Source organism: Physella acuta, unplaced genomic scaffold (genome assembly GCF_028476545.2).
Source record: "Physella acuta isolate Inbredline_101_S28 unplaced genomic scaffold, ASM2847654v3 ptg000966l, whole genome shotgun sequence".
NCBI lineage: Eukaryota > Metazoa > Mollusca > Gastropoda > Physidae > Physella > Physella acuta.
The window spans coordinates 33788-177966 of NW_026732483.1; the positions used below are offsets into that span (position 1 = coordinate 33788).

A 144179-nucleotide genomic window follows, 5' to 3' on the forward strand; every position below is an offset into this window, starting at 1 on the left:
TGTGTCTGTCTGTGTAAACACGATAACTTGAGTACCGTTACAGCTAGGTTGATGAAATTTCACATATAAGTATTTTATCAAAATCGTAGATCTTGATCACCTTTTGAGCGATTTCTGATAAACGGAAGTGGTACTTTTTCTACTTTGAATTTTTCAAAAGCCTATAACGTGAGTACTACTTCAGATAGATAAATAAAATTTCACATGTAAGTAAGAGATCTAATTCTCTGCCTTCTATCAAATTTTAAGTAATTTCCGTTGACTGGAAGTACTAATTTACGCTCTTTTCGATTTCTCAAAAACGCATGTAAATTTATAAAGTACTAATAATATTGCGCACTATTATGCACATTTTGTTTTGGCGTTTCTTGGTGCGCAATTCTTTTTTCTATGAGATTCTATTCTATTTTTAAAAGTTTAAGTAATTAAAAATCATGTCTATATTTCAAAGTTATGTAAGAATATTCGAGAAAGTTTGGGGGAGATCACTCCCGGTTTATTTTTAAAAAAAAAGCATCTTGCAATAGAGACAAGGTGGCACAGCATATTCTATGTTTAAACCAAACATTCGGCATTCAGTATCAGAGGTGTAGCGACCCTTCCCGGCGCCCGGGAACATACTTTCAATTCGGCGCCCCTCCCATATATGTTTACTATTTATAATGCAAAGCTGCAGCTAAAATGAGCTTTCGATTTTTTCAACCCATTTTGACGCCCCCTACGGTCGGCGCACGGGGACAAATAAAGACCCCTGCCCCCCCCCCCCCCCGCTACGCCTCTGTTCGGTATCTTGCGATAGTGTATCTCCGCGGGCCGGATGAGAGGACATCGCGGGCCGCATACGGCCCGCGGGCCGTAGTTTGGAGACCCCTGGTGTAACTGGTTGCTTCCGAGAGCCCCCCGATATGAGTTCTCGCTCCCTTTTACAGAGGGTGATTAACTTACACTCAAGGCTCTCAGACAGCATAATCTAGATCGTCTAGTTTGTAATGTTTTAAACCCGCATCACAACAACTATGATCAAATACATATATCGCCTGCTTTGATTAATTCAGTTTTGGAAAACAACTCGATTGGTAACGTATTAATCAAATCCTCTAAAAATATTTCTTCAGCCCTTCTCCTGAAACAGCAGGATCGCGAGGGACGGGTACGTTACTATGTTATAAATAATGGTGTATTTTTAATAAATGTATATTTTTCAGACATTTTAAAAAATTCAAAAGTTTCATTTACTAAGCGTGATGGAACAAACATCGCCTGTATTAATCAGACGCTGGTTAGAGTATTTGACAAAGCCACAGATTTCTTTTGCTCTACAAACTCGCTGATCAAAGAAGTTCTCATAGATTTTAGGACAGACAGACCTGTTTGCTCTGTTTACATAAGCGGAGGTAACATTACGCATTACATTTCATATTATAATTGCTATAATATTAAAACTTATCGATCATGAGACTATCCTACCACATTAGGTCGATGGATTTCTCATCTACCGATGAAACGGCTTTGTAAACACACCTTCGTTGGGAAGTGGTCGCTATTGTAGGACAATATAACTATCGTATTAAGTTAATTACTATATTTAGGGACTGTGTGAATTTTTTTTAAACGAAAGCTGTTATTGTTTTGCAAAGGTGTTCGAAGTGTATATGCAAACTAAGCATTATTATGGCCTCTTTCTTTACATCGAAGAAAGGCATCTGCACTTTTTTCTTCTTCTTCGATCTTATTTCTAGTGTTGTAAGGGACTACCTCCAACACAATTAAGTGTTACGTGTCAACTCATATGCACCACATAGGTCGTTTAATCCAATGTCAGCCTACTTTTTTTTTTGGATTTGCTTGCATTCGACTTTCTCCAATCAAGAACAAACTACAATCCAGCAGGTGTTTGATTTTTGAGTTGTCTATTCTTGATTAATGGCTGCCCCAGGCTTAACCGACCCGAACACTTTACACAGTCAGATTTACACCAGCTAAGAATCATAAGCGTTACGTTTGTGTTGATGATGCTCTAAAAACACTGATTTTACCATACGAATCTGAAGACCCAATCACACTTTTGAAAACTTTTTCACTTGTTTTAAACATTAACGTGGTTAAGGCTTTAGGTTTATGCATGTTCACGTCGTACACGTTTAATATAAGATGCTATTAAAAATATAGATCAAAATGTAGGTATAACTATTTCAATATTCGCTAACCCATTCTTAGAACGAATATCAATTCTTAATATTGTTTTGTGGTAATAATTATATTGATCTGTTTTTCTATTACATCTATTTTTAGTTTTAAGATTATATTCTTTACAAAAGTTCATCAAATTTAACAATTTTCTAGGTCGGAATGTGGCGCTAAAACAACCGACCTGGCAATCAAGCAACTGGACAGAGAAGGGTGTAACATTGTATTCTACTCTAGCTGTGGACGGGAATACAAGTGGGAATTTTTTAACTGATAACACGTGTGCACACACTCTACCACACGTACCTGGTTCTTGGAAGGTCACATTTATACAGCCAGTGTATGTCAACAGATATGTACTCTATAACAGAGGTACACATTATTCTATATAATATATTCGTTTGGTTTAATATATGATAGTATCGTTACTTAATATAACTTCAATTTTATAATGTTATGTAATAAATGTATTTCTTTATTGAAAGATAACGGCAGATAAGAACCGAAGATCGCGTTTCTGTATATAGCCTGTGTAACTTGAAGACATTTTTATCCCCAGATGATTACCGTTATCGGCTCCAAGGATTCACCTTGACAAGCTATAGTTCAACAAACAATACACTCTTTACTTACACTGACACAAATCCTGACAACATCGTCCACGTTTACTACGTGACAACAACCACAACATCAGCACCTGTATCATATGTTATTGTAAATATTAAAGAGATTCTAACGTTGTGTGAGGTGGAGATCTATGGCGGTAAGTGATGTAATATATACATTATTTATGTTTCTAACATAACAAGTTAACATTTTGCTACAAAAAAAAACATTAATAAAGGTAACTGCGTCTTTTCTCCATTTCTTATATTTAAGATTATTTCTGCACACATCAAACATTTGGACTAGAATGTACCAACCCTTGCCATTGTTACGACCCAACTGAGACATGTTTTGTAGCTACAGGTGGATGTCGGTCTGGTTGTGCTGCTGGATATCAAGGGGAGGGGTGCTCTAATTGTAAGTTAAGTATTATAAATGTAACGTTATAAATATCCAATAAGCACTATTGCTAGACTATTGTTTACTTGTGATAACAACTATTTGAAAAAATACATCACTCATAATACATTTGTCAAGCATGACATAAAATGTGATACATAATTAAATTAAAACCATTTAAGTAAATAATCCGTCTTCAATATTACCAAAAGCTAAGAATTAATTAATCAATCTTTAAAAAGTGCTGTATAATTTTGTAATAATTGGATTCCGCTAACCGCCCATTTCGTTTTAACCAAGAGATTTTTTTTTTATAAATTCTACACATTTTAACATTCAAATTGAGTTTAAACCTCGAAGAACATCATTTAGGTAAGTAGTATTTATTATTAAGAAAATAATTAATCATAGTGTAAGCAATATCACTTATATACTATGCATTGTTTTTATCAGTGTGTAAATTGCGATTACTCATTGCACATAAAAATGTATTGTGACTGAACTTCTGTTTAAAACCTAATATACAATATAACACACTGTGTCAAGATTATTCAGAATGAGTGAATTAGTTGTCAATGTTGGATTAATGTTACCCATATTATTATTATTCTAATCTATTTTTTTTTATTTTGATAATATTGTTATGTTAATAATTGTATTTAATCTTGCATTTTATCTTGTTAAATTATCTTACTATTGTTTTTGTAAAAAGAATTCCACACGTGTGTCAATTTTAGACACTATTTCTGAACCATTTAACTGACACGAATAATACTGTTTATAATATTAACACATAATCTACTGCCACGTGAACTATGCAACGGGCAGAATACGTTTTACACAGGTAAAATAATAAACTACGCCACGGGCAAGAAGATACCACAAATACCAGTTTTAGATTGATAATAAAATACAGTAATTAAAGGATCAACACGAGTGACGTGTCTCAGTTGAAACAGAGGTGAGAGAAGTTTAAGAGAGATAAATGCTGTGACACCGGCCTTCTGAGATGGACTCGTCCCATGCGTGTGTCACACTTGGGGATTGGTCACCATCGTAGATCTAACCCGACCGTACAGTCTAACGGTAGGTTCAGAGGTTATTACAGCTAACTCTTGAGTGTAGTTGACCGGAGAGGATGGGGGAGGGGGATAGGTAGTGCATAGAAGGGAGATGTGGTAAGGTTCATCAGAAAATGGCGGTAAAATAGTTTTCTTTAAAATATGTTTAGTTTGATATTTAAAGAAGTTTTACGATATATTATGTTTATACACTGTAACGAGCGTATCATTAAGTATAAATACACACGAAAAATAAGCATCTTTGAATCTAGAGCTTTTATTAAAATCAACTTCAGTAAAAACACACCTAAAGTACTCTCTGTAACATTGAATTATACTAAAATAAAATGGTAAATGGTAATTCTGACTGCGGCTTAAAATGGCCCTAAAAACGAATTATGTCGACATTTCTGTTCTACTTTGTTTTCTTGTTTTCTTTTGATTTGATATAATCATCTATAATGCAAAAATAAACATCCTTAATAAGTGCTAGTAGATTACAGTTAGTAGTACCGTTTATTACTAGTCGTAGCCATTTCCATTTAAATAAGGGATTTAGCTCTGTTAGCTTATTAACAAGCCATTTGGATTTCTGTATTTAACAAGAGGCCGCTCTAAATTATTATGCAATGTGTATATTCAGACTACACAAAGACAACACATTATACCGTTTCTCTAATAACTACAACACTATAGCTACAGTAACAATACTAAACGATTAAACTAGTAAACTAGCACATTAATAGACAGTCATTTTTGCAACAATGTGTATATTTTATTTGAGGTCTCTGTTCTAAAAAGGTCATAGATACCATATTACTTCTTTTGAGCAATCGTAGATTAAGATTATTTTAGTGATCATATGATTTATCCTATTTGCTAAACTAGAAGGGGGTATTACAACTAGACAGAAACATTTCAAACGACATTAGTTCAGTACATTTGACATTCTGGTTCGCAGAAAGGTAATGGAGGCGACCGAGTTGAGAAGAATCCTTCCATCATATTGTTGACATTAATAACGTGCTGTTTTAGATTTTGCAATCAAAGCGACAATAAAAATAAAAAAAAATAAAATACTCACGCCTAAAAATAATTTAAAAATTTAATATCTTTAAAGTCAATTTTATAAAAGTTGCAAATCTTGATAACTTGAAAATAATTATTTGAGTTTAAGGCTACATTTCTATTTATTTTCGTCAAGCCTAAGTTATAAACTGAAGTTTCACTTTCGTAAGACAAACATTGATTGGTTGTATAGAAACTCCTTGATCGATTTCTGTCAGTCCAGTATCATAATTACTTACAAAACCTGTTTTTGAAAACGCTAAATACAATTTCTTAAATACATTCTCAAATGCCAATGTGTTTAGTCAAACATTTTTAAGCCATACCCCTCATCCACTACCTCTAAGCCATCATCATGAATGACTCTAAATTACACGATATATATATATATATATATATATATATATATATATATATATATATATATATATATATATATATATGTAAATTAAAAATATACTTTAATCAATAGATCCGTGAAGTGTAGGATACATGCATTTGTGTGTTAAGTTGTTATCAGACGGACAGACTTCAGGACGTTTCGCAGCACACTCGTTATCTAAAAGTTAAACAACTACACAATCTTCCAGTAAGTAATATTCCATAGACCTCTGGGACACATATCGCGATATTATTTGGCTCTAAACGTTATATCTATATAGTGTTCAAAGTATGGTAGATTAAAACAAAATACTAAAGAAATTTAAATGAATTACTGTCTTTTAAAAAAAAGTGTACGTGTTGTGACGCTCATTTATTAATAGGGTAAGTATCTGGAATTTATGAAAATGTCATGTTAAGTCTATATTATTTTACAAAAAAGATCTAAGTTTTAAAAATATATTCTGTTACTCATTATTATGCTATTGATGGGTAGTGGTCGCTGACAAATATTATTAATGTATAATATATATATATGTATATATATATATATATATATATATATATATATATATATATATATATATATATATATATATATATATATATATATATGTTACGGTCAAAGCCCGAAGTGCGGCCAAACCCCGGATTGGCCGGCCAATGCGCGGATTGGCCGGCTCTCTTGGCCAAAGCTCGAAGAACTTAGAACTAAGATCGTATTTCGTACATTGGCCGGCCAATGCGCGCACTGGCCGGGACGTACTGGCCAAAGTCCGAAGTGCTTAAACTTGACAGCGTATTTTGTACATTGGCCGGCCAATGCGCGCATTGGCCGGGATGTCCTGGCCAATGTTCTATCTAGACTAAGTTGTGATCGCGTTTTCATTATTCTGGGTGCGGTTTCATTGTGAGTAACGTATTGTTTAGCTCTTGTTTGTAAAGCATCCACAAGGATGTAAAAAGAGCTCAAGAGAAAGTACAAAAATATCACCAAAGAAATCATTACTATGTATCTTCGGTTGTGCAAGCCTTGTCAGACAAAATTGTCTAATCCCAAGAAAGGTCTTGTTTTCAAACCTTTAATATTTAAAGAATTTAACTCAAGATACCAAGTAGATATTATTGATATGCAAAGTAACACAGACGGCAAATACAAGTTTATACTCAGTTACCAGGATCATTTAACCAAGTTCATATTGTTGCGAGCTTTGGAAACCAAAAGAGCAGAAGAAGTTGCTTACCAGCTGCTGGATATCTTCACGACTATTGGTGCTCCAAGTGTGCTTCAATCAGATAATGGAAGAGAATTTGTGAATCAAGTTATTTCTGAACTAAAAAACATGTGGCCTAAACTTAAACTAGTTCACGGAAAACCAAGGCATAGCCAAAGCCAAGGTTCAGTCGAACGTGCCAACCAAAATGTTCAAAATATGATGATGACATGGATGCAAACAAATGAATCAGCTCATTGGGCTGAGAGTCTCAAATTCATTCAATTTATGAAAAATCGTTCTTTTCATCAAGGAATCCAACAATCACCATACGAAGCCTTGTTTGGATGCAAAGCAAAAGTGGGACTTCAAATCTAACAAGAGAGGCTCTCAATAAAATAGTTACTGAGGAAGATCTTGAGAACATTGAACAAGAAATGGAGGTTGACATTAATGCAACTACATCCTCAGCTAACACATCTGCTGCCGTTGCGGAACGTCCAGATCAGTTGCGTGACAATAATGTGGCCAACAAAATCTGTATAGTTTGTAAAAAACATTGTAGTGCAGCTCATTCTTGTGGATCCTGTGGCAAAGATGTCCATGCTATTTGTGGAGTACCCAATGAAGCAGACGAAGGTTACGGAGGGAACATTACCTGCAGATTGTGTCACAACAAACAAGACATCATGGAACACAGATCAGCAGCTCATACTGGCTTGCAAAATCAAGGTGCTAAGATGCTTAAAACATCAAATACAAAATTTAAAGATGGTGAAGTGGGTGACAATGTACGCATCCGTGTTCCAGATGTTGACAGAGGTAGCGGTGATCACCGAAGCGTGATTGCAGTTGTCATGAGCGTCGAGGGCGGTTTCTACAAATTAGGAACGGAACATGGTGTTCTAAAACAACTGTATGCTAGAAGTGAGTTTTCAATTCTTCACGAAAAACTGCTCTTATTGTCGTCAGTTGGCACTGAGGAAAAATCACTACGAACCATCGCATCTTCATCGCATCTTCACAATCATTGACTGGGGGCCAAGGCTACACTCGCTGCAATTGCACAACCAAGTGCACAACAAATCGCTGCAAGTGTAAAAATAACAAGCTGCTATGTAATTCTAAATGCCATAAAAGTTCAACTTGTTGTAACAAATGATAATACTGATTGATTGAGACTATAGTACAATAAAAAATATGAATGTTTCTGTCATTTACTTTAATTAATAATCAATAAAGACTTAATTTCATGATAATTACGGCATCAAAAAACCCAAAATCTGCTCATGATTTTCTAATTCAGACTTTGGCCAGGTCGTATTTAGCCAGATGATCTTCTAATTAAGACTTTGGCCGGTCCACCATGGCCAGTCCGAGGAATGGCCGGCCAAAGGCCGAAATCAAGAGCTATTTCAGACTTTGGCCGGTCCACCATGGCCAGTCTGCGGATTGGCCGGCCAAAGGCCGAAATCAAGCAAAGTTTCGGACTTTGACCGACTTATGGGAGGCGGTATTGGCCAATGCGCGGATTGGCCGGCCAATCCGCGCATTGGCCGACTTCGGGCTTTGACCGTAACATATATATATATATATATATATATATATATATATATATATATATATATATATATATGATTATAAGGCAAATGTATGTCTGTCTTTCTGTTTGTCATTTACGCATTACTACACCTTCTACTACAGCTTGGGGAAGTTGTTCAGAATACTGTATCTAAAAGCAAAAGTCAATTGACTTGAAAATTTGGCGAGTTGAATAAACGTTTTTAAAAGTTTTTTGCAAACAAATCTTATTTAAGGATACAAGATACATATGTTTTCGATATAGGTGACTTAGTGCTCATCATTTTATTTTCTTAATTCGGTACTAATACCTTTTAGCTATCTAACACTAACAATTCGGACTTCTACAGTTTACGGTTATCCTTTTATTGCGATAAGAAACATGGTACTCCCCCCCCCCCGGCAAACTATCTTCGAGCGGGTATTACATCTTTTATTGCTCGCGAGGCTCCATAGACCTTACAGCAATCTATCGGCCAAACACTCGTGTACACGCTGGTGTAGTGACCTTTTATTCTGTTCTACAAATAAGTGGGATAAAAGTTTCTACAAAGTAAAATTTGAAGTCTAACTCCATATAAAGCCATTCGCGTAAAAATAAATAATGGGAAGATTCACTGATAGGCTTGACCAATTGTATTATAGTAGAGTAAATCAAAATAATTCACAATAGGTTACAACTAACCACGTGGCCTGGCAACCATCTTTTATATTTGTTGTTTTAAAATGATACAACAACATTTAGGTTAATAAATTAAACTTTGCTAACTTTGTTGACTGTCATTGGAACACTATTAAAGATTGTTTAGTATGTTTTATACTAAGCTGAAACAATGCGTTATGGACATGTCTGTCAGTGTGAAGAATGCACTAAATCCATCCCCTTCACCCCCCTCATCCCCTTCTCGCTATTCAACCAAAGACAAGTTTATAATCTTGTTACATTATTATGTGAAAGGCTTGGACGAGTTCATCAGACTTTACATCGGACTGTAAACTACACATGTGTTAATGTGTATGCCTTTAACTCTGTGTAGTGTTTTCCGCTAACTAATGTAGATACTAGATGGGATAGCTGATAAGCACTCACTTAGGCCCTGTATGGAAACATGGTGCTTAACACTATCTACACGGTGAATAAACATTGGTAATCTATGGCTCATCGGATCTTCACGCACTATCTCGCGGTTAGGGGGAGAGGGGTGAAGGGCGTGTCTACCCTCAAGTGCTGTATCCCAGATTGTGTAGTAAGCTTAGCATTGTATCAACTAAAAACTACGTTTACTATAAGTCTTTAGGAAATATTGAAATTTATGAAGCACCACCCCCAAATTTGGCTCATAAATGTACGTAAAATATGTATTAAAATTGAATACAAACTTTAGCAATGAATAAACTTAGAAATGTATAGTTTGGTTTGAGAAATCTACATCTTTCATCAGCTTTTTAAAAATATCTTTTGGAAATAAAGGTTTAGAGGTTTGAAAAGGTGTTAGTTTTCACACCCTTTCGTAGTTTTCATGGCAACCAGTACTGCTATAGGGGGCTATATATATTATTTTGTCTATAGGTTAACATCTATTAACATATTCATTTATTAATCACCCCGAAACGTGTTACATTTTGTAAAAAAATAATGCGTGGTTTCTAGCCTTAATTTTGCAAGAGCTCTCTCTTTACGGTGTATAAAAATAAAAGTCGGATCTACGCCGTTAATCTGCCATGAAACTTTGGGGAGTTGGTGAGAATACTCCCTAGAAGATTTCTGCGATAAAAAAAATTTCCTATTTTCGGTGCTCAGGAGGGTGCACTTTTTGTCAATATTGAGTTCTAGAGCGGCAGTTTAATCATATCGTATTCGTTAATCGGACGTCCTGCATAGCTGATAAAGGTTACTATTTAATTCAGTGTTAAAACTTCAAGAGGCTATTGTGTGACCAGAAGCAGCTGGGGCTCCCGTATGAGCACCATGGTGCTTAAGTTAGTTTAAAAAAGGCTATACACTAAATACACGATGGGCAACAACGATGGTTACTAAATCGAATCAGGCGCGGTCTCCAGCGCCCTTGTAGTGTGCGATTTGGCAACTGGGCTATCCCTTAAGCAAATTGTCCTCTTCGTTCGTTCTAAATAGTGCGATGAACTATGCATAAGGTGGGGTTTTACAAGCATTCACTAAACAAATCAGGCGTGTTTCCCGGCACACCGGCAGGGTGCGATTTGGCGCCCTACAATATGCTGCGAACACTATGGTGCTTAAATTATAGCTTTAAGAAGAGCCCTACAATATTGACAAGGCAGCACACAACATTCTATGATTAAACCGAGGGCGCGTACACAACGCCCCATAGATAGTGTAATCGGGGGCTCACGAGAGTGCCCCTCTATATGTGGGTCATTTTCATGCGTTAGGAATATACCACAATGACCATATTGTTTTTTGCACAAAAATGCTCAAATCTCTCTTCATTAGTAGACATTTATCCAAGTGCATAGATGCCCATGACATGTTCATATACTGTATTTTTTGGCCCTTTTTGTCGTTAAATATCCCAGCAAGAGGGTTATGTTTTTCTGCGGGTACATTTCAAAACATTTTTGAAGTCTTTTATAGTACTTTGGTTTATCTCTTCTTCCTTGTCAGTTATTGGAGCAGAGGCGTAGCGACCCTTCACGGCGCCCTGGGACAAACTTTCGCTTTGCACCCCCCCCCCCCTCAAACTTTTGCTTTGCAACCCCCCCCCCCCCCCCTCAAACTTTCGATTTGCTCCCCCCCCTCAAACTTTCTATTACTTTTTCCAACCAATTTTGGCGCCCCCTAAGGTTGGCGCCCTCCCCCATAGCTACGCCTCTGTATTGGAGCATAGCACATGACGATGTCCATGTCGATGCCCCTTTTTTCTGTATGTCTGAGTAGCTCTATAAAATTTGCATTGTTTTTATAACGGTCGACTAAAAAGATAAATGTAAAATTCTTAACCGTTACACCCGTTGGTGTGTTTTTATACACTAATATATTCTACTTTATACCTTAAAGGAAAGGATTGCAATATAGTTCTTCTATCAACATTGTTATTATTTACTAATTTAAGGATTACGAGTGGAGGTTTGTGATATTTATGTTTTTATTTAGTAACTTTTATAGATATTTGTGTACAAGTATACACGCCTACACATAAAAATCAGATGTACAGTACTTAAGTTTATTACGATAATGTTGAAGAGTTTTTTTTTTATCTGAACTCACTTGAGAGAATGAACAAAAATAAATAAATAATAAAAACAAGCGTATAAGCAACGAAATAATATATTATAATCTCATATAATTTCCTGTCATTAGCATGTGACACTGGCTGGTTCGGCTCTAGCTGTCAGTACAAATGTCACTGTGCCAACAACCAATGTGATGTTGACGGAAAGTGTACAGGAGGGTCTACATGTGTCAGGGGCTGGTTTGGTCCTCTATGTCAATATCGTGAGTAGTTTGATAATAAGACATATTTATAAAGTTATGTTGAGCAGATACAATCATCCCTTTATGAGGTTGACTTTTTATTATCAAACAGAGGACCTGACAACAGTTCAGCCAGGAACGACAACATCTAACACCATAGTAACAGATGGCGATGACATGACGTGTGCGAGGGTTCAAACATTTACTGTGTCGTGGGATATTGCTTATCAAGTCAAGTGGCTTAGGGTTGTCCTCTATGAAGCGGGTTAGTAAAAGTAAAAAAATAAATTGTTGAGAATGCTAATTTTTTGCATAGACCTCTGATAATGGCTAGGCTGTATTGGAAAACTGTCGTTTCGACACAGAGACCTCGACTAGGGCTAAACAATAACCGCAAGTGAAATTCTTTTTATATGAGTTATATTACGAAAAAACGTTTTGCCGAACGACCACCTTGATATTTTGTGAGGCCGTAGAAGAACGCCTAAGGGTGTCATAAAAACATGCCATATCTGGGAAAATTTCGTAAAGTGGTGAAAACTGACCTGTCTTTTTTCCCTATATAAACTTTGTAATTTATGGGAAAAACAGGGTAATGTCAACAGAGATTTTAGGGTACTTAACCTCTGTACATCTGGCTAATTTTTTACATGCACATCTGTTGATGACTAGGCCGTATGGAAAAACTATTGGTTTAAGCTCTCGATGAAGGTTAAAAAATGACCGCGAGTGAAATTCTCCTTATATGTGCTATATATTAAAAATTGAATTTGCTCAAACCCCCTACGACGCTTCGCATGGTCGTAGACCGACACTGAGGGATAACAAAAAACATTCCGCCCGTCGGAAAAAACCCGGGGGTCGTTAGATTTGTATAGATGCCGTATTTTCTAATATGAGCATAGCATTTGTTTTTTAAGAAAAAGTAAACAAAGACTACGTTATTTGGTCTACGTTCAAGGGAAGTAACTTTTTAAATTAATGTTTTAAAAATTATTTTTATACTTTTTCCGACAAAAACAAAAGTCAGGAAGTATAGCAATCGTTTAAATATATGAAAATTAATTGCGAAAGTAAATTCAATATAATATTTGAGCTGTATTTTTAAGGCAGCCTTTGTAGTTTTAATTACTTTGGGAGAAATTAGTTTGTGAATATTCCATCAACTGTTTGACGTGAAATTACTCAGACTCTTTAAACTTAAAAACTCTACAAAACAGCCACTCAGCAAGTAATTAATCATTCAAATTTCAAATGTTTTTTTGAAAACCTAAGCAAAGCTAGTAAAGTTATAACTATACTGAGACAGTTGATTGACATTAAGATAGTATAGCAATTTCGTAATTAAAGCTTTTACTAAAACAATAGAATTAACAAACTCTTGGTAAACTTGTATGTCATATGTAATAGACTGTTATCAACATGGTGTGTTATTAAAGTAAATGTTCATTTCAGACTCGCTTCAAAATGTCCAAGTGAATTTTAAAAACAACAGTGGAGCAGACATTGCCTGCACTGAACAGACTCTTGTTAGAGTTTACGCTAAAGTCACCGATATCTTCTGTTCTAACAATATTTTGGCACAGCAAGTTGTTGTTGACTTTAAATCATATAAAAATGTTTGCTCTATTTTAATGAGTGGGGGTAAGGAATTACATGCTACATTTATGTTTCAAAATTAGAAAACATTACACTTCATAAATATTCGTAGAAACTATCTTGTCTTCAACAATTCCCCTAAAAGTGCTTATTAAGTCTTATACAAGCTTTTATTACAAGCTTTCATTTATTTTCCTCTGTCATCAGTCTATCTGTCGTCAGTCTGTTGTAATAGATCAAAACTTCAAATTGGCAGATTTGTTCCGAACTTGGTACGTGGGTCAGGCTTGATGACAACAAAATCTGACATCAAATTTGACTTAATTGGATGAGAGATTGATTTATTATGAATACATTATTTTTTCCGCACTATTATACGCGCATTGCCATGTTCGCTTTGTGCGCATATGTTTTTATTCATGCAACTCTATTTTAAAAAAAAAAGTAAATAAAAGACTGAAAACAAAAATTGAATAAAAAACGTTTTAATGGCAAGCTCTTTATATGTCATAATGCACTGGAAAAGAGAATATAAATGATTTTCTTTAAATATATAATAATAAACCAATATATATATATATATATATATATATATATATATATATATATATATATATATATATATGTAAATTATTGCGACCCACGCTTTTCGTTATAGTTATAATATTGTGGTGCATAATTCTGTGTTTAAAAAAAATATATATTTATTTTCTCCGTTTTAGTTTATTATTACATAAAACCTTGTTATTGAACATTTATATGCACTTATTTTATTATACAGCTGTATAACATATTGAATGGAAACTATACCAAACGTTACATAATGGTGAATATAAATATATAATGATCAGATAATAAGTTTATCAAATGTTTTTTCATTTGAAATCAAACATACATGACGTCACGCAATTAGCAAGACCGTTATTCCATTATTTGATGAATCCTACCCAAGTGCATCGATTAAGATCTGGAAGTAGGCTAAGTACGAATGTACTAAATAGTAGTATTCAACATTTTTGACTGATTTAGGTCGCAATCTTGCTCTAAGACAACCGACCTGGCAATCAGGCAATTACTCAGAGGGCGTGCTGATATTTGATTCTACCAGAGCTGTAGACGGGAATCCAAGTAGTGATTTCTTTAATGAAAAATCTTGCACGCACACTAAAACAGAATCACCTGGCTCTTGGAGGGTAACTTTTACACAGCCACTGTTCCTTAACAGATATGTGCTGTATAACAGAGGTAACATAAGTTAAATTTGTATATTTATCAATTAAGCAGAGATGAACCGAAGGCCGCGTTACTTTACAAAGCCTGTGTAACTTGAAGTCATTTGTATCACCAGATAGTAGCCGTCAACGGCTCAAAGGATTCACCTTGACAAGCTACAGTTCTACACATAATAAACTCTTCTATTATCAAGATACACATACTGGAAACAATGTAACTATTTACAACGTGACAACAACTACACCAACAACACCCGTGTCTTATGTTGTTGTAAATGTTTCCGATATTCTAACGTTGTGTGAGGTGGAGGCAAATGGCGGTAAGTGATACACAAAACTAATTATACCATACCAGTGTTTTCCTAAGAAAAAATCAGTTGTGTCGAAATGTTGTGGTAATATACCTTTATAATTACCTAAACATCTTTTACGTTTTGATTTCTGAAAGAGGGGAGAGCCAACATAGTAATAGTTTGAAAATTAAGAAGTCCTAAGTGGTAATGGGAATTCTCTTCTTCCAGTGAAGTAGAGTATTTGCCAGAGATGTTTGCACTTTTTCAGAACCGTTTTTTTAATAAACAAGTATAGCGTGTGAACTTGTCCCACGTTTCTAATTGTTGCAATAAAAGTAAACATCTAAAAACTGATTTTTCTTGTGTACATTATCTCTCTATTCTTTTATCATCCTATAAATATTTATTAATTGCATGTATAAACCATTTATGATAGTGTGACTGTGTTAAAACACGTTTTGTAACATTAAAAAAAACAAAGTATGGCATGAACTAGTCCTGGGTCATCCTACACGTTAAGTTAGTATAAGTTCGATGTAATTGATATACACATATGTATAGTAAGCCAAGTTTTACCTCCTATCCTCATAGACTTTATTTGCACCAGTGGAACATTTGGACTAGAATGTGCCAACACCTGCAACTGTAACGACCCAACTGAGACATGTTTTGTAGCTACAGGTGGATGTCGGTCTGGTTGTGCTGTGGGATATCAAGGGGAGGGGTGTGTAGAAGGTATGGAATAGTATGTTTTGTAACGTTATATATTATATTATATACATGGGACGGCGCCGCCTAACGGTAGAGAGTTGGATACCCGAAATTCTAGAGTTCGATTCCGGGTTCCAGTCAGAAGACCGTTCCTGAGTCCACTCAGTTCTGGCTGGGATAGTGCTGACCACACTATTCCTTTATAAGTCGAGGTCTCTACTTCATCAGCCCCATGCGTGTTGGGCACGAAATATCAGGTGGGGGGTTGGGTGTCGTTCGGCTAAAGTTGTTTTCGATATATAGCTCATATAAGTTGATTGTCAGTCGAGGTCAGTTTTGACCCTATCATCGTGTAATTTGCAGCCGACCGGCACCGGTACCCTTGTTCCGTCGGCCCGACTCAGGAGCCAGTCAAATTTGAAACGCCTATGCGGCATCCGACTACTTTCCTTTATATATTTAGATAAACTACTAAGAAAAGAAAGCGGGAGTGACCAACCCTAAACTTTCTCGAATATACTTAAGTTATATAAAACTACAGGGGATGGCAACTCAGGATATAGTCATGATTTTTAATCAATTTTTAATTAAAATTAAAAAAAATAGAATAGAATATTATAGAACACATAATTGCGCATCAAGTAAACAACAAAGAACGTGTGTATAATAGTGCGGAATATAACTACGTTAAAAATTAATGTGTTTTTTGAGAAATCGGAAATAGCGAAAACTACTACTACCGTTAAACTGTAATTACTCAAAGTTTGAGAGAAGTCAGAAAAGATTTTTTACTTATTTGTGAAATTTCGTTTATCCATCTGTAAATATACTAAAGTTACAACCTTAAGAAAAATTAAAAGTAGAATAAGACCAACTTCCAGTTAACGGGAATCGCTGAAAAATTAATACATAGCTACAAATTTGATATCATACTTATATATTATGAAATTTCATCAACCTAGTTGTAACGATACTCACGTCAAAAATGAGTAGATAACTCGGAATGTGAACCTCATCGTATGCACTAGCACTGTGAGCGGGGAGGTTTACTTTCTCAGTGTGTTATGTAGTTTAGTACAAATAAACTACTAATCTAACATTGTGTTATGAAATATGGAAGTGAAACTGCAAACAAAAATGTAAAAATTTATTTATAATTATCAGTGTAAATTATGAAACTAAAGCATGCGTTGGTTTTTGTACAAAGAGTGTGCTATACACCATTACGGTGAGAACTGCCTGTACAACTGTTCACCAAATTGTATTGACTCAGTCTGTGACAGCATCACTGGGGAATGTTCCAGCTGTGTTCGAGGTTTTCAAGGACCCCACTGTGAAAAACGTTAGTGGTTCTATTTATAAAATAGTATAAAATTGAGAAAATGTTTTAAAAGTTGTTTTTTTAAATAACACGAGTCTTTATCAATGTACGATAGTTTATTTATGAACTATGTAATAAGTGAGAGTACATTTAATATAATGGCTTGGTTTAATTGCAAGGTTTATGCTGCACGTTTCTTCACATAAATAATGTTTCATTAAAAATAAGTAAACGTTGTTATTTTAACCTAAGTTAAATATTTGCTCTGAAGTATAAACATGAAATACTTATAAGTAATAACTCCTCAGCATGCAATGCTACATATCAAGGTGAGAGTTGCAAGCAAGTATGTAGCATGGATGGTTTAGACCAGCTTTGTAACAACATCAATGGTTCGTGTTACAGCTGTAATACTGGGAGACATGGGGAACTTTGTGATGAAGGTACCTTATAACTAAAATTATGTTGTGTAACATGTAATTATTCCCTTAAATGTTTTAGTCAACATCGTATTTAAATTATTGAATGTCAACATCAATAGCTTGTAAAAATATATTTTAACATCTTGGTTGAAATATTGGAACCTTTGAATGTCGAAGCAATTAATATTATTGCAATTATTCGTATATAATCTACACCAGAGATTACACCTAAAACAGATTGTGTTAACTCGTATTACGTAAGTATCTTTTGAGAAACATGTTTTTATTTAAGTTTCAGACACAAAAAAAAGATTATTCAAAGGGAATGAAAGATGGCATCGGCATTGGAATAGGTATAGGAACCATGTGTGGTGTCTTCATCATCAGCATTGCTGTTATATGTCTAGTATGGAGGCTAAAGAGGACAACGCATTCTAACGGCAATGCAAAAAATAACTATTCTAATCAAGTCTTAGAATTAGGAGACGGATTAACATCACCTGAATTTAACAGTAAAAATGGTTTGTACACTATTATTCGATTACTCCTTATATATTACAAAAATTCTTAATGGGAAGAAAAATGTATAAGAAAAAAATATCCCGAGAAAATGAAAATATATTTCTATGTATCAGAAAAATAAAATGAAATATGTACTACGGTTTTAAAACTGAACCATATATCTGTTTTGAAAACAGTATTTTTTAAAATCCACAACCAAAAACGTAATATAATACAACAAAGCGTCATGTAACCGATTAAAATACAATTCAAAAACTAAATCTAAAAAAAACGAAGTGTACCAAAGAAAACACAACCCGATAAAATTAGAAAATAACAAACAAACACAATAAGAATATCAACAGTTTACGAAGAATAACTGTAATTAAAAAAAAAATTAAAACATGTACTACGGTTATAAAACAGTATTTATAATAATCAGTATTTTTAAAAAAAAATCCACAACCAAACACGTAATCCGACTTAAACACAATATAAAAGTAAACTTACAACATGAAGGATACTTAAGAAATCACAGCCTAATAATAACATTTCAAAACAATAAAAACAAAAGGTCAACAGCATACGAATTAAAAAAAAACAAACTATAATATTTGTAACAGTAACACAACACAGATAAAGGAAAAAATAGGAAAATAAAACAACGCACGAAAAATAAATTACAACAATTATTTCAAAATAAATACGAAATAAATGCACGAAGAAAATAATGAAAACATGAATTAATTATGACAGCGTAAAAAACAAAGCACAAACACTTACACTATAATCATTTACAAGGGATCACAGTCTAATGCTTTCCTCGTGATGTTCTCCTCTCCCCTTCTCATGGTAGCCTACCCACTATTTATAAAATTATATCATCTAAACTAAGAAACATCGACAAAACACTCGCTTACCCCCTTCTACCAAAAAATCCCTTTTTCACAAATTAAATATATTAAATCTATACGCAACAATCTCTTGCATTGCATTCAACATGCATTGATAAAATCCGAAAGAATCTGATTTATTGATGTTTATTAATTTTTTGCGACCAGCCAATATTAAATATATTATTCAAAAAGCGGTAACAAACGCCTTTTAAAAACCTCTATTTCATATAACACATTTTTAAGACTTTTGATTTAGAACGTAAAGGAAAGGAAACTTACCTTCGATAAAAAAAAATAATGTTACACTAATATTTACACAGTCTATTACGGCGTTTAGAAGTCAACGCTAGTAACGTGTATTGTTATATCACCTTCGCAAGTTATATTTTCTATAAACAAGTTTTGTTTTACTTTTACCAAATATAAAAAATACTTGCACATTTCAGAGAACACTAAAGTGTATGACTATATTAATGAATCACCGGAAATTACATTGCAAGAAGCAACGAATGAAGCAAGCATAACATCTACCACCTACAACTCATTAAAAAATGAATACAATGATGACTCTAATTATATGTCAGTAGTACCAAGTAAACAAAAACACATTAAGCCACGTAATTAAGGTAAGTCGAGACGCTGCAATGATCAGTTTAAATAGATTTTCTTTATTGAGTTTGTATAATCCTAAACCTGAACATTTACTGTGTGAACAAAACTGTTCTTCAAAAATGTATGAGTTTTGTTTAATAAGAAAACAATAATATTGATATGTATGAACAGTTTGTAGAGCAAACAAAATACAGTCAAACTAAATGTAAATATATGTTTAATACTAAAGATGATTACAAAAACTAACAATTTTTCCATACTCAGAGCATGACAAATAAGGGCGGCTACTTTTACAGTTGCCAACCAATACTTAGCGGAAACATTTTCAACTGGACCAGTGCTGATTAGGCGATGACCAACTCGGCGAAAATCGGACTGTGCAAAAAATGTTTTTGTAAAAAAAATCCTGGCGATTGTTTTTTGTTTTTTTTTTGTACTTCCTAAAGTATTTTTTTTCACATTTAAAAAAATAATTACAAATACAATATAAAGCATGCAATAATAAACTGAATATAGTTTTTACACCTGATTTGTATTGCATTTGTATTGCTACTGCGATTGGATTACATTACGCATTCCTAAAACTCTCCTACATGAGCACTTTTGCGCCTACAGTCGTATGAAGAGCGACCTACACTACGGAATCGGTGAGCTACAGAAATGCATATGACACTAGTAGCTCTCAGTTTAGGTAAACTCTGGCACACAAGAGTGTCCAAGACACCCCCAAACAAGTAGGCTAGTTGTTTACCGAGGCGTGTTCCAACATATCTTATTGCTGTGGTTGATCAATGTACTCCAAACCCACCCTTAAACTAATATATGAAATATAAGGTCGTGACTGATTACCTTTATATCTTAGGCTCTAAACAATTTGATTGTATATCATCTTTATCTGGTAATAGTAGAAATTTTAACGGCACTTCACTCAGAAATTAGATTAACGCTATCATAATTTCGGCATGATGAAAGAAGGAAGAACATTTCAACACAAATGTAACTTGCAATATCTAAAAATTTTGTAAGATCTACATTGAAGAACGATACACAATATATTTTGGTTATCAAAACATACATAGGCCTACATATTTTGAAGGTAATACAATGTATACATTTAGTTCATGCCTTTTAAAATACTACTATAAGATTGCTCATAATTTTTGTTCGATGACTTTAATTGTTTATTCCATATAATTTATGTCATGTATTTACTTTTACAGTGTGTCTCTCATTACTGAATACAATCTATTAGTATAATAAAACATTATCTAAAGCAGAATTTCTTTGATCTATTATGTTTCTATCAAATAAAACATATTAACAAACGCACTATGCATACATTGTTTGAACTTTCACACTAATAAATATGAGTCAAAGACCGTGTTTTAAAGTATTAAGCGTGCTAACAATGACAAGCAGTAATACGTAGTAATAGTAACAGTACATAATAATAGCTTTAAATATAGCGTTTACAGAATTTATGTTTATCATAAAATGTTGTATGACAACTTGCCAATGCAATACACGCAGTTTACAGTTTAAATGTATAATCACCAGGCACAATAACTAATTAACTGTGCGCGGATTTGAAGGACTTAAATTAAAATTCTTTCGAATCAGAAGATAGTAAATCGCAAAGTACAAGTACATTTAAAGTATTTAAGGAATCAAGATAAAATATATTGTGACATTTTATGAGTTTCAAAATAATATAGTAACTTTCAATGATACACAAACCGTTGCGTGTAAACAGGGACAAGTTGGACTAAAGTTCACGCAATGTGTCAGCCCTCAAGGGAAATAAACATGGTAAGAGATAAGGGAGAGTGTTTCGTGTGTTCTCATGCTTCTTTATACTGGTAACACATTACACAGAGCCAGCCCGTCGACATCAAATAAATTATGGGACGTGTACTCAATGGCTAAAAGATAGCGTGTTGCAAAACCCTTTTCATTCCTTAGCTTTTTAATCATTACTATTTTATTGACGATCACGTTGAGTACTTTACTCAAATCACAGCTTCAAACCTTTTAACTTTTCTTGCAAATATACTTTAATTACATTAGTCCAATAGAATAAAACGTTTCTAAGAAGTTTATTAAGTTAATTCTAATATAGGCCTGTGTAATTAATTCTAATATAGGCCTGTGTAATTTGCATTCCTGTTATAGTGTCTTTGATAGCCGATTCTAGTTTAGTTTAGTTTAGTTTAGTTTAGTTTAGTTTAGTTTAGTTTAGTTTAGTTTAGTTTAGTTTAGTTTAGTTTAGTTTAGTTTAGTTTAGTTTAGTTTAGTTTAGTTTAGTTTAGTTTAGTTTAGTTTAGTTTAGTTTAGTTTAGTTTAGTTTAGTTTAGTTTAGTTTAGTTTAGTTTAGTTTAGTTTAGTTTAGTTTAGTTTAGTTTAGTTTAGTTTAGTTTAGTTTAGTTTAGTTTAGTTTAGTTTAGTTTAGTTTAGTTTAGTTTAGTTTAGTTTAGTTTAGTTTAGTTTAGTTTAGTTTAGTTTAGTTTAGTTTAGTTTAGTTTAGTTTAGTTTAGTTTGGTTTGGTTTGGTTTGGTTTGGTTGGTTTGGTTTGGTTTGGTTGAGCTGTGCTGTGCTGTGCTGTGCTGTGCTAGGCTAGGCTAGGCTAGGCTAGGCTAAGCTGGGTTAATTAGGCTAAGCTAGGCTAGGCTAGGCTAGGCTAGGCTAGGCTAGGCTATTCTAGGCTAGGCTAGGTTAGGCTAGGCTAGGTTAGGTTAGGCTAGGCTAGGCTAGGCTAGGCTAGGCTAGGCTAGGCTAGGCTAGGCTAGGTTAGGCTAGGTTAGGTTAGGTTAGGTTAGGTTAGGTTAGGTTAGGTTAGGTTAGGTTAGGTTAGGTTAGGTTAGGTTAGGTTAGGTTAGGTTAGGTTAGGTTAGGTTAGGTTAGGTTAGGTTAGGTTAGGTTAGGTTAGGTTAGGTTAGGTTAGGTTAGGTTAAGTTAGATTAGGTTAGGTTAGGTTAGGTTAGGTTAGGTTAGGTTAGGTTAGGTTAGGTTAGGTCAGGTCAGGTCAGGTCATGCCTGGACAGGTCAGGTCAGGTCACGTCAGGTCAGGTCAGTTAGTTTAGGTTAGGTTTTAAAATAAATTCATCCTCGCTTAGTATAATTTCGTTTTGTTTTTTACATTTCAAAAGGCTGAAATGCGGAAGTAAATTGCTATTAATAAAACTCTGACATCTCGTATAAAAATCAACCATGCGAAACCATAAACATTCTTTGGCTTTCCCAACGCAACTTTTTTTCCTCACGAGTTGTGCCTTTTATTTTAGTAGTACAATTTTTCGTGTTGTTAAGAGGAAATCTCCATAACACTTTAAATTCATGTAACTGTATTGGTTAAAGCACATATATAATGTCACATGAAAACTAAAAACACGTATTTGCTGCTTCTATCTAAATTTACAGCAATGTTGAATGTGCGGCTTAACATTTTACTGCTATGAGTTTTGTACACAGCTCGGTGGTTGAATTATGTGTGTTCACATAACAACCTTCTCTACACAGTAGAAACCGCAGCAGCTGTATAAAAATTACATAAAAGGTGCTTGCCTTTCACATGACCTGGAAAGTGTTATTTGGTACCCAGCCTTGAAGGCGCGTTATTGTATACATGTCGAATGAAATAGCCTACCTTTTGTCTAATCTGTGTATGGTGTGTTGTGAAACGCTGTCGCTTCAACTCTATTTAAGCGTTACGTTTCGAAATACATTACTGGACTTAAGAATTCAATTTCTTAGATCGTGGAGGAAAAACCACCCACTGTTAAACAGTTTACACGTATATTTATTTATTTTTTTAAGCCGAGTTATTAATATGATTTAAATCGTTTGTCTTGTAAATATGCACACATTTTCATTAAAATAAGTAAAAAGCAAATTGACTATTTCATATTTGTGCCATTAATTAAAGATCCATAAAAAGCTTTTTAAATGTATTTTACCATCATAACTCAAAATACAACAATAATTCATTTTCTAATACTACATTGTACACCTCAATAATTTACGGACAGGTAAACTTAATAATACGTTTTATAAATACCCTAACCAATATATATATATATATATATATATATATATATATATATATATATATATATATATATACATATATATATATATATATATATAACTATAGCTCTAAACTTTGTGTATAGAGATGTTATCGGTTTACAATAAAAGCACGCCACATTTGGGCCGAGATAATGTATAGACTGTTCGCCGCACGCAACACTGAATCTAGTGGTAAAAAATGCGCAATCTACCAGGAAGTAATATTCAATTGAACTTTGGGACTCATATGTCGACATTTCTGGATTTCGACAACACGGTTTTACACGGTTTTCAAACGAATAGTAAGCTATTGTAGCTTACTGTGTTAAATATATTTTGTTTTAAAAATAATTGGCATAATAATATATTGATAGGGTAAGTATATGTGTGGTGATGTAATGTGTATGAAAGGTGAATACGTGGAACGGATCACTGCGTGTGTGCATGTATCATGTAGTGAGACGCGAGGCCGGGTGTATTGACGTGTATGTTGTTGTACGGAGTGAAAGAGGGTACAAGGGAAGCGACTGGTCGGGTGACAGTGGCTGTGTTGTGAGCGGGAGAAAGGTGGTGTGTAGGGATGAATGCGGAGGACAGTTGAAAGTTGGAGTGAAAGCAGACAGGTTGATGTGGGACTAGGTGGCTCGTTTGAAGAGAAATAAATGTTACTGTGATAACTAGCCTCAATCGTGTTGGTTGTGCATTTTTTGAGATTATGACACCCAATATGTAAATATAAAGTGATATTTAGTTATGAATATCTACATAGGATCTAATTTTTTTTAAAAAAAGGTGTTCTGCTCTTCAGGTTAATAAAAATGGTGGGTTAAAGTCTTATTACATGTTTATTAATGTATAAATATAAATTAATATTATATAATATAATATTAATATAATGTGTATATTTACTCTTTTCCACCTTCTTCACATTTATTACCACTGTATTCATCCCTCCCCCCGGTCAGTTGGCTTTTGTGCATTAGCCTCGCCAAATGATAGGAATATGGAAATGCATAATTGTTTAGGATTCGGTTACACATGGGGAGTGGGATAAGATAGTAATTAAAATGAATATGTGTATTGTAAAGGAATGGACCATTTTTCCGGCAGGTTAAGGCCAAGAGAGTGAATTGCCATGTCATTCACACAGAAAATAAAGGACAGGGCGTGTGACGGCATGGTTACTACGGATGGGGGCGGGGCGGGGCTGGGTGTAATATCCTCCACACGTTTTAATGTCTATAAAGTTAAGTATGTGCGGACATTTTGGACACCTAGCATGTTGCTCTTTTGTGTGTAACACTTTATAATGTGCACTGCTTGGGTAACAACACTTTGATAACAAACAAATTCTTAACTATTAGACCCGTTAATATGTTTTCATATACTATTATTTCCTACTTTTACGTTAAAGGAATGGATTGCACGATATTTCTCTCAGCATTATTATTACTCAATACAGTAAATATTTCGAATGGAGGTATGTGATTTTTATTTTCACTTTCATATATATATATATATATATATATATATATATATATATATATATATATATATATATATATATAGTATATATATATATATATATATATATATATTGACCTATCTCACTTGTTAAAATTGAAAAATAGACCAGGACCTATATGCAACGAAATAGATTAAAAACAAATATGATAATTCCTCGACATATGCTAGTACCCAAAGAAAACGAATACATCGACAAATGATGAAGCAACCCAGACTCATACTCTACCGGACTGCAATGTTGCCCTCTTAGTGTGACGTTATTGTTGGTTCAGGTGCTGATAAATCAAATAGTTCTGTTTAGCAAGGCTATACCATAATCACATTATTTATTACTTACAAGTCGAGTTAGAGAGAACGAATCTCTTTCTTGCCAGCATTTATAATATGTTCCAAGTTACTAGTTATAATAACTAGAACATAAGAAAGTGAACTAACACATTTACTGACCTTACATGCATCTCTTCGGGGGAGCGCCCCCCCCCCTCCCCGAAAAATGAAATGGAATTTACATAGAATCCTCCCCCCAGCCAAAATGACAAATGCCCCCCCCCCCCCCACCCCGGAGAAAATTGAAATAAACACTGCCAGACACTGGTCAGCATACATACTACCATTTTAATATCAAGCAGTCTCTTTGAAGTGGTCGTCCACTGTTTGACCCCAGCGACATATCCCATAATTATCCTTAGTTAATAATTACAGATTTCCTTTAATTTCTGTTCACAATTAGCTAATGTATTATGGTGATTGTACCAAATAATTTTGTTGAGTTTGAAATTCAAATGTTAAATTGTATGATTACACTAATAGAATCCGTGCATCTATTTGCCCTAGACAAAATATACATATCAAATATGTTATACCTAATTCTTTTACAAAAGTCATAACGAAAGAACATTACAAGAAAACAAGTTAATTAAAAAGTCTAGTGACATTTAAGCGCAATTTCCTTATGTTATCTAAAAATAGCTCTGTCGTAGCGTAAATCAAGAGCAGGGTTAGTAAAACCATTGGTTAGTTATTAAAACGTTTTTTTATTTAAAAATGTTTCAGTATTTTACATGTTTTATTTACAATAGAGTTACATGACTAAAAACATTGCGCGCCTACTGAACGTGATGACGCAGCTATTGAACGTGATGACGCGTGTGGTGTGGTTGGATAAATATGCCTACTAATTCGGTCCAAATTTTAATTAATTCAAAAAAATGTTTGTGACCAAACGAAAGGATATTTTTGAAAACTTTCTTCGGCAATATTGTTCTAAATTATGGCAGGAATCGATTGGTGCATGTTTCAAGTCGCTAAGTGGTCTGGTTGCCGAGATATGGGCCAAAAACTGCTTTTTTTGAGCTTTTTTGGCTTTTCCGGGAAATCCATGAAAGAAACCCGGAATTTTTATGGCCTATGTTCATTCTCGTAACTTGCTTAACATAATTGCTTTTGGAACTAGTCATCGATATTGCTTCGTTGAGGAGGAGATACGACTTAAAGCTGCGGACACACATCCATCCATCCATCCATCCATTCATTCATACATCCAGAAATGACGGGTTAATAAACGTAATTCTCCAGAATGGAAATTGCGCTAAAAAAACGCTAACTAAAGAAAACGGATGGGTTATGTGTTTCTTTTACTAATAATAACGAGCTGACCCGCACCGTAAGCATACGCAGCTATTTAGTTGTTTTATTTGCTACTTTTAGTAATTTATAATTTGTGAATTCGACATTACCCTCTCTTCCCTCTTCTCCTCCACCCCACTCCCCTTCCGTGAAAACGACCGTCTGACGCGACAGTTTGCAGACGACAATGAAATAAACAAGGAGAACTTGGTTTAAAAATATTTAAAACGTAAATTATTTGCCCCTAATAGCCGTCACATTGTAAACATTCAGGGTGAACCACAGCTCACCAGACTGGAGGGGTGGGGGTGGTAGCGATATGCCTAGAGAGCGGGTAGGAACGGCGAAGCCCTTTCGTTGTGGCGTCTCGTATATTCCCCATGTAGAGAATTATATATATATATATATATATATATATATATATATATATATATATATATATATATATATATATATATATATATATATATATATATATAAGATAGATATTGTATCTATACATGTGTTCATAAAAAAATTATGAGAAAGAAATATAATTCAAACTTCACGGAAGCTAAATTGTTCTTCTTCTTCTTTGTTCTTAATTTTAGTGTTGGAAAAGATCCCCTCCAGCACAATTAAGTATACGTGTCAACTGGTTATGCGTCATTGAGGCAATTGATTCAGATTTCTGCCTGCTTTTCTTTTTGAATTTGCCATTTAAGAACAAACTAACTAACCTCATCTGCCCGAGGGCTCGGACTCGAGACTTTTCGGTTAAGCAGCCATGAGCTTTACCGACTCGACCACGCCGACCACTAATGTTTAGCAATTAAAAAGATAATAAAACATAAAACATGCATTGTCTTCAAAATAGATGCATTTTTTACTTTCTCGTATATACGACGTATAGAGAAAGTATTGTAATCGTGCACAAAAATAACATGAAATTTCGACAGTTTTCACCGGTTTACTCCTCAGTCCTTCATCATATCCGGAGTATACAGGAATTATTTTAATCAGGCAAAAATTATAAATACAAATGTATAAACGTTTTGGCTTTTTATGCGTTATCGAGTCGTAAAAACTGGACTTTGCAATTATGTCCGTATGTGTGTGTGTCTGTGTGTCTGTACACGATAACTTGAGTACCGTTACAGCAAGGTTGATGATATTTCATATATAAGTATTTTATCAAAATCGTAGATCCGTATCAACTTTTGAGCGATTTCCGATAACCGATAGTGGTACTTTTTCTACTTTGAATTTTTCAAAAGCCTATAAGTTGCGTACTGTTTTAGATAGATGCATGAAATTTCACACGTAAGTAAAAGATCTAATTCTCTACCTTCTCTCAAAGTTTGAGTAATTTCCGTTGACCGGAAGTACTAATTTACGCTATTTCCGATTTCTCAAAAAACGCATGTAAATTTATAAAGTACTAATAATATCCAGCACTCTTATACACATTTTATAAGGCGTTCACTAGGTGTGGGACGGAGTGGTCTAGAGGTAGAGAGCTGGACTGCTAACCCGTTAGTCTCGAGTTCGAATCCGAGTTCAAGTCAGCAGACCGTCCCTGAGTCCACCCAACTCTGATGCGTACCTTACTCCTGTTAGGGAAAGTAAAGGCGGCTGGGCATAGTGCTGATCACACTATCTCTTCATATGCCGAGGTCACAGAAACAAGTGAACTCTACTTCAACTGCCCCATAGACCGTTAGGTTTGAAAGGGAAACTTTTCACTTGGTCTATAACTATTATAATAGTAGGCACACAGGTCTTTTTTCATATTGGCTTATTATAAGAATATTAGCCATCGGTACCCGTTTCACGTGAATTATAGGCCTATATTATTTTAAAATGGTGAACTTGTTTAAGAAAAATAATTTATAATATAGTTATTGGTCAAAACGCAATGTGCATTACTACACGCTGAACGATATTACTGACAAAGCAAAGAAATAACTAATTAGCTAAAAATCCGACACATTTAACATAACATGGGCACACACTTATTTAGTGACTTTAAATGATTCCGTTAACAACTCCGCGATTCCTCGGTATTCTTCTTGTTTTTTTACAAGCTTTTATTTAACTCACTTCCTCTGTCGTCAGTCGACAGTCTTTCTGTCTAGATAGAAACGCAGGAGTGAAAATTCGGAAACTTCTACTTGACCGACACGATTCACAGTTGGCACGTGGGTCAAGACATGAAGACAATGCAATCTGAAACTAAATTTGACTTAATTGGATGCCTAATTAATTTTTTATAAATTAATTAAAATTTGGACCGAATTAGTAGGCATGTCTAGCCAACCACACCACACGCGTCATCACCTTCAATAGCTGCGCCATCACGTAATGGCTGCGTTCAAAAACCATTGCGCGCCTACTGAACGTGATGTTCAGTAGGCGCGCAATGGTTTTTAGTCATGTAACTCTATTGTAAATAAAACATGTAAAGTACTGAAAACAAAATTCATAAAAAACGTTTTAATAACAAGCTTTTATGTAACAATGCACTAAAAAGTAGAAAATAAATTATAGACTACTATTTAAATAACTATAAAGAAAAGCGTGGGTGTCTTCCTTAACATTAGTAAAGGTATCCAATAGATACTAAAGTGACCCACGCTTTTCTTTATAGTTATTTAAATAGTAGTCTATAATTTATTTTCTACTTTTTAGTGCATTGTTACATAAAAGCTTGTTATTAAAACGTTTTTTATTAATTTTTTTTAAAGTGATTTATTTTTATTAGGTTTTTATTAATAGATCTATAGATTTAAATGAAATAGTTCTTTTCTTCATCGGTAACCATACCATATTAAGTGCACTCGCTGATTAAGAGACTTAAAATTAAGAGACTTAAAAGATTTCTTTAAAAACCCGGCTGTTCAATGGTAGTTATGTTGTTTTTAGTATATAGTCTAAATCCAGATCTTAGCGTCTACGTCTAGTTTTTCCGTAGATCTAGTCTAGATCTAGAATCGAGATCTAGATCTATATCTAGAATCCGAATAGATAAAGTAAAACCTTATAAAAATTTAGGCCGAGAAAATCGTATTCTATACCTTTCATAGCGTACGTAGAATGTAGCTCTAAATCACATTTGAATGAAATAGTTCATTTCTTTATTTTATTCTAAACTCGGAAGATGACGTCATCAGTTTCGTGCTCTTTTTTAGTGTAAACAATAAGCGACGTCATTGTTAAATGCATTCTTGTCCGAAGTATAAACACGTTTCCGGGTGCATAATTAAAAGTGTTTTTCTGAATTCGAATACGCCTTTATTTTTGTTTTATTTTTCTTCTTTAAAGAAAATTGTGGTTATACATTTAAAACATCTAATATATTATTTTCAACAAAAGTCCGTATAAAGTTCTTCATATATCGCTGCAGATTCTGAACTGTGATGTCCGGCAAAAATATTTTTCGGGCAGACAGAGAGGGAGAGAAGTGCGCACATGGTCTTTTATATATTAGGATTTGTTTACAATATTTTACTTAAATAGTATTTAGGTAAAATTAAAATGGTTTTGATAAACACAGCAGAAAATATAATGTAAGTAGGTAATAAAATGTGATACGTCTCGACAAAACTCTTCCGAATGTTAAGAATATATAGAGAGAAGGGAAACGAAAACAGAACGAAGCTCGTTGTGAAAAAGACAAAAAATACAACTATTTCGGACATGAATTACAACAGAAACAGCCAGGAATTTTTAAAACTCATATGATTTGATGTTTTTAGTGTGTAGCAATGGCTGGTTCGGCTCCAGCTGTCAGTACAAATGTCACTGTGTCAACAACCAATGTGATGTTGACGGAAAGTGTACAGGAGGGTCTACATGTGATAGGGGCTGGTTTGGTCCTCTATGTCAATATCGTGAGTAGTAAAGTAATCTAAAAAATAATGTTTAAATGAGATGAAAATCCAAAAATGCAGCTATATTTTTATCATCAAACAGAGGATCTGACAACAGTTCAGCTAAGTATCACAACATCAAACAACAAGGTAACAGATGGCGACGACTTGACGTGTGACAATGTTCAAACTGTTACTGTGTCGTGGGATGTGGCTTATCAAGTGATGTGGCTTAGAGTTGTCATGTCTGAACCAGGTTTGTAAAATGTTTAAAAAAATGTTACAGTTAACAAGTCTCAAAATACTAAACGATTTTGGCGGTAAGCTTTCTCCTGTGTGTCTGTCAAAATAATCCAAATCTACATACTTGACCGTAATATTATCTAAAAACAAATTAGTTGACTATTTTTTTAAATTATTAAACAAAGTGTCCAACGATCAGTGTTTCTTCCAGACTTTTCTTCTGCGAGGGGGGGGGGGGGGGCACTTGATATTTTTTGGGGGTTGAGGGGTGGGACAAGAGGCGTAGCGAGGGGGGGTACATATGTCCTCGGGCGCCGATTCTAGGGGGCGCAAAAATAGGTTTGAAAAAAATATTAAAAGCTCAGTTTTGCAATTATAAATGTATATAAACCGGGAGTGATCTCCCCTAAACTTTCTCGAATATTTATATATAAAATAACAGGGGATGGGAACTCGGGCTTTAGACATGAGTTTTAATCCATTTTAAATACTTAAAGTTTTAAAAATAGAATAAAATCTCGTAGACAAATTAATTGCACACCAAGTGAACGCCAAATAAAAAAGTGCATAATAGTGCGCAATATTATTAGTACTTTTAAAATTTACAATAGTTTTTTGAGAAATCGGAAGTAGCGTAAATTACTACTTCCGGTCAACGGAAATTACTCACAATTTAACAGAAGGTAGAGAAATAGATCTTTTACTTACATGTGAAATTTCATTTATCTATCTGAAATAGTACTCAAGTTATAGGGTTTTGAAAAATTCAAAGTAGGAAAAGTACCACTTCCGGTTATCGGAAATCGCTCAAAAGTTGATACGGATCTACGATTTTGATAAAATACTTATATATGAAATTTCATCAACCTAGCTGTAACGGTACTCAAGTAATCGTGTTTACACACGGACACACAGACAGACAGACAGACAGACACACAGACATACGGACAAGATTGCAAAATTATGTTTTTCCGTATCAGTGAGGTGTAAAACGTCGAGATTTGTAAAAATCTCGATTTTTTTTTTTGCACGATTACAAGACTTTCTCTATACTTCGTATATGCGAGAAAGTAAAAAAAATATATGGGGGGGGGGGGAGGGGGCGCCAAATTGAAAGTTTGTCCCTGGCTCCTCTGGAGTATAATTAAGCAGTTGATTGGCATAACAGTGGTATCCCATTGTCATAATTAAAGCATTCAGTTCTAGAAGTAGCCATGTCATAGATTTTTTTTATCAATGTGTTGTGTTATTAAATTAAATGTTCAATTTCAGATTCGCTTCAAAATGTCCAAGTGCTTTTTAAAAACAATAGCGGAACAAATATTGCCTGCACTGATCAGACGCTGGTTAGAGTGTATACTAAAGTTACAGATATTTTCTGTTCTAACAATATTTTGGCCCAGCAAGTTTTTGTTGACTTTAAATCCAATAAAATTGTTTGCTCTGTTTACATAAGTGGGGGTAAGGATTCTCATGCTAAATTTATGTTCACAATCTAACTATCATCACATTTCATACACATTTACATTTCTATAAATCTGTCTTTGAATGATAATTAAATTACTGTCATATATCCAGAATTTTACTCAAGGTGTACATGGATTGTTAGTATATATTCATATATTAATGTTCCCTTTTTACAAGCTTTTATTTAACTCACTTCCTCTGTCTGTCTGTCTGTCTAGACGGAAACGCAGGAGTGAAAATTCGGACAGTTCTACTTGATCGATACGATTCACAGTTGGCACGTGGGTCAAGACATGAAGACAATGCAATCTGAAACTAAATTTGACTTAATTGGATGCCTAATTAATTTTTTATGATTTAATTAAAATTTGGACCGAATTAGTAGGCATGCCTAGCCAACCACACCACACGCGTCATCAATAGCTGCGCCATCACGACCACGTAATGGCTGCGTTCAAAAACCATTGCGCGCCTACTGAACGTGATATTCAGTAGGCGCTCAATGGTTTATAGTCATGTAACTCTATTGTAGATAAAACATGTAAAGTACTGAAAAAAAATTCATAAAAAACGTTTTAATAACAAGCTTTTATGTAATGATGCACTAAAAAGTAGAAAATAAATTATAGACTACTATTTAAATAACTATAAAGAAAAGCGTGGGTGTCTTCCTTAACATTAGTAAAGGTATCCAATAGATACTAAAGTGACCCACGCTTTTCTTTATAGTTATTTAAATAGTAGTCTATAATTTATTTTCTACTTTTTAGTGCATCATTACATAAAAGCTTGTTATTAAAACGTTTTTTATGAATTTTTTAAAATTCTAATTTGTTTAATTAAAAGAAGAGGATATAAAGAATTGCATATATATGTTTTTGATAGTGACCTTTAACGCTATTATATTTATTCTTAATTTGAACAGTTTTCCTAAAAGAGCGCATTAAGTCTGATATTTTTATGGTGTTTTTATTTATCGAAATTCGAATCGACATTATAGTATGCGTAACTTAATGATGAATAGAAACTAATAATAATAAGCTATTTAGTGTTCTACCTGTCGTTTTTTCTTTTTTCACATCTTTTTGAAATTCTAATTAAATGACGTCTTGCACAAGCGGGTAAGCGATTCGGCAGTTCTAGATTGAATGATTGCTACCATGTACACTGTTTATAGACTATCCAGTATTAGATAAGTTACCAATGTTCTAAGCAGTCATATTCAATGTTTGACTGATTTAGGTCGCAATCTTGCTCTAAGACAACCGACCTGGCAATCAAGCAACTACACAGAGAACGGGGTAACGTTTGACTCCACTAGAGCTGTGGACGGGAATCCAAGTAGTAACTACTTGATTGACAAATCTTGTACACACACTAACTCAGGTTCATCTGGTTCTTGGATGGTCAATTTTACACAGGCAGTGTACATCGACAGATATGTGCTTTATAACAGAGGTAACATAAGCTTATTTTGCATATTTATCAATTAATTAGAGATACATTGATGGTGGCGTTACTTTACAGAGCCAGCGTAACTTAAAGACATTTTTATTCCTAGATAATAACCGTGATCGACTCAAAGGATTCACCTTAACAAGCTACAGTTCTACAAATAAGAAACTCTTCACTTACAAAGATACAAAAACTGACGGCAACGTGCCAGTTTACAACGTGACAACTGCTACAGGATCAGAACCCGTTTCTTATGTTGTTGTAAATGTTACAGGCATTCTAACGTTGTGTGAGGTGGAGACTTATGGCGGTATGTAAAGCAAAGAACAAATAATAGTGTGTCAAAATCAGTTTTGTTGAAATGTTATTGTGATGAACATGTATAGTTTCCCAATAACGTTTTACGTTTTTATTATTCGAAAAGGAGCGAGATTAAGACCACTTAAAAGCTGAGTAATTCCTAAGTTGTAAAAGGGCACTCTCTTCTCCGAGTGAAGAAGAGTATTTGCTAGAGTTTAATGCACTTTTTCAAATTAATTTTTTTATGAATAGCTTTTGCGTGTGATATTGACACACTTTTCTAATTTCTGTGACAAAAGTAAACATCTAAAAACTGATTTTCGTTTTGTATATTATCTTTGTATTCTTTTACCATCATATAAATATGTATTAATTGCAAGTATAAACTGTAAAAAATAGTGTGTCAGTCTTAAAACACGTTTTATAACATTTAAAAAAAAGTATGGCACGGAATAGTCCCACAGGTTAAGTTAGTATTAGTTCAATGAAATTACAATACACCTATGTATAGTAAGATAAGTTTAACTTCCTAACTTCATAGACTATATTTGCACAAGTCGAAAATATGGACTAGAATGTGCCAAGACCTGCAACTGTAACGACCCAACTGAGACATGTTTTGTAGCTACAGGTGGATGTCGGTCTGGTTGTGCTGCTGGATATCAAGGGGAAGGGTGTTTAGAAGGTATGGACTAGTATCTAATTTAATGGTAGACATTATATATAAATGGGAAGGCGCAGCATAAAGTAAAAGAGGTAGAAGCCCAACAGTCTAGAGTTCAAATCCGGGTTCAAGTAAGTAGAACGTTAATGAGTCCACCCAGTTCTGTTGAGTACCTAAGCAAAGTCGGCTGGGTATGGTGCTGATTACACGATCCCGAGGTCTCTACTTCACCAGCCCCAGGCGTGTTGGGCACAAACGGAAACAAAATATATATTATAGAATATATATATATATATATATATATATATATATATATATATATATATATATATATATATATATATATACATATTACTTTCCTTTATAAAACATTGCATTAGTGGAAAATAATTTACGTTTTATTACTTTGTTTTGGTGTTGGGAAAAAAATAATTACATAATTAGCGGGGATTGATCAAGTGCAAATGTAGGTATTGTACGAATAAGCTTGGAATATTATAATTGTTCGTTTGGTTTGGCACCTACGTTCGTTTAAGTTAGTGCAAAAGACTATGAATAAGTTGGGGTACTATAGTCGATTATTAAGCTGAAACAGGCGATTCTGCCCCGGGCTAGACTGTGAGCACTTTGCGTTTATATTCGCGTTAGTGGTTGCGTTTTGATTTGGTTCGTTTTTGTTCTTTCTTTTTTCGTTTTCGTTTGTGTTTTTTTCTTTGGGTTTGTGTTTGTATTTGTGTTTGTGGTTGGTTTTGCGTTTGGATTTGGTTTGTTTTTGTTTGCTTTTTCGTTTGTTTTTTTTCTTTGGGTTTGTGTTTGTGGTTGGTTTTGCGTTTGGATTTGGTTTGTTTTCGTTTGCTTTTTCGTTTTTTTTTCTTTGTTTTTTCTTTGTGTTTGTATTGGTGTTTGTGATTGTGGTTGGGTTTGCTGTTAGGTTTTTGTTTTCATTTGTATTTGTAATTGTGTTAGCGTTATCTTTGCGTTTTGTTGTTTTGGTTGGTTGTGGTTTGGGTGGGCAATGCCGGGTTTAAGATGATTACTAAACACACAGGTAATGGTCTTTAACAGAAAGGTTTTTCACAGAAGCCAGAGCAGGGCCTGGCCGAGACGGCTAGTATATATATATATATATATATATATATATATATATATATATATATATATATATATATATATATATATATATATATAATATAATATAAGCGGGCTGGTAGTGTTTCTGGGCGGACGTTCGTGAGAGCATTGGCTCTCAATTTTTTTTACCAAAGCTTCATTTTCGTGAATAGCCTTCTTCACACCAAAGTGCTACCGACTCTCGCGCGATGAGGGATTATCCTCCCCAATGTTGTGACCGCGTGGTAAAATCGGAGGTAATATCCATATCCCCACCGTAGCGAAGCAAGCGCAGCGCAGTCAACTCTGAGGATACCGACACCCGCGCGTAATGGACCAATGTGCCGAAACGAACTTAAATCGCATATATTTGTCTTACTATTTGTATTCTCATTTTACTATACATATTTTAAACCCTTTTTTTCTATTAACTCTCTTACACTGTGTTACCCATCTCTCTCTCTCTCTCTTTTCTACAAATATTTCCTAGTTTCTTTTCTCTGCTGTTGGGTGTCTGAATATAAGAGTGCACATTGGATTCATCTTAATGAATTTGTCTTGAGCTTAATGTTCACTGTTTTCTTTCTAGGTCTCCGAAGTAACAAATTAAGCAAACATAGTTTCTGTGTCAAACTTGCAGCTTTTCTGCTTTGACAATTTTAGCCTATAAATTTTAGCTAATACCAACATTTATCTGTGCGTTTTATTCTAATCCTTGTTTACATATGCGTATTTATTTTATATGTTGTTTAAAGCAATACATGATTGTAACAACAGTGATATCCCTTGTTGTTGTGGGTTCGTTTTGATACAAGAACACGAGCAATAGTAGTAACTCAAACTATAAACTTTATTTACACTTTACACAGTGAAATGATAAATCCATAGTAAATCCATAATAGAAGATAAACAACTGGTGCAAGTACAACCACGAATCAAAGTGACGTGGTGACATCCTACTTCATATTCACAGCCACAGTCCAAGCCCCCTTTCGTTCACCTTGCGCCCCCTTTTATACGGTCCATTCTCCATTCCATGAACGATCTCACCCAAAAGCATGGAAAAATACATGACGAGTCGCTCAGACAGTCCTTTCGCTAGCCAGGTACTCTACATTCATGCAACTTCATGTAAAACACAATATGATAAACATCTATACATATAATTCTCTTCTGGGAGACGCTAGAAAACAAGCTGTAAAAGCGCTCCCTACCATCCCCACCCCTACATGGTTTTAGTGAGCTGTGGTTCACGCTAAATTTACCTTCGTGGAGTCGGGTTTAGTGACGGCTATTAGGGGCAGATAATTTAGTTTGAAACGATTTTAAACGATGGGGGGGGGGGGGGGGGAGGGGGGAGGAAGGGGGTAGTGCTATGGTCCTTAACGAGCTACTTATAGTGTTTTAAAGAAATATTTTCAGTGTCAGCATTGGTACTGTCGAATTCACACATTATGAATGACTGAAAAGTAGAAAAAACAACAACTAAATAGCGGCGTATGTTATGCCGCGGGCCGGCTCGTACCTAATAATACAGTCTGTGACAATGGTGTTATTTTTTACCAATTTACAGCTGCTTCAACTGATGCATTTTATTTTGCTCAGCATCTGTTTTGTTTTGTCTTAACGGGTCATCCATAAATGACGTCACGCTTTTTTTTTACGATGTTTATCTCCCCCCTCTCCCCTCCGTCACATGTCGTCACAAAAGGCTAGACATCCCCCTAAAATGACGTCACACCTCAGCCTACAATCCCCCCTCACAAAATTGTGTTGAATTTTTCTTACTTAAAACATCGATATTTTTCCAAAATTTTGTCAGGACTCTGTCAACATATTATAGTATTTTAATCAATTCGTATTACAATTATTTAAATAAGTTTTCTAACATTGCTTTTTTATAATACAAAAAGTGACGTCATACCATCTGAACCACCTCCCCCCACCCCCATCACATACCGTCACAAAATTACGGACCCCCCTCACCCTACGAATGTGACGTCATTTATGGGCTAAAGATCATCTTCGAGATTCAAATATATACCTTGTTGGGTCAGGGGCTGTTATACAACTGTTCATAAGTTGTCAGTAGTTAATTTACATATTTAAGTCAAATAGTACATATAGCAATTATAAGAAAAATTGCTTCACTAAAGTTTGTACTTTAAATTTGCCTGATAATTTAAATATGCCGATCATTTAAAATTTCGAGTTGATGTGTTGTCCGTATTGCTTGAAAAAAGAACTGTTTAAGATTTCTTTAGTCAATAGAATTCAGCGTATATACTTGCTGCTCTATTAAATGGTCAATTTAAATCTATCAATTGTAAATATAATTGCGAGTTACACTTTAAAAAATGTTAATCCTTATCTCATTAGTCTAGTTTATGCATTTTTATTTAAGGCCATTCGGTTTTTAAATTGTGTGTTATCCTAAAATTAAAAAAAAATTGAAAAAAAAGATCAATAATCAACAAGTTCATTATATTAAACAAAGACATTGTTGCTTAGTTTGTAAGTTATCACTGTATTTAGTGCTAATGCTCTGATTTATACCTATTACGATTTTATTTGTTCGTAAGTGAGCTTCAAATATGTTTCTTAACTTCGCTACTGATACAATTTTTTTAAAATGTTGTTCTGACCGAAACTGTATTAGTAACGAGACAATTTAACCGTTTCTCAAAGCGTTGTTTGTTTGATGTAATTCACAGAATGTGATATCACATATTATGGACTAAACTGTGCACAGAGTTGTAGCTCTAATTGCAGAGACCAGCTCTGCAATAACGTCAATGGTACCTGTTATAACTGTTACATTGGGAAACAAGGAGCGCTGTGTGATCAAGGTGAGGTAAATTAATCAAGGTAAATTAATTAAGAAGTATTCTTATTTAGTTACTATTGTACTAGGGTGTGTACAAATACAAAAATGTTGACAAGTAAAATCATTCTCATATCGTTAGCGTTATATTAACTAAAGAAAACAAGTTAATAAAAAGTCTAGTGACAATTTAAGCGCAATTTCCTTATGTTATCTAAAAATAGATGTGATCAAGTTTGTTTTTAAAAAATGTGAAAAAATGATTAGGCCTAGCGAAACAAAACCTTGTAATTGTAACTCCCTATCACTCTCATATAAATGATAAATAAATTAATAGGGTACAAACATAACGTTTGAATTAATAAGTAAAAAATAAACTTATAGCAAGCTCTAAAAGACAGCGAAAAATAGATTATTTTGACACATCCCTTTCCCCATAGATCTATATCTAAATATTGCTATATAATACTGTAGTGCATTATGTTCATAACCCGTAGCTCTGTCGTAGCGTAAAGCACACACGGGGACAAGACGTATAATGCTGGGGTGCGTTCAAGCTAGGAGAACGATCGGTTTGTAGGTGTTTATGTAATTTTAAAAAAAAAATTGTGACCGAACAAAAAGAAATTTTTGAAAACTTTCTTCGGCAATATTGTTCTAAATTATGGCAGGAGTCGATTGGTAAATGTTTCAAGTCGCTAAGTGGTCTGGTTGCCGATATATGGGCCAAAAACAGTATTTTTTCGAGCTTTTTTGACTTTTCTGGGAAATCCAAGAAGGAATTCCGGGAATATTTTTGGCCCACAATCATCCTCGAAACTTGCTTAACATATTTGCTTTGGAACTAGTCCTCGATATTGCTTAGTTGAGGGGAGATACGACTTAAAGCTGGGAACACACATCCATCCAGAAATGACGAGTTATTAATCGCAATTGTCCGTATGAAAATTGCGCTAAAAATATATTATGAGGCCGGTGCAGTATTTGCTATTTCTGTATACATCAATATTATTTTAGTTTTACGATTTTTTAATGTTAATATTTATATGTATGCATTGTGTTAAATTATATTGTAAGTAAACTTAAATTAAAAAGCTTTATTTTAAACATTGTATATGATAATGTTGCTGTCATTGAATTAATATCTACTAAAAAATCATCAGATTGTAATGCAACATTTTATGGTCAGAACTGTACACAAAGATGCAGCACCAACTGTACAAACCAACTGTGTAACAACGTTGATGGTACCTGTAATAGCTGTGTTCCCGGAAAACAGGGGAGGTTTTGTGACCTTAGTGAGTTTGTTATATTACCTTTCAAATCCTCCCTAAAAATCTTTGAAAGTAAATGAGAAAGGCCATATGATTTTCTAATACAAAGTTAAAGTTGGTTAACACTTATTAATAATAAGGCCTATATTTATTTACTGATTTTGAAAACATATTTGAGATGAGGTAGTAGTCATTAAAAAGTTGGAAAAAAAACCTTATAATAAAAAATTTGAAACGCATTAAAAAATGCATTTTTGAAACAAAAGCATGCGTCACTAAATTATGTAAGAAATAGCAAGAGCAACTATTTCTTTTAAAAAGCAAGTTCGTTTTGCATTTTCTTACTAGGGTAGCCCTCGCCGGCGTTGCTGCAATCTAGTTGCAAGAAACATAGTGACGCAATATTATTTCATATTTTATATTGAAAACAAATAATAATGAAGCTGCTATTACACAAATAACTATACACAGGCTGTGAAGGCACATATTACGGCCAGAACTGTGCTCAAAGATGCGGCATTACATGTGCACATCAGTTGTGTAACATCATTGATGGCACGTGTAACAGCTGTGTTCCTGGGAAACAAGGGAGCTATTGTGACCAAGGTGCGTATTTTTTTCCATTTAACTTTATAACCTACACAACAAAGTGTAAGTGAATTTATTAACATTATGCTAGTTTACGCCACAACATTTCAAATCATAGGGATCATGGCTAACTAGGTGTTGTTGTTTTATTGTAAACTCATATAATTTAAACTTAATTCTAAGCCATGCACCCTCCATTTTAATATCTTTCAACAAAGTGAATGAAGTACTCTTTTTAAGATATTCTTTTATTTTATAAAGTAAATTGTGACTTTTAAATAATAAGGTGGTAAACAGTAGAAATAACTGATATGACATTTGAAAAAAAATATAGTTATAAATCAAATAAAATCAAGAAAATACACACAGACTGTGATGCAAAACATTATGGAGAAAACTGCTCCAACATATGCAACACAAACTGTACAAACCAACTGTGTAACAACATTAATGGCGTCTGTAACAGCTGTGTTCCTGGAAAAAAAGGGAACTTTTGTGATCAGGGTGAGTATCTTTTAAATTATATGTAATAATAGATAGAGCAAGTAAAAATAGCACACACTTATGTTTTGAATATCTTTTTAATCTGTCTCTCTGTGAAATCCATAGAAGCATAACAATAAGTGTTATTAAAACGTAGTTTTTAATGTGCACTTGTCTTTATACATTTACTTTGCACGTCTGCAAAAAAAATCTGATATAAACATCTGATTTGACATGCTAATTTTCATTGCGATAATTTTGTGATGTTATAAGAATCTTCAATGCAAAAAACAATTATCATGTTAATGCCATTGGTAATGGTAATTTATATGTTTACTTTTGCTTTAATAACTAACCTGGAAAAATGGTACACATTCTTATAATAATGTATGCTTAAATAATTGTATACATACAATCATGAAGAAAGAAACGACGTAAAGATGTAACAATATAATAAAACATACTCAAACACACACATACACACACACACACACCAATAAAGCGTGATGAAGCATATTACAGAACTGCTCACAAAGATGCATTGTCAACGGTAAAAACCAGTCGTTTGACAACGTTAATGGAATCCATAACAGCTCTGTTCCTAAAAAACCGGGCAGTTATTGGTGTTTATTACTTCTTACATGAATGGCATTAACATATGATATAATAAAGGTTTTAGTGGTAATCAAAACGGAATGAATCAAAAGAGATACATATTTTAAAATACAATTTTATTAATTCTCATGACCGAATACGGCTGGTAAGTAGGTCACCAACCAGTTCTACGGCTTAATAAAACCTGCATGAGCTATAGAACTGGCTGGTGACCTACTTACCAGCCCTATTGGGGAGAATCATTCAATCTTTAGTGTTGACATGGATTCAACTATATTTTTGTTTAATCAAAGGGACCTGAAAACCTTTAGGACTGAAAATAATTCTGAAATTTAAAAGTTTAAGACTAATGTTATAAAAGTTACAAGTCCCGAGAATTCAACATTGTTTTTAATGAGTATAACATGACATTTCTATTTCTTATTATCAAGCCTAAGTTATAAGTTTCGCTTACGTGAGACAAACATTTATTGCCTTTACAGGAACTCTGTGATCGATTTTCTGAAAACCCCACTTGATAAAAAAAAATACATAGTAATTTGTATTCAAAACGTCGCAGTTACAATTTTTAAATTCTTTTTTTTTAAATCTGCATGGTATAATTCAGCCATTTGGGTTTCAAATTATGTGATAAATGTAAACAAAAAACACGTGTTTTTCTTTATTTTTTTTAGTTACCGAGAATGCTTAAACATATTTACTAATGTCCAAAACAAATCAAACAGTCAGGTTCTTATGAACATATTTCTTTTTAAAACAACATAAATGATTTGGCATTTCAATTAACTTTGAGACTTTCACTGTTAGAAAAATTTTATAAGAGATATCAATTCAACCAACCCACAAAAAACTTACTTCGCTAAAATGTAATAACAATGGATTTGTTAATTTTTTTAAGAACAACTAGACTATCCGTTATCATTCGATAACCGCGGGTTTCGGGAGTCATCCAGATATGACATCACGTCTGTCACTTATCATCACAAATTAACCAGACCCCACATTCAAAAAGACGTCACACCTCAGAAGTTTTTGTCTTTTAAAACTCCGATTTCGGCAGAGAATGGCTCTGACCACACTATGCATTCATATGCTGAGGGCACAGAAACAGGAGAACTCTACTTCACCTGCCCCGTATCCCGCCAAGTTCCGATAGGCAACTTTTTCATTAATATCTAAACAAAAATATATTTGACATGGTGTGTCTCGCATTGTAACCTAATATACTAACATCTTAGCTATCTAGGCTTGTAAGTTAAGGGACATATTCACTTATATATTTTAATTTTATTCTGCGTAAGAAACTTCATTTACGCAAATAGGCTCTAGTGCCTAGATCTAGTATTATTTAAAATTAAATTTTATCCCAAATTAGCCAATAATTAAGGCCTGAAATAGTTTAGTGTATATATTCTAGATGTAGAATTTACGTTAAGTCTAGATCTAGATGTAGAATGCAGTGTTTCTTCCAGACTTTTTTCTCCGGGGGGGCACTTGAAATTTTCGGGGGGGGGGGGGGCGGTAGACTTTCTTCGGGGGGGCGGACACTGTTAAAAGTATATATTTTCTATATAAATTATATAAATTTCTTTTCGTTCGGGGGGGGGGGGGGGGGCGGTAAAAAAATTTTGGGGGGTCAACCCCCCCCCCCGAAGAGATGCCTGGAAGAAACTCTGGTAGAATGTACGTAAAGTCTAGTTTTTGTCGTAACTCTAGATATAGAACCCAGAGACAAATAGATCCCATGTATTTTCGAATTAAATGATCCTTGAAGCTAAAAAGCCAAGATTAATATCAAATATTTAGGGACTAACATAGTTTAATAAAGAAATTCAATACTTTATGGTGGTTTTATAATGGTTTATATTTTTAACTAATTATTTTTGTTTTGTCCTAGATTCTAGATTTTAGATCTAGGAGTGACTTTATCGGCGTCCGATATCTGATCTCTAGATCTAGAGAAATTAATTCAAATTAAATTAATATTTAAATTAGAAGAGCTATTAAAAATTGATAATAGTGTTGAAACCTAATAAACATAGCAAACGGACGCATCATTAACGTCTTTAAATTAATTTGTGATTAAAAGTTTTGGTAAAAAAGAACAGTGTTCTCTACCTAAATAGGCTACTATTTTACAGCTCTACACATAGTGCAGATTCTGTCCAGTAACCAAACAGACAAACAAAAAAAAAATATTCAAACATGAAAATAAACTTTAGTTTTAGTAGTATATAGATAATAATGTGTTGAAACATAAATTAAAAGAATAATAAACGATCGTGTCATAGACTGTAATGCTACATACTACGGCCTGAACTGTTCACAAAGATGCAGCACCAACTGCACAAACCAGCTGTGCGACAGAGCTAGTGGAAATTGTTCCACGTGTATCTATGGAAACAGCGGTCCCAAGTGTGATCTAAGTAAGCTAATCTAAATATATTTTCACACCATTAGAGTTTAACATAATACGACGGTTAGATTTCTATAATACACTATTACATATTAATATCCGAAAATAAAAATTTTTATAAGCTTAATAACTCACCAGCAGCTTTTAAAAAATATAACACGCTATTTTTTTCATTCTCCCATATTTGACTTTGGTCAACAATTGGATTAAGCTGAACATTTTAACAGAAGTTTCCATTAATACAAATCAATCAGCATTCAAATATGACCACCGTTATAGGATTTAATAGTGCATGAAGAATTTAAAATTTTGATAAATGCAATAAGAAAAGAAAAACATTGAATTATATGACCTATTATGTTACAATTATAAATATTTCAATTATAACTTTATTTGATAGTGAGAACCTTTCTTTAAATATTTAAAAAAGTACATATTCAATTATAAATATTAATCATAAGTGGTATGTACAGCTTTATCATGTTTAAATGGTCACAAAGAGAGCATACCTTAGTGTGACAACCTTATTGTATACACTACACTAAGGCTGGGCGGTTTTGACATTCACATGTGTGCTATGCAGTTAAGCGAAAAGAAACTACTGAATCTATCATTGTGTCATGAATTATGCCAATGAATCTGTAAACAAAAATTTAAAAATTAATTTATTATTATCTGTGTAAATTATGAAACTAAAGCATGCTTTATCGTTTGATCAAAGAGTGTGATGTGCACCATTACGGTGAGAACTGCCTGTACAACTGTTCAACCAATTGTATTGACTCAGTCTGTGACAGCTTCACTGGGGAATGTTCCAGCTGTGTTCGAGGTTTTCAAGGACCCCACTGTGAAAAACGTTAGTGGTTCTATTTATTTACATTTGAGTATAAATACAGTAATATGCGGAATAAATAAGAGTGCTTTTAATATAATGGCTTAATTTATTTGCATGATTTATGCTACACGTTTCTTCACACCAAAATGTTTAATTAAACATAAATAAAACGTATTTACTAAAACCATGTTGGACATTCGCTTTGAAGTAAACACTTGAAATACTTATATGTAGTAATTTTGTGAGAAATGTGTTTTTATTTAAGTTTCAGAAACAAAGGAAGATTATTCGAAAGGAATGAAAGATGGCATTGGCATTGGAATAGGTATTGGTATAGGAACCATGTGTGGTGTCTTCATCATCAGTATTGCTGTTATATGCCTAGTATGGAGGCTAAAGAGGACAAAACATTCTAACGGCGATGCAAAAAATAATTATGCTAATCAAGTCTTAGAATTAGGAGACGGATTAACATCACCTGCATTTAACAGTGAAAATGGTTAGTACACAATTATTCGGATACTCTGTATATCGAATAAAAACATATACTTAATGGGAAGAAAAATAGAAAAGAAAAAAGTTCCGGAGAAAATGGAAATATATGTCTGTGTATCAGTAAAAAAAAATTAAAATATATACCGCGGTTTAAAAAACCGACCATAAGCTTGTTCTATACAAAGATTTTTTTTTTAAATTTACAACCAAACAAGTTATATAATATAGTAAAGCTCCATGTAATCCGACTAGAAACACAATTAACAAATTAAACTTACAACATGTAGGGTACCTAAGCAACACAGCCAAATAAAATAACAACTAAACACAATAGAAATATCAACAGCGTACGAACTTAAGAATAACTATATATTTATAACAGTAACACAAAACAGAAAAAGCTCAAAACGAATAGTAAAATAAAACAACGCACGAAAAATAAATAAAAACAAATACTTCAAAATGAATACAAAATTAATACACGAACAAAACATATTGAAAACATGAAACATTTAAGACAGCGTAAACAACACAGCATAAATACTTGCAATATAATCATTTGCAGCACACACACACACACACACACACACACAAACTTGATTATTTCCCTGACCAGCCTACTTTACTTTTCCCTTGGGGGTTCCAGTCTAATGCTTTCCTTGCGATGTTATCCACTCCCGTTCTCATGGTATCCAATATTGATATCTTCAAAACTAAGGAACATCGCCTAAATAGACAAATATCCATTTCTGACAAATTAAACAATTGTTTATATAAACTATCGAATCTATCTACGATCTTTTTAATTCTATGTGCTACAATCTCTTGCATCCGTCATGCATTGATGAAATCCGATATAATCTGATTAATTGATGTTTATCAATTTTTAGCAACCATCAAACATTAAATATATTATAAAAATGCGGTAACAAAGGTCTTTATAAAACCTCTGTTTCATATAACATATTTTCAAGACATTTGATTTATCATGTAAAGGTATGAAACGTACCTTCTTTCAAAATAATAATCTTACGCTAATGTTTCCATAGTCTATTAAGGCGTTTAGATGTCAACGTTGGTAGCGTGTATTGTTATATTACATTCAGCAAGTTATACTTTCTGTAAACAAGTTTTGTTTAACATTACAAAATATTGCATATTTCAGAGAACACAAAAGTGTATGACTATATTAATGAATCACCGGATACTACATTGCGAGAAGCAACTAATGAAGCAAGCATAAAATCTAACACCTACAACTCATTAAAAAATGAATACAATGATGAATCTAATTATATGTCAATAGCTTCTACAAAGTAAAGAAATACACATTAAGCCACGTAACTAAGGTGAGTCGAGACGCTTCGTATATCAGTTTAAATATTATTTTCTCTATCTTTTTGTATAAGCCAAGAGTTAAAACATTTACTGTGTGAGAAAGTAACTGTTCTTTAAAATATATGAGTTTTTGTTTAATAAAATAACAATAATATTTACACGTATGAATGAAGCCACACAATTACCCCGCGGCTACTGAAGCTACTATACTATTATAACAGTACATAATCATTGCATTGATTAATGCATGCTTAAGTTAGCTTACCCGTTTAGCCATAAGATGCATGGGGTTTATAAAGTGGAGTTCACATGTTTTTCAAATAACGGAAAAGTGTATAATCAATATGTCTATTAAAACACGTATATTAATAAGAACATTGAGAGATAATAAAATTAACAATGTTATGTACTACATAGGTCATTCAGAAGGAGTTTGTATTAGAGAAACATTACTACACGCATTACTTCCGAATACATCCTTAAATCAAATGATGCAGCTTCAGTCAAATAGTAAAGACAATCACGAGTTTCATATAATTCATGTAACAGTTTATAGCAAACTTAATACAGCTAGGCTAAATGTAAATACATGTTTGATACTAAAGATAATTTCAAAAACTAATGAAATATATATTTATTAAGAACAATCTCTTCTTCATTTCACCCTTTTCCCCAACTCAGAGCATAACAAACAAGGGAGACTACTGTTAAAACAGCCAACCAATACTTAGCGGAAACATTGTCAACTGGACCAGTGCTGATTGATCGACGACCAACTTGGCAAAAATCGGACTGTGCAAAAAATGTTTTTGTAATTTTTCTTCAAAATAAAATTGTAGCCATTGTTTGTTTTATGTTTGTTTATTTTTTTCAAGCATTTTTCTACATTATTTTTAACACAATATCAAGCATAAATAAGAAACTGCGTGTCTCTCTATGCTGACTACAATCTATTTGTATTATAAAATCATTATTTAAATCAGCATTTCTTTGATCTATTGTGTTTCTATTAAAAGAACATATTTACATACGAACAATGTATAAATTATTTGAACCTTTCAAATAAATAAATGTGAGTCAAGAAAGTATTCTAAGTATTTTAAAGTTTTCTGAATGCTAACAATGACAAGCAGTAATACGTAACACTAGTAACAGTACAGAATAGTATCTTTCAATATAGCATTGACAGAATGTTTGTAGAGCATAAAAGGTTTTATGACAACGTGCCTAAGCATTACACGCAGTTTACGGTTTTGAATTTACAATCACGAGGCACAATAAACTATTGAATGCGCGGGTTTTATAGACGTACTTTTAAAAAATCTTTCAAATCAGAAGATAGTAAATCGTAAAGTAAAGGTACATTCAAAATATTTAAGAAATCAATAAATAATATATTGTGATATATTATGAGTTTCAAAACAATATAGATCTAGTAACTTTAAATAATACACAAACCGTAGCGTGTAAAAAGGGATCCGTTGGACTAAAGTTCACAGAATGATCAGTCCTCAAGGGAAATAAACATTGTTAAAAAGTAAGAGATAAGAGAGAGAGTTTTGCGTTTCTCATCCTTCGAAATAGATTCCCAGGACATACATAAATATATGTGTATATATATATGTATGTATGTATATATGTATATATATATATATATATATATATATATATATATATATATATATATATATATATATATATATGCGTATCTCTCTTTCTTTCTATCCTCTCTCTCTCTCTTTCTTTCTTTCTTTCTCTCCCTCTTTCTCTCTCTTTCTCTATCTCTCCCCCCCCCCCCTCTCTCTCTCTCTCTCTCTGTATGTATGTGTTAGGTTATAGTCTCTTCTCAGCACACTTTCTTGTTACACAAACCTTTACATTCCCCTGTTGAAAATCAAACTATCAATGCAGATAACTTTATCAAACGCTTTAAAACAATACTTGATAAAGTATGGGTCGTGCACTTAATGGCTAAAAGATAGCGAGTTTTAAAAATCTTTTCAGTCCTTAGTTTTATAATCCTTACTGTTTTATTGACTATCACGTTGAGTAGTTTAACTCAATTAAGTCAATAAATAGGTTGAAGGAATCGCAGCTTAAAATAACTTTTCTTGCAAATATACTTTAAATACATTTAGTCTATTGGGATGAAACGTGATTAAAACGTTTATAATAATTATTCTATTTTTTTAAATTATAATTCATGTTATATTGTCTTTAATAGCCTGAATCCTCCACCATATTCAAAAATTAAGAACGAAGAAGAAGAAGAAGAAGCCGATCCTAGTTTAGTTTAGTTTAATTTAGTTTAGTTTAGTTTAGTTTAGTTTAGTTTAGTTTAGTTTAGTTTAGTTTAGTTTAGTTTAGTTTAGTTTAGTTTAGTTTAGTTTAGTTTAGTTTAGTTTAGTTTAGTTTAGTTTAGTTTAGTTTAGTTTAATTTAATTTAATTTAATTTAGTTTAGTTTAGTTTAGTTTAGTTGGGTTAGGTTAGGTTAGGTTAGGTTAGGTTGGGTTGGGTTGGGTTGGGTTGGGTTGGGTTGGGTTGGGTTGGGTTGGGTTGGGTTAGGTTAGGTTAGGTTAGGTTAGGTTAGGTTAGGTTAGGTTCGGTTCGGTTCGGTTCGGTTCGGTTCGGTTCGGTTCGGTTAGGTTAGGTTAGGTTAGGTTAGGTTAGGTTAGGTTAGGTTAGGTTAGGTTAGGTAAGGTAAGGTTAGGTTAGGTCAGGTCAGGTCAGGTCAGGTCAGGTTAGGTTAGGTTAGGTTAGGTTAGGTTCGGTTCGGTTCGGTTAGGTCACGTCAGGTCAGGTCAGGTCAGGTCAGGTCAGGTCAGGTCAGGTCAGGTCAGGTCAGGTCAGGTCAGGTCAGGTAAGGTAAGGTAAGGTCAGGTCAGGTCAGGTCAGGTCAGGTCAGGTCAGGTCAAGTCGTGTCAGGTCAGGTCAGGATATGGTGTATATATCTATATATATATATATATATATATCTATAAATCTATATCTATCGATATATATATATATATATATATATATATATATATATATACATATATATATATATATATATATATATATATATATATATATATATATAACTATGATTTAATATTTCAAAAAAATTTAAACTTCGCTTTATATAATTTTTTTGAGCATATCAAAAGGCTGAAAGGCGGAAGTAAATTGCTATTAATAAAACACTAACATCTCCTATAATAATCAACCATGCGAAACCATAAACATTCTTTGGCGTTGCTTGAGGCAACTTTTTTTCCTCACGGGTTGTGTCTTTTTTTTTAAAGCAAACCACGATAAAGCTTCTATTTTAAGTGCTTGTAATGGTTAAAGTACATATATAATGTCACAAGAAAACTTCAAACACTGATTGCTAAAGCTTTCATAATTTACAGCAGTGTAGATTGTACGGCTTAATATTTTACTGCTATGAGTTTCGTTCACAGCTCGGTGGTTGAATTATGTCTGTTCTTAAACTCTGTTTTAGATAAGCACATATCAACTTTCTCTACACAGTAGTAACCGCCGTAGCTGTGTAAACATTATATAAAATGTGCTTGCTTAAACGTGACCAGGATTGTGCTATTTGGTACCCAGCCTTGAAGGCGCGTTATTGAATACATGCTGAATGAAATATCTTTAATCTGATCTGTTCACGGTGTGTTGTGAAGCGGTGTCGCTGCGCCGGTATTTTAGCGTTACGTTTCGAAATACACAACAGGATTTAAGAATTCAATTTCTTAGATCGTAGTTGACAAAACCACCCACGTATAAACCTTTCACAATTAAAAAATATTTTTTTTTGTTTTGAGCCGAGTTATAAATGTGATTTCAATCGTTTGTCTTTGATATACGCACTCATTTTTATTAAAATAAGTAAAAGGCAAATTGATTGTTACATATTTGTGCTATTAATTTAAGATCAATAACAGCTTTTTAAATATATTTAACCATCATTCCGCACAATACAACAATAATTCATTTTCTAATACTACATTGTCGAATGCAAAAAGTATTTCCCCATACATTTCTCTCTTACAATCTCTCTTTTCACATAAGTCAAATACCTCAATAATTTACGGACACCCCAAGGTACACTACATGACACGTTTTATAAATACCCTAACCAATGCATATATTAGGGAATGTAGGATACACGCATATTTTTGTAGTTTTATTTTTGGATTTAGAAATAGTATAATTTTTCGAGCTTATGTAATGTGACATTATATAAATTACACCTGCGTCAGTCAGTCTGTATTATTCAGATACACTTAACTATAGCTCTAAACGTTGTGTATAGAGATGGTATCGGTTTACAATAAAAACACGCCACACTTGGACCGAGATAATGTATAGAGTGTTCACCGCACGCAACACTGAATTTATTGGTTAAAAAATGCACACTCTACCAGGAAGTAATATTCAATTGAACTTTGGGACACATATGTTGACATTTCTGGATTTCGACAACTTGTTTTTACACGGTGTTCAACGAATAGTATGATATAGTAGCTTACTAAGTGAAATTTATTTTGTTTTTAAAATAATTATTACATTTATCTATTGATAGGGTAAGTATATGTAATTATAAACTGTTATTTAGGTATGAATATCTACATAGGATCTAATTTAAAAAAAAAAAAGATAATCCTGCTCTTCAAGTTAATAATAATGCTGGGTTTAAGTATTATTACATGTTTATTAATGTATAAATGTATTTGCTCTTTTTCACCTTCTTCACATTTTTACCACTCTATTTACCACCCTTTTAGTTACCCCTTGTGCGTTAGCCTCGCTAAATGATAGGACTATGGATATGGACAATTGTTCAGGATACGGTTACAGATTGGGAGTGGGATAAGAAAGTAATTAAAATGATTAGGTGTATTGTAAAAAGGGTAAATCTTACCGGCAGGTAAAGCCCAAGGTGGTTAATAGCCAGGGCGTGTGATGGCTCGTCTACTACGGATGGGGGCGGGGCTAGGGGTAATGTCCTCGACACGTTTTAATGTATATTAAATTAGCTATGTGCGGACATTTGGGAAACCTCACTCGTTGCTCTTGTATTTGTCTAACGCTTTATAATTTGCACTGCTTGAGTAACAACACTTTAAAAACTAAGAATTTTTTAGACCAATATACCTGTTTATGTGTTTTTATATACTAATATTTCCTTCTTTATATGTTAAAGGAATGGATTGCACGATATTTCTCTCAGCATTGTTATTTCTCAGTACAGTAAATATTTCGAGAGGAGGTATGTGATTTTTATTTTCAATTTAATTATAAATTCTATATACGAGTGAATAGTTAAATTCTCATACACAGATAGATCAATTGTTCGAGTGAATAGTTAAATTCTCATACACAGATAGATCACTTGTTCGAGTGAATAGTTAAATTCTCATACACAGATAGATCAATTGTTCGATACGTTGGTTTAGTTGTATCGTCTGGACAAGATTTGTAATTGAAATTTTTTACTTGTGATAATTGAATAAAAGATTTGCACGTATCAGAAATGAGATAAAAATAAATAAGATAACTCCTTGACATATGCTATTACCAACATGATACGAAAACATCGACATATGATGAAGCAACCCGGACTCCTACTCTGTTTACCGGATTGCAAGGTTGCCCACTTAGTGTGTCGCTATTGTTGGTTCAGGTGCTGATAAATCTAATAGCCCTGTTTAGAGAGGCTATACCGTAATCACATTATTTATTACTTGTAAGTCGAGTTAGCGAGAACGAATATATTTCTCCCCTGCATTTATAATATGTGCCAATTCCCTAGATATATTTACTAGAACATAATAAAGTGAACTAACACATTTTCTGACCTGACACACTAATTCTAGACACCAGAGTTTCTTCCAGGCATCTCTTCGGGGGTACCCCCCCCCTTCCCACGGAGAAAAATGTCTGAAAGAAAAACTGCTAGCAACTTTTTCGCATACATACTACCATTTTAATATTATGCAGTCTATTTGAAGTGGTCGTCCACTGTTTGACCCTAGCAAAAAATATACCATAATTATCTTTAGTAAATAGTTACATATCTCCTTTAATTTCTGCTCACAATTAGCTATTGTATTATGGTGACTGTACCAAATCATTTTGTTGAATTTGATATCCAAGTGTTAAATTGTATGATTACACAAATAGAACCCGTGCATCTATGTGCACTAGACAAAATATACATATGAATATGTTATACCTAATTATTTTACAAAAGTCAAAACGAAAGAAAATTACAAGACAAAAACGCTAACTAAAGAAAACGGATGGGTTATGTGTTTCTTTTACTAATAATTACGAGCTGACCCGCACCGTAAGCATACGCCGCTAATTAGTTGTTTTATTTGCTACTTTTCAGTAATTCGTAGTTTGTGAATTCGACATTATCCTCTCTTCCCTCTTCTTTCCACCCTCCACCCCCCCCCCCCTCCGTAAAAGCGGTTGTCTGTGACGTCAGTTTACAGACGACAATGAAATAATCCAGGAGAACTTGGTTTAAAATTGTTTAAAAGCAAAAGTATTTGCCCCTAACAGTCGTCACATTGTAAACATTCGGGTTGAACCACAACTCACCAGATTGGTGGGGTGGGGGTGGTAGCGATATGCCAAGAGAGCGGGTAGGAACTGATAAGCCTTTACGTGGTGGCGTCTCGTTTAGTCCCCATGTAGAGAATTATATATACGAGCCGACCCGCGGCATATCATACTCAGCTATTTCGTTGTTTTATTTTCTACTTTTCAGTAATTCATAATTTGTGAATTCGACAGTACCAATGCTGCCACTGAAAATATTTGCTTTAAAACACTATCAGTAGGTCGTTAAGGACGATACTACCCCCACCCTCCTTACCCATAACCCCTTACCCCCCTCCCCCCCTTCGTGAAAGCAGCCTCCTCTTAGTTACCTCCCCTAAGTTTAAAATCATTTCAAACTAAATTATCTGCCCCTAATACGATTGTAAACATTTAGCGTGAACCACAGCTCACCAGAGCATGTGGGGATAGGGGTGGTATCGATGTGCCTAGAGAGGAAGAGAGTGGACTGCTAGGCGCGCTTACAGCTTGGTGTTTTCTATGGTCTACAAGAAGAGAATTACATATACAGATAGAAGATAGATATTGTATCTATACATGGTTACATAAAAAAAAATTACTAGAACGAAATACATTATAAACTTTACGCTACCTTAATCAATTGTTCTTCATTTTTAATTTTAGTGTTGGAAGGGATCCCCTCCAGCACAATTAAGTATATGTGTCAACTGGTTGTGCGCCATTGAGGCAAATGGCTCTGATTTCTGCCTGCTTTTCTTTTTGGATTTGCCAACCAAGAACACACTAACGAACCTCATCTGCACGAGGGTTCGAACACGATACATTTCGGTTTAGCAGCCATGAGTTTTACCGACTCGACCACGCGGACCACTAAACAATGTTTAATCTTTAAAATAAAAATTATGAAAAACAAAATTATGTCATTTAAAAAGATAATAAAACAAGAACATACATTTTCTTCAAAATAGATACAGTTTGTTTTATAAAAAAGTTTAACAAATTATTGATTGGAATAAAGAAATGAAACTTTAAAGATAATAGAGGATAAAGAGACAGTTGCGGAACGAAAATACAAAAACAATAAAACTTGTTTTATAACTATTACAATAGTAGGCACTAAGGCCTTAGTCAAATTGGCCTACTATAACAATATTTGTTTACAATATTTTACTTAAATAGCATTTAGGCAGAATTTAAATGATTGTGATAAACACAGCAGAAAAGATAATGTAATAAGGTAATAAGAAGTGATACGTCTCGACAAAACTCGTCCGAATGTTAAGAATAGAGAGAGAGAAGGGAAACGAATACAGGACGAAGCTAGTTGTGAAAAAGACAATAAATACAACTATTTCAGACATGAATTACAACAGAAAAAGCCAGAGATTTTTAAAAAATTATAAGATTTGATGTTTTTAGTGTGTGACGCTGATTGGTTTGGCTCCAGCTGTCAGTTCAAATGTCACTGTGTCAACAACCAATGTGATGTTAAAGGAAAGTGTACAGGAGGGTCTACATGTGACAGAGGATGGTTTGGTCCTCTATGTCAATATCGTGAGTAGTAAAGTTATTTACAAAAACGTTTTTTATTCAGATGAAATTAAATTCCAACAATGTAACTACATTTTTATTATCAAACAGAGGACCTGACAACAGTGCAGACAGGAACGACAACATCAAACACCATATTAACAGATGGCAATGACGCGACGTGTGCAAGTGTGCAAACATTTAACGTGTCGTGGGATATTTCTTATGAAGTTACGTGGCTGAGGGTTGTCCTGAATGGAGCTGGTTAGTCAAATGTAAAAATGTATTTGTAAGAAAAAGGTCAAAGTAAAACGAAACAAATATATGAAACTATACAATATTCATTTTAAAAAATAGTATCGCTCTTTCTCTCTCTCTCTCTCTCTCTCTCTCTCTCTCTCTCTCTCTCTCTCTCTCTATATATATATATATATATATATATATATATATATATATGTATATATATATATATATATATATATATAAATATATATATTCTTAAATTAAGAAAGAATTATTAAAACCTAGAAAATAAAACAACAATAAAAATGTTTTATATTATGTATTGAAAATGAGAAAATAATGAATTAAGCAAAAAAAAAATAATACTCTTGACAAACTAAATTACTTTTTAACATAAAAAGTATTATTATTGCTATAATGTTTGGATATCTTTGTTGTGCCAATGTAACGTTTACCTATCTACCAGCCAGATAGATGGTGAACGTCCCCGGATTCTTTTTTCGGGGTTATATGCAAATGACTTAAAGCCTAAATGAATGAACACTAACTAAACAACACACTAGGGCTCGATCTCGATGTCTAGGGAAAACTAGTGATACTATTGAAGTTAACAACTCATTCAATCTGCATACAACCTTTAATAAGCGAACACAGTTGTGGCAGAACACTAGGTTAAACGAGATAAAATATTTAATTTAGAAAATAACAAAACCCAACTTACAAAGCGTAAGAAAAAATACTATCACAGATTTTAACACTGTATAAAAATAGCCACAGGTCACACAACACTGCTATAGCTTCAAGAATCACTTGGCGACAAGTAATATTATGCTAGAATACTAAAACAGCTTAAGAAAGCATAGCACACTCAGGACTTAAGTTCTCTCACGTTCAAATGGTCAGAATCTATTGCCGGACAAAATGGACGGCCTGGTCTTAATAGACCGTTTGATCAAGGTAGACTGCCTCGTGTTGCGTGTGTGCAATCCAGTTAAAGACTTATGCAACAGGGGAGGTTATCCTCAACTCATGTAGCCATTGGTTGGGATGGTCATCTGATCAGAATTAATCAATCAGATCTTGATGGAAAATTTCTGGGTCCTAGACACCCTTAATAAGACAGTGGAAAAACCCCGGTAGTTGCACCATCAATCCATATAAGGTACTATACAATGTCAAACTAAGAATGGAACATGACTAGACCTAAGTAGGTCACACCAAGTTTGTTGAGTTCAGTGTTTATTAGTTAGTCCATAGGTTTCTGTTTGGGTAAATTTATCTAAAATCATAATCAATCTATTGGTATTTCAACTTTATTGATAGTTAATGTTACTTATATCAAAACCAAACTTTACTTTATGTGGATATGTTCGATAGGCTGTGTACCTTCACATTTACTTGTCTATAAAATACTGTATTGTCAAAATTAATGTATCTTTCAGACTCGCCTCAAAATATCCAAGTTAATTTAAAAAGCAGCAGTGGATCTATCGTTGCCTGCGCTGGTCAGACACCCATTAGAGTATATGCTCAAGTCACTGATATCTTCTGTTCTAACAATATTACGTCCTCACAAGTTCTCGTCGACTTTAAAGCAAATAAAAATGTTTGCTCTGTTTATATAAGTGGAGGTAAAGATTTGCTTGCTTAATTTAGTTCAACAAGTACCAACATTACCAAACACCACACATTTAAGTTTCTTGGATTCTTCTTAGTATGAAATTTACTTGGTTATCTAGACGGTTATTTCAGATGTATCTGAATGTTTAGTTGATATCCATATTATGGTCATATTTAAATTTAAACAGAATAACACATGATTTAAAAAAAAAACCAACCACCAAAATAATGTGAGATCTTGCGCCGCCAATTACTGTTTGTATAAAGATTATTATAAACAAGCTAAAACCCTCAGCTATATTCCACTCGTTTTCCTAGAGTACACTTTACATCTGTTTAAATGATCGTTTTTATAGAACTGTAAGAGACGGCGTGGCCTAGTGGTAGGGTGCTGGAATGCTAATCTGATAGTCTCGAATTCGAATCTGTGCTAAGTCAGCAGCAGAATGTATCTGAGTACACCCAGCTCTAATGGGTACTCATCAAACGTTGGGGGAAATAAAGACATGTAACAGAGACACAAGAGAACCCTACTCCAATTACCCACTGGAACATCAGGCTCGAAAAGGGAACTTTAATTTCTTTGACGATATACATGTGAATAAATTAAAAGCATGCGCAACATAACTAGACTTGTGCAAGCGGTGGACAGGGGGGGGGGGGGTCGGTTCCATGTTGAAATATGCGGCTTACATTGTATGTACAAATGCTTACACATTTAAAAGAAACCAACTATTAAACTTGCACAATACTTACATTAAATCAGAAATGCTTAAACAAAAAACAACAGTTTTACCTGGTTTATTTAATTAATGTGAAACGTTTAGTACACTTCATGACCCCACCCCCCCCCTACCCCCACTGATCTCATAACATATCACAAAAGTTGCTCATTTTTATTGAGTCGGGTTAAAGTAAATGGAGAAAACAAGTTAATCAAAAGTCTAGTGACAATTTAAGCGCAATTTCCTTATGTTATCCATAACAATTTTAAATCGAGATAAATCATATATTCAGCAAATAAATAAAGCAACACAAGTAGTTTTAATAATTCAAAACAAAATAGAAAAAATATTTATTAACGAGATTTTAAAAAAAATGGCGGACGTGTAGGGAGTATTTAGTGTCGCGCTCTCTATATTGTTCTATAGTACTGTAGTGTATTATGTATAATGTAATTTTTAAAAAAAAATGTGTGACCGAACGGAAGGATATTTTTGAAAACTTTCTTCGGCAATATTGTTCTAAATTATGGCAGGAATCGATTGGTAAATGTTTCAAGTCGCTAAGAGGACTGGTTGCCGAGATATGGGCCAAAAACTGCATTTTGTTTCGAGGTTTTTTGGCTTTTCCGTGAAATCTAGGAAGGAATTCCGGGAATTTTTTTGGCCCACAATCATCCTCTGAACTTGCTTAACATATTTGCTTTTGGAACTAGTCCTCGATATTGCTTCGTTGAAGAGGAGATACGACTTAGATACGACTTAAAGCTGCGGACACACATCCAGAAATGACTAGTTAATAATCGCAATTGTCCAGTATGGAAATTGCGAGAAAAAATGATTTTTTAAAATTCTCTCTTCGAGACTGCGTCTCCTTTCGAAGAAAAAGGTAAAATAAATATAAAATAAAACATCTCTTTGTCATAGTACCCACACCAGGATCAGGTCCTTTACATTACACATATAGATACCATGAATAATGACCTGTTTAGTTTGGTTTAAGAATCCTGAGCAATACCGTACACATGTTTTAAATCAGTTATCACCCCTATTCATTACGAGTTTCAAGTCCACATGGTCCTGACGCCCTGCCCTTCAAATCTAATTATAGTCAAATGTGACAACTTATAAACACTTGTTACATTACATGTGCATATTTAAGGTCGCAATCTGGCTCTAAAACAACCCACCTGGCAGTCAAGTAACTACTCTGATTATAAAGGAACATTTTATTCAACAAAAGCTGTAGATGGGAATACAAACACTGACTTTTATAATGGAAACTCGTGCAGTCACACTGAATCAAACTCAGCTGGTTCTTGGATGGTCAATTTTACACAGCCACGACTCATCAACAGATATGTGATTTATAATAGAGGTATGATGAATTTAATGTTACATATTATTATTATTATTATTATATAAAGCAGTGATGTACAAAAAATGTTTACATTACACAAAAAAGCTACTAACCTCGGATGTATTTGTTTTATAACAGATAGTAACCAAGAACGGCTCAAAGGGTTCAACTTGACAAGCTATAGTTCAGCTAATAGACAGATATTCACTTTTAAGGATACAAGTTCTAAGAACGACGTCCTCGTTTACAATGTTACCACAGCTACATCATCAACACCCGTTTCTTATGTTATTATAAGTGTTGGAGGCATTCTAACACTGTGTGAGGTGGAGACATATGGCGGTAAGTATCAACTAACAAAAATAATTATGTGACAGTGTGGTTCTGAGACCACAAACTGAGGCTACTATTTTATAGGCCAAATAGACATTTCACAATTCGTATTAGTATGAATTTACCAACATTTATACCTGATGAGTAAGTGTGAGACTGACGAAATATCTCAAAACTTCTTATTCCCGAATACGTCCTGTTTTTGTTTGGGATCGGGGAAGGGGCAGTAAACGTGTTTTTATTTTTAATAATATTAATTTGTTTTATGTTTTTGTTTTTTGTTTGTTTTGAACATGTGTAGTACGTGTTAGCTTTCTAATGTGAAAAAAAAATATTTCGCGTAAACCAACTGAGATTTTATGCATTGAATTTTCTAGAATATTACTGTACAAGTAAGACATTTGGACTTGAATGTGCCAATACCTGCAACTGTAACAACCCAACTGAGACTTGTTTTGTAGCTACAGGTGGATGTCGGTCTGGTTGTCCTACAGGTTATGAAGGTGACGGATGTGCAGAAGGTAAGAGTCATTATATGTAGCGTTATACGAGAATAGTAAATGTATTTTTTTTTCTAAATTAGTAACTGCCGATTATCATGTAGCATCAGTCTTAGGGTGATAGCTTATGCCTGTTACTGAATCTCAAACAATCCGTTAACCTAAGTGATGTTTTATGAAATAGCGCTGTAGAGTGGTATCTCAAGATATGGGTTCACCTGGTTCCGTAACATTGATCGTATGTCAAATATCTCCTATTTCAAAGACATTTTCTCCGTAGACATGAATTAAAATGCCGTTAATCCATTTCTGCCAACAAAAATGCCAACCTAGTTTTTAATACGTTTTTACAAGCTTTTATTTAACTCACTTCCTCTGTCTGTCGTCAGTCGTCAGTCTGTCTAGATCGAAATTCCCGAGCGAAATTTCGGACACTTCTATCTGACAGATTTGTTCCAACGTTGGCACGTGGGTCAAGACATGAACACAATGTAACATGACATTCTATTTGACTTATTTAGTTGCCTGATACATTTTTTTTTATGAATTAATAAAAAATTTGACCAAATTAGTAGGCTGTCTCATTAAAATATTCCGCACTATTAGACACGCGTCATCACGTTCAATAGGTGCGCAATGGTTTTAAGTCATGCAACTCTAGTGTAAATAACACATGTAAAGTACTAAAAAAATTCATAAAAAACTTTATAATAGCAAGCTTTTATGTAATCATGCACTAGAAAGGAGAAAATAAATTATACATTACTATTTCAATAACTATAAAAAAAGCGTGGATCTCTGCCTAAATATAAGTAAAGGTATCCAATAGAAACAAGTGAACTCTACTTCACTTGCCCCATAGACCGTCAGGTTTGAAAGGGAAACTTTACTTTTACTTTTATCCAATAGATACTAAAGTGACTCACGCTTTCCTTTATAGTTATTAAAATTGTAGTGTATAATTTATTTTCTCCTTTTTAGTGCATTTTTACATAATAGCTTGTTATTAAAACGTTTTTATGAAATATTTTTACTATCTCGTATATATGAAGTACAAAGCAAATCGAGATTTTTGAAAATCTCAACGCTTTACACCTCCTTGAGTCGAAATTTTCGCTATTTCCGATTTATCAAAAAAAAAAACGCATGTGAATTTATAGAGTACTAATAATTTTCCGCACTATTATACATATTTTGTTTTGCGTTCACTTGGTGAGCAAGTCTTTTTTGTATGAAATTCTGTTCTATCTTATAAAGTTTAAGTAATTAAAAAAGGATTAAAAATCGTGTCTGTATCCCAAGTTGCCTTCCCCTGTTGTTTTATATAAGAATATTCGTGAAAGTTTAGGGGAGATCACTCCATGTTTATTTAATAAGAAAAGCACGTAGTGTTTTACGCAGAAATAGACTAAAGTATCACTTCCAGAAACAGGAAATACTTTATACTTTTATGAAAACATGCGTTCATTGTTATACTAACATATGAACTTTTGTTTGTTTACCGAAAAAAGGTAATCAATTTATTCGCTTGAGAAACTGAACTAGGGTTAAAAACTAATTCCAGCTACTGGAAATTGTTCAAAAGTTAAAACAGAACTTCAAATTTAATATTATTCGTTATCATAACTAAAACGGTAATAAAGTTATCGTGTTCATTGACAAAAAGATAGAAGCGCAGACACACATACATACAGACGGGTCTACGACAAATTCCCGAAAGACACTTGCCCGAATGCCGTTTGCCCGAAGGCCGATTTCCCGAATGGACACTTGCCCGAATGCGACAAATGCCCGAATGGACACTTGCCCGAATGCGACAAACGCCCGAATGGACACTTGCCCGAATGCGACAAAAAAATGCCCGAATGGACACTTGCCAGAATGCGACAAATGCCTGAATGGACACTTGCCCGAATGGGACATATGCCCGAATGGACACTTGCCCGAATGCGACAAATGCCCGAATGCCACTTGCCCGAAGGCCGTTTGGCCGAAAAATGTTAACATTATATATTACTAAATAATCATTCATAATCAATTTAAATTTAAAATGTTGGTAAACAAAACACATCTAAGTAAAACAAAAGTGAAAAAAAAAATTATATATTACCACTCAGATAATTTAAATTAATTTGTATTTGGTATTTAAAAAGTGTAGAAACATACTTTCTCTTCCATATATGAAATTAGAAAAAAATACAATTTTCATTCATCTCCGGATTTTAAAATTCGTTTTGCTTTCTTTATTAAGTAATCGCTTCAACACATTGTCTTAACAAGGTGCATTAAATGGTGATCAAATGTTTAGTTTTTAAATTCGCCACCTAGACCTCGCCTCATTCTTTTTTTAAATGATCACCACACAAGTTAAGCACAACAAGATAAACAAACAAACGCGCCTCTGTTCAGTGTTGCGAGACGCCGCGCCGCCTACGCCGTGTCATAAAAGCTATATAACCACCGCAACACGTCGGCTAAGCAAGTTGTTCAAAACAAACATCAAAAGAATGTTAGAACACCGCCGCCAACATCACCTTACATTTATTAAAGAACAAAGTTTTTCTTACAGCACTTTTTCAGTTTTGAAAAAAAACAATAAAAGCAATATTTAAAAATATAAACAACTTTGTTTATAATTGTGTTTATAATCAAAATTCAAACTTAAACTGATTAAAGAATGTCTATTTGGAAATATTATTTATTATCTAATATTAACATTTTTCGGGCAAACGGCCTTCGGGCAAGTGGCATTCGGGCATTTGTCGCATTCGGGCAAGTGTCCATTCGGGCATTTGTCCCATTCGGGCAAGTGTCCATTCGGGCATTTGTCGCATTCGGGCAAGTGTCCATTCGGGCATTTGTCGCATTCGGGCAAGTGTCCATTCGGGAAATCGGCCTTCGGGCAAACGGCATTCGGGCATTTGTCGCATTCGGGCAAGTGTCTTTCGGGAAAACGTCCGGCTCCCCATACAGACATACAGAAACAATTAACAAACTTATTTTCCCACTCAGGGACGTGTAAAACATCGCAATTTATTGAAATCTCCATTTGAACATTTCGATTTCTATTTATTGTACAATTACACTCCTTCTTCTATACTTCGTATACGAGAAAGTAAAAATATCATTCATTTTATACACATTGTCAGAATTGTACGCAAAAATACAATAGTCTATTTTTCAAATACAATGAAACATACGTTGCTTTTTAAATAGATTGGTTATTTTTTGCAAAGTTATGCCTCAAGGTCCCTTTCCGACTAGTAAATTTGACATCACATTTTTTGTCAAAAACTTAGAACTTTGTGCCTGTTTTCAATTATTACAATTACGTACAGTTTATAGTAAGTTAAAATCATTTATTTTGTCGTTGATGGTTTTAATCTGAACATTTTCGCTGAAACCACATTTAAAAAAAATAATCGGCGTATTTCTTCTGATTTCTTTTAAATTGTATGTATATTTCTTTTGTAGCTGTTTTTTTCTTATCATTTTTTTGTTCTTTTGGACAATTGTTTACTACTCCTTCAAGTACTGCACATATTTTGCTCTGTGTCTATTGTTGGTTTGGCCATACGAGGAGGAGATCATCTGCGAAATTAAAATCTTTGACTTCGTGGGTCGGTCTCTATTGGAAACTGTTGATAGGTTTTTAATAGTTTTTTTCTTTTAATTTGTCTGAAAATTGGCCAATGTAGATCATTAGGTATTTTGAATTGCGTTATTGCCTTTCCATTGTATATGTGCTATAATATTAACTTGGGCTATCTTTAGTATCCAGAATGCAATAGCTACTTTCAGCGTTATACAATGTTTATTTGACATCGATCTGTTGTATGAAAAGTACGAGCTGCACGCTTATGTTTTATGTATTTCATAAGAGATTTAGTAGCGTTTTAAGTTCAATTAAGGGTCAAGATGTATTTTCTTTTGCTTTTCCTTCATCAAACAAATATATTTTCATTGGTTGTCTCACTGCTGCCTAAATTTGATCTGATGTGTGTTTTATTAACTTATACTTCTCTGTTTTTATCAACTGAAGGGTAGTTAGCCTTGGCATTGTTATCAGTGACCCGTTTATCGGGAGTTACATGAACATCTGAGGTGATCTTCATTGTTTACTAAATTAACCAGGCATAAAATCACCACACATTTTACCCATTCCAAGAATTTCTATAGTTTGTTTCTATAGTCCATGGTGAGTAAGTGATTCCTGAATTGGATTCAATTATTTTAGAAAACCTAGTATTCTTAATTTAAAAGAAAGACAACTGAGATAACAAAAAACATATTAATCATTGATAGAGAGTCAACTTAAACATACTTTCTAGCAAGAAGCTGATATCTGTAGACCTTTTAGCTAGTAGTTCCTCACGGTACGGCCAGAACTGTACGCAGACGTACAGCAGCACGTGTCTGAACCAACAATGTAACAATGTCAATGGTACTTGTAGCAGCTGTGTATCTGGGTACAAAGGGACGTTTTGTGAACGAGATAATGGTTTATCTTTTAACTTGTTTCCGTCATCGGGGGGAATAATATGCTTATCGAAAAACCTGTCAGGTAAAACATATCACCAATAGTCATGCAACTATCATCGACTTTAATCATGTATGCCGTATACTGTCGTTTTGATCTCTTCTATTGGACCGATGGATAACCATATACATGCGCGTGTGGTATTTCCAGAAATCAAATTGTTCATTTCAGTGCTCGCCTAAATATTAATTTTTAGAATCGACAGAAAATGTTCGAGTAAGAACGATTGAGCATATACAATAAACATAGACAAGCTACCGCAGAGTGACACTTGGCAAACGTTCATTGATATTGTAACATATATGTATAAATACACAGACACTAAAAAATTGTTCTAACAGTAGCTGTATTAATTAAAATACAATGTGACCTTTCGGTATCTCAATGTAGATTTTTGATGTCTAACAGCATGTGATGCCACATATTACGGCTTAAACTGTACACAGAAATGTAGCTCTAACTGCAGAGAACAGCTCTGTAATAACGTCAATGGTAACTGTTACAACTGTTATAATGGGAAACAAGGGGCGCTGTGTGATCAAGGTGAGGACAACTAATATATCAACAAACATGTTCATGTTAATAAAAATTTGTAACAGGGTCTTATATAAACAAAAAAATGTGATCAACAGTGATTAGTTATCAAAATTGTACAAACATCGAGGGTAAAATAAATCTAAGATGCCAATATAGAGTTTGCTATTTCTGTTGCAATGGTAAACTTCTTTTAGTACTTAAAATATATGAATTTTTGTTTACTGTTTTGTAATGTACGTAATTATTATATATGTTGTCGTATAGTATTTTAACTAAATGTAAATGTATTTACTTCTGATATCTCTATATATAAAACCTTTATAAAATACCGTTATTTGCAAATAGTGTAAATTATTATGTACTGAACACTGTCAGACTGTACCGCTACATATTACGGCCAGAACTGTGCACAAAGATGTAGCACCAACTGTACAAGCCAACTGTGTAACAACGTTGATGGTACCTGTAACAGCTGTATTCCTGGGAGAAAGGGGAGGTTTTGTGACCAGGGTAAGTTGTTTAGGTAATATTTAATTATTTTCGCCATTGATACTGTTTGTGGCAAATGGTAAATTATGTTTTCTCGCAACACAAACAAACCTTGGTATACCTTACTAGAAACAGTTGTTTTCCTCTTTATAATGTTTCAGTTTAAATCTTAATCATACACATTCCTTTTTATCTCTTTTACAAAACGGATGCAGCGCTTTCTATTACACTGTATGCCATTTTAAAAAGTAATAGAAGACGTTTAAATTGTATTAATGTATATTTAAAAGAAAGTAGTGTTGACGGTTTTAAATTTCGTACAGTCTAATTAATTTAATCGTTGCAAAACATAGTATGTTGATGTTAATTGTACAACAATCTACTAACTACAATTAGACTGTGAAGCGACATATTACGGCCAGAACTGTGCACAAAGATGTAGCACCAACTGTACAAGCCAACTGTGTAACAACGTTGATGGTACCTGTAACAGCTGTATTCCTGGGAAAAAGGGAAGGTTTTGTGACCAGGGTAAGTTGTTTAGGTAATATTTAATTATTTTCGCCATTGATACTGTTTGTGGCAAATGGTAAATTATGTTTTCTCGCAACACAAACAAACCTTGGTATACTTTACTAGAAACAGTTGTTTTCTTCTTTATAATTTTTCAGTTTAAATCTTAATCATACACATTCCTTTTTTATCTCTTTTACAAAACGGATGCAGTACTAGCTATTACAATGTATGCCATTTTAAAAAGTAATAGAAGACTTTTAAATTGTATTAATGTATATTTAAAAGGAAGTAGTGTTGACGGTTTTAAATTTCGTATTGTTTAACCCATATTCTGCTAGCGTCCCACTTATGGGACGCTTGGTAAAAAAATTGCTAAAATTTATTAAATACTAGTTAAAACACAAATTATGTTTCATTGTATTTGAAAATGGCTAAACTATTGAATTTGTGTGTGTTTTGTGAAAAAAATTAATTTTGAAAAATGTTATAGTGCCGGATTTGCAGGACTTGTCAAAATGGCGGAAAAAAGAAAACATGCGCACAGGATAAAGCATATCTTCTAAAATATTAACATTTTAAGTGCAAAATACATTTGAAACTTGTAGCAGTACCATATTTCTATCTGATAAAAATTTAAAAATAACAATTTTTTTTACTACTTCGTTATATCAAGTGTACAACAAGCGTCCCGTAAGTGGGACGCTAGCAACGAATGGCCCCATGTAGATTGTTACACAAACGTCACATTTATTGGACACTAGCGAGAAACAAAGATGCAAATGTTTATGTTAAATGGTTATTTATGGTGAAACAATTGTTGACCTTGTTAACTGCTGAATTTGGGGTGTTAAGTAGTATGTATAGATATTTAATTATGACCTTGACCTATATTTATGCAGATTGTTACACAAACGTCACATTTATTGGACACTAGCGTGAAACACAGATGCAAATATTTATGTTAAATGGTTATTTATGGTGAAACAATTGTTGACTTTGTTAACTGTTGACTTTGGGGTGTTAAGTAGTATTTATAGATATTTAATTATGACCTTGAGCTATATTTTCTTATATATTATTTTATTAGAAAATTGCAAATATTGAAAAAATTACATTTTATTTTTAAGTTTTCAGTATTACTTCACTTACTGAAGTATTTAATACCATTGAATACAAACTAATTTAGTATTGCTGTAAATTTACTAGCGCGTGATATTAAAATTATAACAAACCAGAATAATAACAATGGCCACGATGTAGGTGAAATGATTCAGTCATGGGGGTTGGTTAACTCTCTTCATATAAAAGGGCTTAAGCTACATATAGCAGAAATGTGAATTAGCTGTGTACAGTTGTCATGCCCCAATAATATCCCCCTCCAAAGGTTACCGATACCAGCTTTACTTTGTTAACTTTTTAAGGAGATTCCTGGTGTTAGATTGGGAGCTGTTCGCATAGTGAGGTGCATACATGGATGAGAGCCATGAACACTCAATACAAGCCCCCAGAGACGGATCCGTGCCCTAGAAATAAGATGTCTGATGTCCTAATGTACGCCTGGGGGGGGGGGATAGCGAGGGTAACAAAAGAGAAGATGGCTGGATGACATCTGGGACTGGACCGGAACATCTTTTGCACTCTTTTTTCACTAAGGGCAGAGTTTCTTTCAGGCATCATTTCGGAGGAGGGGGGGGGGGGGGGCTCTGCCCCCAGAAGAAAATGGAATTTATATACAAAACTTACTTTTACCAATTGAGGTAGATTGGAGTGGTTCTATTATAACACACTGACGAGAAGCCATGCTGTTTGTATATACATTTTATTGGGCCTTCGGCTACATGATGGAAGACCGGAACAGGAAGTAACAATAGATAAATACAAGGGACATCACTCAATAACAACATTATAAATATAACTAATACAAGAAGAGTGAGTTCCCCTGACCTCACAAATCCCAATCTATTACATCCCTTTACCCTTAGTAAACACAACACATCTCTCAATAGAACAATTGACAGTATCCTATAATCACCAATTATATTGTAACATGAACACTATGGTAGATTACATCCTTACAAACAATGCACAATATGCTACAACATAATCAAGATACAAAACAATGATGTCAAAGTCCTTTTGACCTTTAAAATCATAGGTCTAACTTATTTGGGACTTTGATTGTCCTGCTTGACCTTCTCAGTGGCTTTTGATTTGGTGACTCAAGATTCTGACCATCTGGATTCTCTATCTCAGGAGGTCTAGGATTTAAATCATTAACTCCAGAATTTACATTTTCTGACTCTAGACAACTTGGTTCACTCATATCAACAGAACTTGGTTGTGGAACAAACTGAGTTGGTGTGAACTGATCAGATTTGGTGGGATTGATAGATTCACACTTATTATCTGCACAAGTTATTTTTAACTGGTCTGCATGTCTACGGACAATAAGTCCATCATTTGTTTTTACTTTATAAGACACAGGTCCTGTACATTGAACAATTTGACCTGGTATCCATTTTTCCTTTCTCCCATAATTTCTCAGATACACATTATCATTAAATCCAATTCTCTTTCAATTGATGTCTTGTCATGATTTAATGGAACTATTTTTGAATTGGCATCTGAAAGTATTATGCTATTATTCAGATCCTTAACTGACAGATTTCTTTGATTGATCAATTTTCTCAGGTAATCTGATAGTGCTTTCCTGGTAACCAAAAATACTGTTTAAAAGTAATGTCCTGGACCATATCACTTTGCAACTGTGATCCAGTATTTGAAGTGGGTGTATTAAATGGCAAAAATCTTTTTTCTTTTCTTTTGATGTTACCCTTTTAGTTTCTGTAAGTGCTAATGATGTTAGCAAAGTTGTTTGATGATCACATTCCTTCTTATTTAAAGCATTTGAAATTGCCATATCACCATAATCATTTATTAAGTTACAAGTACTTTGTTTAGGTAACTCTGACTGATAATGGACTGCATCTTCTCCATCTTTTAGACTTAATTCCATTTTTCTTACTTTATATGGCCTTAAGTCATCATTCACAGACTCTTCAGGCCAACCATTTTTACAGTACTCATATACTTTTATTAAGCACTCATCTTTTTGTGTTTCTCTTTTAATATCATTCACATTTATATTGGAGTTATCCATGATAGTGAAGAGAACAAATACATCTTCTGGTACATAGCTAAGGCTTTGGTTTTTTAAAGGTAATCTACTAAGACTATCTGCACTATTCTCAGATCCAGGTTTGTATTTCAATTCATAATTGTATGCAGCTAGTGTGATAGCCCATCTTTGAATTCCTGGTGAGGCATGCTCAGGTAGGGTTTTGTTTTCTCCAAATAAACCTAGCAATGGTTTATGATCTGTAAAGATGGTGAACTTCCTACCAAACAGAAACTTATGAAATTTCTTAACACCAAAAATGATGCCTAAGCCTTCCCTATCCAACTGAGAATAATTTTTCTCAGCCTGGTTCAAAGATCTACTGGCAAAAGCAATGGGTCTGTCACCCTTTTCATCTATGTGGGATAAGACTGCTCCTACACCATCAGGTGAAGCATCACATGTTAATATAAGTCTTTTCCCTGGGTCATAGTGAGTTAGTAAGGTGTCAGAAGACAAAGCTTCTTTTGCTGTATTAAAAGCAGCTTTTTGTTGTTTACCCCAGTGCCAAGTTGCATTTTTCTGTAGCAGCTTGTACAGTGGTGATAGTTTACCAGACAGATTCCCTATGAACTTTGCATAGTAATTTATCAAGCCCAAAAAAGCTCTTAGTTGTTGGGTATTTTCAGGTTTGGGTGCTTCTTTAATGGCTTTTGTTTTCTCAGGTTGAGGTCTGAGACCTTGCTTGCTTAATATATATCCAAGAAAACTAATTTCTGCCAGCATGAATTGACATTTATCTTTGTTTATCTTTAAACCTTTTTCACCAACTATTTTCAAGACTTTATCAAGTGTTTTAAGATGTTCAGTGTCATTCTTACCAGTTATGTACACATTGTCAAAGTAAACACAAACATTTGGAATATCCTTAAAAATACTGTCCATGACAGCTTGGAAAATTCCAGGGCTGGATGATATGCCAAAACATAGTCTTTCATATTGGTAGAGTCCTTTATGTGTGTTTATTGTCGTATAGACTTTTGAATCTGGATGCAGTTCTAGTTGAGTGTAAGCATGACTAAAGTCTAATTCAGTGAATTTGTCTCCTCCTGCCAAATTCAAAGAAATTTCCTCAATGTTAGGAATAGGGTACCTATTTAGCTCTATTTGCTTATTCAGTGTGGCTTTGTAGTCTCCACAAATTCTTACAGAACCATCCTTCTTTAACACTGGCACAATGGGCGTTGCCCAATCGGAATAGTCTACCTTCTTTATGATGCCATTAGATTCCAATCTACTTAGCTCATTTTCAATTTTATTCCTCATTGCATAAGGTGGAACTCTAGCTTTGCAGTATCTTGGATTTGTGCCTTTAATGCTTATCTTCACTGTTCTATCATTTAGTAATCCAGGATTACCAAAAACACTTTCATTTTCAGATATAACTTTATCTATTGAAGTAAGACTAGATTCTCTTGCATTGTTCAATGAACATATACTCTCCCAATTTAACTTAAGATCAACTAACCAGTTCCTACCTAGTAATGGTGGTCCATTTCCTTCAACCACAAGAAGAGGAAGTTTAACACTTTGACCATTATAACTTACATGAACCATACACTCTCCTATTACCGGAACATTGTCACCAGTGTATGTTGTTAGACACCTGTGACATGGTTGTAGAGGCACTGATCCTCCTGTGACAGCGTCAAAGTCCTTCTTTGTGATGACTGTTAGAGATGCTCCAGTGTCAAGTTGGAAGCTGATGCTCTTACCGTTGATATAAACTAGTACATTGAAGGGAGCATGACTTATTGATTTCACAGAGAATAGGTTGAAATCCGGCTGCAAATCAGTTTGAGCATTTTAACAGGTAGAGTGGTTCATTGGTTGGGTTAGGTAGTCTTGGTGAGAGTTAACATAGTGCTGCCTTTGGTTGCGGTACTGTCTTGACTGGCTAGATTTAGCAACAGACGAAGACTTTGCAAAGCAGGCCTTGGCAATGTGACCTTGCTTACTGCACTTATAACAAGTTGCAGACTTGAACTTGCACCGATGAGATGCATGGGGACCTTTGCATCGATGACATTTTTGATAATTATTATTAGATTTAGATCTAGGATTTGAACGTGCAGGCTGTTTAGCATAAGTTGGAATGCTCTGATGGGGTTGGTGTTTGTTGACTAACCTGCTGTTTACTGCATGGATCTCTGAGGGTGCTAGAGATCTCGCCGCATCGGATGACTGCTGGAATGAAGTCGCAAGTTGTATTGCTTTTTCTAATGTTAGATCTGACTCGAGCAGCAACTTTCTTTGAACATCAGGGCTGTTTACACCTGTCACAAACTTTTCACATAGTCTGTCAGACAGCGTGTCTCCTAATTCACAGAATCTACTTAAGTGACGTAAAGCAGCAACATATTCTGATATTGACTCGTTTGGTTGACGAGTCCTACCGTCAAATCTAGCTCTACATAGAAACTTTGATGGTACAGGCGCATGGTGGTCTGTTAGCAATTTGCTCAGCTCGTTAAAGCTCTTGGTAGTTAGACTAGCTGGTGCGCATAAGTCCTTTAGTAGCCTAAATTGTTGAGGCCCTATGATCAAATTCTTTTATTTGGCCATACAGCGCCATTATTCTAGAAATACTTAGCCAATATGCTCTAGCAAACCTCTTTTTGAGTAATTAGGTGCTCTTTCTAGTGGATCATTTATCTTCGTCGCCAGTTGAGGTAGATTGGAGTGGTTCTATTATAACACACTGACGAGAAGCCATGCTGTTTGTATATACATTTTATTGGGCCTTCGGCTACATGATGGAAGACCGGAACAGGAAGTAACAATAGATAAATACAAGGGACATCACTCAATAACAACATTATAAATATAACTAATACAAGAAGAGTGAGTTCCCCTGACCTCACAAATCCCAATCTATTACACCAATGTCCACCCTTCCCCTGAAATTTAAGTCCCCACCCCTGAAAATTTCAAGTACGCCCCCCCAAAAAAATCAATTATTTATATTTAATTATATTACAGTTTCGATGAATAATAACAATATTTGTGATCATGTGTGTATAATTAGATGTACTAGTCACAGCTTTACTTATTTCCAAGTGTTGTTCACTTTGATGGATGCTAGATTGAAAGAAAACTAGACTTTTGAACATAATTTCTGCATTTTAGACCATGGTATGGCTAACCCAATTGATCATTATCAGTATTTTTAGCTGTCCTAAACAATTAAATCATTGGTCTAACAATACAAAATCAGTACACAGCTTAATTTTCGCGTGATTAGCCATATTTCGTGAAAAATGATTTTATTTTTCAATAAATGTACATGGGGCCGTTCGTTACTAGCGTCCCATTTATGGGACGTTTTTTTAAAAAAATCGATATTTAAAAAAGTATTGATTTAAAAAAAAAATCCATAGTCATTCCTTCATTCAGTGCCCAAAAGCTAAACCATATCAAAAAATTATAAAAATTTGAGACCTTGGGATGATATGGGTTAATTAATTAAATCGTTGAAAAACATAGTATGTAGATATTAATTGTACAACAATCTACTAACTACAATCAGACTGTGAAGCAACATATCACGGTCAGAACTGTGCACAAAGATGTAGCACCAATTGTACAAACCAACTGTGTAACAACGTTGATGGTACCTGTAACAGCTGTATTCCTGGGAAAAAGGGAAGGTTTTGTGACCAGGGTAAGTTGTTTAGGTAATATTTAATTATTTTCGCTATTGTTACTGTTTGGGGCAAATGGTAAACATGTTTTCTCGCAACACAACCAAACCTTGGTATACCTTACTAGAAACAGTTGTTTTCTTCTTTATATTGTTTCAGTTTAAATCTTAATCATACACACTCCTTTTTTTATCTCTTTTACAAAACGGATGCAGTACTATCTTTTACACTGTATGCCATTCTAAAAAGTAATAGAAGACTTTTAAATTGTATTAATGTATATTTAAAAGAAAGTAGTGTTGACGGTTTTAAATTTCGTATTGTTTGTCTAATTAATTAAATCGATGAAAAACATAGTATGTTGATATTAATTGTACAACAATCTACTAACTACAATCAGACTGTGCAGCGACATATCACGGTCAGAACTGTGCACACAGATGCAGCACCAACTGTACAAGCCAACTGTGTAACAACGTTGATGGTACCTGCAACAGCTGTATTCCTGGGAAAAGAGGGCGTTTCTGTGACCAAGGTGAGAAACACCAATAGTAACTTAAAAAGTTTAGAAGTCAACTTGTTGTAGTCCTCGTTTTTTTTCTCTCACTTACATGTGTCTGCGTATGTTTTTGTTTGTGTTTAGAGTGACAAACAAAGGCGTAAAATGGTATAGGATAGGCTATTGACTCTTAGTCTGTAGTTTATAATTGGTTTATTATTTGCCGTGAAAGTTTTCATGAAATCCTTGATATTAGACACCTTAAATTCCACCAGCAATAGAATTGATGCTGCTGGGTAACCAACGCTACTAAATGTTAGGTTGTAAGTACTTTTTTTTAAATCTTCCGTAAAGAAGAATACATAGCACATGAATATATATCTATATATATGATTCTCTTCTTGGAGACTTTAGAAAACAACAAGATGTAAGCGCGACTAGCCGCCCCCTCTCTTCCTCTCTAGGCACATCCTACCACCCACACCTCCTAATGGTCTGGTGAGCTGTGGTTCACGCTAAATGTTTACAATCATAGAGCCGGGTTTAGTGACGGCTATTAGGGGCAGATAATTTAGTTTGAAACTATTTTAAACCCAGGGGAGGTAACTAAGAGGAGGCTGCTTTCGCGGGGGGGGGGGGGTTATCGTCCTTAACGAGCTACTGATAGTGTTTTAAAGCAAATATTTTCAGTGGCAGCATTCATCATCATCATCACTCCTTTGTGGCCCCTGGGGAGCAAAGGGCTGCAACCACACATCTCCAGCGGACTCGGCAGCATTGGTACTGTCGAATTCACAAATTATAAATTACTAGAAAATTAGAAAATAAAACAACTAAATAGCGGTGTATGATACGCCGCGGGTAGGCTCGTATATATATAATTCTCTTCTTGGAGACCATAGAAAACACCAAGCTGTAAGCGCGCCTAGCAGCCCCCTCTCTTTCTCTATAGGCATATCCCCACCACCCCCACATGGACTGGTGAGCTGTGGTTCACGCTAAATGTTTACAATCGTAGAGCCGGGTTTAGTGACGGCTATTAGGGGCAGATAATTTAGTTTGAAACGATTTTAAACTTATGTGAGGTAACTTAGAGAAGGCTGCTTTCACGTGGGGGGGGGGGGGGTGTAGTGTAGGGTTTGGTAGGGGAAAATGAGGGTGGGGGGGGGGGGGTTATCGACCTTACCGACCTACTGATATTTTCAGTGGCAGCATTGATACTGTCGAATTAACAAATAATGAATTACTGCAAAGGTGAAAATAAAACAACAAAATAGCGGCGTATGATACGTTGCGGGTCTGCTCGTTATGAATAATCTGTTACACACATTTACGCTTGAGCTGATCTTAACGTCAGTCACCGCAGTAAACAGCACATGAAGTTAGAAACATTTTCACCCTTGGCGATCGATGTATGAATGATGCCTATCAAACACATATAATGGATATTATTTTTTTCTCAAAGAGCACGTGACGCTTACTGTAAGTAGGATGTTTTCCTCTGACATGCATATTCATTTTAAATAATAAAAAATATAATATATATATAGGAGTTTATATTTTTGCAACCTATTCAAACTATATGAATTTCACACGATGTTACAGACTTATGCTTGCCTTATGAGATATTTTACATAATCATGAACTTAACTTGTACGTGCAATTAAATTCAGAACTACACTTTAGTGATTGGCAAAATATTTTACATTGGAACTATTAATATATAAATATAATGTGCATAATAAAAAAAAAAACACAATGATTTAGCTTAATATCTGGAAATTTTGATTTAGCTTTATACTACTTAAAATATATTACCACAACCATATTATCCTGTTTTTACAAATGATTTAATGCGTTATAAATATCAGCATCTAACTAGAAACATTCATATTATAGTAAATAATACAACCAATATATAATCAAAGTCTATATAAATATTAGGGGTCATCCATAAATGTCGTCATGATTTTTGACGATGTTTAACCCCCCCCCCCCTCCCCTCCGTCACACTTATTCACAAAAAGCCAGACCCCCCTAAAATCTAAAATGACGTCACCCAGCAGCCTACAACCCCCCTCAAGATTGCAGTTGAAATTTTCTTAAAATATCGATATTTTTCCAAAATCTTGTTTAAACTCTGTCATCATAGAGTATTTTAATCAATTCCTATTACAATTTATTAAAACAATTTCTAAAACTTGAAATAACAGTTTTCTAACATTGCTATTTTTTTATAAAACAAAAGTGTGACGTCATGCCATCTGAATGCTCCCCCCCCCCCCTCATCACACACCGTCACTACGAGTGTGACGTCATTTATAGGCGAGCTCTAAGAAACACCAATATAAATTGTAACATTGTCTACAACGTTTGCAATAATGAACAAGTTTTAGTTTTAAAGTACTTTAAAACTAAAACTTTAAATCTTACGAGAAGTAAGAAAAGATCTCACCGTATTTATAAATAAACTCACATATACACCATCAGACTGTGCCGCCACATATTATGGACAGAACTGTACACAAAGATGCAGCACCAATTGTACAAAGCAACTGTGTAACAACGTTGATGGTACATGTAACAGCTGTGTTCCTGGGAAACAGGGGGACTTTTGTGATGAGGGTGAGTAGCCTACACTTTCTGTTTTAAATAAACTCTCTGGGTGATAAGGGAAGTATCCTAACAATTTTAGCCCTGCAACCATGCACGTACTTTTCCATTTAAAAAAAATGTCCCTTCCCTTGAATCATCTTCTGAATTTCCGTAACTTAGGGTTGATTTAATATGTATTCCGAAAAAGAGGCAACTGATACAAAATTATGATGTAAGAAAACAGAGAAACCACGTAGATCGGGAATTTAAGGGCTAAAACCGATTTAATTATACAGTTTTGTTAGCCACATTTCCTCGCCCAAAACCAAGTTTATCATTTTACAGAGATTGATTATAATTAGCAAAATCTAAGCTTTACATATTATTTTGAATTTCTGTATTTGAAGATACTCAGTAGAACTCATGGTTCAAATTTCTTTTTTGTTAATTAAAAAAAAAAGTTAGTATTGATGTTTTTCGCCTACTGTAATGAAGCTGACCAATTATTTACTCTAAAATAAAATATTTTAAACTATTCACACGTTTTGTACATTGCAACACAACATTACATGTTGTTTTCGTATATTCTTTAGACTGTGATATACACCATTATGGTGAGAACTGTCGCTACAACTGCTCAACCAACTGTACCGACTCAACATGTAACAGAACAACTGGGGAATGTTTTAGTTGTATCAGGGGTTTTCAAGGGGCCTTCTGTGACAGAGGCTAGTATAATTTATCTACTGACGGTACTTATAAGTACCACTTTTATTAAGCGCATGTATTATTTTTTATCTAAGTTACATTTTTAAAATTATTGATATAATTGATAGTATTATCTCCCTTCAGTATCCGGTAGTTGGCCGGATCGACGTTTTTTAAAAGAAAAAAATTACCTGTTCGGCGCTATTTTCAATCACTTCCTGTATCGGTAGTTCACAATTGTGCTATAGAGATCTCACACGTGTTCTAAATTTTACTTTGTTTTAACTTACCATTCAAGTTTTCAAACCCGAATATTTTTTATTGGCATCTTCAGTAGTAAGGTAAGTGTGTTTAACTTCCATATATATATATATATATATATATATATATATATATATATATATATATATATATATATATATATATATATATATATAACATAAATATACGTTATTATTTGATTGTTTATACATATAAACAGAATGCAATGATACTTCCTTTGGAGATAGTTGTAACCAGACCTGCAGCACCAACTGTTTAGACCAGTTGTGTGACAACATCAATGGTTCGTGTTTCAGCTGTATAGATGGCAAAATGGGAGAGTACTGTGTTGAAGGTAAACTTTTTCACTTTAAACTTTAGGTAAAAGACATGCAAAACTTCAATTGTATTTTACTGTTTGTGTAAAACTAACCTTCTATAGCTTATGTTTTTCATGACACATCTATTGAATGCAGATTGTGGTGTTGGAAAGTATGGACACAATTGTAACAGCACCTGCTCTGTAAACTGTACACAATCACAATGCAACGTGACCAACGGTCATTGTTTCAAGTGTCGGTCAGGATATCAAGGAGAATTTTGCGATCAAGGTAACACTACTTATATTACTTATAATAAACATTTTTTGTAGTTTTATTTACAACGAGAAAAATGGCCCGTTGAGGAAGGGTACAACGGGCGCTAGGCTGATAGTGCTGTCTCTTTTCTCTAAACTAAAACCACCCCACCCCCCCCCCCCCCCACACACACACACCACCCCCCACCCCCACCCCCCCCCCCCCCAAAAAAAAAAACATGTCTACCGTCCCATTCAACGAAATATAATTATATCCTTTTCCAGTGCCCGCCCCCTCCCCGAAAATTCTACCCCCGCCACCGAAAATTTCAAGTACCTCCACCCCTCTCCGGGGAGGAAAAAGTCTAAACTAAAACCACCCCACCCGCCACACACACCACCCCCCCACCCCCACCACCCCCACCCCCCACACGCACCACCCCCCCACCCCCCACACACACCACCCCCCCCCCACCAACCCCCCCCCCCCCCCCCAAAAAAAACCATGTCTACCGTCCCATTCAACGAAATATAATTATATACTTTTTCCAGTGCCCGCCCCCTCCCCGAAAATTCTACCCCCGCCACCGAAAATTTCAAGTACCTCCACCCCTCTCCGGGGAGGAAAAAGTCTAAACTAAAACCACCCCACCCCCCACACACACCACCCCCCACCCCCCACACACACCCCCCACACACACACACCACCCCCCCCAAAAAAAAAAAAACATGTCTACCGTCCCATTCAACGAAATATAATTATATACTTTTTCCAGTGTCCGCCCCCTCCCCGAAAATTCTACCCCCGCCCCCGAAAATTTCAAGTACCCTCACCCCTCTCCGTGGAGGAAAAAGTCTGAAAGAAACACTGGTGTCGCGCATAGCCACTACGCGAAGAATTGCATTAAAGAAATTGCAAGAAAACCACTTTTTAGATTAGACACATTAATTAGGCGGTAATTTTATTATAGAGGAAATTTCTTTTGAGTTGGGGAGGGGGGGGGGGGCTCAGACGTTCTTACGCGGGGGTGGGGCTTCGCCCCTACCCGAAGAATTGTATGAAAAAAACTCTTCACGCAAACCACTTAGATTAGACCAAATTGCCTTTGTATTGAATGTTTACTCGATAATCAATGACGTCATATTAATGTGTGCACTATCCGGCTTGAGATTATTTTCTACTCTGTGCTAAATGTGTCGACGTCATACTTCGTTTTTCGAATTACTATGCATGTTTTTATTTTCCTTGTGTTTCCTCTAGAGCATTCTTGTCAGATAGATACATAGAGAGACAGCGAAACTATTAGTATTAATATACTCCAAGAGACACTGAGAATTGCGCCGTGTATTTCTTTTTGAACAAATTAATGAAATGCTAATTGATATAACGATAAAAAGCTTTGTATTTTTTGATTTAATGTTACGGTGCGTCGATGCTTTTGACTATTTTACTTTTTTTTTATTCGAATCATTCTTTAGTCTGTGATGATGGCTCCTATGGAGACGGTTGTCTTAACAAATGCAGTACATTGTGTGTGGTCAACGCCACTGAATCAAGGTGTAACAACACTGATGGAGCCTGTCTGATTGGGTGTAATCAAGGGTTTACTAGAAAAAACGAAGAATGCAGTTTGTTTTTTCGTAAGTGTTATTTGGTAATTTAAGCCCTATTTGATTCCGTTTTCATCATTTACGATGAACTGATGCATGTGTCCTTGTTTCTGAAACAGATCTATTACCCGTTGATCAGGAGACCCCTCTTGCTGCCATTGTTGTACCGATACTAGCAGTTCTAATTATAGCTGCTTTGTGTATTGTTGGTTTTCTTCTCTGGAGGTAATATTTCAATTCATGAAAACGTTATTGCGTTTAATAAAGGTTGTTTGAAATGTACATTATAATTCTTCTCATTTTTTGTTGTTGTAAATTTAAAATATTGTACTATATTTATCCTAAGCAGACGTAGACGATCTAATGAAGGCAAGTCAACAGATACAAGTTCTATTGACGGCGAGTTGTCTGCAAAGTCTGAGTCGGAAATGGTCACGCTAAATGGCGTTGGTATTAAACTCCAAGGTAACTGTTTTGTTGTGATATGGTAATACGTGTTTCTATTTTTTAGAAATTAAAATTGTATTAAGTGTTTCTACTTTACTAGAAATTAGAGCTATGGATTAAATTAAATTTAGTTTTCATTAACAATCTTAAAAAATACTTAACTAAATAATTATAAATACGTAAACTAAACTATATATATATTCCAGACACCAAAAGATTTAGCAAGCCTGTTGCTGTAGTAAACGCATATTGTAACACCATAGAGTTTAATGACCGGGAAATATTGGTCTCACAACTACACGAGTTCATGCAGACACATAACATTCAGTACTTTGGTGAGGAGTTTTATGTAAGTACAGTCAGTATTTTAATGAGTTTTATGTAAGTATAGTCAGTACTTTAATGAGTTTTATGTAAGACAATCAGTATTTTAATTCTGAGTTTTATGTAAGTATAATCAGTAATTTAATGAGGTGTTTTATGTATGTACAGTCAGTATCTTTATTAGGATTTTTATGATAGTGCAGTCATTATTTTAATGAGGAGTTTTATGTAAGTATAGTCAGTACTTTAATGAGTTTTATGTAAGACAGTCAGTATTTAGTTTGGGTTTTTAATTTAATTTCAATCTTTTGTCCAGGAGTTTCATGTAAGTACATTATATGTTTCGGATTTGAGAGTTATACATTGTAAACAAATGCATTTAACTAATATTTAAATTTCAATGCATCAAGGTATCACATTAATAGTGTATAAATATGTAACTAAATTGAATGATTCTAGAAAATCCCTTCACCGCAAAATGTGTCATCATTGATTGGACTCAGTGTCGCGAACAAAAGTAAAAACAGATACAAAAATATTTGCACATGTGAGTTTTCATTTCTCGAAATTGTGTTGAATTGTTTAATTTTCTTCAAAACATTACAATTTGAAGCCAAAATATACAATTAATGTATTAAAAGTATTGAAGTATATTCGTTTTGTTTTATAATCATATTATATAAGACATGTTTAATTCCAAATGATGTAATGTGGGATTTTATTTGCAGACGACCATTCCCGCGTCCATCTTGAAATCAACACAAACAAAAATGAAGGCGACTATATCAATGCTTCTTACATAGAGGTGGGGGAATATTCCTTTATGATATTGTTATTATTAAAATAAATCGCTTGAAATTAAATAAAGCGCCTTGTTAACGTAAATCTTTGAAAATGTTATATTAATGTTAATTAATTAATCCAGGGCTACAACAACGAAGAGAAATTTATCGCATCACAAGGTAATATTTAACTTTAATGTCTCTGACATGTATACACGTTATGTCTTTTCTGATTTAACTGTTAGTTTATTAATTAGAAGTATACATTTGAATTCAATGCTTTAATTATTTCGTTTTTCTTTTGTCTTGGTTCATTAAGTAGCCAATCATAAGTAACCTTATTTGCATACTCGTATTTAGACATTTTAAGAATTTTATAGTATCATGTATTTTGTGAATTAAAGGCCCGAATGAAGCAAGCATCAACGACTTTGTTCGAATGTTGTGGGAACAAAAAGTTGATAAAGTTGTGATGTTGGCTAATCTGATTGAGGAAGGGAAGGTAACACAAACTTGTTACATGCCATTACTGGTTTACAATACATTAACCATGATATGTGTAACGAAATACCATAGAGACTATATTTCACTTAAAAGACAAAAGTGCTGATTTCTTAATAAGTTGAATATGTAGCATTTCGAAAATAAAATCACACACTGACGTTCACATAATCGATGCAGAGAATATACACAAATGCAGTTTGAATTGTAAAGATTCTTATATATTACATGTGATTTTCAGGAGAAATGTTCTCGATACTGGCCTACAGAAGGGTCAATAAAATTTGGTGACATCAAAGTGAAGCTGGCAACAACACATGTTTTCGCTGACTATACTTTGCGGAAATTGGAACTTAGCAAAGTAAACATTTTCAATAATATATTAGCCCTTTTTACGTTCTCTTATATACGAAGTATAGAGAAAGTCTTGTAATCATGCTAAAAAATCGAGATTTTTGCAAATCTCGACGTTTTAGGGCTCCTTGAGTCAAAAACAGTTTTGCGATGTTGTCCGTATGTCTGTGTGTATGGGTGTCTATGTGTCCGTGTGTGTGTGTAAACACGATAACTTGAGTACCGTTACAGCTAGGTAAATGAAATTTCATATATATGTATAATATCAAAATCGTAGATCCGTATTAAATTTTGAGCGATTTCCGATAACCGGAGATTGAACTTTTTCTACTTTGAAGTTTTCAAAAGTCTATAACTTGAGTACTATTTCAGATAGATAAATGAAATTTCACATGTAAGTAACAATTCTACGTCTCCGCCTTCTATTAAATATTGAGTAATTTCCGTCTACTGGAAGTAGTAATTTACGCTATTTCTGATTTCTCAAAAAAAAAAACGCATGTGAATTTATAAAGTACTAATAATATCCCGCACTATTATGCACATTTTATTTGGCGTTCAATTGGTGTGCAATTCTTTTTTTACAAGATTCTATTATAAAACGTTTAAGTAATTAAAAATGGATTTAAAATATTGTCTATGTCCCGAGTTGCCATCCCCCGTAGTGTTATATTAGAATATTCGAGAAAGTTTAGGGGAGATCACTCCCGGTTTATTTTTAAAGTTGTTACTAATGTGTGTTAGTCAGCAAATTTGTATGTAAATGTGTTTTCACAGAAAAATCAGACATCTCATCAGTTCACCCAGTTCCACTTCACATCGTGGCCAGACAAAGGTGTGCCTCTAACACCATGGGGACTTGTGGACTTTGAACAGAGGGTGGCGTTAGGGAGTACATCAAGGCCTATTGTTGTCCACTGCAGGTTTACAACTTTATGCAACATTGTGTTAGAATACATTGCGTTAAAAAAACTATAATATGATATTTTTCTCAGTTGTGAATATATATGTTTTGAAACCAATCTTTTACAAATATTTTAGTGCTGGTGTAGGACGTACTGGAACCTTCATCGCTCTACGTAATGTGATGAGAGAAGCTGAAGACACGGGGCGGATAAATTGTTTTCAAACTGTGGCCAAACTTAGACAAGACAGAATGTTGATGGTGCAAACAGCCGTAAGATCAGCTTCAATACATTAATACTTAGTGGTGGGGGGAATGGGAAGGGGCTATACAGAACAAATATGCTACGAATTATTTTAAGCATTTTATGTAACATCTTTTTTTCTGCAATTTTACAACTATTTTGCAGTAGTTGTATTTATCCATAGTTAAATATTTCACAATTAATTATCTTTTTTAGATATTAATCCTTATTTTTTTATATTATTATTATTACCGTCCTCCGTATACTAACATACTAACACTATCAGAGGTAATTGTATATATTAGTGTTTAATTCTTGTAGGCAAAGTATAAGTAATATAAATGTTGTTGTCTTAACAGGAACAGTACCAGTTCTTGCACAAAGCTGCTCAAGTCGCCATTGTCTGTTTGGGGACAACTGTTTCATCTAATGACATTGTAGACAGAATCCAAAAATTGTCGGAGCTGTCGCTTATGAAGAGAAGCAACATGGAAGAGGAGTTTAATGTAAGTCCTAAATGTAACGCATTTAATATAAGTGACAAACAAACGATTGTGTTCATCTGTCAAACATAAATTTCTGGTAGACCAGGGTTAGATGGGGTTATTTTAACATGAATATTTTTGCAGGCTGTCTCTGTCTTAAGTGAGGACTTTAGCACGATAAAGGAAGACAACGATACGAACTGTGAAGAAAACGTTTATCAGAATAATGTGTCTGAAAATGTGACGAAAAATAGGTACCCATCTATTGTGCCAAGTAAGTTGACTTTACAAATTGTGGTAAAATGTCATGTGATAAAATAAAAGGATACTTTAAGTTTTAAGTGTATTCGAAGTCGAACTTAATGCTTAGAACGTGTTGTACTTGTACAATGTTTCTTGTACTAATGTGTAGACCATTGTGTAGGTACACCACACAGGGCCGTCCTCTCGTGTGAGTCCAGAGATCTGGACAACTACATCAATGCCGTGCTTGTTCCGGTGAGTACTGTCTACTCTAACTTTTCTTGGTGAGCTGTGTCTAAGAGAATTTAAATGTATTTAAATAGTATTTCATACACCCTCCAACACAAAAATCCCTTTTAAATGTTTATATCCAGGTTGATTTTGTTTAATATTTTCAGAGTTTCACCAAACGCGAGAACCAGATACTAACACAGCTCCCAATGCCAAACACAGTCACAGATTTCTGGAGATTGGTGGCACAGTACAATGTTAAACTGGTCGTGGCCTTTCAAACGCTGAATCAGGATCAGGTATATAATTTATAACACCGTTAATGAGGTATGCTAATATCACTACAAGAAAGATAGGCTAATGAGTGATTTTTACTAATAGTGATCAGTGTTGTGTATTATTTACGGTTTTATAATAATGAACCAAAAATGTGTAATTACACTACTTTCAATGTGATGAATTAGACCCTAGGCCAGTACCTGCCTGCTAACATGACAACACCTTTAGACTGTGGACCATATGAAATACACACAGGACCTGTCAAGTCTGAGAGTTTATGGGAGGAACAACAGATCACTGTCAAAGTCGTCAAAACATTAGCGATTTTCTTACCTTCTAATGTAAGTTAATATGTTAAATAACTTAAATAATTTTCACTCATTAATACTGTTTTATAGTGAACTAAAATCAAAACCCAACAGAATCACTAGCTACTAGAATATTCCTCTAATGTCAACGTGCTTAATAACTAGGTAATCAGTGAAACCCACGTGACCTACATTGCGAGTAAAAGCACAGACCTGAATCCCAAGAATCTTCTCAAACTTCTCAAACACACAAGGTCAAACAATGTACAGGCACAGGGGAGAGTACTCTATATGTGCAGGTTTGTTTTTATTCAATACTTATACGATTATTACTTAATACAACACCACAACTACTAATTTTATACAATTTTAAATCATTTATTTTATTAGCGGTTAGAAATGTCTTTTAATTTTGTGAACCATCTTTCCAGGAACGGAGCTGAGTACAGTGGCCTGGCCTGTGTGTTGAGTCTTCTACTTGACCGAATGGACCATGACCAAAGCTTAACAGTTCCACTTGTTGTTGGTGCCATCAAATGTATCAGACCACAGGTCATCCCATCTCTGGTAAAATAACCTTAATATCTACATGTTTAAAGCTATAGTAACATAAAGTTTAAGCAATCTTTAAAATAATTTGCCCTCAAATATGAGCCTAAATGGATTATTTATTGTACCCATCAGGAACAGTACAGATGTTTATACAAAGTCCTAGAGCGACACAACGAAATCAACACACCTTACAACAACTTCGCTAACTACTCAAGCGCTAAACCAAACCATGACGTGACGCCGCCTACAGTAGAAGAAAACATTTACGCTAACAGCTAAAGTGCTCCTTCACATAATGATGAATTAATTCAGTTAATGCTGAATATGTTTTACCTAAACAAAAATGTCACACTTACAATTATTATTGTTTCTTAAGTTTACAATGTATGCATTTGTTTGCCTAATATTACCTCTACACATATATGTATTTAACTGCATTATGTAAGAAAAGCATTTTCATGTAAACATTGACTAGACAATTTATTTTTGTGTTTATCATCGTTGCAGCATATTCTGATTTATTCGTTTACTCCATGATAATTCAACAAATTCATAATTTTAAAGATTAAACCATTAACTCTCAGATAATCCATAGTCTCATTTTAGCATTAAATAATAATCTTAACATTGGACAACGTGGCCTAGTGGTAGAGTGCTATACTGCTAACAGGCATGTCTCGAGTTCGAATCCGGGTTCAAGTCACTAAAATGTCCCTGAATCCACCCAGCTATGATGGGTACCTATTCACTTTAGGGGGAAAAAAAGGCTGGACATAGTAGTGACCGCATTATTCTTTTAAATGCCGAGGTCTATGAAACAGAAGAACTCTACTACATCAGCACCATGTTTTTGGGCACGAACGGGAAAAGACGATGAATAATCTTACAATAATATGCAACGTTCAATTTTTAGAATTCCGTGAGCCATTGTCATTTTAAACCTAAAAAACAATTGCTGTGATTTAGTTTTCAACACGTTTAACGAAAGCCTTCGTAAATCTCACAACTTCAAATATCTACAAACACAAATTTTACGATAAATGTAAGTTATTATCAGCATATCGCAAAACTAATCCCATTGGACTAGTTAATTTTGAGACATTTAGAGTCAGTGTGTATCTTCATATATATACATTACATTTTAGTGATACCTTAATAATTGCTAAAATCACCATACCCTTCTCTAAAGCTAAATATTTTTCAAGTCATATTTGTTGTTATTTTTCTATCACGGCAGGTGATTGAATATTCCAATTTATCTACTGAATGTTTAAATGAATATTAATGTAAGGGGAGGAGGAATTGAGAAGGGGGGGGGTAGTGTTGTACGGCAAATCACTTGAAATCTGTTCCCAAAAATAAGTGTGCATTTAATAACATTTTTTTTTATTATATTATACCCTGCTAATGTATCTTTTTTCTCATGTTGTCTGTTTTTGTGGTTTGTGTTTTTATTCGTTGTGTTTTCCATCGTGTTCCGTATTTCGTTTCTAGATTATATCATTTGATTTACATCCATTTTAGTTTGTACTGTTGTATTTAGACGTGCTGTTTTTTTTTTTTTTTTTTTTTTTGCGCTGGCTTGAATTATTATATACAACTTAACGCAGTTACTTGTATAATATTCTTTTATATTACGTCGTCGTCCAATCTATTCTTCCGTATTCCTTGCAAATGTCAGTGTTGAAATTTCTGTGTTTAAGATGTATTTGTCGATGTAATATCGCTTCCAACTTAGCATATTTATTTATTTACACACTATGCAATTTTTTAAAAATTTGCTCTTGTTAATCATTTTCATAAGGTTTTCTTGGAGCTGTTATTTTTCAGAATGTTAAAATTAAACTAAGTGAAAATTTTACTTTGTTATTTAGAGACTACAACAAAACTCTGGTATAATTGTTAAGGAGTGTATACAGTAACAGACGTGTTAGTAGTTTTTCAGATCCGCCATTTCAAATCCGTGTTGGGAAGACACATACATATTTAGATTACGCAAGCATACATTTGGTGCATCGAGAGCATATGGATTAACGAAAATATGTTTAAAATTGATTAATTGCAAATAATTGATTCTCTTCTCGGATTTCGAAAACATCTGTCCCACATTGTATAGTAAAATCATATTAAGACGTAAGATACAAATACCTATCGTTAAGTGAGTGAAAATCATTTTGCTTATAGGTGAGAAACAAATAAGAAGTAATTCTGTAAGCAAACAAGTCCGGGTCCTAAATGCTTAAATATAAAACCGAATATCTTGTAATTTTCAGTTAGGAGATTTTGAATTCTATAAGACTATAGGTCTACTTTCTGATAGTGACAGTAGCGTAGCGAGGGGGGGGGGCCGGGGGGGGGGGACATAAGTCCCCGGGCGCCGACCTTTGGGGGCGCCAAAATGGGTTGGAAAAATAAATTGAAAGGTTGAGGGGGGTACAAATTGAAAGTTTGAGGGGGGGGGGGTGCAAATGGAAATCTCGAGGGGGGGGGGGTGCAAATCGAAAGCTTGGGGGGGGGGGTGCAAATCGAAATCTCGGGGGGGGGGGGTGCAAATCGAAAAGTTTGTCCCCGGGTGCCGGGAAGGGTCTCTACGCCTATGGATAGTGATACCGTGATCTACTCGCTACAACTAGCCGGAATTTAGTGATACAACAAAATGCCTGTATCAGAATCAGTGGCGTAGCGATGTCGGGTGTCACCAGCTGCGGCACTTAATGGAAATATCATTTGTCTCTATATATTTTTCTATTTTTTTGTCTTGGTGTCACCTCCCGAAGTGGTGCCATCCGGTGCGTTTCGCACCCCCCCGCCCCCCCCCCCCCCCCTCTCGCTACGCCACTGATCGGAATTAAAACATTACGTGGCACTGTTGTAATCACGACTCAATGACAAATACGTGGACGCAGTAAAAGATTTCATAAACAAATAGTATAAAACATTGGGGGGGGGACCTCTAAAAATCACGTTCATTCTTTCTTTAATTATTGCGCTGCGGGAGGGTAATAAAAATATTCATAGATGTATGTTTACAAAAAAAAGTACCACCATATCGATTAGTGAAGAGCTATGACGATGCAGTAGAGGGTGTGGGGCGGGGCGGGTTAATTACAACCTATTGAACCAATAACCACCGCAGCAAGATAAATAGCGGGGGACCACCGTCTCAAACGGCTGCACCAGATAAGATATCGTCATTTTTCATAGTAGTAGCTGCTAGTTGATCTGTTTATTCATTGATCTCAATCTTTAATCGACAATATTGTATGTTAGTGACAATGGACTAACTTTATAAACAGCGTGTGTGAGTGACTGAATAATAAAGATAACCAGCACTATAGTCTATTTTATTTGCACAATAAATTATTTATGTACGGATTGTGGGCTCCCTACACTGCCACTGACTTCAAGTCAACAGATAACTCGGTCGACTTTAAATAAAGCTCGAATAACTTTGTCGACACCACCCCCCGCCCCCTATCGTATTTTTTAAGGCAAGGGTAATTTATGTGTATTGGAAGTATATTTAAATTATTTTTGCAGAACTTCCTACTTTATTAATATCTACACAAACTCGCCTTTCACAGTAGAAACAAAATGTAGGTACTATAAGTACAGCAACATGTTATCTTAAATGCACATAATGTCACATAGATCAACTTGAATGCTAGAATGCCATAATTTCACATACAGCAACAGGAATGCTAGAATGTACATATTGTCACTTACAGCAACATATATGCTAGAATGCACATAATGTCACATACAGCAACATGAATACTAAAATGTACATAATATCACGTACAGCAACATATATGTTAGAATGTACATAATGTCACATATAACAACATGAATGCTAGAATTTACATAATGTCACATATAACAACATGAATACTAGAATGTGCATAATATCACGTACAGCAACATATATGCTAGAATGTACATAATGTCACATACAGCAGCATGTATGCTAGAATGTTCATAATGTCACGTACAGCAACATATTGACTAGAAAGTACATAATATCATACAGGAAGTGGATTAGGAAGATGAGATAACGTTTGACAGATATAGCACTATAAATACTGAGGGTATTCAAAGAAAGCCGTGGCCTAGAAGTTTCTTATCAAGCAAAAATAAATTGGGAATTTGGTACAGATTCAAGTGGGTAGGTTATAAATCATTCAAAAGGGACATACTTTAACAGCAGTAAAAAGAGCACCGTTAGTTTTATCAATTCGGGAATATTGGTTGGTGGAAATTGTGTATCAGTGTGTTTCGAACTGTGGACTACACATATTTAGGGCATTTAATTGTATATGTTTATGTTATGCTCTTAATAGTTGTCATACAAGGAGCAATACCATAACGTCAGTGATTTTAAGTGCCTCAATGATATCAAATTTAATGTTGTTTCTTTTCACCGTTTTATTTCAACTTGTCATTGCCACTACAGGTATTATAAATTAATTCTCATAATATTTAACAATGTGTAGGGTTTTATTCTTGTAGATGTATCTTACAAAGTACAAATTGTTATCAAAATATTTTAGTGCTCGATAAGAATAAAATAAATATTCGAATGACTCATGTTTCTTGATAATATCTTTCTGTCTTATTATGACCGGAATAATATATGTTTAAATTATTAGAATATTCTTTCTTTTAGCAATTTCATTTCACTTACGCTTCTAATTTAGAAGACTTGGGACCTAGTTGTTATTTAATTAATATTAGATCTAACGTGAATGCCATTGATAATGAGTCATATTTCATACACTACTAAGTATTGAGTGTTCGAGAAAACTTACTGTATTATTAAAATAATAGTGGACTATAAAATATGTGACTATTCACAGATTGTGATCCGGGCTGGTTCGGCTCCAAATGTCAATACAAATGTCACTGTGTCAACACCTGTGATCAACAAGGTGGTTGTGTCGACGGGTCATCATGTGCACCTGGGTGGTTTGGTCCTCTGTGTCAGTACCGTAGGTCGATTTCTCATTTTGTCTTATGAAAGAATATTACTTATAGCGTCACATCATAGAAGTTATGATATCATCTTTTACTTTGTGTACACAAAACAAACGGGCCGCTACCGAAAGCTCTCTCCATTTTGTCGATCACCGGCAATATTTGTGGCAGTCCCCTAAGATAGTCTTGCCACTGCCAGCTGCTCCCCTCGCCGTGCGCCTCTACGTCTCCCTCGGCCTTCCCTGCTTTATGTACCTAGAAGCGTCCATTTTAGCGCTATTCCTGCGTACATACTTGTCTAGAGATGTCACGATATACGATTATGTCTATTTATAGAGGACCTGGCCACGTTGAATACTTCATCCACCCTCCCACCTGATTTAACCGATGGAGACAGCAGTACCTGTATAGAGGTGCAAACATTTACAAAAACCTGGGACATCCCATATGGCTTCACCTGGATTAGGATAATTACTAAACAAAAAGGTAGAACAGAATGTACTTAATAAAATAAATGTGGTATGTACATTATATTCTATTTAGCGGTAAACTAATAACAATTAATAAACACAAAAGCATGAAAACCATTATTTGTTTTGTTTGTTGACAGCTTCTCTTCAAGGTCTGGTGTTAAATCTTAAGAATGCCAGCACTGATTCAGCCACTAGATGTGCCGATGTTACAGTAATCAATGTTACCAACACGATCTATGATGTGTTATGTGATACGCGAAGTGTTACCAAACAAGTAGAAATCGTTTTTCTGTCACAGATATCAATTTGTTCAGTACACTTCAGTGGAGGTGAGAACTTATAACATTACACTTTGAATTGTATATGAGTAAACTAAACATACATGATATTACTTTGAATAAGTTAATGGAGTACATGCTGACATATACGTAAAATCTTGAGCGTATGTACGCCTTTATTGTGGTAAATTGTAAGACAAAAACCATACACATACAGTGATGTGTAACTTGCTAAGCACGCGATGCTAAATTGTGTTTTTACTGATGGAATATAGTGCTTGTCTATCAGTAATTCCAATTAATGGTATTTCATCACATATTGAGTCATATTATTGAGGCTTCATTCTTTGCAACACATCATTTTGAAAAGCCTAAAATTTGTGGACGCCCTTTATGTACAGGAAACATAAACAACAATACACTACTTCAAACTAACACACTATTACAAATATTAACCGCTTCCAGAGAAATATCGTTTAGTTTCTTCAAACAATGCATATGCATTGTAAAGGGAATACTGTGTATGTTGAGTTGTCACATACAGCTGACTAAATGGTTAGTCATGTGAGTAACAAGCGTTTGGTGGCTTGATTTTGAGAATGTTTTCTAATTATTAAGTAACGATTACGTTATTAACAAAGTAATTATATATTGAAAACCAGAAAAATTATTTAAGATAAACTAATAATATTGTGATGGTGTTTGTACATACAGGACGAAATGTGGCTCTTAAAGAAAAAACATGGCAAACTAACGATTATTCTGAAATTATAAATGGCATCAACACAACCCTCGATGCTTCCAGAGCTGTGGATGGTAACACCAATGCGAATTTTACTTACGCATCTTGTACCCATACCAAAGATGACGATAAAAAAGAAACTTGGAGTGTTATGTTTTCCAATGAACATAATGTAAACAGATACATTCTATACAACAGAGGTAGGTAAACTAATCCCTACATAATAAAGCTTGTTCTAAGTGGATATACTTTTATGAATTTGTTTCTTATTTTGATCGTACACAGATTGTCAATTATTGGGTTTGTAATTGAAAAAATAAGAGAGTGATAATTTTAAGGTGTAGAAAAAAAATGATACCTTTTTTAATTGTATATACGTTGTGTAAACAATATATGTCAAACTGTTGCTGTAACAAAATTTACAAAACAAGATAGCTTAAACAAAAAGTTGGCTTATCACAAGATATCAAGATATTACATTGTAACGGCATCTTAATAGTAAATTAATTTCACAGGTGACATAATTTATGTTTTATTTTAAAACTCGAATGTTCTAAAGTGAAGTGTAATGACATAAATTTAATATATTACATGTTTCATTTAATTATTAGAATATCAGTTCTAACGGGCAGTAATGATTTGAAAAGTGAAAGAAGTTTAAAATTATTTAAAATATTGTATAACTGCTCAACTAGAAATGATGTTGATAGGATGATAGGTTAGTAAAGGTTATGATTACCGTAAATTTAAAAGTTAAAAAAATAGACTCCGGAAAAGAAAACGGGAAAAAACTGTTTAATTAATAAGCTTTTTTTAACTTTATCTAAGTTATGGAACTTATGGCTAAATATGTGCATGCCTCACGACTTTCTCAACATATGTTTGCCATGGAAACTGCGGTCATCTTAAAAAAGAGCCTTTTTAATCTATCATATAATCGTTTTTTTTTTCTGGAGCCTACCCCCATCAAATTAATTAATTTAAATCTCTTGAATTTTTTTTAGAAATCACTAATAATAGTATCGAGTAAAGCATCTTTGCATTTTCTTGCTTTGAAAGATCATTATGAAAGAATAAAATGTCTGCTAAATGGGAGTGAATGGTAAGCGTTAAATCCCAACAGTTGAAACTATTTATTCACTGTGGATCAGACTCGAAATCATCGTGAAAAGTGTACCGACCAGTCGGTTGATAGAACGTCAGTATGACGAATTTGTGCGTGAATATTGACTGAAAGGGAGTCCGGTTACTCCATAGTCTACAGTATGCCATGAAAGTCAGCAAGATGGATATGTTTGTGGATATTGACTGCACGTACATGCAAATGATAATATACTGTTCGTTTTCTGCACTATCTAGAACATGGATGAGTGTTATAAGATCGTATTGTTTTGATTGCAGAACATTTTTAAGGTGCTAAAATGCCAAAAAAAAGTATGAGCTTGTTTTACAAAAATTAAATGTCAATATTTATCTTGACTTTTTTTTCTAAGTAATATACAATGATTCAAAACAGTTTGTAAATAAATTATTTTAATCGCTATAGTACGATGTATTTTACAGAACCACATTCAGATCGGCTTCACAAGTTTACATTGATAAGCTACTCACAACGTGGTACAGAATCGTTTAGTTATGCAGATAAAGACATGACAGATAAACCATTCTACACCATAACAACCGGACCTTTCCCCGTTGCAAAAGTGAACATAACTAGTTCCACCAAAATTTTAACTTTGTGTGAGGTGGAGATATACGGAGGTAAGAACCACTTAGACAAGAATGATATTTCAAGTAAATAGTTTTATTTTTAGCCTTTTTTTTAAATTGTCCATGACTAGCTTATAAATCAACATAGCTGAAAGCTAAATATGTATATAGATATAATACAAGTACTTGTTTTTAATGTGCCTACATTTAATTTAAAAATTACAAAGCTTCCTGGGCAATAACATAGGCTACTAGATATGTGTACGTTATCAATGCAGATATAATATGCAATGAACCAAACTACGGCCTAGAATGTACCAAGACCTGCAACTGTAACGACCCAACTGAGACATGTTTTGTAGCTACAGGTGGATGTCAGTCTGGTTGTGCTGCTGGATATCAAGGGGTGGGGTGTTCACAATGTAAATACATATTTTTGTGCATTAAATTGCTTCAGGATTAATAGTATAATTTATATAGTATATGATTGGTAATTTAAATGTGTAGGCCAATGTACTAACGTTTTATATAAAAAAACAAATTGCATATTCAAACAAATATGACCTCATTTTAAAGCGTGTGATAAAACACATTATGGATCAAATTGTATAAACGATTGCTCAAAAAACTGCACTAACGCTGAATGTAACAGTACTAGTGGAGACTGCTTTAGTTGTAACCCAGGACTTCAAGGACGTCTGTGTGATAAAGGTTGGTCATTTTAAATTTTAAAGCTATTATCAGCTGTACAATATATGTAAAACCTAAATACTAACATCCTTTTAGGTCAATTATATTTTAATTTGTACTATTTATAGCGTGCAACGCAACATATTATGGGCAAGACTGTAGTAAAAGATGCAGTACAAATTGTACAGACCTATTGTGTAACAATGTCAACGGTTTCTGTATCAGTTGTATCAATGGAACGCATGGCGATCTATGTGAAAAAGTTAAGTTTAAATACATCAAAATCTGTAGGCTTACTAACTACTCACAACACACTCATATATAATATATATATATATATATATATATATATATATATATATATATATATATATATATATATATATATATATTTCACATACAGAATTTAGGAAAACCAAATACATATTAGAAGAGGTAAATATAAATTCAACATGTTTAACGTATATTTGTATACTTTAAATAGGCTGTGAGAAAAACGTCTATGGTCCAGGATGTATCTACGCATGTTCTGCCAAATGCCGTGATTCTAGTTGTAATTCTACAACTGGACACTGTTACTCGTGTATTACTGGGCTGCATGGACATTTCTGTGATAAAAGTAATTAGATTACCTATTTAATGTTCACAAAATTTAATAATCAAGCTATAGATTATGTTTATTCTATTCATAGAAACAAATAATTCAAATGCATGCAGTTAATATATTACTCTTTTTCTTTTTTGCAAAATGTGTGAATTTTAACTTAAAGAAAATGTAAAATGTAATATCATGTTTATTTAGTGTGCCCCAACTACACGTATGGTGACTCCTGTAGCAAAACATGCTCAAAACATTGTGACGATGACGGTACCTGTGACGTGACCAATGGAACCTGTGTCTATGGTTGTCGGTCGGGATTTCAAGGAGAAACTTGTGATCTGGGTAGGATCCAATATAGACGTTCAATGTTTGTATATATTGTTTGATACATTTTGTGCCTTTTATATCTATCAATGGTGTTAAAACTATGACTGCAAACATAATACTAATAATTACCCAGTGATAGTTTCAAATGTTCCACAAACATGTCTGGCATCTGCTGATTTATGCACGTGTGTTTTAAATTTTTGACTAAAAGACTAGGACTTAAAAAGAAGATATAGTAGATGAAGTAGAAAAACAATACCCTCCCATAATGCATATTGAATCTTTGTCTTTTTATTTTGAACAAATAAGCCATAGAGTTCTAATAAGTGATCTTTGACTTCTACAAAAAAATATGTAAGAAAAAAGTTATATAAAAATAGATGAATTTGATTTCTTCTTTGTTTTATATTATGTAAACGACAGAATATACCCAAGACAAATCAGGCGACACACCGCCAATAGCGGCTATAGTTGCACCCATTGTTGCTGTGATACTTATAGCATTGATAACCATTGCAGGATTTGTTTTCTGGAGGTATCTTCTCATTTTTAAACATATAACAATTTGCTTATTTCAGTCGATCAGTTATTTAATATAATGTAATGTGATAGGGAATAATTGTGAGTCCGTGAGGCAGATTGCATCGTACGGCAGATATTCATCGGAACCGACGATAGCTTGGTTCTTGTTTTCTGCTCATAGTGCTAATGGCATTTAAATAATATTTTTCAAACAATATATATATATATATATATATATATATATATATATATATATATATATATATATATATATCCATTACTTTTAGGTTTAGGGTTACTGTTAAGGATAGTCTTAGCAAGTAATAATAATGATTTCCATCAGAGCAAAAAGTAAAAATTGCAACTGAATTGATGTCGAAGACAATAAACAGCACCTTTATTACTGTACATATTTTGAATACGTCTTCATTTATTGTTCAGGAAGCGGAGGTTAAATAAAAATCAGAAGTCTAATGGTGGCGATTTAGCTGGCAATGAACTATCAACTCTTGCTGAATATAGTGGTGACGAGTCGTCTCGTCATAATGGCAAATATAAAGGCGGGTATATTGTATAATATAAACTTGGTTGATGATTGGTAAACAGAGCAAACCCTGATACATTATATACAAATTTAATTCACACACAAACCCAGAAACACATTTATATAAAAATAACGATAAACATAAACACATGATATATATATATATATATATATATATATATATATATATATATATATATATATATATATATATATATATATATATATATATATATTTATTTATATATATATATATATATATATATATATATATATATATATATATATATATATATATATATATATATATATATATATATATATATATATATATATATATATATACATATATATATATATATATATATATATATATATATATACATATATATATATATATATATATAAATGTATGTATATATATATGTATATGTATATTCATGTATAGAAAAGCCTACTGTTGTAGTAAATGCCTACAAAAATGACGATGTTGATCTTGACAAGAGATACATTAACGTAACAACATTAAACGATTTCATGGAGTCTCAAACTAGACACTATTTTGTAGAGGAATTTAAGGTAATTTTTTATCTTCACATTTTGTCTCAAGAATTAAAACTATGAGTTTTACAATGCCTGAAAATCACGTTTAATTCAGTGTATTTGTAGCAATATGTTTATGCTAATTTGATGTCAACAATTGTAGGACGGCAGAGCCATAGCGGTAGAAATCTACATTGGCTATAACCATGTATACTGTATGATACTGGACACATATAACGTTTTTAACTAATAAGATAAAGCCATAACTTAACAAATGTAGAATATAATTGATGGCTTCGTGGTAGAGATTTGGGATTAAAAATAATATGATTGTTAAATTGTTCTACGTGTTGACGGGGGTGGTTAGCTTAACGAGAAAGATCTTGTTTGCATTTGATTTGTGAACAATTATAAAGCGTGCGTTAGCCAACAAATCCAGATATAGACATATACAATTACGGGACGCAAAATTTTTTGCAGGGTCGTTAAAGGGCAGCGTCTAGATTATTTTACGTTTGGGTTTTAGTGGAGAGATACGTGATGTTATTTGTGTATGAACCTTTGCGAGATATTGTATTGTTTTAAAATGTTTATATTTTGGTGTAAAAATACGAGATGTCATTTATGTATGAAAAATTGCGAGATATTTTATTGTTTCATAATGTTTATATTATGTGGAAAGATTCGAGATGTCATTGCGAGATATTTTATTGTTTCAAAATGTTTATATCATTTTAGAAAATCCCAGCGCCATCAAATGTGACAACAAATGTGGGCCAGAATGAATCAAATAAACACAAAAACAGATACAAGAACATCTGCACTTGTAAGTTCAAAGTAAGATATTAGACATAAATAAATTTCAATTTTAAATTTTACTTCAGTTTCATTTTTTAAAAAGTGTTAGTAAATTTGAATTTTATTAAAATAATTATTTCGAAAGACGACCACTCACGTGTCCACCTAGAGGTCAACGCCAGCAAGAATGAAGGCGACTACATCAACGCTTCCTACGTTGAGGTGAGGGTCACATCAATCAAGTTTTGCTATATCACTGCAACGTTGATACTAATAAAACATCATTGAGCTTTATATTTTAAAATGAAAACTATTTTATTGGCACCAAAAAAAATTAATCATTTTTAAAATGTGTCAAAATGTATCAAAATACATTTAGATATCAATGTCCCTATACGTGTATATGCAAGTATTGTTAGTTCTTGTATCTCAAACAAAATACCACAGTTTAATTAGTTTAATTACAGCAAAACAAAAGAACGAATTTAGTATCCTTAATTTAAACACATTATTGATTATTTTTTTTCCAACAACAAAATATATGCATAATATGTCTATTATGAACTCAAAATGCACATACAATGTAGAACACTATATCAATATACCCAAATAAACAACATCCATTTACATATTCAGTGTGTACAAAATATAGGTAGCAAAAGCAAACATTGTATTTTAAATGTGTAATTAAATTTTCATGTCAGGGATACAACAATGAGGAGAAATTCATAGCTTCTCAAGGTAAATTAAAACTGCTTATTTCAAAATATAATAGCAGCTGATTTGTGTTAGTAATGTTATTAAATATTTTTATTTGTTAATACTAGTATATGCTTAATATATATATATATATATATATATATATATATATATATATATATATATATATATATATATATATATATATATATATACATATATACATATATATATATATATATATATATACACATATATACATATATACATATATATATATATATATATATATATATATATATATATATATATATATATACATATATATATATATATATATATATATATATATATATATATATATATATATATATATATATATATATATATATATATATATATATATACGTATGGTTACACATATGTTGGTATATGTATTTTTTATGTATTCATTTATAAAATAACAAAGGTCCAAATGAAGTAATCACCAACGACTTTGTGCGAATGTTGTGGGAACAAAAGGTTGATAAAGTTGTGATGTTGACAAACCTAATCGAAGAGGGGAAGGTATGTAGCTTATGAAAGTTCATGTATACATTGCTAGATAACACAATATTTTTAAATTAAGAATTGAATCAGAAAAAAAATATTATAAAAATATAGTTTAATTTAATACCAAAATCAATGTTTAAAACATTACTTTTATCTAAGTTCAGAACATTAGAATTAGACAATGTATTAAACAAAACATCGTGAGAAGTGACATCGAGTGAAATGATTATCGTATGAAGAGAGTCAGCGTGTTGATAAACATCTTTTATATGATTTGCATTTGTTAATATTAAAATCGTAAAACAAAGAAGTTTTTAAAGTTTTAAAGCATTGCGTTTTGAATGTTTAAATTCGTATTTCAAACTAATTATTGTGCTCTGTGACAATATCATTGTTGCCAGAAGAAAATTTTATTAGTATCAATAAACTTCGTATTGGAAGGTTACTTGAAATGAATACACCATTTCAGTTTCAAATTACTATAAAATTTAAAAAAAAATTAACACGTTTTATTCTTCAATTATCTTCTAATGATTGTCAACACACTGAATTCGATATTATATATTTTGAATAATCTAGAAGCAAATTTAATACATATCATACCTTGTGAATGCAAACATGCAAGTAGAACATGTGTTTGGGTTTCGCCAGGAAAAATGTGTGAGGTACTGGCCGTTAGAAGGTACAGTCACCTTCGGCGACATCAAGGTAAAATTGGCTGCCACACACGTCTTTGCTGAGTACACCATTCGGAAGCTGGAGCTTCGTAAGGTAGAAATAATCACGTAAAAACATTATCAAAAACTAAAATAAATCAGGAATTACACGCGAAAAAATAAATGTACGGCGTATAGCTTATAGGTCATTTTAATAAAAACAAAAGTTTCTACTGTAAAAATGTCTATCGATTACAGAAAAACGAAGTAGGTCATCACTTTACACAATTCCACTTCACATCGTGGCCAGACAAAGGTGTGCCTCTAACACCGTGGGGACTTGTGGACTTTGAACAGAGGGTGGCGTTAGGGAGTACATCAAGGCCTATTGTTGTCCACTGCAGGTCTATCTTTTATTGTATTTTTATTATAAAACTCATAAATAATGAAATTGATCACCGCATTTAACGTTACTTGTTTGTTTGTTTTTTTAATGTTAATTAAATTAGTGTGTATATATAAACTACAGCGCTGGTGTAGGACGTACTGGAACCTTCATCGCTCTACGTAATGTGATGAGAGAAGCTGAAGAAACGGGGCGGATAAATTGTTTTAAAACAGTGGCCAAACTCAGACAAGACAGGGTTCTGATGGTTCAAACAGCGGTAAGCTGAAAACTATAACACTACTATAGACAATAAATACTTAGAATCAAAACAACATACAGTTTGATGTTTTCTCTTACTTTGTTACAAGGAGCAATATGAGTTTCTACATAAAGCTGCGCAAGTTGCTATCGTCTGCATGAGAACAACTGTTAGCTCAAATGATATTTTGACACGGTTGAAATACCTGGAAGAAATGACAATTTCTAAAATCAGCAATATGGAGAAGGAATTCCAGGTACCATAAGCTGAGGCATATTATCCAATGCAAAACATGATCTTCAGAAAAGGATGTAATTGTAAAAAAAACAAAAAAACAAGAAAATAATTAAGATTTGTTTTAAAAAGGAGAATTACATAAATGTGTACTGAAATATTCATGTATTTATTATCAAAACAATAAAGATTGTTATTTTTATGGTCACACTAAAATTAGACCTGTCAATATTATGTATTCAACCATGCATCCTGAGAAATGACATTTTGTTAATAGTGTATTATATAAAGAAAATCAGCGTTTCAAAAACAACCACAATACGATTTGCATTTGATAATATTAAAATAATAAGACAATACGTTATATTATATATTATTTTTAATCCCGTTTGTTTGAATGTAAAATATCTCCTTATGTTAAAGTTGTACTAATAATGTATACCAAATTGCTAAGATAGTTTGTGTAAATGTATGTAAGGCCTACTATACAAAACATTCGTTTTTTTAAAAAATCTTGTGTGTGCAGACAGTTTCTCGTCTTAGTGAAGAGTTTAATAAAAATGAAAGCAACAAAACTTCAAAGGATGCTGAATCAAATGTATATCAAAACAATAACACCTCTACTAAAGACGACAAAAACAGAAGTTCTTTAGTTATTCCAAGTAGGTAGTCATGTTTTGTTTAATATTGTTAAAATGTTTCTAATCACAAAATTGGGACATTCGTCACTAGATATATAAAATAACGTATTACTTTGTATATTAACATTCTTCTGAACTGATTGTAAACTTGTTAAAATATTACATAGGTAAGCTGTACGGCGCTGTTCTGTCTTGTGAATCAAACAGTTTTAACCACTATATTAATGCTGTACTTGTACCGGTACGTTTAACTAGAGTTCAATTACACATATGGGTAATGTCTATGAATACATTTTTACGGAGTATAATGTATATATATATATATATATATATATATATATATATATATATATATATATATATATATATATATATATATATAAAGAACTGCACTATTTTGACTGTGACTTTTTATTCAGAGTTTCACAAGCCGAGAGAACCAGATACTAACACAGTTCCCAATGCCAAACACAGTCACAGATTTCTGGAGATTGGTGGCACAGTACAATGTAAAACTTGTCGTGGCCTTTCAAACAAAATCAGATGATCAAGACGAGGTACTCTTTTATGCTGATTAGGATTAACATAATCTGAGATTAAATGAAGTGGGGTTCAAAGGGATTTGAAATCTTCTCCCATATGTAATGTTTAATGATTGCCATTTTTTCGATGCAGACAATAGGAGAATATCTGCCCCAGAGCACCACTACACCTTTAGACTGTGGACCATATGAAATACACACAGGCCCTGTCAAGTCTGAGAGTTTATGGGAGGAACAAAACATTACAGTAAAGGCGAACATAAAAGCCATGGATTTTCAACCTCTAAATGTTCGTATAATATGTGTGCATATAATCGTATAATTTATGTATTAAAAAATGAACAGCCTGTTAAAATTAACGTTAATTTTATACAATAAATTTCTCAAATACATTTTTAATATATCTCAATAAATATAAGAACATATTGAATATTTATCAACATATTATTATTCAACCTTTCACAATTAACAAACAACTGCATTCATCAAACACATGAGACTGTATTTAGACGTATCGCGCGCATTGTTTTATTCCACACTTTGAAATATCATCACTACGAACGAATGTGTAATAATTTATTTTAAATACAAAGACTTATTTAAGCTGTGCCATGAAACGGTTGCATCTGTTGACGTCCTCTCAGCGCTTCATTTTTATGTTCTCTAGGTAACCAGTGAAACCCAAGTGACCCACATCGCGAGTAAAAGCACAGACCTGAATCCCAAGAATCTTCTCAAACTTCTCAAACACACAAGGTCAAATAATGTACAGGCACAGGGGAGAGTACTCTACATGTGCAGGTTTTCAAAGTCTTTAAAATAAAACATATCATATATTATGCAATATGAATTATGTATAAACATTTTAGATAGATAATAGTAGTAGGCGCAATGCGTGGATTGTACAGCTTTGCTCCAACGGAATAAAATAAAAATGCACTAATTAGATTATAAATTGTTATGAGATGTGCAATGAATCTAGTCGCTTGGTACTTTTTATACTTTTAATTTTTAGAACTTGTATTTCCAGAAACGGAGCTGAGTACAGCGGCCTGGCCTGTGTGTTGAGTCTTCTACTTGACCGAATGGACCATGACCAAAGTTTAACAGTTCCACTTGTTGTTGGTGCCATCAAATGTATCAGACCACAGGTCATTCCGTCTCTGGTAAGTTTCTTTATTACTTTTCAATGCTTTGAAATTACAACCCTAAGAATGAATAAATAGTAATTTGTGAACTGACTTGTACCTTCAGGATCAGTACAGGTGTCTGTATCAAGTTCTACAACGATACAGTGAGCTGAATACGCCTTACAGCAACTATGAAACGCCTCTCATACCAACACACCAGAACATATGGACACAACAAGAGAAATCAGTAGCAGAAAACGTTTATGAAAACAGTTAATTTATACTTGAACATAATGATGAACTATACAAGTTTGGTCTGAAGAGTGTATTGAGCGCCGACTCCATACCTACACATTTGGTCCAAAGAGAACTGAGAGATAAATATGAAACCTTTAGGGAGAGATAATTTTCATGTGTATAAAATAAATATTGATGAACTTTTTTTAAAACTTTCTCGTATATACGAAGTAGGCCTATATAGAAAGTATTGTAATCGTGGAAAAAAATCGAGATTTTACAAATCTCGACGTTTTACACCTCCCTGAGTCGGAAAAACATAGTTTTGCAATCTTATCCGTATGTCTGTGTGTGTGTGTGTGTGTAAACACGATAACTTGAGTACCGTTACAGCTAGGTATATAAGTATTATATCAAAATCGTAGATCCGTTTCAACTTTTGAGTGATTTCTGATAACCGGAAGTGGAACTTTTTCTACTTGGAGTTTTTCAAAAGCCTATAACTTGAGTACTATTTCAGATACATATATGAAATTTCACATGTAAGTAAAAGATCTAATTTTCTGTTTTCTGCCTTCTGTCAAATTTTAACTAATTTCCGTTGACCGGAAATAGTAATTTTCACTCATTCCGATTTCTCAAAAAAACGCATGTGAATTTATAAAGTACTAATAATATTCTTCACTAATATACACATCTTTATTCGGCGTTTGCTTGGTGCGCAATTCTTTTTTCTATGAGATTCTATTCTATTTTAAACAGTTTAAGTATTTAAAATGGATTAGAAACCATAACGATATCCCGAGTTCGCTCCCCTGTTGTTTTATATAAGAATATTCGAGAAAGTTTATAGGAGATCACTCCCGGTTTATTTTGTTAGAATCTGATCTAAAATTTGCTTTATGATGTGCTTAGTTATTTTTATTTCAGTTTTACATCGCATAGTTTGCTTATCATTGCATTTTTATATGCTACATAGTAATGCATGTTTTAAAACAATTTCAGAATGAGCTTAATTTGTTTAAATTATTATTTTTATTATTTAATATAAAATGTAATAATAAAAAATCGAGTGACAGCACTGTGTTGAAGTTATGTTGTACGGAATGAACGAGGGTAATAAAGGAAGCGACTGGTCGAGTGACAGTGGGGGTGTGGTGAGCGGGAGGAAGGAGGTGTGCAGGGATGAACGGGGAATGTTCAAGGTTGGTGTAGGAAGTGACGATTGGTGTTAGAGGAAGACGAGATAAAGGAAGAGAATTAAACCTTCTATTGTTGTCTAACTTGAAAGAGTTCTGTTGGTGTTTATAAGCTGTGTATGTACCAGAGTCCTGACGCCCTCCCACATTACAGTAAGTTATTTTTAGACATATCGATCAATAGTGCAGATACAGTAGAGTTGATTTGTTTCTAGTCAATTTCATGTGAAGGGATGGTTGTGTAAGTGATTCCCTTGCATAGTTTAAGTAGCGATTATAGTTAGGTGGACTCAGGCACGTTCTACTGACTCTATAAATAAAATAAAATTGAAGACTGATTTAAAACACAGTTAAACGTAAACACTATTGTATTACTGAGGTAGTTGAGCCAAAGTAGTTTAATAAGATGACTAAGTCCCGGCTAAAACTGCACAAACATGTTTAATACTTACAATCAGATAAGTAATAGATTTAGCGTTAAGCCAAACGGCTGTAACTAGCGCTAAAATATATAATGTCCTAAGCGTAATCCGTATATGTTATAGCTTAGCAACTTGGACTGCATTAATAATTTATCGTCCAGTAGTGACATACCCTAAACCTACCTTACGCTAAACTCCACCAATCATAAATTTCCTATAACGTACCTCACTACTACATACCTCTGATACCCCACCCACTCACAACATACTACCGCACTTCTAGCATTTTAAGAGATGACTCAAATGTCCCTGAACCTATTTACAATGTATTACCTACTTTAATACCAACTAATCGAATTTTTTAATGATGGATTTAAGTGGTGACAGGACAAATTATCTCAAGGACACATTATCTCAAAAACAAATAATACAACGGACAATAGATCATTTGCACTGAGATAATGGAATGATGGAAAAAAACATTTGACAGCGTGAAGTATAACACGTCAAAAAAAACCAACAACCATAGCTGAGTAGAAAATGGCGATGTAAAGCTATTTGAAACCGTCTATAGGATGTACAATGGGAGTGCTTGGTGGAGTTATAGAGTACTCGACGGGTTTACTGAAGTCCTGGAGTTCGATTACGGTCTAAGCGTGTGACTGTACGACGTCCCCGAGTCCACACATAGTTTGATGGGTACCTGACTCACGTTGGCGAAAGTAAAGGCGGCTAAGCAGAGAGCTGACCACACCGTCCCATTATAAGCCGAGGACAAGAAACATGAACTCTCCTGCATCTACCCAATTTTGATCGTTAGGTCTTTAAAGTGGAATTTTACTTTTTTATGGATGTATAGCTACATATTTAGATAGATAGACGCATATACATCGTTGTAATACATAATAATCAATTATTTTCCAAAACTTGGACACTAAGGCTGCACACCCTCTGGTGTGTACAACAACGTTTCTTATACTAATATTACACGTGTACAGTTGTAAATCTGTACAATCAGTTAAAATATCGGCACAGTCATTTCATTTACAGGCATGCCGATTTACATTGGGTGACGTGTAGCACGTGAGTACAGATATAGACATCTTTACACTGGATCGAATTTTGAGCTGGGATTTAACTCATCATTAGGTTACACTGGAATACTTTGAGAAAAATAGGTAATTGAAATATACTAATACTCTGTTAATACGCATTTCGTCGTATACAATATAAGGTCATTGTATTGGACGAGCCCAAATCTTGTTTATAATCACGAATGATTATCTGCATAAGTCGTGAACAAATTATCATACACATGTATTAGCGTCTGATGAACTAGCTTTAAAGATTAGCTATAATTTAATGGGTTGAGCGAGTAATGCAATACGTAATGGCTTTTGATAATTAAAATCGCTTAATCTCTTTATGGGACAAAGACCTACTTAATATCAGGTATCACCAAGGTTGACGCTAAATACCTGTACCCGTTTTATTTATTTCTAGTTGATTTATGACCGCTGGTGGGAGATCGGTTGTTAAAAAATCAATTATAACAAACCTATGCAGATAAACTAGTAGTTTACATTGGGAATATCACCCCCACTCCTAAACAGCTAAATCACATTGAATTATAACTGTATTACCTACACTGAAACACCGTATTATTTAAACACTAACTGAGATAATCTCAACCACCCACACAATGTAACACCTACACTCTTAACTGTTAGTGTGACCTCCACTCACTCATGGTATGAGCTCACTCTAAGCTGGAAGTAATGTTTATTCCATTCTTTTTTCTTTTGAACCAGCTAATAGAAATAAGCCTGGCTTGATAACCCAGACATAATCGTTGATTTAGCTATCTCGCGTGATAATTGGAACTGCACGTGTTTGCTTTAAAGCACTAGTACATTCAGTGGTGGAAATAGATAAAAGGGCAACCCCATAAATATATGCCCCCATAAATATATATATATATATATATATATATATATATATATATATATATATATATATATATATATATATATATATATATATATATATATATATATATACAAACAAAAATATGAACATAGGATACTCAATTCTGGCCTGATCGGGTTTTGAAATAAATTGTCTTTTTTTTTTCCTTTCAATTAAAACAAATTACAACATCTCATCTGTGTGAGTGCATTAGTTTGTTTTTGGAAAATCTCTGTTTTATTTTATGTTTGCCGTGATATTTCTTAACCCTAAGTCGGTCAAAAGAATATAAAACAGCAAAGCTTCGTATATGTAATGGTTTCTCGTGTTGTGTTTATTTTTATGTCTTTTTGTATTTATATTATTAATATTAAATGCATTTTCATTTTATAGCATGTCATTCTTTAGTATGTATTACAAAAACTAAAAAAAGTAATTATTGCTTTTTAATTGCTTAGAACAAATCTATTAACATTACCAGGCTTTGTTAACATTACCACCCAGACGCCACAGGGCTTGATGTATAAAAAACCTTTAGTTTAAGTTTATTATCCTCAATATTAGTGCGGTATAACGATATCAAAGACTTCCATTAATTATTGCTACCCTTAGAATCGCCGACTAGGGAACCAGAATGTTTTTACACATTGCGGCTTGACCGAAAGTCTTCACACATTCGCATAATACCATTGCGGCTTATCCAAAAGTCTTCACACATTCGCATAATACCAATGCGGCTTATCCAAAAGTCTTCACACATTCGCATAATACCATTGCGGCTTACCCAAAAGTCTTCACACATTCGCATAATACCATTGCGGCTTGACCGAAAGTCTTAACACATGTGCATATTACCATTGCGGCTTGACCGAAAGTCTTCACACATTCGCATAATACCATTGCGGCTTATCCAAAAGTCTTCACACATTCGCATAATACCATTGCGGCTTATCCAAAAGTCTTCACACATTCGCATAATACCATTGCGGCTTATCCAAAAGTCTTCACACATTCGCATAATACCATTGCGGCTTGACCGAAAGTCTTAACACATTCGCATAATACCATTGCGGCTTGACCGAAAGTCTTCATACATTCGCATAATACCATTGCGGCTTGACCGAAAGTTTTCACGCATTCGCATCATACCATTGCGGCTTTACCGAAAGTCTTAACACATTCGCATAATACCATTGCGGCTTGACCGAAAGTCTTTACACATTCGCATAATACCATTGCGGCTTGACCGAAAGTTTTCACGCATTCGCATAATACCATTGCGGCTTGACCGAAAGTCTTAGCACATTCGCATAATACCATTGTGGCTTGACCGAAAGTCTTCACACATTAGTTTAATACCATTGCGGCTTGACCGAAAGTCTTCATACATTCGCATAATACCATTTAGGCTTGACCGAAAGTCTTCATACATTCGCATAATACCATTTCGGCTTGACCGAAAGTCTTCATACATTCGCATAATACCATTTCGGCTTGACCGAAAGTCTTCATACATTCGCATAATACCATTTCGGCTTGACCGAAAGTCTTCATACATTCGCATAATACTATTGCGGCTTGACCGACAAAATGTCAGGAAATGGGAAAAGTGCGAATTTTTAATCACCTTAATTAATCGTTTTAATTTTTTTTTATTTTCTAGAGATTCAGCACGTTCACAATGCTATCGTCAACCTCACCAGTAAAGTATTTTAGAGACAGCCGAACTTTCAAAACATTGTTCGTGTTTTTTTGTGTTTGATTATTTGATAAGAACACAATTTAAATGGCCCCTGTTGCTTGGAATCTTTTTCTAGAGCTTACATTCACGTCTATGTGTGTTAATATATGTCTGTTAGTCAGACATAGCTTGTTAAAGTAAATCAATCAATGAAATCCACTAAATGATATTTATTTATAGCATACACTCTTAACTTACTGACCTTGAAGTAGCACTTAAACACCCCTATCTCGAAGTACCACTTCTACTCCCCTATCTTGAAGTACCACTTAAACTCCCCTTTCTTGAAGTACCACTTAAACTCCACAATCTTGAAGTACCACATCAAGTTCCCTATCTCGTAGTACCACTAACACAAATAACGACTCATTCAAAATTATAAATATCTATTAGGTCGTATTGAGCTATAGCTTTTGATTAGCAAAAAGTCCAACTATAGGGAATGGTAATTAAAAAATACGCTGTAATGTATTTCTATTTTAAAACATATAATGAGATTGTATCATCATTCTCTAAAAAAAAGACGCGATTCCGCTATATTTTTAAAAAAGAAATTCCGTTTTTTTTTTTCGTAATAAATTGATCGTAGTATTTTTGAGTGTGTTTATGTTGAGAGGTGGCCGATGGGTGTTGCAACACCAAACAATTATACACATGTGTTTAAGCCTATGGATATGTGACGTAATGTTACACAACAATGTAGGTTCGGGTTAAAACGGGAACATGAGATTGCTTACCTTGTATCATTACCCCAAGATCAATTACCCAACCTCGATGTTTTCAGCAAGAGCTAAAAATATCAGTAGTTAATCAATTTAAAGGTAATCCATAAAACTTTGAATCGGTTAAGCCCATTGGATTGTATCCCCTGATTAATTATATATTTATATTTAGACTACCACTGCAAACCACTGCAAATCGCTAATAGCGTTAGTGATTATTCAGATGTGTATTAACTAAATCTTAAGGTCAAAACTGTAATTGGTTTAGCTTTGCTTGACTTCTGTTATAGACTTATATTACTCTCTCAAAACGCGACCAATCACTGCACACTCTTACCAATATTGTACACATTTAAATCCACGTCTTCATACGTCCAAATATGTTTCAACATACTATACCCAATAAAGTACCAATATAACCTAATTGATTTGATTAAGTCGCCAGGAAACCCATTACGTATCAGGAAACCCATTCTCTGTGACATCATTTTCAAGCTTGTACCAGCAAATGCAATTGTGCGATTACTTTCAAAACTCTCTCAGCCCGTTGAGTAATTGCAAGTAGATAACATATTTTATTATTGTATTACATTTTGAGATAAATAAATTTTTCTCGTTAGAATGTGGCTGTGACCTTCCTCACGATAGGTTTTTATATTAAGTTGGTATCGTTATAATTAAACAGTACATTTATTTATTTATGTGTGACTTTATGTTTTCTTATAGGCATAAAATCATATATATTCTATTTTGTTTTATGTCCATATCTATCATAACAATTTAAGTCCCCCCCTTCCTTCTCCGTCCTCTCTACTTTAAGTCTGATGCTCAAAATAGCTGCCTATTAAACATCATACATATTATGTCAACACCATACTATCTGCCTGTCTATAAATTGTCCATAACCTTAAGTGTCCTAGTCTAAATTGCTTTGATTTAGACGACAAATTTAGTTAAGGTTTTTCGACTTGTAATAAACCGGATATTTGTTTGTTAAATTTAAATTAGCACATCCAGAACAAATTAGCACACTGAGGAATTCAAATAAATTAGAAAAACAAAACAATTGTCTATTACACATTTTTATTTTGTACTGGATCTTCTTCTTATAATTGATTTACCTATAATGAAAACAGAGACATAATTAATATGATGAACATAATAGTAGTACCAAGCAAACGCATTTATTTTGTATTATTAAAAAAACAATTAAAAAAAAATAATTAAGAAGCAACGATTTTATGACATTTTTTATGAAAAAAACCCAACAAGCAACAAAACAAAAGTATACAGCAATTACAAAAAAGGTTATACTAAAAAAAACCAACTTAAAAGCAATATTTAAAAAAAAAATTCTTGATCATACTCTTTTCCCGGTACTGGCTTGCATACTTTTGTGCCGGGGTCCTTTTCATCTCTGAAATGTATAGATAAATGGGTAATGAGCATATATATTTAAATTTAAACACGTTTTATGATAAGTTTATAGTATATTAGCCCTTGTCTGTTTAGGTATGGCACGTTTGGCTTTACTAGTCTAGCTGTCTATACTTAAGTCTTGTTAATGTAATATTTTAAGAGAGCCTAATTGATAGACGGACAATGCGTCAATGATGACTTTTTGTTGTTATACAGCTGATATCTCATATACTGTTGAACTATTTAAATTAATTTCTCAACGGTTTAGACTTCTTTAATATTCTGCCATTTTTTTTCTTTAAGTAAATTGCAGCTTTTAAATATAAGAGATGTAAAGCAGCTAATTTTATTTTCCTTTTGTGCAAGGATTGTTTTATTTTTGTAATAGTTTAGTTGCACTGTTGACACATTACAAAAAAAAATACAATCTATAAAATCAATAAAGGCAGTTAAGAATTTTAATTTAATATATCATTTTAGTTTACGTACATTTAATAATGAAAAAAATTGTTATTTTAGTTTACGTAAGTTTGATAATAATTAAAAAAAACCAACTGTTCGCAAGTTAATTTGCTGCAGCAAATCTCTGTATTACTGCATAGACCATTCATCGTTTTACAACAACTATTTTGAAAGAAGAAAACATGAAGCGTGAATTATTTTGGTTGTATAATCAGAGTACAATTCGTCTTTGCATATATTGATTTTGTATTATACTTGATCCGTCAGGATGATAAAATCAAACAATATTTACATGTAAGAATTTTATATTTTCTCACAAATATTAAATAACGAGAATTTAATATTTTTTTGTAAACTAAATGTATGAAAGTAAGGTACTAAAGGATTAAACTTTGAGAATTCTTTTTTAAAGATTGTGTTAAAAATCATATTTGAAGAAGAAACTTAAAGATAACTTACCCTTCTGATACAGCTACGAGACTTGCAAGACATACCAGAAGAACTAGAACTACAGTCTTCATTTTTATGAGCTGCAAGAAATATCATTTACTGTTGTTATTTCTTACAAAAAAACTAATAGTTCTGTGTTTCTAAGCATGTTGTTTTTTATTCATAAAAACAATAATAATATATCATATACTTAAATATTTTTTCTTTATCTAAAAAAACTGTAAATACACGTATTACACATTTTAGTTTAAATTACTTTCACATTTTTATTAAACATTATATGAAACTTAATTAATTTTAAAAAGTAACATCTAAAAAAAATTCAACTATACATATCTAAGTTAAATTACAGAGTAGAATTAAACTGCTTTCAAGAAAATGGTTTAAGATATATAGTTGGGTTGTTTCTGTCCAAACACGCTTTATATTTTTGTTAATCAAAACGTGGGGGATTCCTATTGGTTGGTGTAAATAAGCTTAGTCATCAATCAAATTCAAATAAAGTACGTTTACATGTATGTATTTTCTATTTTGTATACGTGGCAACAAAGAATGGAGGTGGTAATGAAATTTAGAAGTATAGAAGCTACTTCGATTTAAAACCTGAACATAATACTTCTAATCAATAGTGTAAGTAGCAAACCAGACAGAGGATTGTTATACCGAAATGTACTTAACATTGGTTTTTAAAAATTAGTTATTAGCATAGCGCCCAACGCTACCAAGTGTGGTTGCAGCACGTGTTGTGGATTAGGTTTAAGGTGGTCTGGATATTCTTTCATCACACACCTCGTGTATGGGTCGCTTTGGTGTGGATATGTATATGCCTCTAGTGCAACGCGAGCGTGTCGAAGCATAAGAGAAAACCCGTGATTCACTCAACCTAAACCAGTGTCACAATGATTATCCGGCGGAAGCTCCAAACTAACAAAAATGCAATGATTTAGAGCCATTTGCGTGCATTTAGATTTCCCTCTGTCCATTTTCTTAGTGAGGTCAATCCTTATTTAACATATTCCAATTATGAGAAACAAATAGTAAAATAAAATATTTAAGGCCTGGCATAATACAGTAAAAACTCAATTTGATATATTGATTGTGTAATCTAAAATCAAGTGACTCCAATCGACCTAACATACATTTAACAAATGTGTAAGTCAATTTATCGAATGTATTATCGAATTCGATAATTAATGATAGTGTGGAAACCGAATAGAAACAAACAACAAATATCATTAAAGCTAAGGCTAAAAGCTTTTTATTATTTATTGTATTATTATAGCCTAGATATTAAACCTAGAATCAAGCTAGTCCGACTGACCAGCCATCTAAGTTTAAGGTGAAGCCTTGACCCGTGACCGTCATATAAATATATTTAAACACGCGTCGTTCTACCAGCAGTTATAAATTCATCTTAAATGAAATTACATGCCGTATTAAGTAAACTGCAGCTGAGGTTAAAGGTGTAGGTTAATTAAAAGCAAGATGTCACACTACTGTAATGTCTGATTTCTGCGCGTATTATTAGAATGTAGGTATTAAGAGAGGTATGTGTAAGTTAAAGTATATCGCACATTTATACATCAATGGAGTATAAAAGATTTGTCCAGGAAATGATGAATATGCGTGAGTTTGGAAGGGAGTCGGCAGGGGCAGATTGAGCTTGGGCGGAGACCCGGTCTAAAAAGTTTTTCGGGGGCACCTGATATTAAAATACAGATATATATTATATATTATATATATATATATATATATATATATATATTATATATATATATATATATATATATATATATATATATATATATATATATATATATATATATATATATATATACATCCTAAATAGCATACTATTCAAGATATAATGCATTCTTATAACTTATGGGATCATTCGACACAGATATTTACAAAAGTGCTAATTTAAAAAGCTATAATTATGTAACATGAGCGGTAAATCAAATACAAATATATAACCTTCTTCTTCTCTTCTTCTTCGTTATTAATTTTAGTGTTGGGAGGGATCCCCTCCAACACAATCAAGTATAATTGTCAACTGTGTATGCATTGTTGAGGCCATCGACTTCGATTTCAGCCTACTTTTCATTTTTGATTTGTTTCCTTAGCTTTTGTGCAACCACGAAAACACTACAAGGCAGCAGATGTTTGACTTTGGAGTTGTCTCTCCTTGAAGAGTAGATGTCCCTCATCTGCACGAGGGTTCGAAATTGATATATTTCATTTTAGCAACCATGAGCTTTACCGCCTTGACCACGCCGATCCCCTAATATCTAACCAATATGTACTCATTTTTAGCATGATTATATGTAGCCCCCCCCCTCCCCCCACCCACTACCACGACACACACACTAACAAAACACAGAGAGGCGATATCTTTCCGCTACGTCAGCAGTACTAAATATATGACTGTTTAGTTTAGGCCTGTTGAAGTTTCCGACCTCTGCTCCTCGACCTAGCCGGGTACCAGACGGTAGGACGATGTTCAGCGTCTGTTTGTGGGGGAAATAAAGCCTGGTGAGAGCCTATGGATGAATAAGAGATCAACATGTAGTGTTTCAAAATAGCATTTTCGGCGGCCTGATTCAGTCAAAAATTTGACATTTGGTTGGAGTTTACTACTCTACTTCGAGGCCCACAAAAAGTTGGATTTCCACAAGTGTCTATTTAAAGAAGGCCATACCTGGACTGTACACCTGATATTAACGTTCACTCAAAGCTGAGGCCTATACGTGTTTTTAAAATGTTTAAATCATTGAGTGTCCACACCAGAATCATGTCATTTATTTCAGGTACCCATCAGAACTTGGTGGACTTAAGCACGTGATGCTATCACCCGTCTGAAACTTTATTTTAAAATAAAATAATTTTACGCCCCTTGTTAATACATATTACATGTAGAATGATTGGAAAATAGAAAATCCTTAAAATTTTACGAATAGCTAAGCCAATCATGTCTGTACGTTTTGCAATCACTGCCAGTATTACATAAGACTATCTCTTAAATATCATCTACACACTTTTAAAGTATAGACTTAACTTTCTTCTTACATTTTTTTTATGTCATCTACATTCTCTTAAAGTATAGACAACCCTCAAAGTGAGACTCAACTTTACTGTTACAAAATAACCCACATACGCTTTTTATCTCAACTACACTCTTTAATCGTGTCTACATCTTACCCTGTTAAATAGCACGAGCAATACTTTACAATCGTGTGTCAGCTTGTTCTTTAAAAAAATATTTATATTAAACTCACGTTTACAGTAAATTATTTACACCCTCAGTTATTTTAGTCCAGGTCTGCTTGTCGGAGCGTAAAAGCATAATATCAGTTCATTAACAGCTAAGCCAGACTTTAATGAGCACTCAAATGTGCAAGAAGTTTAGCTAAATGAAGAAAGTTACAGAAAGTCGTTTGAAATTTGATAAAACCTTCACAAATAATGTTATTCTTATATTTGAAATTTTGTCTACCTAGCTTACGCAAGCTATGGGAGATTTCATAAATCGAAATTAGAGTAAGTATTACTTCCTGTTTCCGGAAATCGCTCAAAAGTTGATGTAGAACTAAAAAAAATGAACAGAGCGCTTGTATATCAAATTTCGTCAACATAACTGAAACTTTAGCCTACTCAAGTAATAGTTTGACAGATACAGACAGACACAATTGCAAATCAAAACTACTACCTACACTACCTGACTTACAGTACCACATAATTTTTTTATCTCATCTACACTCTTTAATCGGGTCTACCTCTTTAAATACGACTGTATTCAAAATCATTTAGATAAAATATTTATTCAGTGTTTTATCAAAGCACCTTACTTTGATACATGTTTATACAGTAAAATATTGAATTATAGTGATTTAATAATTGTAAGAACATATCTAATTCTTAGGTGTAAATATAACTTGATTTTATCGTCATTGTGGTACAGGCATGTATAGACACACATCGATTAACCCAAAGACGATTTTATTCTGGTTATACAACTAAAACATATTACGCTTCATATTTTCTTCTCTCAAACCGTTGTTGCCATAAGCATAATGAGTCTTGCGAAATTCCCTATACTTGTTGCGGACACATTCATTGCTCACAGTTATTTGTTTTTTTCTTTTACTTACATTATTAGATTTAATAAAAGTTCTGAAATATTAAATAAATTAATGAACTGCTTTTGTTGATGAGGCACTAGTGATGTAGTTTGTTTGTAGTGCTTTGTCAACAGCCTGATTGATTCTTTCAAAACTTAAAACATTCCCTGCTTGAATGGAAAATAAAATTAGCTGATTTTATATTTTAGTTGAGTTTAAAACACTTTTGTTTAGTTTAAAAATAAAATAATATCAATGCTTTTTTTGTTTTTATGTTTATTATTTTCCGTTCGACATTGTTATGCTCCGGGATGTATTGGGCGATCGCTAAGTTCACAGAAAAAATGAAGAGGTATGATTCAGGCCATATGTTTCACGAAGAGCAGAGAAGTCAAGTCAATTTTTATGCTGGGCGGAATTTCCAGTAACACAATTAAGTATTACGTGTCAAAATGTTGTGCGCTGTATAGTCCGCCATGTCCATGTTCAGCCATCTTTAAAAAAAATTGCTTTCAAAACATTGATTGTCCTTTGCAGAAAAAAACACAACAAGAATGCTGTTTTGTGACTTTAAACTTTCTCTCCCAGCTGGTTGTTGTTCCTGGCTATCTTACCATATCTTCCAAGTGGTTCGACCTCATGTCTTTTCTATTTAGCAAACTACAGTTTACTCACCCGGCGTCTCCTAAATGTAATCAATATCATATTTTTGTTTTAATAACAAGACTATTTGTTTTTAATTAAAGGTAAACTCGGCTGCAAAAAGTTAGGTTTAAGAAGTATAATAAGATGACTAATAGATTTAGCGGTTCCCCATATATGCGATAAGATTAGCCCTAATGAGTAATGGCTTTAGCGTTATCTAGATACGCATATAACATATATACTATGTTGTCGCCTAAACATTCTTCCATATTCCTTGCAAATGTCTGTGTAGAAATGTCTGTGTTTAAGATTTATTTGTCGCTGTATTTTGCTTCCAACTTAGCATATTTACTTATTTACACACTATGCAATGTTTTAAAATTTCTTCCTGTTAATCATTTTTTTTTGTAGCTGTTATTTTTCAGAATGTTAAATTTAAACTAAATGAAAATTTTACTCTGTTATTTAGAAACTACAACACAACTCTGGTATAATTGTAGAAGAGTGTATACAGTAACAGACGTGTTAGTAGTTTTTCAGATCTGCAATTTCAAATCCGTGTTTAGAAGACACATACATATTTAGATTACGCAAACATACATTTGGTGCATTAAAAGTACATGAATTAACGAAAAGTAGGCGTAACATCTGATAAACCGCAAATAATTGCTTCTCTTGTAGGATTTCTAAAAACTATGTCCCGCATTTTATAGTAAAATCACCTTAAAATCACCTTGAGGCGTAAGATACGAATACTAATTCTTAATAGAGTGAAAACCATTTTGCTAATAGGTAAGAAACAAATAAGAAGTAATTCTGTAAGCGAACAAGTCCGGGTCCTAATTGCTTAAATATGAAACCGAATATCTTGTAATTTTCAGGTAGGAGATTTTGAATTCTATGAGACTATAGGTCTACTTTCTGATAGTGATACCGTGATCAACTCGTTATAAAATGTATTGATAAACCATCGAATGATAGCGGGTGTGCTGACGTGTATGTTGTACGGAGTGAGCGAGGGTAACAGGGGAAGCGACTGGTGGAGTGACAGCGGCTATGTTGTGAGCCGGAGAATGGAGGTGTGTAGGGATGAACGTGGGAATGTTAAAGGTTGGTGTGGGAAGTGACGGTTGGTGTTAGAGGAGAACGAGGTAAAGGAAGAAGATTAAAACTTCTACTGTTGTCTAACTTTGTTGTCTAACTTGAAATCATTTTGTTGGTGTTTATAAGCTATGTTTACGGGAGTCCTGACGCCTTCCCACATTGTGCTACATCACTACAGTTAGTTCCCTTTGAGACTTAATGATCCATCGTTTATATACAATTGAGTTCATTTGTTTTTAAACGACCCTATGTGAAGGGATGGTTGTGCAAGTAATATGACGCCATTGTATTCCCTTGCATAGTTTAATTAACGATTATAGCTAGGTGAACTCAAGGACGTTCTACTGACACTAGAAATAAAAAAGAAATTGAAGACTGATTTAAAACACAGTTTAACGTAAACACTATTGTATTACTTAATTTGTTGAGCCAAGATAAGTAATAGATTAGCGTTAAGACAAATTGCTTTAACTATCGCTATAACATGTAATGACTTTAGCGTAAACCAGATATGTTATAGCCTAGCGTCATGGGCTGTATTAATTTATCTTCCAGTAGTAACATACCCTAAACCTACCTTACGTTAAACTCCACCTATCATAACTTTCCTATAACGTACCTCAATACTAAATACCTCTGATACCCCACCCACTATCAATATACTACCTCACTTCTATCATTTTAAGAGATGACTGAAATATCCCTGAATCTATTTACAATGTATTACCTAGTTTAGTACCAAATAATCTAATTGTATTGATAAAGTCAACAGCATTATTGTCTCGAATGGTCCGATTTATATGATAACTAACTCTGCCTTGTACCAGCTGCCGCATTTCATTAATACTATTTTACAAAAAACACTCTTGTCCGCGACGTCGTTTTACGTGGCAGTAGAATACACATATACTTATTATTAATTTATAATCCTACGGAGCAGTGGAGAATACAATAGTGTAGTGCCAGCTATTGCAAATTATGCTCGTAAGAGAGTAGCTATAATACTCTTACCGATTGAATTACAAATTAGTTTTCTGAATTTTGCAGCTGTACAATATACTTGAAGTTTTATTCCATTTACAGTGAATGCATGTTTTATTTAAGGCGTGGCAATTCTACCTATTTCAGTTTTTCACCGCTCATTCTCTCGCTAAGAAATTGTACTGTGGTGGGTAGAGCAATCAAATGCTGCATGACAAGGCAGATACTTTAATGCTATAAAGTCGGAATACATTAAAGCAATCGTTTTATTGCATTTCATGTTTCAGTAACGTAGTAAATGAAGATGATCTGACTCATATTAGGCGGTGAATGAACGCTGATTTTATATTACTTGAACTTCCTTTGTTCAGATACTATTTACCTGAATATTTCGTATACAAATAATTCAGTCCATTAATCACACACATTTACATAAATATATGTCACATTTATCTCTCCAAGATCCCAGTATTTTTCTATATTAAAAAAAACAATATACATCTGAGCTTAAAGGTCGATGCAGGTAAAAAAGTTCCCTTGAAAGTTTTACCTCAATACAGACTTCATATTATCTATGCATTTTTTAGGGTAAAAATCGCTCGAAGTTTTTTAACCATGGTATTACATTTTGCCATCTCCTATGTAAACAACGATGTTTTTTTATATATATATATATATATATATATATATATATAGTGTAGTCATATATTGACTCAACAACTGCAGAACTCCAACTGTTTTCCTTAAAGCAAGTTTGCACTGTAATTTAACTTACTTTACAATATATATTTTAAGGTTCGTATATCGCTAAGGAACTTTTTCATACTTTTATATAATTAATGTAAAATAATTGTTTGTGATAGTAAATATTGCGTGGCTTTATATATATATATATATATATATATATATATATATATATATATATATATATATATAAAAATATATATATATATATATATATATATATATATATATATATATATATATATATATTTGTTTTTATGAATAATGTATCATTATGTTTATTAACTCAGAACTGTATAGTTATACTTTAGAAATTACACAAAATGTATTATTTGGAGTGTTGCAGAACATGAAACTGAAGATCGTTGTTCTCCTTCTACTGGTATGTCTCGCGACTCTTGTTGTTATATCAGAGAGGTAGGTTATCTTCAATTTTTTTTTAAACAACTAAGATCGAAAAAACAAATTCATGTAGATACATTTTAAATTCAAACTTTAATTGAATATATTATTTTGATACCTGTCTTTTTAAATGTCAACATTCACGTTTTAATGTATGTATTTTTGGGATTCAAGAAACACTAACTCATTGACTTCCGAAGTACTTTCTATTTGTATAAAATTTAGATAAAAATGTATCAGGCAACGTGTTTTCTTGTCCTAAAATAGTTGTGGTTCTGGTAGCAAAGAAAGTGACAAAAATTTAATGCCATAATAACAGGTAAGATATTTTGGCCCTATATTATTCATTTACAATCTTGATGTTAATGTAAAACAAACACTTTACATTCCAATTAATCTTTTCACCGTCAATAAATCACGTTTTTTTTAATTTAATTTTATTTTTACTTTGATTTGTAAGAAAAAAATAATTTAAAAGCAAAAATATGTGTTTATATTGGAATGCATTATATAAACAACTGTCAAATCTAAACTCAAACAATGTAAACAAAAAGAAATTGTAAATAAATGCAAACAAGTAAACAGAGATTTGAGCTAAGAGGTCGTTATCAGGAAAAAGAAATTGAGCTAAGATGTCTTTATCAGCACACAGTCACTACGGACGTGCTGTCTACTTTCAAGTAAACTTCCCATAAAACATTTCATTTAACAAGACTGAAGTAGAGTCTATATAGAGTTGTAATAAACTGGGAAGTTCTATAGAAAAAAATATCTAAGCATCTTTGTTACAAATTCATTTACGATTATTTTTTCTATTTTAGCAATGATGTGGATGACCAATGCAAGCATGCATAAAATCATAAAGTGAATGCCATATTTTGCCCCTTTTTCGTTTTGTTTTTCTTCTTTTTGTTTAAATAATAATAAACATTTCCATTTGCAATTTATGTGGTTGTTTAAAAAAAATTCGTTCAATGCTTTTAGATCTACCAGCAGATAGAAAAAAAATTATATCAAATCAATTTATAAAGCTACGTATTCTTTTTTCGCTACATTTATTTAATTATATAACACTCACAATTGACTTTTAATACGTTTCTTCTATTTGAAAAAAAAAAATCTAATACAGCTTATCTTAACAAAAAAAACAATTTAAAAAAAAACGGCACGTAACAAATAAAGCAAAACAAAAAACTATAGTATTTGCAATAAATATCTATGACTTGACGATAACATGGATACAATTACCTTTTAGAAATTATTGTGATCATGGTTATGCTATTTGTATGTACATTTTTATTGAGAAAATATATAAACAACCGAATTCTTTTGGGATTTTCTAGATTCCAAAAACCCTAACCTCTTGAAATATATAAAATCTCTAGTTTAGACCAACAAAATCAAGCCAGATTTTTATAAGCAAATATGTATTTATAATACCATAGTTTATAATTTAAATTTTATAAAAGTAAATGCTGAGTCCTTCTATTAAAGTTTGAGACTGTTAACGGATGGATCTATTGTTAAAACTCGAAAACACATTTTTACGGATAATATATTAAAAATATATGTATTGTTACTTTTGTTTCTTAAGTATTGGATAGTTCTTATGTTTATATTAATATTTTTAGAATATATGTAAATGTATACATTTGAATGTCAGCTACATTATATTATTCGTGTTTATACTACCAATTTCTTGTGTGTAAGTTACAGAATAATTAGAAGCTACTTCAAGTTATATCAAGCATAATCGGTAGTTTCTTTTTTGTTTTTTTGTTTTCTAAGTAACGTATCCAAGTCATTAGTTCCTAGTGTGTGAGTTATATTTACAGCTGGTGCAGAATTAGCGAAACACTGTAAGCACGACAACACCGGAATAAAGAATAAACATTCTACTTTCGTCTTGTCACTGTAGTGAAACATATAGACGATTATTTAAAGCATCTTAGTCACTAGATACATTAAAACCGTCATTTTTCAAAAAAATAGTTTCTCACAAAAAATGAACTACCTGCAAATAATTATCTATTACCATAAGGTTCCAAGAATTTTCATTAGGACAAGTTTGAAAAATCTTTCAGTTCAAGAATATGAACAAATTAATCTTTGGATTGATCAAGGCAATAACCGTTAACAAATCATTTATTGTCGACAGAAAATATATAAAAAAATAACAAAACCCATAAACTACTGGGTTTGTAACTGAATTATTTAAGGCTATATATTAATTCACGTATTAAATAAATTAGGAAAAAATATATTGTTTTCTTCATTAAATCTTATATTTCATATTAGATAGACCTACGATAGAACAACATTTAGACCTTAGATAACGGCGGTAAAAAAAAACCATATCTTTTACAAACCTATAAAGCCTAGTGAGGACTTAGATTAAACATACGGTCGCATGAATTTTAGTAATGACCGGACGGGGTGTGAGGACAAGTTATCTCAGGACAATGATTTTAAGGACAAAATTTGTAACCAACAATATATAACGGATATTTTGTCTGAGGTAATTTTTCAATGGCATCATTTGTCCTGAGATCATTTGTCTTGAGATCATTTGCCCTGAGATAATTAGTCCTGGAAAAATTTGTCCTGAGATCATTTGTCCTGAGATCATGTGTCCTGAGATCATTTGTCCTGAGATCATTTGTCCTGAGATCATTTGTCCTGAGATCATTTGTCCTGAGATCATTAGTCCTGAGATCATTAGTCCTGAAATAATTTGTCCTGAGATTATTTGTCCTGAGATCATTTGTCCTGAGATCATTTGTCCTGAGATCATTTGTGATGGAATTCTTGAAGCAACCCTTCGACAGCGTGGTGTCAAAAAAAAACGAAGAAAAAAAAACCAACCGCCATAGCTGAGTTGACACTGGCGGTAAAGCTATTTGAAAACGTGTATGGGATATACAATGGGATTGCGTGGTGGAGTGATAGAGCACTCGAAAAGTTTACTGAAGTCCTGGAGTTCGATTACGGTCTAAGCATGTGACTGTACGACGTCCCCGAGTCCACACATAGTTTGATAGGTACCTGACTCACGTTGGTAAAGTAAAGGCGGCCATGCATAGAGCTGACCACACCGTCCCTTTATAAGCCGAGGACAAGAAACATGAACTCTCCTGCATCTACCCAATTTTGATCGTTAGCTCTTTAAAGTTGAATTTTACTTTTTTTATGAATGTATAGCTACATATTTATATTGATAGACGCATATACATCGTTGTAATACATAATAATCAAATATTTTCCAAAACTTGGACACTAAGGCTGCAAACCCTCTGGTGTGTACACCAACGTTTCTTATACTAATATTACACGTGTACAGTTGTAAATCTGTACAATCTGTTAAAATATCGGCACAGTCATTTCATTTACAGGCATGCTGATTTACATTGGGTGACGTGTAGCACGTTAGTACAGATATAGACATCTTTACACTTGATCGAAATTAGAGCTGGGATTTAACTCATCATTAGGTGTACACTGTAATACTTTGAGAAAAATAGGTAATTGAAACATACTAATTCTCTGTTAATACGCATTTCCTCCTATTCAATATCAGGTCATTGAATGTGACCAGCCCATATTTTGTTTAATAGCACGATTGATTATCTGCATAACTCGTGAACAATTTAGCATACATAGATATTAGTGCCCATCCTGATGGCACACCGCCTTGAAGTGGTGGGATGGCTTGTGTGCCCCAGCGACCCCCAGAGCTATGCCGGCGGGCGCCTAGTGCTCCTGGCAGGTCTAACCAAGTCGGACAGATCTGTGTGGGTAGGGGCCAGACCAAACGATGTGCCCTGGTCCTCCAGGTTGGGGGTTGTGCGATGGGCTAACTACTCGTCCACATAAAACAAAAGACAGTTACAGAAACCAAAGCCAAATCCGAAACAAATCCAGTCCTCGGGAGAATCAGGGCTCCACTTAAGATATTAGTGCCTGATCAGATAGCTTTAGCGATTAGCCATAATTTAATGGATTTAGTGATGAATGCAATATGTAATAGCTTTAGATAATTAAAATCGCCTAATCTCTTGATGTGACTAAGACTTACTGAATATCAGGTATCACCAAGGTTGACGCTAAATACCTGTGGCAGTGTGATTTATTTCTAGTTGATTTATCACCGCTGGTGGGAGATCGGTTGTTAAAAAATCAATTATTACAAAACGATGCAGATAAACTAGTAGTTTACATTGGGAATATCACCCCCACTCCTAAACAGCTAAATCACATTGAATTATAACTGTATTACCTACACTGAAACATCATAGCATTTAAACACTAACTGAGATAAACTCAACCACCCACACAATGTAGCACCTACATACTTAACTGGTAGTGTGACCTCCACTCACTCATGGTATAAAGTCACTCAAAACTGTAAGTAAATCACGCCCTCTCTGAGAGTACCATATACACTACCTGACAGACCACATATACACTACCTGACAGACCACATATACACTACCTGACAGACCTAATTTACACAACCTGACGCTACATATCAACAACACAATCTAGACATTACAAGAGCATTTTTTTTAAAAGCAGGAGTCTGAGCTTTTTTGAACCAGCTAATAGAAATCAGCCTGGTTTGATAACCCAGACATAATCGATGATTTAGCTATCTCGCGGGATAATTGGAACTACAGGTGTTTGCTTTAAAGCACTAGTACGTTGCTGTAAGGTGACGCTATTTTATAAGATGATTTTAGCAATGCGATTTTTGAACCGTGTACTTTGTTTTCTAAAACTAATGCAATATTTCTTGGATGAAAGTTTTTGAGGCGCGGATATGATAACATTACCACCCAGACGCCACAGAGCTTGATGTATAAAAAAACTTTAGTTTAATTTAATTATCCTCAATAATGCTGCGGTATAATTGTTCCATGACACATGATTTCAGACAACATATCTCAGGACAAATAATATCATGGACAAATGATCTCAGAATGCAACGCGGTGTCCACATCGTTTTACAAAGTACAATACACTATGTGAACGATGAACTTCTATAATCGATAAATAAATCGAATCGGTAATTGTACTGTCACATACAATCCCTAACTACAAGTGCCCCTTACACTATTTGACCTTGAAGAATCTCACACACACATTGACATAGAAGTACCACATACACTCCCTTACCTTATAGCATTACCTACACTCACCGACCTCGAAGTACCACATACACTCGGTGACCTGTCAATATTACGTTTATTTAGTTGCTGAATATATCTGACCGTTTCTTTAACATCAACAGCCAATATAAATCCCCCACCTTTAATAAAATGTGCATAAACGGTATCTATACAACGGGACTTTTAGTGAAACACTGTAAGCACGACAACACCGGAATAAACACTCTCAATATACTAATACTCTGTTAATACGCATTTCCTCCTATTCAATATCAGGTCATTGAATTGGACGAGCCCATATTTTATTTAATACTACGATTGATTATCTGCTTAACTCTTGAACAAATTATCATACACATGGATTAGCGTCTGATGAGATAGCTATAGCGATTTGTTATAATTTAATGTGGTTAGCTATAGATGGCTTGTCAATCGGACAAGCTTGATTCTAGGTTTAATATCTAGTCTATAATAATACAATAAATAATAAATAGCTTTTAGCCATACCTTTTAGTGATATTTGATGTTTGTTTCTATTAGGTTTTAACACCGTCACGATAATACATTCAATGCATAGAGTTACACCATTTGTTAAATGTGTGTTAGGTCGATTGGAGTAACTCGATTTTAGATTACACAATCAATATATCTAATTCAGTTTTTACTGTATTATGCCAGACCTTAAATACTTCATTTTACTCTTTGTTCGTTAACATTGGAATAGCTTAAATAAAGATTGACCTCACTAAGAAAATGGACAGAGAGAAATCTAAATGCACGCAAATAGCTCTAATTCATTGCATTTTTGTTAGTTTGGAGTTTCCGCCGAAAAATCATTGTGACACTGGTTTAGGTTGAGTGAATCACGGGTTTTCTCTTATGCTTCGACACGCTCGCGTTGCACTAGAGGGATATACATATCCACACCAAAGCGACTCATACACAAGGTGTGTGATGAAAGAATATCCAGACCACCTTAAACCTAATCAACAACACGTGCTGCTACCACTCCTTCGCAGCGTGGGCACTATGCTAATAACTACTTTTTAAAAAGCTACGTTCAGTATATTTCGGTATAATAATCCTATATCTGGTTAGCTACTTACACTATTGATTAGAAGTATTATGTTCAGGTTTTAAATCGAAGTAGCTTATACACTCCTAAATTTCATTACCCTCTACATTCTTTGTTGCCACGTATACAAAATAGAAAATACATACATGTAAACGTACTTTATTTGAATTTTATTGATGACTAAGCTTGTTTACACCAACCAATAGAAATCCCCCACGTTTTTGATTAACATAAATATAAAGCGTGTCTGGACAGTAACATCCGAACTATATATCTTAAACCATTTTCTTGAAAGCTGGTAAATTCTACTCTGTAATTTAGCTTTGAAATCTATAGTTAGATTGTATTTTAGTTTAGTCGTTACTTTTCTATAATTAATTATTTTTTATATAATTTTTAAAAATAATTTGAAAGTAATTAAAAATTAAAGGGTCTAATACATGTATTTACAGTTTTAAATAAAGAAAAAATATTTGAGTATATGATATAAGTTTTTATGAATAGAAAATATCACGTTTAGAAAAGTTTTTTTTTGTTTTAAAAAAAACGAAAGTAAATGATATTTCTTGCAGCTCATAAAAATGAAGACTGTAGTTCTAGTTCTTCTGGTATGTCTTGCGAGTCTCGTAGCTGTTTCAGAAGGGTAAGTTATCTTTAAGTTTCTTCTTCAAATATGATTTTTAACACAATCATTAAACAAACGAATTTTGAAAGTTTAATCCTTTAGTACCTTACTTTGATATATTTCGTTTACAGAAAAATATTAAAGTCTTGTTATTTAATACTTGTGAGAAAATATCAAATTTTTACTTGTAAATATAGTTTGATTTTTTTTTCATATGACGTATCATGTATAATCAAAAATCAATATATACAAAGACGAATTGTACTCTGGTTATACAACTAAAACAATTCACGCTTCATGTTTTCTTCTCTCAAAACAGTTGTTGTAAAACGACGAATTCTGCTTGCGGTGGCAGCGTCTATTGCTGCCCTGATTATGAATGTACAACGTAGGTTTTTTTTATTAGTAACAAGTTAACGTTAACTAAAATAATAATATATTGATTTTTCATTATTAAATGTACGTAAAATAAAATGATATAGTAAATTAAAAGGCTTAACTGACTATATTGATCTTGAAGATTTTTATTTTTTTGCATTTTGTCAACAGTGCAACTAAACTATTACAAAAATAAAACAATCCTTAAACAAAAGGAAAATAAAATTAGCACCTTTATATATCTTACATTGTAAAGTGGCAATTTACTTAAAGAAAGACATTAGTAGATCATTAAAGAAGTCTAAACCGTCTAAACAATTCAGTCAAGTCAAACAGGGTAAGAGATATCAGCTGTCTAACAACAAAAAGTCATCATTGACGCATTGTTCGTCTATCAATTAGGCTCTCTTAAAATATTCCATTAACAAGATTTAAGTACAGACAGCTAGACTAGTAAAGCCAAACGTGCCCTGACTAAACAGGCAACGTGATATATATTATAAACTTATCATAAAAACGTGTTTAAATTTAAATCTATATGACTAATAACCATTTATCTATAAATTTCAGCGATTTAAAAAGAGAAGGTGTAAGATTATGCAAGCCTATACCTGGAACAAAAAAGTATGATCAAGAAAATAATTTTTCAAAGATTGCTTTCATGTTTTCGTTTTTTTAAGTTTCACCTTTTTTTTATTTCTGTATAGATTTGTTTTGTTGCTTGTTTTTTTTTTAAACATCGCTTGTTAATATCAGGTAAAGGTATCAATGCATTTAAGAACGATCAGCTCTCTGCTTTTTAGTTATTCCTAAAATAATTGATTATTATTTTAAAAGACGATGTATTTTCTGAATCGTTTTAAATTCGTTCATGATAGCTTGTTAGGAAAACTTTTTTAAAGATTTATTTCGGTCAGTTTTTTTTTTTTGCATGCCAGGACACTCACAATCGTCTGCACTTTATTTTATTGCAACATCTGCCACACATAGTCTTTATTGAAATTTGACAAGAAACATAAATAAATTAAACTCCTACAGTATTTCTAGCTTTAGAAAACACCCTTTTCCACAGCAAATATCGCATTTATATGCGATTAATGATATTGAAGGTAAAATCAAGTTTGAAAAAAAATGTCTATAGGACTACATAATAAAACAGTTTTACGTAGTATTGTTTTAAAAATATCATACAAGGTTTTGTAACGAGCTGATTGATTTCTATTTTCTAATTTTAATGGTTGATCATGTTTATATATATATATATATATATATATATATATATATATATATATATATATATATATATATATATATATATATATATATATATATATATGTTTGTCAACTCACTGAATTCAATATTATATATTTTGAATAATCTGGAAGCATATTTAATATAGATCCTACATTTTGGATGTTAACATACAAGTATAATGCAATTGCTTGGTAGTACCATTATGTTCATCATGTTAATTATGTCTATGTTTTCATTACAGATAAATGAATTATCGGAAGACATATCCAGTACAAAATAAAAATTTGTATTAGACATTTGTTTTGTTTTTCTAAATTATTTAAATTTCTCATAGTGTGCTAAATTGTTACCAGTTGTGCTAAATGTTGCAAACACGGTCTTAAACTGAAGAAAAAATAAATCTGGAGTGATCTCCCTTAAACTTTCTCGAATATTCTATTTTAACACTACTGGGGATGGCAACTCGGGACATAGACAATATTTTAAATCTACTTTTAATTACTTAAACTTTTTTATAATAGAATAGAATCTCGTAAAAAAAAGAATTGCACACCAAATGAACGTCAAATAAAATGTGCATAATAGTGCGGAATATTATCTATCTATCTATACACTACTAAATTTCAGGTTTGTTTACATGTTTAAGTATATAGCCTATTTGTTTTTTGTTTTTTTTGTTGTTTTTTTTTTGTCCGGTTAGCTACAGGAGAGAATCTGCACTATGCGGAGAGCTGTAAAAAAGTAATTAGGTAGAGAACATTTTTTTTTGTTTTCAGACAGACTGTTAATCACAAATTTATTTAAAGACGTTAATTAATTAATTGATTTATTCAATGGTAGATTATCCACATTAATTATAAAAGTTCAGAAAAATGACTTTACTTTGAGGGAAAAGTGACTTCACATTGTTTGTTTACTTTTTAGTACAATAAATACAAGATTTTGTTGCCCATTCAGATCTTTAACGCCTTATAAAACTAATTTTACAATATTGAATGTGGGGTCTGTTTATTTTATGATGATAAGTGACAGGTGTGATGTCATTTATGGAAGACCCCGAAACCCACAGATAACTAAATAACGGGTAGTCTAGTTAGTAATTTATAAATTCACATGCGTTTTTTTTGAGAAATCGGAAATTGCTTAAATTACTACTTCCGCTCGAGGGAAATTACTCAAAAGTTGGTAGAAAGCAGAGAACTAGAACTTTAACTTACGTGTGAAATTTCATTTATCTATCTGAAATAGTATTCAAGTTATAGACTATTGAAATATTGAAAGCTCATTAAAAAAGTCTTTACACTAAGACACGATAGGAAACAATAATCATTCACTATATCGAACCAGGCGCCCCTGCAGGGTTCAATTTGGCGCCTTGGGTTTTTCTGTGAGCGCAATGGCACCAACGTTCGTTCTAAACAGTGCGGTAGACAATGGATAAGATGGGCTGTAACAGTCGCTCACCAAATTCAAGCAGGCGTGTCAGCCGGCGCCCTGGTAGGGTGTGATCTGGCTGCAAACAAAAATTTCAGTTTCGGACTCCAAAGGCTCACATGGGGCGCTGAGGGCCATGTAATGCGCTTTGTTTTTCATAATCAGAAAAGTTAACCAAGGTTAGATTATCAACTGGGATGTTTCTTTTTGTAAAAAAGTGTGTTCTACTCTCATTATATCGGTGAGTGATTAATGTACACTTAAGGTTTTCATGCGGTAGTGTAGGTAAACCTGTGTCCCAATATTTATGATCCAAGCGCAGTCTCTGTTTACATTTAAATAACTCACTTTTAGAAAACAAGGTCATGCGTCTAATAATATAGGATTGGTAACGCATGCATGTAACCCTTCTTATATATTTCGTCGGACTTTCTTCTATGCCCGCGACATCGCGCGGGGACGTGTGCGCTAGTATATATATACAAATATATATATATATATATATATATATATATATATATATATATATATATATATATATATATATATATGTTCATTGGGGGGGGGGGACTTAAATTTCCAGGGGAGGGTGGACACTGATAAAAGTATATTTTCTATATAAATTCCATTTTGTTCTCTTCCCCCCCCCCCCCCCCCCCCACTCTGTGAGAAATTCTGCCCTCAGTGAATTTGCAAAAGACGATTCGGTCCAGTCCCAGATGTCATCCAGCTATCTTCTCTTTTGTTACCCTCTCTATCCCCCCCCCCCCTCACAGGGGTACACTAGGACATCAGACATCTTATTTCTAGGGCCCGGTTCCGTCTCTTGAGACCTGTATTGAGTGTTCATGGCTCTCATCCAGGTATGCACCTCACTACTCGAACAGCTCCGAATCTAGCACCAGGAATCTCCTTACAAAGTCTCATAAAAGTTAACAAAGTAAAACTGGTATCGGGAACCTTTGGAGGGGAATATTATTGGGGCATGACAACAGTACACAGCTAATTCACATTTCTGCTATATGTAGCTTGAGCTCTCTTATATGAAGAGTGTTAACCAACCCCCATGACTGCATCGTTTTACCTAAACCGTGACCAATGTTATTATTCTAATTTGTTATAGTGTTAATATCACGCGCTAGTAAATTTACAGCAATACTAAATTAGTTTATATTCAATGGTATAAAATACTTCAGTTAGTGTAATTCTGAAAACTTAAAAATAAAATGTAAGTTTTTCAATATTTTCAATTTTTTTACAATAATATATAAGTAAATATAGGTGAAGGTCATAATTAAATATATATAAATACTACTTACCACCCCAAAGTCAACAGTAAACAAAGTTAACAATTGTTTCACCATAAATAACCTTTTAACATAAACATTTGCATCTGTGTTTCTCGCTAATGTCCAATAAATGTGACGTTTGTGTAACAATCTACATGGGGCCATTCGTTGCTAGCGTCCCATTTATGGGACACTTGATATAACGAAGTTGTTAAACAAAAGTGTTACTTTTAAATTTTCATCAAATAGAAATATGGTACTGCTACAAGTTTCAAATGTATTTTGCACTTAAAATGTTAATATTTCAGAAGATATGCATTTTCCTATGCGCATGTTTTCTTTTTTCCACCATTTTGACAAGTTCTGGAAAGCCGGCGCTATAACATTTTTCTGAATTTTGTTTTTCACAAAACACACACAAATTCAATATTCTAACCATTTTCAAATGCAATAAAGCATAATTTGTGTTTTAACTACTTTTTAATAAATTTTAGCAATTTTTTTACAAGCGTCCCATAAGTGGGCCGCTAGCAGAATATGGGTTAAAGAATGCTTATTTTAACAATATTTTTATGGCAGTATTTAAAAGTTAAATTTTTCAAAAGTTGCTTTCCAATTATTTTTTTTATTAAAAAATAAGTATAATTGTTTTTAATAATTAAAAGAAATTCAGTACGTGTTGGGGACGAAAATTAAATGTCCGCACCATTGCCAGCTTGCACGACAACTTACACCCTATTTTATACAACAGCTATTTAATAAGGAAGAAAAAATGCACCTTGACATTATTTATTTAATCATATTATTAAAAAGGAATTCGTAAACAATCTGGAAAAAACATTTAATTTACTATTTAAAAGAACATCATTATTTTGTTCATAAAATTGTGGCAAAAAAAATATTTATATTAGTAACTAATAATTTGATTCCCTCTGAAAACTTTACAACCACAATTTCTTTTTGTTAAAGACTTTATTAACTTACCAGTCTATTACACCAATGATATTTGCGAGACCCACTTAAAGTATTAAAAATACGATCTTCATTTTAAACGGCTGCAAACAAATATTTTTGTCAATTAACATTTCGCATTACACAAGTAAAATATAAATAAATGCATATTAAATATTTATGATTTTTTAAATTACATTTGGGTTTCTATATACTACAATATTCAATGACTTTTAGATTATGTATAAAACAAAACTGATATAAATATAAGAATTATAAGTATTTTAGAAATAAAAATGTATTATAAAGATTACGTACTGCTTATTATTGCTTAAAAAACCCCAGCTAAATTGTATTGATCGCATGGCATGGTATAGACAACGTTTATGTGCATTTTATTAAATGTATGAGATTTGTATTGGTAGTATTTGTTCAAACACATTTAGATATCAAACGAATTAATAAAGGCAATATTGTCTTGTATTTATCGTGTAGGTGACACGTCAGTAAGAGAGTTTATGCGGTATTTCAAGATAGGAGACTTTAAGTGGTATTGCAAGATAGTTGAGTTAAAGAGCGTATGTTATAAATAAATATTCTTTAATAGGTTTCATTGATTGATTTATTTTAACAAGCTATGTCTGACCAATAGAAACATATCAACACAAATGGAATTGGATATAAGCTCTAGTCTAATGCAGGGAGTGTAGATTATTCTTTGAATACAAAAGCTATGTCTATACTAGTAATCAGGAGTGTCGATGATAGTTCAAGATTGGAAAACTATATTTAATGAGTTTTTTTATTGATTAATTTTAAAGTAATGTAAAATAAATTACAAAACGTATTAAACGAATTGTAAATGTATACTTTACCGCAAGGTGTCGCACATTTATAAAATGTAGTTTGTGATACGTGATAAAAATGTGGTTAATTGATAGTCATAAATCTGGAGTGTTTGTGATACTAATCAGAAGTGTATTAGATACCCACGGGATTTTAAATACATTTTTAGGGGTGTTAAGGAATATAAATAGTTTGGTGGTACACGTGTGAGGGAATGTAATCACTTGTAATTGTATGAGATAATTAGGATTTAAATGAAATGGAATGGTAGGGAATTAAATGGTTTGTTATTGCAAGTGGTTGTTATAGGGATTGTAGTTAATTTAAAATAATTTTATGAAATACGTATAGCTTGAATAAATATAGTAATGGGAAATGGCTGTTGTGATTTTAACACAATGTGGGTATGGCAATACATTTCCTTACATTTAAAAAAAAATGATCAATTGTATGTTAGTAAAATAATTGGTATGGACTTGTTTTATCTTGGATTTTGCTGCTGTGTTTTTTTATAATTTTTATAATAAACAATGAAACCAGAGAGAGCGAGCGAGAAAGAGAGAAAGAGAGCTGGAGAGGTTAGAGGAAGTAGTGTTCAAATGTTTCTTGTTCATTGCATACAATGATAAGGGCATTGCGTGACTTCCTTCACATTTTTTCCGAGATTCGAACTCGAGACGTTTGGGACAACAGTCTACCAACCAGCAGAGCGACGAGTAACGAGATCAATAAAGGAGGCCTGGTGTTCTGTACGTTGGGCTGGCTATATTTTTGTAGTATATGACAGTCATCATATGCCATGAATATTGAAAATTCTTTTTTTATAAATACTAGGGTGATATGGTTTGCGTTGATTGTTAATATGTGTGGAGGAATAAAAAAGAGAGGTTATGGGAGGGAATGTTTGGAGCTGATGTAGCATTTCTGCAGCTAAATTAAGTTAAGCCATGCATAATGAAATGTTACTGTTCTACGTCCCGTTACTCCTACTTTAGCCCTCAGATTTACTTACACATTCTTTGTCCAAAAAAAAAGTCAATATACAAGGCAGAATTTGTTTTATTTGGATTTTTCTCTTCTAGATGGTTCCATGCACCAGGCTAGCAAGCCAACTCTGCTCGGGACTTATGGCTTTGCAGTCACTCGCTATCACTTGGGACCACGCAGCCCCCAAACATAACAATCTGCCTAATAAGTTATACAATATGCTGACGTTTAATCACTATGCAGTTGACAATAAAAAACATAAATGTATTCTTTTGAACTGTATTCTTTTAAAAGGTATTATGCGAATGTGTGAAAACTTTCTGTCACGCCGCAATGGTATTATGCCAATGTGTGAAAACTTTCGGTCGAGCCGCAATGGTATTATGCGAATGTGTGAAAACTTTCGGTCAAGCCGCAATGGTATTATGCAAATGTGTGAAAACTTTCGGTTGAGCCGCAATGGTATTATGCGAATGTGTGAAAACTTTCGCTCAAGCCGCAATGGTTTTATGCGGATGTGTGAAAACTTTCGGTCGAGCCGCAGTGGTATTATGCGAATGTGTGAAAACTTTCGGTCAAGCCGCAATGGTATTATGCGAATGTGTGAAAACTTTCGGTCAAGCCGCATTGGTATTATGCCAATGTGTGAAAATTTTCGGCTGAGCCGCAATGGTATTATGCGAATGTGTGAAAACTTTCGCTCAAGCCGCAATGGTGTTATGCGAATGTGTGAAAACTTCCGGTCGAGCCGCAATGGTATTATGCGAATGTGTGAAAACTTTCGGTCAAGCCGCAATGGTATTATGCCAATGTGTGAAAACTTTCGGTCGAGCCGCAATGGTATTATGCGAATGTGTGAAAACTTTCGCTCAAGCCGCAATGGTTTTATGCGGATGTGTGAAAACTTTCGGTCGAGCCGCAATGGTATTATGCGAATGTGTGAAAACTTTCGGTCAAGCCGCAATGGTATTATGCCAATGTGTGAAAGCTTTCGGTCGAGCCGCAATGATATTATGCGAACGTATGAAAACTTTCGCTCAAGCCGCAATGGTGTTATGCGAATGTGTGAAAACTTCCGGTCGAGCCGCAATGGTATTATGCGAATGTGTGAAAACTTTCGGTCAAGCCGCAATGGTATTATGCCAATGTGTGAAAACTTTCGCTCAAGCCGCAATGGTATTATGCGAATGTGTGAAAACTTCCGGTCGAGCCGCAATGGTATTATGCGAATGTGTGAAAACTTTCGGTCAAGCCGCAATGGTATTATGCCAATGTGTGAAAACTTTCGGTCGAGCCGCAATGGTATTATGCGAATGTGTGAAAACTTTCGCTCAAGCCGCAATGGTATTATGCGGATGTGTGAAAACTTTCGGTCAAGCCGCAATGGTATTATGCGAATGTGTGAAAACTTTCGGTCAAGCCGCAATGGTTTTATGCCAATGTGTGAAAACTTTTGGTCGAGCCGCAATGGTATTATGCAAATGTGTGAAAACTTTCGGTCCAGCCGCTATGGTATTATGCGAATGTGTGAAAACTTTCGCTCAAGCCGCAATGGTATTATACTAATGTGTGAAAACTTTCTGGCTCATTAGTCGTCTATTCTATGGGGAGCTATAATTGATGGAAGTAATTTGAAGTCATTTGAAGTTTTGTCAAACTGCTATGAACTTTTATAAACTGTCGCAAAAACGTACAACAGTAATTTTTGAACAAAGTTTGTCGAGCAAAACAGCTATAATATAGTTTTGCAGCATCCCTATTAATGCCAAGTTACCCCCGAACGATGTTATTAAATAAACTGTCTACACAACAATACTTTTATTAACCAAGACAAATGTGTTTCTATTTTCTGTGAATTCAAAAGCTTATTTCTATAGTAATATTTATAATTCTTTTTATAAAGAATACATGTATAAATTATTCAAAAAATAAAAATAAATGTATTACTGATGTTTTAAGCAAAATGTGTGACGCAACATTTGTTTTTATGAATAATGTATTATTATGTTTATTAACTCAGAACTGTATAGTTATACTTTAGAAATTACACAAAATGTATTATTTGGAGTGTTGCAGAACATGAAACTGAAGATCGTTGTTCTCCTTCTACTGGTATGTCTCGCGACTCTTGTTGTCATATCAGAGAGGTAGGTTACAGTGGCGTAGGCAGGGGGCGGGGGGGGGGGTTAGGGGGGGTCATAATCCCCCCCCCCCCCCCCATAGACCCCTCGGTATATATATAAAAAGTATGAGGGGGGTGCAAATCGAAAGTTTGAGGGGGGGGGGGGTGCAAATCGAAAGTTTGAGGGGGGGGTGCAAATCGAAAGTTTGTCCCCGGGTAAGAATTGGAACCCCCCCCCCCCTTGAGACGATCCTGGCTACGCCACTGGTAGGTTATCTTCATATTTTTTTTAAACAACTGAGATAAAAAAACAAATTCATGTCGGCACATTTTAAATTTAAACTTTAATTCAGTATTTTAGTTTGATACCTGTCGTTTTAAATGTCAATATTCACATTTTAAATTTATGTATTTTTGGGATTAAAGAAACACTAACTCATTCACTTCCAAAGTATGTTCTATTTGGATTAAATTTAGATAATAAACCGGGAGTGATCTCCCCTAAACTTTCTCGAATATTCTTATATAACTTGGAATATAGACATGATTTTTAATTACTTTAACTTTTAAAAATAGAATAGAATCTCATAGAAGAAAGAATTGCGCACCAAGCGAACGCCAAACCAAAATGTGCATAATAGTGCGCAATATTATTAGTATTTTATAAATTTACATGCTTTTTTGAGAAATCGGAAATCGTAAATTAGTACTTCCGTTCAACGGAAATTACTCAAAATTTGACACAAGGTAGTAGATCTTTTACTTGTGAAATTTCATTTATCTATCTGAAATAGTACTCAAGTTATAGACTTTTGAAAAATTCAAAGTAGCAAAAGTACCACTTCCTATTATCGGAAATCGCTCAAAAGTTTATCAGGATCTACGATTTTGATAAAATACTTATAATATGAAATTTCATCAACCTAGATGTAACGGTACTCAAGTTACCATGTTTACACACAGACAGACAGACAGACACACAGACATACGGACAAGATTGCAAAATTATGTTTTTCCGTATCAGTGAGGTGTAAAACGTCGAGATTTGTAAAAATCTCGATTTTTTTTTTGCACGATTACAAAACTTTCTCTATACTTCGTATATACGAGAAAGTAAAAATGTATTAGGCAACGTGTTTTCTTGTCCTAAAATAGTTATGGTTCTGGTAGCAAAGAAAGTGACAAAAATTTAATGCCATAATAACAGGTAAGATATTTTGGCCCTATATTATTCATTTACAATCTTGATGTTAATGTAAAACAAACATTTTACATTCCAATCAATCTTTTCACCGTCAATAAATTACTTTTTTTAAATTTTATTTTTACTTTGATTTATAAAACAAAAGTAGAGCGAAAATATGTGTTTGTATTGGAATGCATTATCTAAACAAATGTTAAATCTAAACTCAAACAATGTAAACAAAAAGAAATTGTAAATAAATGCAAACATGTAAACAGAGATCTGAACTAAGAGGTCGTTATCAGCACACAGTCTCTACTGACGTGCCGTCTACTTGTCAAGCTAACTACCCTTAAAATATTTCATTTAACAAGACTAAAGTAGATCCTATATAGAGTTGTAATAAATCGAAAGTTGTTTTGAAAAAAATATCCAAGCATGTTTGTAAAAAATACATTTACGATTATTTTTTTCTATTTTAGCAATGATGTGGATGTTTAATGCACGCATGCATAAAATCGTAAAGGGAATGCCATATTTTAGACTTTTTGTGTTGTTTTTCTTCTTTTTGTTTAAATAATAATAAAAATGTCCATTTGCAATTTATGTGGTTATTTAAAAAAATGCGTTCAATGCTTTTAGATCTACCAGCAGATAGAAAAAAAAAATATATCAAATCCATTTACAAAGCTACACATCCTTTTTTTTTCGCTACATTTATTTAATTATATGACACTCACCATTGCCTTTTAATACGTTTCTTCTAGTTGAAAAAATCTATTACAACTTATCGTAACAAAAAAAAACAAGAAAACAAAACGGCACGTAACAAATAAAGCATAAAAAAAAAACTATAGTATTTGCAATGAATATCAACGAGTTGACGATAACATGAATACAAATGTGTTTTAGTAATTATTTTTATCATGGTTATGACATTTGTATGCACAATTTTATTGACAAAATATAAACAACCGAATTCTTTTGGGTTTTTCTAGATTCCAAAAATACTAAAATCATGATATATATGAAACTAGCCGTCCCGGCCAGGTCCTGCTCTGGCTTCTGTGAAAAAACCTTTCTGTTAAAGACCATTACCTGTGTGTTTAGTAATCATCATAAACCCGGCATTGCCCACCCAAACCACAACCAACCAAAACCTAAACAACAAAACGCAAACATAACGCTAACACAATTACAAATACAAACAAAAACAAAAACCTAACAACAAACCCAACCACAACCACAAACACCAATACGAACACAAAGAAAAAAACAAACGAAAAAGCAAACCAAAACAAACCAAATCCAAACGCAAAACCAACCACAAACACAAACCCAAAGAAAAAAACACAAACGAAAAAGCAAACGAAAACAAACCAAATCCAAACGCAAAAACAACCACAAACACAAATACAAACACAAACCCAAAGAAAAAAACACAAACGAAAACGAAAAACGAAAGATAAAAAAAGAAACAAATCAAAACGCAACCACTAACGCAAACCCAACCTAAACACAAAGAAAACACTAACGCGAACATAAACGCAAAGTGCTCACAGTCTAGCCCGGGGCAGAATCGCCTGTTTCAGCTTAATAATCGACTATAGTACCCCAACTTATTCATAGTCTTTTGCACTCACTTAAACGAACGTAGGTGCCAAACCAAACCAAATGAACAATTATAATACTCCAAGCTTATTCGTAAAATACCTACAACATTTGCACTTGATCAATCCCCGCTAATTATGTAATTATTTTTTTCCCAACACCAAAGCAAAGTAATAAAAAGTAAATTCTTTTCCACTAATGCAATGTTTTATAAAAGGAAGTAATTGTGTTTTCCTAATTTATAAAAGGGAAGTAAGTGCTAAAGACTAAATATAAATAATTTTAAGACATAATTACAATTTTTGTTATTTTTTAAAAATTGTGTTTAATGAACATGCCGACAATTATTACTATCAGTTTGAAAAATGAAAATTATTTCCCAACACTTTCAATAGCAATTTTTTAACTCATAAATTTAAACTATGAGCACGGTAATAGGCTAACACTTAAATCCATAGATGTATGCCAACGACAAACTAACTTTTTACATGTTACATACAGAATTGAGCTTTATATATTAGATCTATAGTATAGTCCAACAAAATCAAGCCAGATTTGTATAAGAAAATATGTATTTGAATACCATTGTTTATAATTTAAATGTTATAAAAGTAAATGCTGAGTCATTCTATTAAAATTTGAGACTATTAACGGGTGGAGCTATTGTAAAAACACATATTTACGGAAAATATATAAAAAATATATGTATTGTTACTTTTGTTTCTTAAGTATTGGATAGTTCGTATGTTTATATTAATATTTTTAGAATATATGTAAATGTATACATTTGAATGTCAGCTACATTATATTATTCGTGTTTATACTACCAATTTCTTGTGTGTAAGTTACAGAATAATTAGAAGCTACTTCAATTGTTATATCAAGCATAATCGTTAGTTTTTTTTTTTTTTTTTTTTTTTTTTTTTTTTCTTTCTAAGTAACGTATCCAAGTCACTAGTTCCTAGTGTGTGAGCTATATTTACAGCTGGTGCAGAATTAGCGAAACACTGTAAGCACGACAACACCGGAATAAAGAATAAACATTCTACTCTCGTCTTGTCTCTGTAGTGAAACAAATAGACGATTATTTAAAGCATCTTAGTACCTAGATACATTAAAACCGTCATTTTTCAAAAAAAATAGTTTCTCACAAAAATGAACTACCTGCAAATAATTTTCTATTACCATTAGGTTCCAAGATTTTTCATTAGGACAAGTTTGAAAAATCTTTCAGTTCAAGAATATGAACAAATTAATCATTGGATTGATCAAGGCAATAACTGTTAACAAATCATTTATTGTCGACAAAAAATATATTAAAAAATAACAAAAACCATAAACTACTGGGTTTGTAACTGAATTATTTAAGGCAATACATTAATTCACGTATGAAATAAATTAGGAAAAAATATATTGTTTTCTTCGGCTCCCGGTCAAAAACCCCCTGGACATAAACCCCCTGGACAAAAACCCCCCGCGATATAAAGCCCCTGGACAAAAACCCCCCGCGATATAAGCCCCCTGGACAAAAACCCCCCAATTGAGGTTTATATAAGGAAAAAAACCAAAGATGATGAGAAACAAAATAAAAAAAAAATACAAAACAAACATTAGGAAAAAACTTTTATTTTTATTATAACTTTAAAAAGACAGATTGTGAGCGATGCCTCGCAAATACTCAATAATGGTGGACTCATTAACATTTTTAACAACAGTTAAAATTCGAGAGCTGCTATCAATATATTTTTTTTTCTGTTTTGGTAAACAGTGACCTGAATTAAAATCTATGTACAATAACCCTATTGGAGAGATTGTTCCTTTTTAATAAAGTCAATAAATTTCCAAATATTTGGGTGGCAACCTCCCATTTGCGACTGAAAACTTCTTGGATCAGACAGTGGGTGTTTTAGCGTTTGACGTTGACGCCTGATGTTACGCCGTATTGTGGAATCGAGGGCAGCTTGGCTTTGGCATCTTCAGTAATCGTAGTATTGGGCTGAGTGATGATCTGCTGGGGTGTTGCTTCCGTTTCTTCTCCCAGTTGTTTCATCTGCTGCACTACTTTACACACTTCCAGTTGAGATGGATCTGGTCCATGCGAATGTTCATTACATCGTCCAACAAGCTGTTCACCATGAATCTTTATTTTTGCTTTACATTCTGCCTTGTTGCGTCTTTTGGAACACTCAAATGACACAACGCTGTTCGCCAGATCTTTTTGCTTGACATAAACATAGCCTTCAAAAATCACCTTTAAATTTCCTTTATTGGATTGAACGAACTCCATTCCAGAAAATACACGATTTGTCGAGAAATAAATTTGATTTTATATTTATACCATGGTTCTGTATGCCAAGGTGGATATGAACCAAGCTTCCGCCGGTGAATCCCTCACATCTTTTGAATTGTTAAAAATGTGTTGCTTTGATCCGCGCGGCTCCCACATGTGGATGACCTATATCTAAGGTGTTGTCGGTGCCCGATCTTTGATCAAATACAACTAAGGTCACTCCTTGATTTCGAAAAGCATTTTTTAGGTAGAAACTATTTTCTTAGTCGTAAAAAAATTAAATTAATTTAATGTAATTTTAAAAAATTTCTTGGTTCACATCATCGTTATTTTTTTCTTTATATAAACCTCAGTCAGGGGGTTATTATCCCGGGGGTTTATATCGCGGCGGATTTTTGTCCAGGGGGTTTATGTCGCGGGGGGTTTTTGTCCAGGGGGTTTATGTCGGGGGGTTTATGTCCAGGGGTTTTTTGTCCAGGGGGTTTTTGATCGGACACGTTTTCTTCATTAAATCTTATATTTCATAATAGATAGACCTACGATAGAACAACATTTAGACCTTAGATAACGGCTGTAAAAAAACTATATCTTTTACAAAACCTACAAAGTTTAGTGAGGACAGATTAAACATACAGTCGCATGAATTTTAGTAATGACCTGACGGGGTGTGAGGACAAGTTATCTCAGGACAATGATTTTAAGGACAAAATTTGTAACGAACAATATATAACGGATATTTTGTCTGAGGTAATTTTTCAATGGCATCATTTGTCCTGAGATCATCTGTCTTGAGATCATTTGCCCTGAGATAATTAGTCCTGAAAAAATTAGTCCTGAGATAATTTGTCCTGAGATCATGTGTCCTGAGATCATTTGTCCTGAGATCATTTGTCCTGAGATCATTTGTCCTGAGATCATGTGTCCTGAGATCATTTGTCCTGAGATCATTTGTCCTGAGATCATTTGTCCTGAGATCATTTGTCCTAAGATCATTTGTCCTGAGATCATTTGTCCTGAGATCATTTTTCCTGAGATCATTTGTCCTGAGATCATTTGTTCTGAGATCATTTGTCCTGAGATCATTTGTGATGACATTCTTGAAGCAACCCTTCGACAGCGTGGTGTCAAAAAAAAAAACGAAGAAAAAGAAACCAACCGCCATAGCTGAGTTGACACTGGCGGTAAAGTTATTTGAAAACGTGTATTGGATATACAATAGGATTGCGTGGTGGAGTGATAGAGCACTCGACAAGTTTACTGAAGTCCTGGAGTTCGATTACGGTCTAAGCGTGTGACTGTACGACGTCCCCGAGTCCACACATAGTTTGATAGGTACCTGACTCACGTTGGTAAAGTATAGTCGGCTAAGCATAGAGCTGACCACACCGTCCCTTTATAAGCCGAGGACAAGAAACATGAACTATCCTGCATATACCCAATTTTGATCGTTATGTCTTTACAGTGGAATTTTACTGTTTTATGAATGTATAGCTACATATTTAGATAGATAGACGCATATACATCGTTGTAATACATAATAGTCAATTATTTTTCAAAACTTCGACACTTTAAGGCTGCACACCCTCCGCTGTGTACACCAACGTTTCTTATACTAATATTACACGTGTACAGTTGTAAATCTGTACAATCTGTTAAAATATCGGCACAGTTATTTCATTTACAGGCATGCCGATTTACATTGGGTGACGTGTAGCACGTGAGTACAGATATAGACATCTTTACACTGGATCGAAATTAGAGCTGGGATTTAACTCATCATTAGGTGTACACTGCAATACTTTGAGAAAAATAGGTAATTGAAACATACTAATACTCTGTTAATACGCATTTCCTCCTATTCAATATCAGGTCATTGAATGTGACCAGCCCATATTTTGGTTAATAGCACGATTGATTATCTGCATAACTCGTGAACAAATTAGCATACATATGTATTAGTGCCTGATCAGATAGCTTTAGCGATTAGCCATAATTTAATGGATTTAGTGATGAATGCAATATGTAATAGCTTTAGATAATTAAAATCGCCTAATCTCTTGATGTGACTAAGACTAACTTAATATCAGGTATCACTAAGGTTGACGCTAAATACCTGTAACCGTGTTATTTATTTCTAATTTATTTATGACCGCTGGTGGGAGATCGGTTGTTAAAAAATCAATTATTACAAAAAGATGCAGATAAACTAGTAGTTTACATTTGGAATATCACCCCCACTCCTAAACAGCTAAATCACATTGACTTTTAATCTGTATTACCTACACTTAAACACCGTATTATTTAAACACTAACTGAGATAATCTCAACCACCCACACAATGTAGCACCTACACTCTCAACTGGTAGTGTGACCTCCACTCACTCATGGTATGTGCTCACTCTAAGCTGGAAGTAATGTTTATTCCATTCTTTTTTTTCGGTGGTGGGGGGTGGGGGGTGGGGGCACATTATATTTTCGCGTAGGGGGCGGACTAAATTGGGGGGGGGGCAAACACTGGTAAAAGTCTGTTTTCTATACAAAGACTAATTCGTCTGACTGGAAGAAAACCACGCCCTCTCTGAGAGTACCATATACACTACCTGACATACCTCATTTACACAACCTTACGCTACATATCAACAACACAATCTAGACATTACACGTGCATTTTTTTAAAGCAGGATCTATGTCTGAGCTTTTTTGAACCAGCTAATAGAAATCAGCCTGGTTTGATAACCCAGACATAATCGTTGATTTAGCTATCTCGCGTGATAATTGGAACTGCATTTGTTTGATTTAAAGCACTAGTACGTTGCTGTAAGGTGACGCTATATTATAAGATGATTTTGGCAATGCGATTTTTGAAGCGTGTACTTTGTTTTCTAAAACTGATGCAATATTTCTTAAATAAAAGTTTTTGAAGCTCTGTTAACATTACAATCCAGGTGCTACTGGGCTTGATGTATAAAAAAAACGTTAGTTTAAGTTTATTATCCTCAATTATTGTGCGTATAATTGTTCCATGACAGAGGATTTCAGTCGACATATCTCAGGACAAATAATATCATGGACAAATGATCTTAGAATGCAATGTGGTGTCCACATCGTTTCACAAAGTACAATACACTATGTGAACAATGAGCTTCTATAATCGATAAATCAATCGAATCGGTAATTGCAAAGTCACATACAATCCCTAACTACAAGTGCCCCTTACACTATTTGACCTTGAAGAATCTCACTCACGCATTGACATACAAGTACCACATACACACCCTTACCTTTTAGCATTACCTACACTCACCGACCTAGAAGTACCACATACACTCGGTGACCTTGAAGAATCACTTCAACCCACGACCTAGAAAGCCTATACTCATAGGTGTGACCTGTCAATATTGCGTTTATTAAGTTGCTGAATATATCTGACCGTTTCTTTAACATCAACAGCCAATATAAATCCCCCACCTTTAATAAAATGTGCATATACGGTGTCTATACAACGGGATTTTTATCAATAAAACACCGTGTTTTGTTAGCAATAGTACGCAGTAAGTAATCTTTATAATATATTTTTGTATGGATGATATTTAATTTATTACTACGTATATATTTTCTATGCAATAGTAATTTTTGCTTATTATTGTTTTATTGCAGCTGTTTAAAATGAAGGTCGTTGTTCTGCTACTTTTAGTGTGTCTCTCCAATTTTATTAATGTAACAGAAAGGTAGGTAAATAAAGTCTAACAAATAATGCTGAAATAATATAATTATGTAATATGTTACATTTAATTTAAATATTATATATATATATATATATATATATATATATATATATATATATATATATATGTATATATATATATATATATATAATGAACAGTTTGCTAACAAAAATTGTTGGGTTTTCTTGAGTTTTTGAAATTTTTCAAGATAGTGAAATTATTTATCATCGTAAACAAAATTCAGAAGTTGTTATAACTAGTAAAGTAAGTTGCTTTTGTAAGTAACAATTTGCTATCTTATTATATAAATAAACTATTTTAATGGGTTTTTTTGTCTTCTCTATCAAACAGCTGTTGTAAAGAAAGTGGTGAAAAATGTTATGCAGACTGGCAATGTTGCGAACACACATTTTGCTTAATACATCAGTAATACATTTTTTTTATTTTTTAAAATAATTTATACATATATTCTTTATAAAAAAGAATTATAAATATTACTATAAAATTAAGCATTTGAATTCACAGAAAATAGAAACACATTTTTCTTGGTGAATAAAAGTATTGTTGTGTAGACAGTTTATTTAATATCATCGTTCGGGGGTAACTTGGCATTAATAGGGTTGCTGAAAAACTATATCATAGCTGTTTTGCTCGACAACCATTGTTCAAACGTTACTGTTTTTGCGACAGTTTATAAAAGGTCATAGCAGTTTGACAAACCTTCAAATGACTTCAAATGACTCACATTAATTATAGGTCCCCATAGAATCGACGACAAATGAACCAGATTTTTTTTTCTACACAATCGCATAATACCATTGCGGCTTGACCGAAAGTTTTCACACCGTCGCATAATACCACTGCGGCTTGACCGACAAAATGTCGAGAAATGGGAAAAGTGCGAAT

The 144179-nt window shown here is 33.5% G+C and overlaps 6 protein-coding genes and 4 long non-coding RNA genes across 11 annotated transcripts in view; 9 read left to right on the forward strand and 1 right to left on the reverse strand.

Annotated features, from left to right (window-relative positions):
• Window positions 1–5900: 5900 nt before the first annotated feature.
• LOC131953958 (uncharacterized) lies at window positions 5901–19551 on the forward strand (the record flags this gene model as incomplete). The annotated part of the gene is made up of 12 exons (XM_059317407.1): window positions 5901–5910; window positions 11535–11603; window positions 11838–11972; window positions 12064–12216; window positions 13407–13595; window positions 14580–14795; window positions 14899–15102; window positions 15667–15810; window positions 17060–17128; window positions 17416–17453; window positions 17828–18050; window positions 19373–19551. Coding segments are annotated over 12 exons (1629 nt in total), but the record flags the coding sequence as incomplete, so codon positions are not given.
• A 4319-nt stretch (window positions 19552–23870) lies between these two features.
• Window positions 23871–47547, forward strand: LOC131953939 (multiple epidermal growth factor-like domains protein 11). Its single transcript, XM_059317402.1, has 17 exons — window positions 23871–23978; window positions 25018–25083; window positions 30494–30628; window positions 30711–30863; window positions 32123–32311; window positions 33560–33775; window positions 33879–34082; window positions 34614–34757; window positions 38561–38695; window positions 39834–39968; window positions 40416–40550; window positions 40902–41036; window positions 43922–44056; window positions 44768–44902; window positions 45147–45380; window positions 46542–46725; window positions 47396–47547. The coding sequence occupies exons 2-16, from the start codon at window positions 25020–25022 to the stop codon at window positions 46694–46696; spliced, it is 2304 nt and encodes a 767-aa protein (XP_059173385.1). The 5' UTR covers window positions 23871–23978; window positions 25018–25019; the 3' UTR covers window positions 46697–46725; window positions 47396–47547.
• A 3627-nt stretch (window positions 47548–51174) lies between these two features.
• Window positions 51175–76336, forward strand: LOC131953940 (multiple epidermal growth factor-like domains protein 10). Its single transcript, XM_059317403.1, has 15 exons — window positions 51175–51289; window positions 51910–51975; window positions 54717–54851; window positions 54939–55091; window positions 56513–56701; window positions 58575–58790; window positions 58911–59114; window positions 59483–59626; window positions 64554–64688; window positions 65058–65192; window positions 65568–65702; window positions 72395–72529; window positions 72910–73044; window positions 75499–75633; window positions 76197–76336. Exons 2-15 carry the CDS (start codon window positions 51912–51914, stop codon window positions 76334–76336), a joined length of 2055 nt encoding a protein of 684 aa, XP_059173386.1. The 5' UTR covers window positions 51175–51289; window positions 51910–51911.
• Window positions 76337–76796: 460 nt separating this feature from the next.
• On the forward strand, window positions 76797–85896 carry LOC131953938 (receptor-type tyrosine-protein phosphatase epsilon). The gene is made up of 21 exons (XM_059317401.1): window positions 76797–76927; window positions 77049–77183; window positions 78629–78790; window positions 78880–78985; window positions 79110–79225; window positions 79414–79556; window positions 79991–80078; window positions 80260–80336; window positions 80457–80493; window positions 80718–80815; window positions 81056–81175; window positions 81946–82091; window positions 82210–82345; window positions 82676–82822; window positions 82946–83075; window positions 83226–83299; window positions 83443–83574; window positions 83740–83895; window positions 84028–84161; window positions 84294–84429; window positions 84547–85896. The coding sequence occupies exons 1-21, from the start codon at window positions 76906–76908 to the stop codon at window positions 84691–84693; spliced, it is 2442 nt and encodes an 813-aa protein (XP_059173384.1). The 5' UTR covers window positions 76797–76905; the 3' UTR covers window positions 84694–85896.
• Window positions 85897–88570: 2674 nt separating this feature from the next.
• On the forward strand, window positions 88571–93772 carry LOC131953959 (uncharacterized). Its single transcript, XM_059317409.1, has 10 exons — window positions 88571–88867; window positions 89271–89402; window positions 89725–89874; window positions 89999–90190; window positions 90854–91081; window positions 92445–92642; window positions 92870–93013; window positions 93168–93302; window positions 93410–93548; window positions 93766–93772. Exons 1-10 carry the CDS (start codon window positions 88804–88806, stop codon window positions 93770–93772), a joined length of 1389 nt encoding a protein of 462 aa, XP_059173392.1. The 5' UTR covers window positions 88571–88803.
• LOC131953960 (receptor-type tyrosine-protein phosphatase alpha) lies at window positions 93772–103032 on the forward strand. The gene is made up of 20 exons (XM_059317410.1): window positions 93772–93900; window positions 94084–94224; window positions 94633–94744; window positions 95173–95291; window positions 95724–95854; window positions 96557–96644; window positions 96762–96838; window positions 97321–97357; window positions 97785–97882; window positions 98519–98638; window positions 98782–98927; window positions 99053–99188; window positions 99280–99426; window positions 99931–100066; window positions 100213–100286; window positions 100465–100602; window positions 100721–100876; window positions 101255–101388; window positions 101618–101753; window positions 101842–103032. Coding segments are annotated over exons 1-20 (2280 nt in total). The 5' UTR covers window positions 93772–93899; the 3' UTR covers window positions 101995–103032.
• A 6040-nt stretch (window positions 103033–109072) lies between these two features.
• LOC131953947 (uncharacterized) lies at window positions 109073–110779 on the reverse strand. Its single transcript, XR_009388713.1, has 5 exons — window positions 110670–110779; window positions 110347–110417; window positions 109981–110049; window positions 109373–109423; window positions 109073–109127 (listed from the first exon to the last, which is right to left on the reverse strand). It is a non-coding gene; the product is annotated as an uncharacterized LOC131953947 (long non-coding RNA).
• Window positions 110780–117874: 7095 nt separating this feature from the next.
• LOC131953948 (uncharacterized) lies at window positions 117875–119277 on the forward strand. Of its 2 annotated transcripts, XR_009388714.1 has the most exons (4): window positions 117875–117983; window positions 118279–118349; window positions 118602–118653; window positions 119156–119277. It is a non-coding gene; the product is annotated as an uncharacterized LOC131953948 (long non-coding RNA). The 2 variants fall into 2 exon arrangements; XR_009388715.1 differs by lacking the exons at window positions 118602–118653; window positions 119156–119277 and adding an exon at window positions 118560–118578.
• A 5459-nt stretch (window positions 119278–124736) lies between these two features.
• LOC131953944 (uncharacterized) lies at window positions 124737–127129 on the forward strand. Its single transcript, XR_009388706.1, has 5 exons — window positions 124737–124875; window positions 125150–125220; window positions 125522–125590; window positions 126151–126204; window positions 127077–127129. It is a non-coding gene; the product is annotated as an uncharacterized LOC131953944 (long non-coding RNA).
• A 15830-nt stretch (window positions 127130–142959) lies between these two features.
• LOC131953952 (uncharacterized) overlaps window positions 142960–144179 on the forward strand; it is a 1393-nt gene continuing 173 nt past the window's right edge. The window contains exons 1-3 of the long non-coding RNA XR_009388719.1: window positions 142960–143099; window positions 143206–143276; window positions 143625–143699. This is a non-coding gene — a long non-coding RNA (uncharacterized LOC131953952). The remainder of the gene's footprint in view (window positions 143100–143205; window positions 143277–143624; window positions 143700–144179) is intronic.

Coding starts and splice junctions, on each gene's coding strand:
- LOC131953939 (XM_059317402.1), top strand. CDS start 25,020: ATGGATTGCACGATATTTCTCTCAGCATTATTATTACTCAATACAGTA. Junction 34,083..34,613: donor TGAGGTGGAGACTTATGGCG/GTATGTAAAGCA, acceptor CTAACTTCATAG/ACTATATTTGCACAAGTCGA. Junction 40,551..40,901: donor AGGGAGCTATTGTGACCAAG/GTGCGTATTTTT, acceptor AAATACACACAG/ACTGTGATGCAAAACATTAT.
- LOC131953940 (XM_059317403.1), top strand. CDS start 51,912: ATGGATTGCACGATATTTCTCTCAGCATTGTTATTTCTCAGTACAGTA. Junction 73,045..75,498: donor AGGGCGTTTCTGTGACCAAG/GTGAGAAACACC, acceptor ATACACCATCAG/ACTGTGCCGCCACATATTAT. Junction 75,634..76,196: donor GGGGGACTTTTGTGATGAGG/GTGAGTAGCCTA, acceptor TATATTCTTTAG/ACTGTGATATACACCATTAT.
- LOC131953938 (XM_059317401.1), top strand. CDS start 76,906: ATGGGAGAGTACTGTGTTGAAG. Junction 80,816..81,055: donor ATCTGATTGAGGAAGGGAAG/GTAACACAAACT, acceptor TGTGATTTTCAG/GAGAAATGTTCTCGATACTG. Junction 83,076..83,225: donor GTACCCATCTATTGTGCCAA/GTAAGTTGACTT, acceptor ACCATTGTGTAG/GTACACCACACAGGGCCGTC.
- LOC131953959 (XM_059317409.1), top strand. CDS start 88,804: ATGATATCAAATTTAATGTTGTTTCTTTTCACCGTTTTATTTCAACTT. Junction 88,868..89,270: donor ACTTGTCATTGCCACTACAG/GTATTATAAATT, acceptor GACTATTCACAG/ATTGTGATCCGGGCTGGTTC. Junction 92,643..92,869: donor TGAGGTGGAGATATACGGAG/GTAAGAACCACT, acceptor TTATCAATGCAG/ATATAATATGCAATGAACCA.
- LOC131953960 (XM_059317410.1), top strand. Junction 97,358..97,784: donor GAAATTCATAGCTTCTCAAG/GTAAATTAAAAC, acceptor AAAATAACAAAG/GTCCAAATGAAGTAATCACC. Junction 99,189..99,279: donor TTCTGATGGTTCAAACAGCG/GTAAGCTGAAAA, acceptor CTTTGTTACAAG/GAGCAATATGAGTTTCTACA.